The sequence below is a fragment of the Rhopilema esculentum genome, chromosome 13 (genome assembly GCF_057945365.1).
Source record: "Rhopilema esculentum isolate cy_ngs chromosome 13, ASM5794536v1, whole genome shotgun sequence".
Taxonomy (NCBI): Eukaryota; Metazoa; Cnidaria; class Scyphozoa; order Rhizostomeae; family Rhizostomatidae; genus Rhopilema; species Rhopilema esculentum.
Window position 1 is genome coordinate 2,362,068 of NC_142827.1, and position 122,966 is coordinate 2,485,033.

The following is a 122,966-nucleotide window of genomic DNA, read 5'->3' on the forward strand; positions in this document are numbered from 1 at the left end:
TGTCTCCTCATGCCCTCATAGCTCAGGCTTTGTCCCCTCATGCCCCCATAGCTCATCCTCTGTACCCTCATGCCCTCATAGCTCAGGCTTTGTCCCCTCATGCCCCCATAGCTCAGGCTCTGTCCCCTCATGCCCCCATAGCTCAGGCTTTGTCCCCTCATGCCCCCATAGCTTATCCTTTGTCCCCTCATGCCCCCATAGCTCATCCTCTGTCTCCTCATGCCCTCATAGCTCAGGCTTTGTCCCCTCATGCCCTCATAGCACAGGCTTTGTCCCCTCATGCCCCCATAGCTCAGGCTTTGTCCCCTCATGCCCCCATAGTTCAGGATCTGTCCCTTCATGCCCCCATAGCTCATCCTCTGTCCCCTCATGCCCCCATAGCTCATCCTCTGTCTCTTCATGGCCCCATAGCTCAGGCTTTGTCCCCTCATGCCCCCATAGCTCAGGCTTTGTCCCCTCATGCCCCCATAGCTCAGGCTTTGTCTCCTCATGCCCTCATAGCCCAGGCTTTGTCCTCTCATGCCCCCATAGCTCATCCTCTGTCCCTTCATGCCCTCATAGCTCAGGCTTTGTCCCCTCATGCCCCCATAGCTCAGGCTTTGTCCCCTCATGCCCCCATAGCTCATCCTCTGTCCCCTCATGCCCCCATAGCTCAGGATCTGTCCCTTCATGCCCCCATAGCTCATCCTCTGTCCGCTCATGCCCCCATAGCTCAGGATCTGTCTCTTCATGGCCCCATAGCTCAGGCTTTGTCCCCTCATGCCCCCCTAGCTCAGACTTTGTCCCCTCATGCCCCCATAGCTCAGGTTCTGAGTACATCCAATATGATACTAAAATCTTGTTTGCCTCGACTCCTCTTGCAAACAAGTCATTCTGTACCTGCTTACCTTTAATTGAAGCAACTGCTCGATTTGAAAATATATTAGGTACAGGGTAGAAAACTTTGCTATATCTGTTTACCCAATCGGATAAGGTTTTTTACTTAAGTTGTGGTGAAGTCAATAAATAAACATCAATAGGTTTTCCTAAATTTTGCGTCGGTTTTTTCCGAATGGTTTTTTCAGTATTGCAGCTTGACTGGAAGCAAAGCATTGGCATGGGTTGGCGCAAGTAAGGGACAACCAGTGATGAAAAGGTTAATAAAAAGTGTCTATGAAAAAGATCTAGCCTTCAATAATCCATGCAAAGCCATGAAATGTCTGTATGCATACCTCATTTTAGATTACTTTCAAAAAGGGGTGTTTTCGAAATCACAAATGGCGTAGTCACAAAATTTCTGACCTAGCAGAAGTCCTCGAGTAGGCCCCAAGGGGTTTATTTCACGAAATATTTTTTGGGTTAGGTGCTCGTTCGAAAGTGGAAGCCTATTTAGCAGCAGCCAAAAATATTACCGGGGTGAATTTTCTTCCACTGTTTGAGAGTGGTCAGTAAGCTTAAAAGTTCTGATATATTTCGAAAACCTATTGCTGTCGAGGCGATACATCAGCCCATCGGGGCCTATTCGAAAAAGGGAGCTTCACTTCAGCAAGCCGGGCTCTACTGAAGCGAGGCCACTGTTTTAGAATTTTTAAAATCGAGTTTCATGGTAGCGACGGATTTGATGTTTATGTTGCATAATGTTTAAAAGAAGTTTTAACAAAATCAGATAGTGAGTATTCAACCAGCAGCTGGTGGCTGGATCACACTTGAGACCGCTTTACAAATATCTTCTGTATGCGAGTGCGCAAGAGCTGGCCCTCAACCGCACTGTCAATGTGCCGAATGAACGATTTAGATGCATCTATTCCGCCACCTGATCAGAAGTGAATGTCATATTATCTAAGACTCCATCGAATATTCTGTTGTGAAAATCTGTGACAAATTTGCTTCACACGAGAAGAGAAGGTCGTATCGGAAATTCTAAACGGCATTTCTTATGGTAAACGAGATTGCTATGAGACTCGAAGAGCAATGATGTTCTTAGCACAAACAATTGACAAAGCTTTCGCTGCTTTTATTATTTGCACAACTTTGGTAAGAATTTGCAACTTATTTTCTCATTCCCTGATTGCGTCACGTCATTATCTTTTGATACTTTTTCTTAGTTTTGTAGATACAAAGATATAGAAATCTCTCTAGATCAATAGGTATAACGGTCATGAAATCGGTCACTCGTTCGACACCGTTTTCTTTGGAGTTTTAGAAAGTCTTCAAATCTTGTGCCTTGCTGCAAATCTCCGTTGGTAAGACGGAATACAAAGACCAACAACATGTGTACAATTATGTGCAAATAAACTTTTTTTTGATGGATAAATTCTCTAGGAATATGCAATGTTTGTATTAAGAATGATCGCCTGTTTTAGCAAAGCAGAGCCAAGTTTTTAAATATTTCTGACTAAAATATTTTTCTGAATATGGACGTCGAAAACAAGTATTGTAGAGCTCGTTCTCATAACAACGTCAAAAATTAAGCTGACTAGAAAAAAACATAGACAATTAAATATTAAGTGAAGTTGTTTGCTTTTGAAGTTTGTATGGAATCCTTACTTGCAACACTTATGGTATGTTGATTTTGGTGTTTCAGTGTGATCGTCCTAGCTTTTCTTTACTGGCCCTTTTTCAAATCAACGCTATATTCGAAGCCTTTGTCTCTAAAGACAAACGAGTTGATGCAACAAAATATATCATTAGTAGTCGAGAAGTTTCTTTTATTGTTCATAGCAGCATTTCACTGCTCTGCCGTCCTTGTTCGGTTTTTGCTTTGCATCAGGCAACCGGTATCTAAAGAACTTGCCTTCATCCAGCCCGCTATGTATTCACTATAATTACCGTTGTGGGGTTATACCAAGCCAATTTCAAACTCCACCTTCAGCCAGAGAAAATACCTTTATCTAAGCTCTTAACACAATTCCAATATTGATGCAGAGGGGCTCGAAATTGACTACTTAACTGGCAACAGTTCGATTTTGAATCGGCCAATTTCGATCAACAACTGGGTATATATTTTCCATCTTGTTTTTTCGGAACCTAATTCTGACGTTTTATACTCTGAGGAGTGTCAGACGAAAAAGCTTTAAGTTTGCTGTACAATGTTTGTTTATTTCAAAGCCATTTCAAATTTCGTACCGCCAACATATTGTTCACAGGTAGGCGGCTACCCCTAAAACTATGTTTTTCTGTTTTTCCTAGAGCGGTTCATTTGGTATTCCTCTCTTAACTATAAACTACTTTTTATAAATGTCTCAACTCATTGATTTTACGGCTCGCAATTTTGAAATACAGTCAAATCCACTATTTCTTACACGATTTTTCTCAAGCAGTTCTTAAACTATTCAAATAGTGATTTCCCGCTAAGTTGGTATGAGATTTTATCTGTAAATTGTTTTATTTCCTTAGAGTTTGTGAGGTGAATTTTAACTGAGTTATCATTTCATCAAACGTATTTGTACTTGCTTTTTATATAACGTCTGTAAGCCTCTCTACAGCTCGTCACTGCTATTTAAACATTGCTCAAGATGGCACCGTAAACTAACTTCGCAATATGGATTCTATATCACCAAGCCCTGGCCTAACATTAACTCGCTTATATCTATATATTTATTTTGTGACTTTGCTTTTCTTTACAGGCTTATTTCACTGTTGATGGGGCTTGTCCAGCCGCAGAAGGTAATCACCATTTCAGATTCCAATTTTACTTGCTTTTCGTGAAGGGTAAACCTTAAATGTTTTCAAAGCGCTAAGAAAATCAAATGGATCAAACATATTTTGCATCAAGATATTTTGCATCTTTTTTGTAAGAACCTTTTAATGCTGGCACATTTCATTTGATCATGTTTGTCTATTGTTGCTAACAAAGTGCAATCTTATCTTGTATGTCTCATTTTTCTAGTACAATCTGGACCAATTCTGCAAGAAATTAACAATCACGCTGCATTTTAGTCTGCATAAAAATGATATCCAAACTTGCATTCAACCCTTTGAATTGGTTAAAATTTTGTCTAAACCTGATTGAGAAGATTTTTTGTGCGTCTATTTTCAGCTACAGTTTAGCAAAAATCCTGTAGGATTGTTTAGAAAAACGGGGCTCTCTTTAGCAATGGCAACCTTGATTTGTTTATCCTAGTTGACTGGAGTTACGCGTTTATTTGAAGCTATAGTCTCTCGTAAGAAAAGGCTTTTTATGGTTCTTTAGATATTCTAAAACCCCGTTTACACTGTCCCGTGCAAGGTTGGAACCGTGGCAAAACTGTCGCGGTTCGTCCTTCCGTTTACACTAGCACTGTGGAACCGTGACGATTTCGCTCTGCTATCCGGAACAGTTTTGACCCTGCTTTGAAAGCGAACGAATTTTGTACCGTCACGGTTCCGTTTTTGAATCGCAAGAAGCATGCTTTGAAATAAGTATTGTACCAGGTGCTCTAAGAGACCGACGATAAAGGTCGGGCTCCACGATGTATAATAAGCGACCTAGTGTTTTTTAGATATTCCTTAGTGAGGTTCGTGTTCCCACGTGATATCTAGGGCTTTCCTGAGAAAAAGCACCACGTTCTGGGTATATTTTGGCGAAAGTCACAAAAAGCATAATGAGATGGTAGAATTGTCAAATCAAAAATATGCAAAATGAATATTCACTTTAAAAGTAAAACTGTTGACATTTCGTGCCGTAAGAATAAGACTTTTTGGTTTTTAAAGTAAATGGACTAAAGTGTTTTGAAGGAAGATGATAAACTTAATTCACCAAGCTCAAGACAGAACATATACAACGACCTGTGATTGGGGTCATAGCTGATTCGAAATCAATGCATTATTAAAGAGAGATTGAGACCTGGCTGGTGCCTCAATTTACCGAAGACGTATTAAAATATACTTCTAGGCAACCTCTGCTACCAGGGTGCTTATTGCTCAGCAACAATGTGGTGAGGTTCCTCTCTAAATCGCCTCTTATTAAAAGGTACCTGCAAGTTAATGAGTTGGCTAAAATCAACAGGTTGCCTCTCAATAAATAAGTTATGTTCTTTCAAGTTTCTATGTTTGTGGAAATGTCATATTCTGCATTCATATTATGTATTGGTTTTTGCGTATGAAAATTGCCACGGTTACAAATAGATGCAGATGCTTGTAAGGATACGGTATTTGCCACTGTTTAGAATTCTGTTTGATGCATCCGAGATTGTCGATTCCTAAGAGGAGAATGGAATTTGAGATTGACAATGACTTTTAAAGAAACGAACATTTTGAATCATACTTAAGCCTTTCGTCTGACAGTCTTGAGATAATTGTTTTCTGTCACAAGGGGAATCCGAGTCACAAATCAGTCAAAAGTTGATTTTTGAAGTGAATCTGTTTAGATAATATTTTTCCTGAGTGATAATAAATGACTCTAAAATAGTAGTAGAAGATGTTAGAATATTTTGACGAGTTTTCATAGCTAGCTTGAAGGTTAAAAGAAAGGGTAATGCAAATCTAAGATAGCTGTCCGCCATAAGATTGTCGGTAGGCCAACATTTTCGGTAGGCCAACATTGTCGGTAGGCCAGATTCGGGTGCCACAATGACTATTGATTTTCCCACGATGACCTCGGCAGTATCAACTAACTGTTATTAGCCTCAGTTTGGACCTATTCTTATCTCCTTCTCCTTTTGCCTATCTCTTCTTTTTCTTCCACTTCTTCCTCTTCTTCGCCTCTTTCATTCCCTCTTCTTCTTCATCCCTCTCATCCTATCTTCGTTTATTTCTGCTTGCCTTTCCCCTCTTATGTTGCCTCTTTCTTTCCTGTTCTTCTTTCTTCGTTTCCTCTTCATTATTACTCTTCTTACTGCAGCTTTGTTACCTGTTACCCGTCCTTTCTTCTTTTCACTTCCGTTGTCCTCTTGCCAATCTTCATCCTTTCCTCTATCTCCTCTTCTTTTCTTTACCACGATTAGCCCAGTAGTTTTCCATCAGCCGGAGGTCACCTAAAACAGTCGGAAGCCCTTTTGAATTCTACGTTTTCGTATTTTGACAAAACTTCAACCCCCCCCCCCTGCAATTTCCAAGCATCTTTTGCTAGATTACTGCACTTTGCAAATTTTTTTACTCAAGTTTTCGATCATACATTTTCTCGTAGATGCTCGCGCCAATTCCTGCCGGTTGACATACGAGTCATTGGCCGATGGAAACATAACAAGAAAATTAAACATATTTGCAGGCAAACTGACGGCATCCCAATGCATCGCGCATTGCGGTTGTGTGAGCAGGTCTTACGCAGGGCTGGACAGCCATGGACACTGTTTTTGTGGATCCGAACTAGGCACTAATTGTACAACTGAACCGGAATGCATGCGTGTGAGTGATCCTGACTTTTCTTCAATATTTGTTGTGGTGCTGTTGCCCTCAAAGTGTACCAGTTTCAAGCTTTTTTTTGCATGTTCGCTTTGCATTCAGGCTAGCTTGTATCAAGGTGCAGAACAAAAGTGCTTCTTCTGCTTGTTCCATTCGTTCTTCTTCTTCCTTTCTCGTCATTAAGCAAATTTGTTACTTGTCTTAATTTGTTCTTTCTTCTTCATCTATCTTCCTCTTGTTACCTGCTTCTTCCGCTCGTTCCATTCTTCCTCCTTCTTCCTTTCTCGTCATTGAGCAAATTTGTTACTTGTCTTAATTTGTTCTTTTATCTTCATCTATCCTCCTCTTGTTACCTGCTTCTTCCGTTCTTCCTTTTTCGTCATTAAGCAAATTTATTGGTTTTTTTCATGTTGTTTTTTCCCGTTACATTTTTTCCTTTTACCCGCTTCTTCATTTAGTTCATCCTTCCGCTTTTTCCCGCTTCCTTCCTCCTGTTGTGATGCTTAATTCATCCTTAAGAAACATGTTGATCATTCACAGGTATATGCTACAGCTGGAGTTCCAGCATTTCCAACTGGCACGTTCCCAACAAAGATGGAACTTTTCTCGACAGGTTCAGCAACAATAAACGGACTCAGTAATGTCATCAAATTTGCTGTGGAAGTCGATGGGAAACTCTCGTACTTCTCACCTTCCAGTGGGAAAGTTTCTTTTGTCGAAACAGGCGAGCGTAAGGCTTCAATGGAAGTAGAAGGTGCGTCAATTTCGCTAGATAAATGTTGATAATTTTTTAGCTTTGTAAAGTTTGAAAATGGGTTTGAAAAAAGCATATAAATAGGGTATAAATTTTCAATCTTGCTTTTCGGAACCTGATTCTGACGTTTTATACTCTGGGTGGTGTCAGACGAAAAAGCTTTTGGTACGTATCAATGTGTGTGTTTTTTTCAAAGCCATGTTAACGTTTTCTTTGCCTAGAAGTATTTCCATCAAGCGTGACAAGCCACCAAGGGCACAATTTTGGTTCTTCTAGGTTTTCATTTGTTCGTAAATTTTGACTCCCTGGGAATCAGACAAATACTTGATGAATTGATGATAGCTTCCAAAAATGTTTTTCTCCGGTCTTTCAATATTCTTTCTCGTCTTGCAAACATGTCTTCACTTTACATATATGATGAATTTACACATGACTCTTTTTAACAGTTCTTAAGTATAGCCAAAATTTAAAAGCAAAAGCGTGTATTGCGAGGAAAATTATACTGTAGCAGAAATAGCATATTTATTTCACATATAATCCTGTCATCTGACTTTCCGAGTATCTTACAACATAATCATTATCATTTGCAATACATTTTCTTTTTTCGCAGCCTATTGGGGTTGTCGCACCCCCGATTACACAGTAAACGTCTACTCCCCCCTGCAAGCCGCCCTGGTTTGTCCCATTGCCGTGCGCCCTTCAGAAGAGTTTTCCTGTTCTGCTGAATTTATTGAAGGCAGCGGCATACAGTCTATTCAATGGAAATTGGACGGTGCACCGAACGGAGCTGCTATTACAAATGTTGGAGGTGAGCGTTAACTTGTGTTTGTATGCATAGGTGTAGGGAGGGGGAGAGGGTCGTTGGGGTTTCAGGAGTGGAAAGGGGGCCGTGGCGGGTCGTTTTGGGAATCAATATCTGCTACTTGTTTTTGGATATATTTCTCTATGAGTTCCTCTTGTTATTTTTATTGCACTGATGAAACAAACTTATTCACTGCTGGTCAGGCCCACTGAAACCACGACAGGCCCTTGGACACCTTAGCCAAGACGTACTTCTACTTTATTGGATATTGTAAGATTATCAAAGAACTTATCAAAATTTTGCTTGTAAACAAAAGGCAAAGTGTAAAATTTGGGGATTTAAAGCTTCTTTTCCCATATAAGTACATTCATGTTTTCTTTTTTCTACACAAAAGTGGTTATCACAATCTAAACTGACAACAGAAGATTTGTTACGCCCACAGACCGGGTCTTAAATTTTTTGCCCCATATCCCTCCTTCTAAATGGGCCTCCCCCTGGCTGCAGATAAGAACATTAACGAAGAAATTCTAGCAGCTCTTCAAAACTGAAGGTTACCATTAGCGTGTAACATTAGCCTCGTATTCTAATTTCCTTAACCACTGTAAAGTATTTCAAGCCGATTAGATGAAATTCCAAACTAATTCAAAGTCATCGTGATGCTGCAGTCATAAACGCTTTATTAAAGGCTGCAAGCAAATCTCTTGCTTGAGGGAATCTCCCTTCTCTTTTGTTTCTATCAGCTATGTTTCTGTTCCCAGCTTCTGTTTCTATTATACCCCCCCCCCCATATATCTGCATCCACAACAGCATCGAATTTTTACAGACTCATGAATAATGTTTTTGCTTACGTTGAAACATCTAACTCTTGCAGAGCCCCTTGTGTATGCCACTGGTGGAAATCTTACGGTTGACCGTTTTGAGAGCTTCAATAATTCCTTTGACTATTCAAATGGTGAAACTGTTACTTTTGTGAATCTGAATTACGAGTTCACTGCCGTCGGAAGAGTACGAGCATTTGAGGCGCACTTTACGAAATTGGGGGAAGTCAGGTTTCAGGTAGGTCTTCATGCTTTCTTGATGGTCCTGTAGTGTTTACTATGAGCTAGTTAAGGAACTCTAAATATTGCCAAGCTGTTTTGCCAAGCTGTTTTGCCAAGCTGTTTTGCCAAGCTGTTTTGCCAAGCTGTTTTGCCAAGCTGTTTTGCCAAGCTGTTTGGCTAAGCTGTTTTGCCATGTCAGGCAATCTTTTAGAAGAAGAATGCACGAGTTCTTAGATACATTTGTATTGCTGTTTTTACTAATGACCTGCTAGGCCTGATTTTGAAACTTTTCGATTTGAAAGGACCATGTTATTAAAATAGTGTAATGTGGTAAATAGGCATCCTGTATTTGTTACTACTTAGACTCTTCCAAAGCAGTTACCCGATGATCAAATTAAGCGTGAAACTCAGAGTAGCAACTCAGGACCCTGTTCCATACAACAAATCGCGTGTAGGTTCCTCCAAAAGTAGTTTTTGGGACGCCGAGAAGCCGTAGTTATCCTGAGAGCAATTTTCTGGTCCTTTCTGTCGAAAACACTAAATTTCGTGATTCCAAGCCTAAAATTACAGCTCATATCCTATTCTCTACCTTAGGTCTTCAGCTTTCAGCGTGATCAGTTTAGTTGCATGTAGTCTTGGCAGCCATTGTTAACAACTGTTCTGAGAACATTATATGCCAAATCACCGCGAGGTTTCTTCATGATAACAGTGTCAAGCCGACCAATAGTATTGCATCACGATAATCGTTTTTTGGCAGTACAAAACTTGAAAATGGCTTTGAAGAAAGCAAACATTTTACAACATATTGGCTAAAGCTTTTTCGTCTGACACTCCTCAGAGCATAAACATATATTTTTCATCGTGTTCTTTTGGACCCTTATTCTGACGTTTCATGCTCTGAGGAGTGTCAGACGAAAAAGCTTTTAGCCAATATTTTATAAAATGTTTGCTTTTTTCAAACCCATTATCACGATAATCATGTGATCAGTCTCTGGCCCACCAATAGTACCGCAAAACGGTAATCATGTGATCAGTCTCCGGCCCACCAATAGTACCGCAAACGGTAATCATGTGATCAGTCTCCGGCCCACCAATAGTATTGCATCACAATAATCATGTGATCAGTCTCTGGTCCACTAATAGTATTAGATCACGACAGTCATGATCCAGCGTATTTGTACACACCCTCCCTCTAAATTATGACTCAATGCCTCCAATTAATGTTTGCGATTTTACAGATCTTCAGGCCAATGTGCGACCCATCCCAAATTGAAAAGACATATTGCCATTCCGAAAGGAAGTGTGTCGCTAGTGGCTGTGGCACCCCATCGAACCGTCTTGGTGACATTGAGTTCTATCCACCAGCATCCAAGCCAGTCTTCTGTCCTGATGTGGAACGTTTCAAGCCGGACGACAACAACACTTGTCCCCAGCCTCCTACACTCACCGTACCGCAAGCTGACTATATGTTGATGTATGAGTTCGCTGCCAATGTAACTCAAAAAGGTGAGCCGTTTTATAAAAGGTTATATATCACGCAAAGTGCAATAGCCTACCGCATATCCTATCCTGAAAAAGGATAAACTGTCTCTCCTGAAAAAGAACTAATTGTCTCTCCTGAAGAAAACCTATTCCCTCTCCTTAAGAAACATCTATTCTCTCTACTGAAGAAACATTCACTGCCTCTCTTAGGAAACATCCGCTGCCTGTCTTAGGAAACATCCGCTGCCTAACTGGACAGTGAATCTTCGGGAATTTCCACGAATTAGCTAATAGATCCTTTTTTCTTAAAACCTTCTTCTGGTATTGCCCCCCCCCCCCAACTTCTTTTATTTGGTAACTTCCTGTGACCCTTTTATAGTGACAAGTTTTGAAATGATTGAACAAGAATGTTCACGTAAATGAGTGACAAAAACATCTTGTCAAACAAACTTGTTGTTAAAACAATACATTTATGAGTATAAAGACGAATAAAACATAGAATTTTAAATGATTTCTTCCCACATATATCAAATCTTTTCAAATCTATCTAGGCAACATGGTTTTTAAAGTTCCTGATGACCAGACCTTCACTGTTTATCCTGGATTTGTTCTTGGGTGGACAACCGGCCCGAATAACAATTCTGCTGACATTGGCTTCTACTCATACGACGAAGCGTACGAGCAAATGTACCCAGAGTACCAATACAAAGAATGCTATGAAAGATTCACTGGCAGCGTGTTCTCCCGAAAGCTGCCTACAGCGAGCCTGTTCACCAAATATCATTTACTAAGAGCCCATACAATCAGCCAAGCAAACTACTTGAAGAAGATGACATTGTCAAACCTTGGCCAACCATATACAATAGGGCTTACCGTTACCGCTGCGGAGTCTTCGGTTTCAAAATCAATGGAAATAGCCGTGGAGACTGATATCACCGCTTTCACTTTGTCCGCTACCCACACTCAAATCCTGACTGATGTGGAAAACACGTTTGCTGTTTCGTCCATCAACACAGAGGTGGGTGTGTCTTACAGCTTCTTCTTTGGCGAGACCCCCTTCAACGGCACGTTTGGTCCCAAGCAAAGCACCAAAACCATAAAGAAATCATTCGCTTTGCCAGGCATTTATACCGTCATCTGCCGCGCGGAAAACAAGCTTAACTCGGTAGATAGGAATATCACAATCTACGTGTATAGCAAAATAGATCAAATAGGTTTCACAAAAGACGTTGATCCGAAATCAACTGGCGAATTTTCCATCTCCACATTTAAAATTAGCGGAGGTGGAAATGCGACTGTTACGTACCTCCTTGGGGACAATAGTGTTGCTAGGATACTGAATGTCACCTTGACGCCGTATTTTTTCGCCGAAATCGGCTACAAATATGCCACTGACGGTGACTATTTGATTAACGTCGAGGCAAAACACCCGTTAGAAACCAAGAAAATAGATCAATATGCAGCAGTTGAGAATATAGTCAACTCAGTGGTCATTGCCCCACCGGGGGTAGCTGCCACAAATGTAACCCATCCATTCAGAATCACATCACATACTGGTACAAATGTGACATTTGTTTGGGACTGGGCTGATGGAACCCCGAAAATCAATAGCTCGTTTAACCAGAAGGAATACAGCCACAAGTATACGACATATGGCAATCGCACCATAACTGTATATGCGAGCAATTTGGTAAGTAATTTCACAACTACAGTTTTTGTCGAGGTCCAGGATATAATCAAAGGATTGAACTTCTCACAGCAAGCAGGGTCGGTTTATGCAATTGCCCCAACAAACGCATCAGCTGCAACGACAGTTTGGTTTGAAATGCTACAGGGAACTGGTGTTGATATTTTCATTGACTGGGACTCAGACGACGTAACAACAAATGTCCTCTCCTCCAAAGCCTACAATCTAAACAAAGACAATCCAGGGACCAGGTTCATTGGTCGTGGTACACATAGCTACACTACAGTTAAAACTTACAATGTGACAGTGCATGCTAAGAATGCGGTGAGCGATATGTTTGTGAAAGCTATTGCAATTTATGAGACCCCGATCTCTGGCGGAACATTCACTTTTGAGCAAAAAGATCTTACGACTACATATATCGAAGTGAACGAGACTGTCTGTTTTACAATGAGACCAGATTATGGAACAAACATTCTTGTCAGGTAAATATCTCTTTCACTGTGAACAGCATAACAAAATGTTTGTGTTTTGGTAAATAGGACAGTTCTGGCTTGCTCGAATGAAGTCTCATACTTCATTCGATCACCGTATAGGTTATTTATCTCTTTGGCAGCTGTTAAATTATTAGCATATTAAGTTTTTATTGTATTTAGTTACCCTACCTTTTGAATACAGAGAAAGGACTATGATTGGAAAACTGATGCTTCATTTAGAGCATTGTTGTATGTTTGCGATAAATGTATCTCTGCCAAATTGTTATTCATTCTGCTGATAAAAAGACAAACACAGCATCTTCTCAGCTTCTTGAGATAGAGACTGGCAAATGATCTCTTTATTTTTTGAAAAATTTTTGGAAATTTTGAAATTCTATTTAGAGAAAATATCTAGTTCTTCATACCTCTTGCATAGCAAATTGGCAGTTTCAAATGCTCGTTGTTTTTTCGATTAATTTTAGTTTTGAATTCAAACGATTATGCGATAAGGCTTAAAACACAGCCCTTCGTCCTTTTTATTAGGTACGACTTCAACGATACGACATCCAGTCCAGTCACGACTCCGAACACGACGCATTGCACGTCGTGGCCCTATTGGCAGAAACCAATGTATACAAAATTCAGGATTTACAACAACGTCAGCTTTGTGACAAAAGAGTTCCCTGTGCATGTGGAAAGACCCGTTCATAATTTCACAACATTGTCTATCAGTGGAGGGCCTGAAAACACTACGGAGGCGATGGTGCTTGTTCTGTCAGAGAAGACGGGAGATTTTTTCAATTGCTCCTGGACTATTAAAGATACGACAACGGTCAATAAGAACTCAACTTACAGTGATTTCTTAAACGGGATTCACGTTAAACACCAGTTCGCCACCACTGGCATATTCGATGTTTCGGTCTTCTGCTCCAACCGGCTGTACAGTGCTAGCGCAAAGATAAATGTCTCGTCATATGTCCCCGTCTCGGAATTTCAAGCTTCAGTTTTGTATGGTGGAGCGTGTGGTGCGAAAAAGTCGGCCGGTGACAAGGGTGATGGACCAGGTATTCTTTATGCAATTTTTGTGTGCTTCGATTTTCGCTTGTCCCACTTCGTATCTTTGACTGTCTTGTGCAATTTTATTATATGGTAGTTGATTTAAGTGATTTCAGCGATTTCAAAGACTAATGAAATAGAAATCAGAGAACGAACAGCATTCTTGGATACGATTTAGACCTGTTTTGCCTTTATCACCAGCTGTAATAGCCTGCGTGCAGACGCTGCGGAGTAGAGAGGAAGGGAAATAAGTCCTTGATTAAGTACATAAATAGAATTTGTGTGAAGTTGGAGATTTTCTTGCCTTTGACGCTCGGAGTTTCATTAGATTTAAGCATAGTCTATAGAATAAAAGTTTTTTCAGCAACAGTGAAGGGAATGCCAATTTGCATAGTATTTTCTTTTTTCTCTCAAATAGTGAACCAGTATCCAATTCTTCCTTTTTCAGAATTACTTTTTATGTTTTGACTATTTTCCTGGATGATATTTTGATACAGTATTACTAGGATGATATTACTGTAATGAAGTTACCATGATAATAAAACCTTGATAGTGGTACCAAAGAAATATTACCGTGATGATTTTTCAATGATAATAATTCTATGATCACATTTCAGGTTTGGATATGTATGCATTTGGTTGCCCATTGAAATTCGTCGTAAGTGGCCAGACAGGGTCCAATGTCACCTATCACTTTGACTTTGACGAGGAAAATTCACAAGGAACTACCACATCACTTCCAGAAACGACACACACCTTCCAACAATCACCCTTGGACCAGAAGACTATCAAGATCACCATTTCAAATCCGACGAGTACACGCACACAATTGTTTCCCCTGAAGTTCTTGCCTAGAATCACTGGCCTTAAGATCGGAAATAACGGGCCCATCAAAATGGGGAAAGAGGTCTCCATCAACGTTACTGTTGTCCAAAAAGGTAAGCAGTTGTATTCTCTTGCAAATGATAATAACAGAAGTAGTAAATTTTCGTTTTGTATTCAGGTAAAACTCCAATTACAAATATATCTTTTTCATTTGGAAAATCGAAATTGATCTGATAACCGATTCAACCCCCCCCCCCCCCCCCCCCTTCCCCATATTCAATGAAAGTTTGGCTAAAGTCTCATGTATACTGTAGTTTTTGAAAAATGCAGTCATACAAACATACATCAGATTTACAAAGTTTTTTTAATAGTCAAAATGACCCCATCTGAGTACTAAACAACAAACCGGTAAATAGCAGAAATCTTTTTCATTTACGACAAGTATTTATATTAAAGGTTACAAAAGTTGCTTTTTGGTTGAGTGCCAAACAAGTAGAGACACAACAACACACGAACTCTTCACAACACAGTTTTGGATGGGTGATGACAGCTGCAGGGATAAAACGAAGTACAAGCCAATCGTTTCAAAGCCAGATCTCAATCCAACCAAAGCCGTTTGGCCGCAGAAATACGAACAAACTGGCAAGTTCCGTTGTATTGTGATCGGAGAGAACGATGTCTCGCTTGAAACCGCCTTCACGGACATTGTTGTGCTCGATAAGCCCTGCAATAAGCCGAAAGTTGAATGGAGCGATATCAGTACGGTAATCGAAGACCCTGCTAATGTTACAAAGGGTAAAACGTACGTGTAATTCTTTCCTAATTTTCTATCAATTTTCTTAAACACAACTTTTTTTAACACTGCCTGTCTGCAGGACCGTAGAAAGAATGTGATCATGAGGGAGGGGAGGGGGGGGGGTATGCCATCGTTTGAGAAAAATAGTAACAAAAAGGATTGATCATTTGAAAAAAAGATTTTAATATTCTTTAGTACCTAGCGACGGTCCTGCCTATCTGCAACTGTACTAGCAACTTGCTCTAATTTGAATTCAAAGAAATATCCAGAGTCAGAGGCTTTTCCAGAGTCATTGTATGTCTCAGTCAAATATTTTATAGCCTCATATTGTACTTTTGGACGAGAAAAAAAGTTTCAAATGAAAATGTCCAGGAAATTTCCAGGAAATATTCAGGAAGTTACGTCTCAATTATCAACAAGTTGGTACCTCTCCGTATAAATACATGATCTTTCGCATTTCTCCCATCAAAACCGTACCTGTTCAGTTCAACTTTTAATTATTTTGACCTTATGATGATTAACTCGCTTCTCCTGGCTGTACAAGTATTATGGTGATTTTCAATAAGAAAACATTTTGATATCTCTCTTCTAGAAAATTGATTTCGGTGAAGTTGACAAAGGACTGCGAAAAAACAGATCTCGTAGAATACAACTGGAATATCTCGAGTGTAAAAGCAGGAACCTTTGAAAGGACAGTCGTCAAGTCCATAAACCACACGAAGGAGGACACAGCCCTGAAAATACCTGCCCGCTCGCTTGACTACGGCTTATACGAAATTGGCTTGTCACTGTGCATGAAGGATGTATATCCCCCGGTTTGTACACCAATCATTGGTTACATGACTATCAGACCATCCAGGCTTGTTGCTCAATTCGAAGGAGGCAGCGGTCGTGCAGGGGGTCAGAATAGGATGCTGCCAATCAGTGCATCTCCATCCCATGACCCTGATATCGGCCCAACAATGGAAGGTTTGAAGCTGCGCTGGTTCTGCAAATTACAGTCGGAAAATTTCCCAAGTGACTATGATTCGATGCCAGAAATCGATTTGCCTAAAAGTGTGAGTCTGCTTTGCCCAACTACGATCTATAAATAGCATTTTTAATAGCATAATTATTGGACTAAATTCTGCAACGAAGAACCTAGAAATTGAGGAGTAAACAGGTTGTTTTTACTCGATCGAGAATCTTGCATTAAGGAACCTTTTTAGCCGAGAAATATAATTTTAGTCTTCGCTGGATTTCGGTCACAGTTTTCGCTAGATTTTTCAAGGATCTTACGTTTATAGCAACAAATTCATAAGCAAGGCAAAATGGTCTTATTCAAGTATTTTTTCGACAAGCACTAGCGTATCATACCTTTGTGTTCTTCTTAGGTCCTTACACGGTAAAGGCCTGTTTTGTACTTTGGTCCAGTTAATTAGGTTTAAGAGTATTTAAATATCCTGTCTCTCTGAGCTAAGGTGTTCATCCCAATTTAATCATCTTTTAACTTGACTACATAAGTGTTAATTTTGTTTTTGTTTTCGTTACTTTCGATTCACATCTCGATATAAGTTTCCTGCTTGCATGTAGACATTATCAAATGTTTATACACTAAGGATTATCCGACGATCAGTGCTTTAGTGTGACATGTTTCCGCTTTTCAGCGCTATTTTCATATTTTCTATTTCAGGGGCCAGCTCCAGAAGCAAAGAATTATTCCATGAAACTGACTAGTAATTTCACAGGCTGCTTTGGGAATGGAATCGGTCGCCTGAAGGGCTTCGATGACGTCACTACCCTGCAAATAAACTCATCTTACATGCCACTGAAACAGTTTTACACCATTCGTATTTTGTTGTGGAAGCCTATATCAAGTGTGCCACGAGAGAACGTGACTGCCGACTATAGTTTGTTTATAGTGCCAGGAGATCCGCCAGAGATTAAGATCAAGTGAGCTTTCTGCTTTTTCATTAAGGATCTTTTATTTAAGTTTCGATAGACTTTGGCACTACGTGTGGATTTAGCATTCCCGATTATCTCTGGTTATTCTTTAAGTTTGTATCTTCTGACTTATTCTAGAATAAATGATGAAACAGCCAAATCTAATTTTAGTTAAGAACTAATCAGTTGTGCATACGGGTCATCTGCCAATCAACAACTGGCCAACCAGTGAGCGTGATATCACTCGCACGCTTATCGATTGGCTAATATTTTTTGACAGATGGCTTAAGCCACTTAAGTGTCGATTGCCTTTAATGACTGAATACGTGTTTACAATATGCCACATTATTAACCTTTTAAATTATTGCCAACTTGAATAGGGACATCAAAAATGCCTACCTACGGCAGTTTATTTTTTGAAATTTAAGTTTCCTACAGCCACTCATAGATGGCTCAAAACTATTAAAGCACAACCTGGAGGGTATTTCACAGTCTTCCTCATCGGAAGAAAAATCCTCATTGGCTAACCCTTTCTTTTGAAATCTAATATCAGGTTCTATGATCTCTTATCTCATACAAGTATTTTCCATTTAACTTCAGGTGCATTGTCAACTGCGAAGACAAGAAAAACCCAGACAAACCATTCAAGTTGCAAGCCATCTGTATAAAAGATTGTGGGGCTGGAATCAACTATAAATGGTCTTTGCAGAAAAAGAATGTTGGTGAGAGTGATGACAAACTTAAAAATGTCACTGACTTTTCAGTAAAAGACAAATGGCTAACAACGAGTATCACCAACAAGAACCTTGCTATGAAGGAAAACATGATGACATCCAATTTTGAATATGTTGTCAGATTAACAGGAAGCCTCGCAGAAGATGAAGGGACATACGGTTTTAGCTTGTATAGTATTGTTGTCAATGTTCCACCGAAAGTTCCCATATCCTCAAGTAGCTGTCAGGTTCGTCCCTTGACCGGCAAACCACTGGCAAAGATCTTTAAAGGCATCATGAGTGAGTGTGATTTCTTCTTTTTGCTTGTTAAAAAGTTCAGAAAAACCATTGGGCCTAATCAGTCACAATAAATGTGTGTTTTTGTTTATTTTAGGCCGTTGTCCAGCTTGGAATTCAAATAGCGCCTCTTTTCCCCTTTAGAAATGAGACTTGTGGATCCTCTTAATGGCGAGTCAACATCGATTTCGTACACTGCCATGTACCTAGAGATATCATGATCAATCTAACTGGGCAGTTGCTATTCTCAACTTTTCAAGTCTTGTTTAAAAAGCATCTCTAAACCCTACCCCTCACTCCAACTTGACTACACAAACTCGTGCCAAGAGTTTTAAGACATTTGTTTTTTCCAGGCGGATTCCAGGATGATGATGTGCCTCTTACATACCTGATGGACTATCGAGCTACAGGGACTGACAAAGAAGAGGACTGGGTCAATTTCCATAACAGCTTAAGCCAAATTTCTGATTTGCTCATGCTGCCCGAAGGACCGAAGGCTAAAGACTACAAAGTTGAAATCAGATATTATGTGGAAGATCTGTACAGAGCCAAGTCAAAATACGTCTTTGGAGATGTCATTGTGAGTGCTTTCCTATTAAGGGGCATATTTTATTGCAGGGAGGGGGGAAGTCCCCGAAAAAATAACCTACTTTTTTTAGATTCAGACTAACCTTGGGGCTTGTTGTAAAGGTGCATATTTGAGTTGCAGAATCAAATATTCTTACATTAGGTTCCCATTACAGAGGTGTATTTTGACGATAAATTAGGTTCGAAATGACGCGTCATAGGAGTGTCTTGCGAGAAAAGACCGCAAATGGGACAATGCTTCGTAAATATAAAGCCTTGTGTTCAGGCAAAAGTAAGTTCTTCAACATAAGATGTTCATCTAACGAAAGACTGTCTGTAGGTTTTTGGATTCGCGCGCATTCAAATCATATTTTGTGTATTTTCTCATTTCTCAGGTTAAAAGTGATAAGAAGGATGCCGCAGATCTGTCCAGCGTCCTTGAAGCAAGCAAAGGCTCCACAGATCCGGCAGCTGCTGGCATGGTATGTCGATAACGTTTGTTTATATATTTCATGCTTATTGACACGTGCAATGGAATAAAATCGTGTTTGCATGTTTGGGTGACAAATTGGGTTGCAAACATGCGTGTCAGACTGGGTTGACAGGCAGGGTTGACAGACTGGGTTGACAGACAGGGTTGACAGGCAGGGTTGACAGACGAGTTGACAGACTGGGTTGACAGACGAGAGGCAGACTGGGTTGACAGACGAGTTGACAGACTGGGTTGACAGACGAGTTGACAGACTGGGTTGACAGACGAGTTGACAGACTGGGTTGAGAGGCAGGGTTGACAGACGAGTTGACAGGCAGGGTTGACAGACGAGTTGACAGGCAGGGTTTACAGGCAGGGTTGACAGACTGGGTTGACAGACGAGTTGACAGACAGGGTTGACAGGCAGGGTTGACAGACGAGTTGGCAGGCAGGGTTGACAGACAGGGTTGACAGGCAGGGTTGAAAGACGAGTTGACAGACTGGGTTGACAGGCAGGGTTGACAGACTGGGCTGAAAGACAGGGTTGACCGACGGGGTTGACAGACTGGGGTGGTAGACTGGGGTAAGCGCCAGTAGTCTTATTTCGTTTTCATATTGATCTTCATGAGTTTTTCCCAAAGCTTGTCGGTATGAGCCCAGGTAGACAAAGCTACTAAATCTAATGGCCCACGTCCTCTCAATTTACAACAAACAATAAATTTGAAACAAATCGAACAACATACTTTCCCTTTTAATGAGCATAACATGCTTGCATTAAGAATATTCCCCTTTCTTTTAACCCCTATTCCTTGGCTTCAGCTTGACACATCATGCGTATTTTCAACCAATAGATGAAGAACACGTCTGTTTAAACATAAATTGTCTTGCAGGTTGCTAATGCTGTTCTTACCTCACTGGATAGTGACGACTCTGGCGATAGCAGTAATAGTGGTTCGGTATGTCTCATGTAATATATATCTTTATCATTTTTAATACTGGTATGACCAACCGTATTCCAATCACTGCCTGGGTTTAGATGTAGTGGCTGATACCCTGTTTAAACGGAGCAAAAGAATCATGATCGGGACATTATCCTTGAAAAAAGCCTTTAAACATTTAGTTTCGTTTTTTATCTTTTTAAGTGAATAGAAGATATTTTTTCCTTTCAAATTGGCACCAAGGGGTTTTCTATGTTTTTGCGACTACCTAGATAAAAAACACGGAAACTGCAAACTTTAAGAAAGCGGAAACCTTTGCATTAATTAGGAAGTTTGATCAAATTTCAACCTGTAATCCATTCATTTTGTTGGTCATGGTTAGTCATAGTCAAATTTCTTTTTTGTAATATTCTCTTTTTTATAAGAACAATTTTATAAGAACACAAGCCTCAAAATTGGTCAAAAGTTAAAAGCGAATTAAGAACAAGCTAAGGCTGAGCTACCGTAAAATGCAATTTTGAGCAACTTTTTATCTTAAAACGAGGATTTTTAGCCATGTGTGAATGCTTTGCCGTGAATGTTCAAACTTGTCTGAAAATGAAGGTTGTCTTACTCACTTTATTGGCAAATGAGGCCTGAACACCTCCCTAGAGTGAAAACGCTAGCTATCGTACTGCTTACACCCTATTAATTTAAGAACAAATTAGGAACAATCCTGCCTCAGATTTTCGAAAATATTAAGAACAGTCCGCCAATCTCAAAGATGCAGGCGATTGAACATTTCAGACTTTTAACTTACTACAGCGTTTTAGTAGCCGAAATATATCCCAAGCTTGGAACGAGCCTAGCTAGTAGCTATCTAAGTTATCCGAATGCAGTGCTCGTCACATGACGTTCTTAAACACACTACAATAATTCATATGTCACTACACAACACTAAGAACAGTTATTTGCCAAAAAGGAATTGATTTTGGGGGAAAATTATTTCTCGTCGTGACATATTTAGTTTTCCTGATGATAGGTCTGGATGTTGGGACCTCATTGGATAATTTATGTTTGAGCCAGAAGTCTTTCCGATCAGAGAAACTTCAAGGAGTTACAATATTTGGCATACGCCGCCAAGAAGGGGGACAAGGGAGGCAAATTGGCCCAGGGCCTCGAGGTCTAGGTTGCCTCATAAAGTAATGAACTCCATTTTAAGAATGGAATTGATCAAGTGTAGCAAAAGTATGCCTAAACATTTTAAAAAGTTTTAAAAGATTGCAAGAAATACTGCAAGACGTTTTCTTACATGCATTCTAAGCTGATCTGGTAGGGTGTGGTCACAAAAATTCTCTGCTCGCTCCGCTTGTAGGGGCCTCGTCTTTCTGTTTTCTCCCCAGAGCCTTATAAAATTCTTATAGACAAGAGGAAATTTTATAAGCTTAAATTATTGTTATGAGGAGCTCAAAAGAAGCTGTAGTTAATTTTTGCAGATTAACCTACAATTGGTTTTTTGCAAAAAGATGTTCATGGATTCACCCAAAAACTCGAAATTCAGAAATTTTGGTTTCCGCAAAGAAACTTTAGTTTGCCTGACACAGTTTTTACGATGATAATCCCGGTCTTTGTCCCATAACTTTGCTCCATGTCAGTGGGGTTTAAAAAAGGCTACCCGATACGTCATACCACAGTGAATGTGAACTCAATAACATCTTGATAATGTTGACTGTTTGGCAAGGGAGTCCGTTGTCCTTTCATTATATTTTAGCCGCATTTCACTATAAACCTATGAATTAAAAGGTTAATAATTGGCACTATTAACTGGGCAAACTTATTTTGCAAGGTTGTCTCCTCTGTGGTTGATTTGATGGGCAGTGTCGACGTCAACAGTGATGCAGGGGCCCTTGCTTTGGCAAGCACAATGAGCAAGTGTATGGGAACAGGCCAACTATCACCCGATGCACAGGTAGAATATTGCTTGATTACGCTAGTATTTTTATTATTTTCAGCGTCATTGTAACCAGTCGTTCGCGTTGCTCTCATCTCGTCTAGAAGTTATCACTGGTATGATTAATCATATTCATGGCTCAAAACATTGGCGTACAGGCGTCCTTCAAGATGAAACTAGCCTGCGTGGCGATACAGTAACAAGTATGAATATTTACGGTGAAATAGCCGAGTAAAGAAAACAGTAACACAATTTAAGTTCAAAATTTCATAACAAACTACCTGATGCGTTGAAACAAGAACAGTCTATAATGAATTTCAAGTGACAATACGATCAACTTGACAATGAATTTTAACTTTGAAACGTGTAATTTTTAGACATTTTTAAATTTGATATTGTAATTTGACATCTTTTAATTTTCTTTTTATATTTAAATTTAACAGGAGCTTGACCGATAGCGGCTTCTGAGCAAGCTGACTAAGTTTATTATCCTGTATAATCCTGTTATTATCCTTTATATGGAGATTATTATCCTGTTATTATCCTGTATATGGAGATTATTATCCTGTTATTATCCTGTATATTGAGATTATTATTTAGAATTGAAAATACCCAACTTGCTGGAAAACACATTCTCCGCCATGCATACCTTTCCTCAGCACACAAAAACTTCCAAACTGTCAAAAATTTAAACGCTCCCCACCACAACGCTTACTGAACTGGGTCCTCTGAATAAAAAGGTCAATCTCCTTAGTGACTTTAGAATTTTAGTTTTCCCCTGTTTCTACTTTTGTGTCGTAGGTATTAGTAGATTGAGAGCTCCTGATATTTTTCACGTGCAAATCTTTTCCGTGGAGAAAACATTAAACTGGCGAAGTTTTCAAGGACGGTCTCATTTAAAATTGTCATTTTAAAGGTGGTTTTATTGACTCCAAGCCACAAAAATTTGCGTGCGTGATACTTGCCGACACGTATCCAGTTCTGTTTGGCCTGCATACGGCATCGTACCTAGTTTAAAGATTTTTTAAACCCTGGACTTTACCTACCTTAGTATGATTGACTTTGCCTCCCATTCAAGCAATGACTGTAATTTCACTCTTAATTCAAGCCTGCATCTTACCGTACGTCTCGGATTCACTGATATGTCATTTTGTTACTGCAGCAGCCGGGGTTGATAAAAGATGTCCTTATATTTTTCAATTGATCATACTAATTAATAATGCGGTTCTTTCCACAGGCCAAAGCAATGAAGGCCATGGCGAAATGTGCCAATCAAATGGGACCTGATACTCCACCGGAAATTGTCTCGAGTGTTGCCACAAATGCATTTGCTGTTCTTCTGACAGGCTCAGAAACTGTACGTAACACAAGTCGCTTTTTATCTTTTAGTTATTGTTTTATTGTTTCTTTATTTTTGTAAGTAAACCCAATGTGCTGGAGTAGAGCTACTGCGCTATTCCCACTCGAGGAATTGGACCGTAATTTCAAAATAGTTAACTGTTGTATATCATTCTTAATGATCCACTATAATCCTTCAAAACTCAGGTTTTAAATTCACTTTGGTAAACTAGAGGCGCTTGCGGAAAAATTGTAGCCAAAAGGGTACATAAACTTTCCTGGCTTTGGCAAGCTCCACGTCATTTGTTACGAGTACATACAGAAGTTTGAGTTTTTTTCTAACAATGGATTCATTTTGTGAACCAGGGTGGCGGAGATGCGGAGGATAGTGACTCAACTGTGCGAAACCTAGGGACAACATTAGCTGGGAACATGGTTGCTGGCGAGGCGCCGTTTCAGAAAAAGTCAGGAAAAAGCATGATCGCCTGTCAAGCAATGGAACCTGGGAGTGGTGGCAAAGTTTCACTTGGCTCCGGCGGTGATTTTGACATGGACAGCTCTCAACTTGGCGAATCTGGAACAGCCTTTCAAGCAGTTGTACGTCCAATTTGTCGTTGTGTTATGTCTTGCTTCATTCTGATTTCCTGATGTTTATAGCTTCTTAGAGTCTAAAAAGCTGTCAACCATTCTAAAAACCGATAAACCGAACTTTAAAACTTTCCTCTAAAGCAAACAAAACAAGGCTAGACAAGTTGTGATACATTGGATTTATTTCGTTTTTGATTCCCTCCATAACGTTCGCTGGCTGTGCGACCGCCATCGGAATTGTTTATTCAATTTAAAGTATAAATGTCTCACAAAATACTGTAGGTTGAATTTTTTGGCATTAGAATACCTATATGTTGATTTAGTTATTTTGCCTGTCACCTTTTGTTTTTTATTTCCACATTTTCTTCTTTTTTAATTCTATTTTATTGTTCCAATCTACGTGAAATATAAAAAGTTTCCTATCGCTATTTTGTAAAAATTCACAGGTGAAGTGTGACAGAAAAACACAGAAAGATTGTTTCCTTGATAAAAGGATAGATTTTAAATCAAATGCATCCAGAGCTAGTTATATAGGGCAAGTCGGCTAGACAAAATTCTGGCTTGGCAATAATCCGTTTCTGTTGAGATAGAATTTTGGACTTTCTCCCAGTTTACAGCACACAAAACGACTGATTACCAAATACTTCTACAGTAAAAATCTAAGTATTCTGAGTTTAGAGTTGGCCTTGATAGAAACAATAATGAAGGGAAAAATGTTCTGTTGGAAGTAGGAAACTTTTTGAATAACCAACCAAACTGTTTAATTGTGTCTTTCCAGTCCGCTGCTATTCTATTTTGCTTTGTTTTTTCCTTGTAAGTAGAAATCGAATTTGTTTTTACAGGGTGGAAATGGTCCCGATAAATACTCGAATAAAAGCAGTGCGGCCAAAGACGTTACCAGTGACGTAGTCAGCCTCGATATGGCTGCTGGCGGACAGCCTCTTGTTGTTAAAAACTTAAGCAAGCCAATCAAAGTGAAGATCAAGCAACCAATTAACCCATACCCACCTACACAGCATACCTCATACACGCATCTCCTGAAAACAGTGAGCCTTGTGAGCAACCCTAGTGACAATCTGTCGTCTATATTCATTGATATCAGGAATACCTCTGAGGTATGTTTTATAGATTTCTCCTGAATTATTGAATTCAATTGAGTAACTGTTTTTAACTTTGTTTTGGTTTTGTCATTCATAATCGACCATCTTTTACTTTACTTTTCTGTTCATGGGAATTCAAAGATTCAAAAATACACCTATCTAAAATAATAACCTTTATAAAATAGCATTTGTATATTAGAAATCGTGTAATAGATTTTGTATGATAGATAAGCGATTTCCGCTCTTTTCTTGTTTAGCTGAGTTCACTAATTTAGATAAAACGATATCTGACTTGATTTTCATGCTATACAGTCAGGGCTTTTTACATATTCTCGATCCAGTTCGGTTGCTCAAGCAAATGATTAAAAATGATACCAAACGTAGGCCATTTGGGTCAAAATCCTAATCGTTTTGTCGTCTTTTCACAGATGAATGACAGTTGCTTCTTTGTGATCATAAAGAAAGGCCTGAAACCCAAACTATATGACAATGATTTCAATTTCACACTGCCGCATGTTGTCACACCATTTAAACCAAATGGCGAGAATAAGTCAGAGGAAGAGATGAAACTTGATTATACAAACAGATACAGAATATTTCTTCATGGTGCAAGAGATCTCAGGGAAGCAGCAATCGGGATGTGAGTTGGATTACTTGCTTTCGCTAATTATTTGTCAATTCGCAGCTGTTGTGTGTTAAAATAGGTTTTATGGTTTTGTTAGAGCCTCTTTGGAATTTTTGCTTAAAATTGAGAAGGGTATTCTCAAAAGTTATTTCAAAAACTATAGCCTAGATGAGAAATTAAGACATGAAGGTAAATCAAAATGTTTGTCTCTGTTTTAAAGTCATTGCTCAAGAAAGCTGCATTTTTAGACAGTCAGTGTTAAAGTTTTGTACACCCCCCCTTCAATGTTTCATGTGGATATCTTTGTAACTAAACGGTTAAATTTGAACGGGGGAAGGGGAAGGTGTACGAGGCCTCTTCACCACAATGGATGGTAGAGCGTGAGGCAAAGAAGAATGCACGCGCAATTTTCATGTTTTCATGAATCAACCCACGATCAAATCGTAACCTACAATATATATCTACAAGTCATGTGATTAATGATTGACGGTGCATGCGTAGGTTGGAACTGGGGGGGAGGGGGTGGTCTTGTTGAAAGGGGGGAGGGAGCGACAGGTTACGCTATAGATACTCCCTAGATCTTTTTTTCATTTGTCTCTGCAGCAGTATCCATTAGACAACTTATATATATACACAAAATTTTTATAGATTGTTTTGTAGCTTTGGAATCAGACAGTGTGTATATATCTGATATCTAGCCATTGCAGGCTGCTGGAACTGTCACATCATCTCCATAGCTTTGTTAGTGCAAATCTTATCAGTAAAGTTTGACAATTTTCCTGGAAAATAATGGTTTTAACACAACCATTCTAATTAACACTTACAAATGCAATCTCTGATTACTTCTTTTAAATGCAATCTCATATCTCTCGCAGGTATTATGTGGCCGTTTTGAATAGCCCGTGCAATACCACTAATGTTTCGCTGCCGATCATGACGTCCCTTGACGTTCCGGGTCCGTTAAATTTGACCATACCGCCAATTAACTATACATTCCAGTCTTACACTGGCGTCTGTAAATTTTTCAACAAAACTTCGAAGAAATGGTCCACATCCGGTCTCGAGGTAAAAACTTCTACTCTTTTGTTTGAAAGCCACATTTTGATTGATATCGTAACAAGCAATATAGTGTTGATATTTTTGTGCAAACAGACGCTCATGCGATCGGCAAGAAAAATTCACTGTTGATGACTTTTCCATTTGATGCTCTTATTTGATAATTAATCAATGTTGAACATCATCAAACTGTCAAACTGTTCATGAATTCAGTTCATGAAAATAACGTCTTTAACATTATCGTTTTGAATGCTCTTCCAAGAGCCCCAACTTTTATGAAGAATTTTCTGATATTTATTTCATAGCAAAAACACCTTCAATTATGATATGTAACTGGCTGAATAAGAATACATCTCTTAAAAGATTTCAAAGCCCAGAAAAAATAAACAAATTCACTCTAAGTGAGTCATGTTAGGGACTCGAAACCCAGACTATCGGATGGGTAGTCCGTGATCCTAACTACTGAGCCATCCTTACTTGCACACCACTGTTGTTGTACCTACTGTTGTAACTTCAATTGTTCAACAATGAATTCTCTTTTTAGATAACCCAAGAAACAACACAGAACTTCACCGTGTGTCTTACAACTCACTTGTCATCATTTGCCGGTGGAAGTGTCTTTGCAAAGCCAAACACTATTGACTTCTCCAAAGCTTTTGCTGGCTTCAGCAATATCGGTGAAAACCCCACTGTATTTGCCACAACGCTGTCGATCATAGGGATCTATTTCGTGCTGCTGGCCTACTGCAGGTACAAGGACAAAAAAGATGTTGAAAAGGTATTGAAAAATACAGTCACACTGATTTCTGAATGTTGAGCTGGGGGTAATATTCAATGGAGTTAAAACATGATAGGCACTTCTTTTAAGTACATTTGGAATGGTTTCCAAAATGCTAGCTATGTGGAGAGTAGGGGATTTAGGCTGACTAGGCTAGAGAAATATTTGTAGGGGAAGGTTTGGCCTAGAGCGCAAATTTTGTTGCCATGCTTCTAATGAGGTTTCCTGCCATGCTTCTTTGAGGCCTAACCTTTGTCACAGCATGCTCCCATCACCCAGATTTGCACGTGGAATGAAAACATTATCATTTAACTTGTTCTTTTTGAATTTTAAAAATTTTGATTTTCTTCCGAATTTGAGGCAAAGTGCATTACCTGCTTAACTAGACAATTTTAATAGTGCTGAAAAATACCTGAAACTTTTTCAAATGCATCTAGATCACAAATTGTTCTATCTTGTTATGTTTGTGAATTTTTTTCTTGTAAACAATGTTTGCCAAACCCATACTTGCAATTTCTTATTTTATCCCAAGTTGCACCAATAATTGCTTTTTTCGTTAGTTGCTTTTTTTAATAAGGTCTACGACCAAGGTCCATGGGGGTTCAAAATGAAGATACTTAATTTCTATGTATTGCTACTAAACTTGTTGTACTATGTTATTTTTGCTTTAAGCTTTGTATGTTATGCTATTACTTCAACTTGACAACTAACCTCCCTCCCCAGATCTTGTAAGCTTGGAATGCTGTACCCTCTTCCTGCTTCCCGACTCTTACAACCTGTCTTTATTCAAAACAATATTCAACAAGCTTGATCTTTCCTTCCTCTCTTTAAAACCCCTCCTTCCTTTCCCTCGATAGGGGTTTGCTATCGGCTCCTGGGCCTTTCCTAACATCACCGACTAAAATCAATGAGGATAAACGACTTTTTGATCGTTTCTTTGTAGATCGGCGTGTTCCCACTAGAGGACAACCATCCCAGTGATAACTATTTATACGAAGTCAGCGTGCAAACCGGTTTTAAAAAGGGTGCTGGTACAACAGCTGATGTCTTCATTGTCCTTAACGGCAATCTGGGCGAAACATCGCCTCGCAAATTGAAGAATCCGAACCGAAAATGCTTTGAAAAAGGAGAAACTGATGCTTTCTTGGTGACAACGCCATTCAGTTTAGGCCAAATCAAAAGCGTTGAAGTATGGCACAACAACGCGGGGAACTCTCCTGGTTGGTACTGCATGCAAGTTCAGGTACGTATTGAAAATTGAGGTTTTGAAGGACCACGAGATCCGTTAGCATCAGCTGAAGTTAATTTTATTCGCACTGAACACAAGTTGTAAAGCACTGCCCTTTTAATGGCCTGTCACAAGACAGTTTCAAACCAGTTTTAACAGAGTCATTGAAGTCTTCTCGCCTTTATTTATTTTTTCTTTACTTACCAATAACTAAATATTATAGGTAAATATTGCATGAATACCAATTATTTAGATTAAAATTCTTCACCCGGGGAATTATAGACCAACTGGCCGTAATCGTACATAAATAAACATTGCATTTCAGATCCGTGATGTGCAAACTGACAAGAAATTCATCTTCGTTTGCAACCGTTGGCTGGCTGTTGAAGAAGACGATGGTGAGATCAAACGCAAGGTTGAAATTGCAACCAAGAATGACCTTGTTCAGTTCGACTTCCTCTTCGCTCAAACGGCTCGCAAAAATCTCTACGATGGACACATCTGGTTCTCTGTTTTCACGCGCCCACCCAGGAGTCATTTCACTCGCTGCCAGCGGCTGGGTTGCTGTTTGACTTTACTTCTCACCTCAATGTTGGCCAATGCTATGTTCTATAAAGATCCGGCTCCAGCCTCGAGCGACCCGAATGCCCCTGCCCCAGAGCCGTCTGATTCGATTCATCTCGGCCCGATTACTATCTCCGTGGAGCAGATCAAGATTGGGTTTACAAGCAGTTTGGTCGTTGTACCTGTCAATCTAATTATTGCAACGCTGTTCCAAAAGGCTAAACCACGTGAAGAGAAAAAGAAAGAGAAGTCGGATAAATATTCGGCTGACGCCGACGACGATGAAGAATCGAGCATTGGATCAACCCGTAATCTGGTAGGCCAGGCCTTTTCGTTCTTCGATCCGTCGAATGGTTTGCAAAACAGGGAGAATATCTAGGAATGCCCGACCAGGGGTTTATTAGTTAGGGGTGTGCGATTTCTGTACCCAATGTAATGCGTAAGAAGTCGAATTGAAAATACGTCTTAAAAATGTTGATAAATATGTGGAATAAAATGGAAGATTTGAAAATATTAAAGCTGTTAACTCTGTATAGCTGAAGATCCTCTTGTTTTTTCCTTTTTTACAAATTTAATGAATACTTCACCCTTTCTACAAATCAAAATTTTCATCTCCTTGGCTTATTAGAATTTCCTATAAAAGCATATCTCAACAACAAGGGCGAAGCTTGAACTTTTTTTACGCAATAAAATTTGTCATTAAGTTTTTCTTTAGCATTTTTTCACATTTTCTTGGAGTTTTTAATAGACCATAATTTATTTACTTGTATTTGATTTTATGTCAGTTGGGAAATAAACGAATGTCCTGGCCCTTTACATGCGAGTTCGCGGGTTTATTCTACTTATTGACCATCCGGGGGTAGTGCTACCCGCGGGTAGAATCATTTAATGTTTATACCACGGGTACCCGCGGGTAGAATCATTCAATGTTTGTATCACAGGTACCCACGGGTAGAATCATTTAATATTTGTACCACGGGTACCCGCGGGTAGAATCATTTAATATTTGTATCACGGGTACCCGCGGGTAGAATCATTTAATGTTTGTATCACGGGTAAGGCCTCCACTCTCACTCCAATCGGGTAAGAGTGTTGGGTGGCTGTGGTTATATGGCCTCAGTGGCAATAAAGCAGTAGGGTATTGGAAATGTATCAAGAAATGAAAACTTTTGCTTTTTATCATTTAGCAATGATGGCTATCCCTGTTAATGGAACTCTGAAACTACGACTTTTTCGTTTGTTTGTGTAGCTTCTTTCATGTACTTTATTGCACCATCTTTGATCTTAGGTAAGCACTTCAAAAATCGATCTTATTGAGGCAAACACCCGGCCTAGCACAAATACACTTGATAACGAACCCGAGCCCGAACTGACTGAAGAGGAGCGGGAAATAGAGAAGTCAAAGAAGCGTGCGAATTTCTTGAAAATGATTTGCTTTCCTGGAAACGAAGACGATGAAGGGGAAGAATCATCTGGAAAGTCAAAGAAGAAACCAAAGCCAAAAGCGACTCTGCCCCATTGGGTTATTTACATTGCTTATGTTTTGATATTTGCCGCTTCTGGTGCGGCGGCCTTTTTTGTAATCCTTTATGGATTCCAATTTGGAAAGGAGAAATCAGACAACTGGATGAAATCAATGATGTTGTCATTCTGGCAATCTGTGCTGGTCATCCAACCTGTCAAGGTATTAACTGATATTTTATTAATATTTACTGATATTTTAGTTAGTCTTAAAGAATAAGATTATTTCAAGTTTTAACTTTGAGCGTTGGCCTAACCTAACCATCAGGCAAGTTCTAACTATTCGCTGATGTTGCTTATGCTATTCAGCAACGCTAATTAAATCGCTCGTTTCATCCACTCATTCAATTATTCATTCATTTATTAATTGGTTAATCTATTCAGTTATTCTTTCCTTCATTCCTTTATAAATTTTCTCTGGATTTAAGCATGCTTTGCGGTAGTTTGTGTCTGGTAATACAGTTTTCGAATTCAGGCCGGTTTTGAATAGTTGCAAAGCATGCCGGGTGCGCAAGAGCCTTTAATTTAAGGCTGACTTCTCGACTTATTTATAATAAGATTTCCATCCAATTGTTGAATCCTTAGTTTTACAACCTATTTCGTTTTGTTTTGATATTCTTGCTTCCTTTTTTTCAATCCTGCTTGTCGCATTTCCTCTCATTTTAGCTGCTTGTTATTTCCTTTTCATCAGTTGCCTTTATTTCGTAATCTTTGTTTACACGTGGCTCTTTTCCTAGGTTCTTGCATTGTCCGTTCTCGTCGCCATGATCATAAAGGATCCTAAGGCAGCCAGCGGGGAAGACGAAGGTGGCTCCAAATCCGTTGGAAAAGACGACAAAGGCCAGGAGGGGAAGAAGAAGAAAAAGAAAGTCGGAGAGGATGGCGAGGAAGAAGAGAGCAGCGATGAAGAAGCGGACGAAGATGAAGCTAAGAGAGAGCTGGAGAAGAATCTTGAATTTAAACTGCCAGATGAGAAAAAACTCGAAGAATCCAGGAAACTACGGCTGAAAGAAAAACAAATGAAGTCAATCATAAGGGAAATTGTAATTCATCTCTTGTTTGTTATGCTGTGTCTGTTTATTGGCTACAGCAATTTGGACCCATTTGCGCAACAATTCGGAACAGGAGTTAGGAACTTTGTTGGAGATGATCTAGAGCAGGTATTTTTCACTTTAATATCATTTGCAGATACATACTTTCAAACTGCTGGAAGAAGTTTCTACAACAGGGTTGATGTATTCGTATTTGTCCTGTGACGATCTTGCTTGGTTTTTCTATATATTTTTCTAACAGAGGCTACCCTCTTTCGTGTGCTTCTCGTTTATCAAATGGAATTTCTGTATTCGCTCCTCCATTTATCTGCGATGGCAGTTAGCATTGTTCTGTGTTCTCGTAATGAATCACATTTGTTTGAATCACAAATGTACTATCCAGTTATCTCTTTGCTTTATGCAGTTGAATTAATTTTGCCTTTGAGTTTCAAAGGCTGGATAAAAACAGGACGAACAATTTTTAAATGTTAGCCAGGTCTTTGCAGGTTTAAGTCAAGAAGAATTCGTTCCTGGTAGCTTTTTTATTGCAAAGACTGATACTCGGCACACTGGCCTCGAATTAATAAATATATAATATTAAATTGTTTTGATTCTATTTTAAAGCTTTCATGTATACATGCATCCAATAACACATTTTATTTCATCTTATATTTAGGCCTTTATTTACAACTGTCTCGATTTTTCTTTCTATCTCTTCTGTATTTTAGGTGACAAGAGTAGAGCAGTACTGGAGCTGGATCGAGGATAAATTCATCCCGTATCTGTTCCCTGGCACTTGGTACAACGGGGATCCGTATATGGTTCGATTTGTCGCGGACACAGAACCTTCGAAAATAATATCCATGGCTAGAATGAGACAGCTTCGCGTTAAAAAGAGTAAGTTTCTTTTCAGTCTCTACATTAGAGATCTAACAGTCTTAGGTTTATGCTTTAGACTAAATAAACAACCAAGTGTTTCAAACTTATTTCGACTGGCCTCCACCAATATTAATTGTTTAATGACCAAAGGCAGCAGATGTGTATTAAGGGTAGTTTTGAAAATTTAAAGACAAAGAACCCCGAGAAGAGGGTCACCAATGTTGGATAATTTTGAAAGTTTTGTTGGCTGAGACTTTTAAAAGAGAAATATTAAGCTGAACTGCCAAAGAAGGCTCAGAAATTTTCAAAGTTTATCAGAGAATGAAGTGATCCATTTTTGCAGATGATTGATATTCCCATATACGTTTTTGGTGTTATTCATGTTCCCCCCCCCCCCGAATTAGCAATTGAACATTATTATCATATGTTTCAGCACATAAGTTACACATTTTACAGTATTTTCAGTTGAGTTTCATGATGGTCAGAGCTGTCTACTCAATGTACTTGATTTTTTTCCATTTTTCCGTTCTCAATCTTTTTTATAAATAAGAAGTGTAAAGCGATTTCAAACCAACTGCTTTTGATTAAGTTTTGTAAGATCAATACAAATGTGTTCTCTCACAGATACTTGCACAAAACACCCGGTCTTCAAATACATTGTATCCGAATGCAACGGGGCATATAGCTGGTCCAATGAAGATACCGAACAATACAGTGCAGGATGGAAACCGCCACTAAACAAAACCGAGACCAGGAAACTCAGACACCGGAAACGCAAGGCTTTGTGGCTTGGACTTGAAAACCCGTGGCAGTATCAGTCTGTGCTTAAGTTGAAAAACTTCCCATTTTTGGGCAAATTCGCAACTTACGGAGGTAGCAGCTATGCAGTCAGTGTAGGCCCGGATGAACGGATTTCAAGACTCATTATCAAAGGTAATTCATTTGAACGCAACTTTTCAGCTAACTGTAACATCGACAAAAACTTTTTTTTCTCCAATTTTCTCTCCTCTCTCATTGCATGTTTCCTTTTTCTTTTTCATGCTTCCTTGCGTCCCCGTCGCCTTTCGTTATCTTTGTTTCTTCGCCTTTTCCCGTCGTCTTTCGTTATCTTCGTTTCTTTGCCGTCGTCTTTCGTTATCTTCGAACAGAATCTTTGTTTGGGTTTTTCACTTCCCTCCCCCCTCCCCCCTCTCATAACTGTGCTTTGCTTTCCTTCCAAAGTTGCATACTCTGGAAAGTGTCAGATGAAATGTACTTGATGCGTAATTGTTCCACTTTTATTGAAATTTTGATTTTTTTTTAAAAGCTGGCACCAAACAAGCGAAAATACATGTAACTACTCTCACACAGCGTCTATTTTACACATGATGCTTAAATTCCTAGATCAATCTAAAAGATAATGATTTTTCCGCAGATATGAAAGACAATTTCTGGATAGATCGTTACACGAGAGCAGTTTTCGTTGAGTTTAACATCTACAATGCCAACACGAATTTGATGATGATTGTCACTCTCCTCAGTGAGGTATTGCAAACCGGTGGTTGGAATTACTTCTACAATGTACAAGCAATCCGGCTCTACAGATGGCAGGGTGGCCTAGGCGGTAGGCTATTTTCGTCATTATTCTTTACTTGAAAGAAATACATAAAATTAATAGATTCGAGGCTACTACAGCTTCAATATTGCTTTGTCACAGCTCTATGACAAATAAAAACCCTCCAATCCCTCCTGCCCTCGAATGAGGCTAGAAAAAGATGCTATACTAGACAAAAGAATCTCAAGGTGTGGTCACATCGATCGGAGGGACCAAAACACTGCTCGAAAAAATAACTTCTCATTGCGCAAAAATGTCTTACACAAACCGTTAAAGTTTTATTCAACGCACAAACAGAAATAAAAATATCTTATTTGTTTATCATAGCTCAATTTCCACCGACAGTATAACCCCTGATGTTACCCCTAAAGACATCCTCCTTTCTACAATTATTGAAATTTAATTTGATAGAGATCACATAAATTTTTTAAACAAAGAAATGTGAACGCGTACCCGAAGTAGAGACATTTGATAGGAAAACGGAATTTAAATGGGTTACCTTGTAAGGTTACTTAACAAGTTAGGTAGGATTACCTCGTTGATTGTTGCCGAAACCCCATGAAATTAAGAAGAGAGGGAATTTCGGGGGGGGGGGGATGCGAGATGTTATAGCGGATGCGTATATTCCCCGAAGCCTTAGAATAGGAAACTCTCGGCCAAATATTTTACTCGAAATATGTTGCTAATAATGTTTTACTCGATTTCATTGACTTTAATAATGTTTTCTTTACTTCAGGCTTGATCGTCTTTGCTGACTTGACATTTATGATAGTGACGTTGGTCGGGCTGTACAAACTAGTCAAGAATTGCAAAAAGGAAGGAGTCAAAAACTACTTAAAGAGCGCGTGGAACTTTTTGCATGCATTCGTCACTGTTTTCTCAATCTGCACTTTTTCTTGTGTTTTCGCTCGTGTTGGTGCTGTCATGTACGCAATGAAACAATACAAGAAAGAGCCAGAGGTCTTCGTCAGCTTCGCCTACCTTGGTCAGTTGGACTATTTCGTCCAGGCGTTCATCGGCTTTGTCGTCATGGCGACCAACCTCGAATTCCTGAGGCTGCTACGATTCAACAAGAAGATAGGCCTTCTCACTGCAACCATACGTCAGAGCATGAAACCCCTGGCCTCCTTTGGTCTCATATTCACCTTCATCTTCATGAGTTACGTCAGTTTGGCGCATCTTTTGTTTGTTGATCAGCTTGAGGATTACAAGAACTTCGGTACCAGTGTTGTCTCATTGACAAGAATGTTCTTAGGCCAGTTCGATGTATACGCTTATATGAAGGCTGCACCTTTGCTAGGGCCTATGCTCTTCCTTTCCTACATGGTCACCATCCAAATGGTTCTCATCAACATGTTTATCGGTATCATCTGCGAGACGTTTGAGGAGGTCCGTCTCGACATCGAAAAACAATCTAATGATCATGAAATCGTCTCGTTCATGACGAACCGTTTCAAGAAGATTGCAGGAGCGGCAGTCGGGCCATCAGTCGACCCAATCTACCGTGAATGGAAATCTGACTGGGAAATGACACTGGATTCGATTGAGGAGAAGTCGGACAGCATCGTCTACTTGATGAGGAATATTGAAGCAGAAGAGGTACGGGTATTGTTGCTCTCCCTCGCCAGTAAACCATTATTATAAACCATCACATGTGATTGGTGTAGAGAGAGGTTGCTTGTCTAGGAGGCTAGTCTTCTTATGTCAAGCCACGTGTGTTCGTCGAGTTGTGTATCGTTGAAGAACGAGCAATGGGCAAAATAGGTTTAAATCTAGATGTGGATTAAATGGGCCAGTTTTAACTTGCGTATTATAAGGATAAAAATTATTATCAGGAATTTGGTTTGAATTAACGATTAGTTCAAAATACGAGACAGAAGGTTTCGACGTCATTTGGGACACGGCCAATACTCAGCGTTAATTTTTTTATGTTCAAAAATATATGCAAAAAACGTTTATATATTTCTTTTTTGTGAGTATGTGAAACGCCCCTTCCGAAAATTTTCAAAGGCCAAATACTTGTTTGGCATGTTTTGATCAGTTTTGCGGAGATCGAATAAGTCAACTTGATAAACAAAATTTCCTCATATTCAAATGCAACACCGTGCATGATTAGTGCTATTAATAGCGCTAAAATTTGATAATTTTAAAAAATTGATGGAAGTTATGATTTAAAATATGTGCTATTGGTATAATTTATTTACATTCGATGCTTTACATTCTTACTTTGGTTCCATTTATATTGTACAGAAAATTTTTTTGATATTATATCTACAATTTTTCGGTGGTAAAAAATTTAAAGTTTGTTTCACTTCAATTCGCTTTTAAGTATGTTTCAAAATGATTGCGTTTCTCAAAGCCATCTTTATGTTCCATCGATCTCTCTTCTTCAATTTCCTATATACAAGGTCTCACAGGATCATGAACAAATGCTTCACTTCATTTTTTAGGTAAGGCAAACACAATGGATGGAACCTACGAAAGCCAACGAAAAGAAGAGAAACTTATTGAAGTTGTTAGTTGGATCAGATGAATTCACGTATGAGAATGAGATCTTAGATAGTCTTACTGTTCTCGACAAGCGTATGAAGAAACTGACAGTGGACAAATCGCGGAAGATGGTTTACACGATGGCGAAGAAGAAGAAGAAGGATCGAGATGAAGAGGTCAAATCACGCACAGATGAACAGTCATTCTTTAGTGAAGAAGAGTCGGAAGATGAAGACCAGAATGAAAATGTAGAGAAAAGTGATAGCGATGGTGATGAATGAGATTAATGTAAAGGAAAGAATGAAGAAGTGACCTGTTTGATTGTTTTCGTTCAATCAGCACTTGTTAAAGAGATTCTTGCACGGTAGCACGCTTGGATTAATCCGAATTTTTTTCGATACGGAAGTTTAACTCCGGGTACTTGTATGTTTATAAAACTGGTGTTTTTTGACACGTTTAAGAATCTTCAATGAACACAGCAGGTTATTGATAGATGGCTTGCTTCTACTACGGATCAACAAAAGTTGTATGTGTTTTTATCAATTAACATATATTTACTTCATTTTTATAACAGCCTTAAAACATAAGGTCTTGACATCCATGAAATTTCAGCGCAACCAAAGATGGTCCTCCCTTCCACCTCTGCATTCGAAAAAAGGATGTTGCTGTGATAAAAAGCACTGTTTTCTCCATAAGTATTAAAATTTCTGATTCTCTCCCATCATTTCTTCATTTGAACAAATAACTGTGCTGCAGCTTTTTCAAAAAATATTGTTTTTGTCTCTCGCAAATTTGATCTTCTCCCCTTTTTCACCCAAAATCTAAAATGAGTATCTATCTAAAATCTAAAACGAAAGCTCAATACCAATTTTACACAACGGTAGCCCCAATTCTGATATCCCAATATCCGTACTTAGTAAGCCATTTAATGCCTAGCCATGGCAGGTGTACATATTACTGTATGCTACAGTTCTTGTTTCCTGTTACACTAACCTGTCAGTTTATGATTATTCCTGTCACTTAATCTATTTGTAAGTTTCTCGACCTTCCCTTTTCAATATTTGTTGTCATGGTTTTGCTAGATCTATCTTTGGGTTCCTTTTTTCCATCTGGTTACTTCAATCCCTAAAATATTTCCTGAAGGCAAATCTAAACTATACTGAAATATTTTTATGGTTTGAAATCCGGGTGTGAAATGCTAAATTAAATTTATATTTATTGCTGTAGGAAACCAATTCACTGAACTTTCTGTACCCGGAAAAGATTCATAACGATAATCTCTAGAAAAACTATGACCAGTCTTTAAGAACCATCAGATTCAGGGAATTTTTCTTAAGAGCTCTTAAACTGCTGTTGAAACGCCTTCAATAGCGATTGAAAAATCCGGCTATCTTGTTTACAAATTCGACACGTATACTAACTGTATATAAGCATTATATTGAATCCAAAAAAATATCTTTCAGTTTGCAAGTGATAGTTGATTAAATCTCACAAATATGTTTTCTTAGCCATCTCTTTAACTTTTGATTTAATGATACATAGACCTGTAGTTGTTAGCATTCTTTGTATTCACATTCTTTTTGCAAGACAAACTCGATGCAGGATCTGTTTAGATTTACTTAGTTACACTCTTTTATTATAAGAACTAGTAAATTTAACTTCAGGCTGACTGTTCTTAATTTTTTTCAAAAATCTGAGGTTGGATTGTTCTTATTTTGTTCTAAAATCAATAGGGTGTAAGCTTTGTGATTGCTAGCTTTTTCGCTCTAGCGAGGTGTTCAGGCCTCATTTGCTAACAAAGTGAGCGAGACAACTTTCACTTGCCGACAAATTTGAAAATTCACCGAAAAAGCACCCACATCTGGCTAAAAGTCCTCGTTTTGAGACAAAACGTTCAAAATTGCATTTTAACAGAAGCTCAGTCTCAGCTTGCTCCTAATTTGTTCTTAACTTTTGATCAATTTGAGGCACGTGCTCTTATAAAATTGCTCTTACAAAAAAGAATGTATGTGCTGCCATCTGTCTACGAGTTAGTAAACTTCTTCGCTAGTATACAGAAACTGGTCATAGAGTAACCTGCGTCCGGCCTTTCCGAGTGATATGATTTAGACTAGAAAATTTGTCTGCTGCATATAAAATTAATAGACGTAGGGAACGGGGAAGAGGGGGCACGTGCCTCCCTACTTTTCAGAAATACAAGTACCTACTTGCACTTCACAGAGGTGGCCCATTTTGCCATCATGTACCCCTTTTTTAAATCTTTGTTACCTCTTGGGGCAACCCCACAGTGGCTGTGAAGGATATAAATATTTAATCAAACAATTGTTAAGCTGTGATGGGGTTTGTGATTGTGGCCCAGACCTCTTCTGTCGTCTGTGTTGGTTTAATTGCAACCTGCCTATAGACGGCCGAATCGCTTACAAAATCGAAACCGCTATTTTGCCAGTCCATGTTTGCGGATCTGTTTTGATCCAGTCCGGCATGAATTATTGATTACCGGACAGAGACACCATAAATTCGATTCAGTTTCATTTTCAAGATTCTCAAGACCCCCTATTTTGTGACAAGTTGTGGCCAGATGTAGGAATGTGGAAACCGCTTAGCCGATTGGCCATGTACTGTATTTCCAAGTGCTTGGCTAGAGGGCAAAAAGCATACAGAAAATGGAAGAGTTTTCTGCAAACAAGCGAATCAAGGAATCTTTGCTGTTTGGGTTTTCTTGCAACTCATCGTCAACCAGAACCAAACCCCTTTACCCTAAGAGGGATCTGCTCTACTTATTTTTACTTATTTTAAAGGGAATTCTTTCAGAACATTCAAGCCGTTTTGTAAGTGAATTGTATATAAAGAAACCTAACTAATTTGGAGGGGGGGCGTTGGCGATAAAACCGTTTGCTCCGCACTGTTTACATTGGAAAAAATCAGTACAAAACAAGGATGTTTGGAATTTCATATTTTATTAAAAGAGAATGCTCATTGTTTAATGTAGACAATGGATAACCAATGAGATCGCTATAAGAACAAAAGGAGTCCGTTAGTGCTTTGCGAGGTTCTGGCGCGTGCATCCCAGAGTACTTTGTGTCCTATTTGGGCGCAGAGGTTCTGCGAAAGCCAAAGACAACATGTCGGGAACGTAATGGCGGAGAGCTACCAAAACACTACTTTTGCGAGCGACGAATTACAAAATCCTGGACTTCTCGTGAGGAAGAATACCGGTGACCCGAGTCAGCCACAAACCGAGAAGCCTTTCCATTACACGTAAGTAAAATGTAAGCTTGTTTTCCTGCATTTGCAAGGCGCTGTTTCTGGTAGTGTGTGCTGTGATTTTGTTTTGGTGGCAATTACTACAAAATCTCTGTCGTCGTACCTGCTAATGCAAAATGAATCTTCATCGTATATAGATGATTCCTAGATGAACTGAACTTGTTGTAAGCTCGGCTAAATTGCTAAACAACATTTTGTTGGGGCAAAGCAAAATCCCGAATCCGCACGGAAATAAGATAAAAGTTTCCAGCAGGAAGATAGGCCAGTTTCTCACCTTACGATAAGTGTTAACCACCGTGTTTACTGTTCGCTTTCAATTGTATGTTTATTTCCATTACGTTAACTCATTTATGAATACAGGAACCAAGCTACTCAAATTGTTTTTCTTTAGTTGTATATATGGTTTGCTATTGAACAACAATTCGATGTATTGGAAAAATTTTCGAACTTTGTTTGTTTAGGGGGTAGTATTTAGTGAAGTTTGTACATGTCAGTTGCCATGTTGCTGTTGATTATGGCTGCAGGTAGCCTGGCTAAGCCCATGTTTTTGAAATGCTCTTGAATGTTGAAGCTTATGTATTTTTCTAGGTTTGCCTCTACTGTGCCTTAAGCATTTATAAAAATTGATGCAGGTAAATTTTCGGCTGAATCTTCGATCAGATAATGATGCAAACAATTACACCTTAGTTGTTGATTATAAAATCAGGTGTTGAAGTCAAAGGGATGATAATTTAATTCTGCTACCAGCTTTAATAATGAACTTTATAAAAATCAATTCTAGATCACCAAGCAAGTTTATGTTCTAATATAATGCAATAAGATAAATAAATGGGCCTCCAAAGGGATATTCTTTTTCCTTGTTAATGACCATTTATGTTTGATTTAAAATCCAGAAATGACTACAAAAGCTCTAACAAAGCTGAGCCTCAAAAGGAGCATTGAGTGTTACCACTGTTTGATAGGACAGATCTGTGTAGTTGATAACTATCTGACCGACAAAAAGATTTGTCCCAAAATTGCCTTTGCACTTGAAGCCTCAGAAAATGCTTTTAATTTTAATTATTGTTAAATACATAATTTTATATTATTTTTCCTTTTTACATTTGAATTAAGACTTTCTTAAATGCAAGGATAAATTCATAGTAAATTAAATTGCCTCAATGATCTTATTTTGTGGACACTGAATTTTTAAATGATCTACTGATTGTTTTATGTTTTATTATAGCACAGAAGCAGATAACATGCTATAGTAATTTTCATCCCACAGTCCTTAGTGTATGATCATAGAATAGTGACCAAATGGAATCTTCATATAGATTTCTGCTTACCTTCAGCTAGAATTTGGCATTTTTTCTCCAAATAGCGTCTGACAACACTTTCTTTGGTATGTTATGTTTCTGCTATAATGAAGAATGCAAGAAAGAAAACAGACTAAACAACAATTCATTTTCTCTTTACCTTTGATATACCTCTCCTTAACTTTACAATCATTTCTGCTACCTATCAAACCAATATTTCCTCTTCAACTCCCTCTCTTCTCTCTCACTCACTAGTCACAACAACAATGTCTCTCATTCCAGCCCCTCATTACTCACATACTCACAATATTTTTTGTGCTACCTTCTAATTTAGTGACCTTTTAGTGTGTAGAGCAAAATATTTAACATATATATCAGAATATATAATAGGGAACAGAGACAGATTTATAGAACACCAAAATAGCACATACAGCTCTGCCTATACTGCATAAGCACTTTATGGCAAAACGGGTAAACAGTAATGTACAGTACAGAAAGCTAATATGGTTGTTTGATAATGAATTTTATAGATTTTGAAAAGTATCAAATGAAATTAATTATAATTTCACCACATAAAAGCAAACTGTAATGCAATAAAAACTTTAATTTCTGCTTTATTTACATATTTCTATAATCCATAGCCTGTTCTAGTCTTATCAATTTGTGTTAAACCTAGGATCTGTTTTTAAAATGAATTTGGAAACATTAAATTAAGAAACGCTATATAGCAGGCTTTCAATGCAGCCAGTATTTGTTATAATTTTCTCTCCTGTATATATTGTGATTTAAATCTTAATGAAAATTACTGTTACTGGTCTGTCTAATTGCCATATAGGCAGTACACACTTTTGGTGTATTTAACAGGATGTTTCTTATTTGCTACCCCAAACTTCCCACTTAATGTGATCATCATGCCCTCCCTGCTATAAATCTACCCTCCCTGTGTTTGTTATTATATTTAGTTATTATGGTCCTGGAGGCATTAGGAATTTCAATGCTCATAGGTGTTAATTATGGGGGGTAACCAGGGCTTTCAATAGGGGGCACGCGATAGCACGCAAGGGTGCAGACACACACCCGAGGCTACCTTTGAGAGCAATTAGCGGCGCATCCAGTGATAAATCTTTCCCTTTAAGGGCGTGATTACTGGATGCTGATAGGTTAACCCACTTAAGAAACTTTTTTTGGAAACAGAAGTTTGACAGCCAATCCTTGTCTCCATGACTTTGTTTTTGCATGTCTCTGTTTTCCAATCATTCAGGTTCCGTTATTCTCCAGCTGTTCTCATTGCTCCGGCCCACACTGTTTTGGCCAAAACGAAAACAAAGGTTTTCCCATTGCTGTTTTGTCTGTTTTCATTCCTTTGTTCCAGTTCATCTTGAAACTGTAGATGAACGAATTTGTTTTTAAATGACTCTGTTTTTAAATGACTTCATTTTCGCTGTTCCCATTAAAATGATTTGTTTTCAAATGACTCTGTTTTCGGTTGATAACTTTGAACATCATTATCAAATGTTTTTCTTTGTGTTAACAAATAAATTTGATTTGTGCACCCCACTATTATCACACGAGTTTTGGACCATGCGCGTTGATTTCTTAACGTGAAAGCCCTGGATAATTTTGAGAGCATTTGATTTTTTAATATTTTGATGGCTGCACTTTGAATGAAGTTCAGCCGGAAATTGGAGTAGCAACTAAGAACTATCCTGTCTTATACATAGATTTACACGCTTTAGATCTTTTATGGAATTTAATCCCCTTTCAATTTTGTCTGGGTTTTTGCAAAAATAATCATGGGCTTGTTTCTGCTACTTTTTACTCACTGTAAATGGGAAAGTCGTGCTTTGTACTATAAATACGGCAGAATATGCTTAGGATTGAGAACAAAATCTTTCCAAGTTGTTGCAAAGGAAATCTTTAGACAATAAGCAAAGAAAATATATTTGAATCATTTCATTACTCTGTTGCAACAGCAAACTTAATACAAATCAAATTGTAAATTATAAATTTTCTATTTCCCTATATGATGCTTTGTAATACCATCATTTTTAGTTTGTTTACTATTTTATTTTGTGCATTTAAAATGATTTAGGGTACAGAAAACCTGCTGATAGTTTATCTTGTGTTCTCTACAAGAAGCCATCATTCAATTTTCAATAAGATTGATACTCAGTCTAAATGCTTCCTGTCTGTAGAATTGGATGCTATTTGCATAAGCCTTGGACAATTGGTTATTATTACATAATTCGTAGAAGCCACAAGAATTTTCTGCAAAGGGGTTAGGCTTCATTCAACAATGGCACACATGTCCAATTCCTAATCCCTGTACATTAGAAAATGCTTAAAGTTAATAGACTTTATGAGTCCTTTTATGCCAAAGTTCTTAAGTTTGTGGATTGTGATCCAAATTCATAAATTACAAACTAAATGGCTGCTGAACTACAGGACAGATTGTTTTAGTTTGCAGGACAGGTTCTGAAATTTTAGTTGATATTGCATTATGTATGTTTCATACTAATTTTTAAGTGGAAATTTGTTTTGTCTTCTAAAGGCAAGCAATGGAATATTCCTAACTTTGTATTATTATTTTGCTGGACAAATAGGGGTGCTTCTTACCTGTACAAGTGACAGTTAAATTTGAGCGCAGTTCAAATACTTTAAGTGCTGCTTGCTCATTTCATGCTGCCGAACAGCAAGATAAATTCTGTATCATTCATTGCTATGGTTGATATACAATGGTATCACTGCGCCTACTCAATTGTTGTTTATACCCAACCCATTCCATCCTGCTTAGCAGTCCATGTTTTCATATTATAATTGAAAATAAAGAAAACTTTAATATATGTGATTAGATTTAACTTTATGCTTTGGGCCTAGATATATAATTAAGTATTATATGTGAATTGGTCTCTGTTTTGAATATTTTGCATTAGTCACACACAGATGGCTTTCACATCAAAGAGGTTTACATTCAGTTTCATTTCATTTTTATCAGGCCTTTTCATGAATATATTTTTATAAGGGCAGCAAACTACCCACCATGGATGAGCGTACAAAGTGATTGCCCTTCCAACAATATCTGTCAACCGTCAACAACTGTCTAACCTTTGGTTTTCAAAATTTGTGATAAACCAGTTTTTAAACAAACTGTTTGATGATATAGGAACTTAAATTTCTGTAAATGCTCACTGGTAAGATATGTTTTTGCAAGGATGATGAATAGCCAGCACCAGTAATAAGGTACGTGCATTGGCATAGCTGAGGACAATTGGCCCACATGTAGGCTTTTTTTGCATCATTTTTGTCCCTCAGTGGTGATAAGATGTGTAGATTTGAAAAGACCTCTGAATTGGCCACAAATTTGATATCTGACTGGATACAATAGATTCTGATTTTGGGAAACGTAGCTTGATGATCAGACAAATAACCAGTTCGGCAACAAAAAATACACTGTGTTAGTAAAATTCCAATTTCCATTGATGTGAATTCATATGGCAAAAGATTCAGAATATTGTCATTCCAGTTACAACAATCCCAGTAGTTAAGCAAAATCCATGAATTGATTTTCTACTTTACAAGGTTTTCCATCGTCAAATATTACCACAATTTTTGCATAAATGGCTCAAAAAGAACTATTTGGGTAGCAGAATCTTTTGTCGTGAGACCTCAAGCAATTTGAATGAAATTGGGGAAAACGAGAATTGAAGTAGAATAGGATCAAGTGTCCAGTTGAGTTTGATTAATTCACCTGCTGTGTAATTCATGCAGTAAATTATTGTTGGGGCCTGTGGTGACCATTGGGTTTTAAAGTCTGCTTCTGCTAACTGTTTTCAAATACAACTGCTTCAAAATTTGGCCTGTTATTGCACATTATAGCTAACTTTGCAACAAGCTATAACAAGAAAAGACTGTGATAAAGATCCAATGTACATGCAACAAAAACTCTCTACTACACAGCATTTGCTCTGCCACTTTGTCTGCTTGATTCATTAGTTACTTTGTTTTTGCCTAGTTGCTTGCTCACATAAGTCAAATTGTCAGACTCTTTGTGTCAGTCTGTGGTGATGTTTTGTTCCATAGTGAAATTGGTTATATATCTCACTCAATAGTCCAGCTCAGTTCAGTTTGATTTTAAAATTCTACTAAATTCAACATACAACTAGTTAGAATAACAGAGTACAACAGCTGTGAAAAGCTTATGACCAGTTTTAATAGGGTTACAAAAACTTTTCAGTATTTTAGTAAATCAAATGCAGAAGTCATTCTGTTGCACTTATAGCAGGTACTGGATTTAAGATGCTACAGTGAACCGTCAACTGTTTCTGTGAAAAGGTTTCGCTTGGAAAATCCATTGCAGAATCTCAATTTTACCTAAAATCTAGACAATTAATTTCTTTTAAGCAATTTACAGAGAAAGTAAAAGAGAAACCAAAACATTTTATTGAATAATCTTTGTCATTTCTTTAGGCCAGTTTGTATGTTGAGTGTTACAAGTTTGGTTTGTCTATCTTTCAGCACAACGTTCTCCATCTGCATGGGAAATATTGATTATTCTGAACACTAAAAGTAGTGTTTGAATGTTTTTAGGTACCTGAAGGAGTTTAGAGTTGAACAGTGCCAGCTATTTTTGCAGCATAAGTGCTCACAACATCGGCCATTCACTTGCTTTTATTGGCATTTTTTGAATCAACGCAGACGAAGACCAAAGAAAAAGAAAGATGGAACCTTTAATTACAGTCCAGATGAATATTGCTCACAATACAATGAAACAACAGGAGAATGCCCACAAAGAGATGAGTAAGTCACTGACCTAAGCCTTTATATGCTGTTGATATATGTTATTGTATATCTTTACCAAAAATTATATTGAGCTCTTAAAGTGCCACTGAACTGAAAAAAATGAAATTTTTTTTATTGTTGATTCTGGTAGACCTATCATCGCTGATTTCGGAAAAAAGTTTAGTTTTTTAATTTGGGGCCCACAAATAGGGGTTTCTGGGGTTCTTTTGCGAGTAGGTCGTGCGAAAAGAGGCTGGGGCGAGTGACGCATTCAGATTTATATAGTCATTTCAGCCATAGTGAGGGCTGTAAGAAGATAAAAAGATACAAATTGTGTAAAACATGACACAAGCATGAAACTTGATAGAGATAGGCAGTTTAATACGCCGAAAAAGATAGGGTGTGAATAGACGCTGACAAATATACCCTTGTGCTATTTATAGACTGGGGTACTAGGTTCCAAACCTCTAAGCAGTAATTAACATAATTTAGCCATTAGATCGCGATACCAGCATGGAACTTGGTAATAATAGGCAGTTTGATACGCTGAAAAAGATAGGATATGAATTGACCCTGAAAAACCCCCCTTGTGCTATTTATAGAGTGGGGTACTAGGTTCCAAACCTCTAAGAAATAATTGACATAATTTAGCCATTAGATCGCGAAACCAGCATGGAACGTGGTAGTAATAGGCAGTTTGATACGCTGAAAAAGATAGGATATGAATTGACCCTGAAAAATCCCCCTTGTGCTATTTATAGAGTGGGGTACTAGGTTCCAAACCTCTAAGCAGTAATTGACATAATTTAGCCATTAGATCGCGATACCAGCATGGAACTTGGTAGTAATAGGCAGTTTGATACACCGAAAAAGATAGGGTCTGAATAGACGCTGAAAAATATCCTTTGTGCTATTTATAGACTGGGGTACCAGGTCCTAGACCTCTAAGCAGTAATTGACAGAATTTAGCCATTAGATCGTGATACCAGCAAGGAACTTGGCGGTAATAGGCAGTTTGATACGCAGAAAAAGATAGGGTCTGAATAGAGGCTGAAAAATACCCCTTATGCTATTTATAGACTGGGGTACCAGGTCCTAGACCTCTAAGCAGTCATTGTCATAATTTAACTTTTAGATCGCGATATCGGCATGGAACTTTGTAGAGATAAGCAGTTTGATACGCTGAAAAAGATAGGATATGAATTGACCCTGAAAAATCCCACCGTGCTACTTATAGGCTGGAGAACAAGGTTCCGGATAAAGCAAGTTTTTTTCATAATTTTCATTTTGGATCACGATACCATGACAATGATGCTAACAATGATGTTACTGCTATAACCAGGGACGCCAAGACATTCTGGAAGCCAAAACGGATAGGCGATATTTGCAACCACGAATTCTAGATAAGCCTAAATTGATTCTTTTTCATGCAAACGTTTAAAAAAGTTTTACTTTTAAAGGCATAATTTTGTTACTTTTAATCAATTCCATTTAAAATGAACTTCTACTTTTTGAGGCCCCCTGACCACGGGGCAATTTATCCCATCTTGACGGCCCTGGCGATAACTGATGCTTTGACAGTGGCAACGCAAGTTGGAAAGTGGGAAAAGCGCCGAAAAATGTGCAATTTGTTTGGTTCTTTAATAGAGCAACTTTTTCCCTTGATCAATTTGCTCACTTCTATTCATAATTTGTAAAGCTGTTTGTAAGAGCATTCTTATTCGACACGCTCAATTATTCACAAAAGGTAAATGATCGGGATGAAGTCTTGGTAAAAACTGCACGCAAAAAGTTCGCTGATTTCGTATCGGCTCGAAATTTTCGCAAGAAAATACCTTGCACATGTCTTGTAGTTAGATAGCTAGTGATATTTAGAGCACAAGTATCGCACTATTTTCATCCACTTCACGTTTTTTGGTTTTTTATCGCACTCGAAATACAGCTTTCAGTACTGAAGCCCGCATCACTTCCGCGACTTATAAACGTTAATGCGTCACACATTCCTGAAATTCCTCACAGACCGCGCACAAATTTTCGCACAAAAAGTCTTGAAAATCGCAACTTTGAAGCGTTGTAGCTTCAAAACACTTCACAATTCCGAAAAATGAACTTCACCATCGGATTCAGGAGCACTGACTTGACTTAGAACATCAATAAAAAATTTTTTGATTTTTTCAATTCAGTGGCACTTTAAATGTGACATCATTAAAATTGTGGCTCTAAAATAGAGTATCTACAAATAACCCCTGAATGTCCAAATCGGGTGAGATGTGGCCAATGATATATTTGAAGTTTGTAACAGACTTTTGTAACAGACAGATTACAGATAGAGACAGGATTACAAATATGTGATAATGAAATCTCTGCCTGTTTTCCGTAGGTAAAAGCTCATCCAGTTTGAAACAACTTAAACTGATTTTAGAAATTGACAGGTATTTCATGATGCTGTTTCGAGTTGGGAGGATAATCAGGAGAAATTGTTGAGACAACTTCACTTGAAATGACAGAAACGCCCCCTTTTAGCAACATGCCAGTGTCACTCCCCTTCTAATCACACTTGACTTCATCAGTAATTTTTGAAAGAATGCGGTCTTCCCCACATAGCTAAATTTTATCAATTTGTGAAAGAATCGGGTGGACCTTTCGTTGCCCAAAATAGGGGTAATTTCATCAACCACTAAAACGTCTCCGTAAGGTCGCCAATAGACGGAGCAATGGACAATAGCCTTGTTGCATGGAAAATGGGACATATCTTTAGTTTTACTCTAAAAACGGCTAGGACATGGAACAAATAATCGTTTATGTTGACAAAACAAAGGTTCATTTTAAAAACATTTAAAGGTATTTTCGGTTTTAAGCCTTGTAAATAATTAAATCTGTCTGCAAGTTAACTTTAAGTTGGCTAAAACAATTCTTTTTAGTAGGAAATACGTCACAATTTTTGGTTCTGTTTTTGGTGCCCGTAAGTCAGTACAAAAGTTGAAATTGTTTTTTATTGGCCCCAGCTGCTTTGAGTCTTGAATTCTTAAGCGAACCAAGTAGATTCTAAAGTGGATTATTGTTTCATTCTTGGTAGTAAATCCAATTAATGTGGCCTGGCGTTATTTCTCCCTTCATCTTGTCGAAAGGTAAACGTAACTGAAACTATTTTTATTAAATATTGACATTGTATTGAATGAAGCAAGCCAGGCGGTGAGTTTCATAAAGGAGACGAATATTTGAAAGATTTCGTGTTATTGCTGCGAGGTATCGCCTGAGATTTTTGTACAGACTGTTCGTAAGATCTGGCAGGAGGAAAAGGGGAAAGGAGAAAAATGAGAAAAACAGGAAAAGGGGGGAAAGGGGAAAAGAGGAAATGGGAAAAGGAGAAAAGGGGAGAGGAGAGAGGAGAAAATTGGAAAAAAGGAGGAAAAGGGAAAAAGGAGGGAGGGAAAGAGAAAAAGGAAGAGAGGAAAAAAATAAGGTAAACAGGAAAAGGGTGGAAAAGAGGGAAAAAGCAAATAAGGGAAAGGGGAACAAAGGAAGGGAGAGAGAAAGGAAAGGGGGAAGGGAGAAAAGAGGGAAGAGGAAAAAGAAGGTCAAGAAGGAAAGAGGGAGAAAAGAAGTAAAAGGGGGAAAGAAGGATAGAGGAGAAAGAGGAAGAAGGGGAAGGAGTAATAAGGGGAAAAGGGTACAGTTTAATTCCTGTCTTCTTCTAGTCTGTTGTTGCTATTAGAGCGGGAAGGCAGGGTTTGCTAGATTGGGTCTTACACAATTTATAGCTAACTCCTTAGGTTAAGAGTGCTAATCAATTCTTAATCATGATGTCAGATTTTCAATATCGGCTGATCGAATCATTACCATGAACCCTGGCTATATGGCTATTAGCTTTATAATTGGACATTGCGACAGTGTAACAGCTGTGTAATTTTTAATGTTACTTGATTGCTTTTGATGATGCATTTTTTATGTAAACTGATTTCTTGTTCTTTCAGGTGCCCTTACCTTCATCGGGTAGCTGGTGACGTTGAACGACGATATCATTTGAGGTATTACAAAACATCACCTTGTGTACATGAGACAGACCCTAGAGGACTTTGTGTGAAGAACGGAGCTCATTGTGCGTTTGCACACGGACCAGCGGACCTGAGACAGCCAGTTTACGATATAAGAGAGTTACAAGCCATGGAGCAAGAGGAAAAAGGGGAGAATAGGCAAATAATTCCAGAAGATCCAAGATGGAATGGTATGTCTTGCAGTTCGTACTTTTGAGTTAGTCAGTTCAACCATAGAAGCGCTGGTTTTGTAGCCTTGCGCTGAAAGTTAATTTTAAACGTGTACGATTTAGTATGTTGAAAGTTCTTGTTTTTGCATAGAATAATGTTGTAATACAAGGGCCAATCTCGTGTCATACACGTCGAGGAGTTTCACATGTCACCAGGGAACGCTCTCCCACTAATACGAGATTTAGCAAAACATGATACTTATCCGGATTGGCTAGACCCACCCCTAAAAGCTTCTTGACTTAATTATATTTTTCATGACCAATATAATAGTTACATTCGCAAGAAAACTGATATGCTTTTAAACGTATTGATGTTTTTGAAGTAGCATCACTTATGATAAAATCCCATAAGCCTAATTTCCCATTTATTTGCTCTTATTACTTGTCTACGAACAAAAGACTATGTAAACATAGATTGAGTTCCAAATATAAATGCTATCCAAAATGCCGAAAAGAGCTTGTTTTCAACAAAGCCTGATGGGGAGGACAGACTTATGGCATGGCCAGTTTCAGTCCCGTACTCTCTGCGGTTTCAGTCCCTGCCTGGTTGAATTTTCTTTTGAGAGGCGTCACCAGCTAAAGAGAAACAGCCAGGACAATGCTTTAATATTTGTTATTACCCAGCACCCGAAAGTAGTTTTTAGGATACCGACAAGCTATGATTATCAAGCAGTGACGTGTATGCAATGACTCGATGTGACCACACACACCTCGTGCTTCCTGTGCCTGGAATTATAGATATCTGTTTACTTTCCTCACTCCCAGTAAAAGTTTGGTCATGGCGAGGACTCGAAACTCTTTGCATCTGCAGTCAGTGACCCTTAACACTAAACGCCAATATGCCTAAGAATAATTTATGACGGAATAGAATATTTTATGACGGAATATTCTATTAAAAAAGCAAACTATTCATGGTTCATAATCATCATTTACGGCCTCAACCGTCTTAAGATGATTTTATCGTTCATGTCATTTATTAAAACCCTCTTGCATCTCCTGCCTAGGAATATTGTACTAGTTGTTATTTTTTTCAGATACTAAGTTTGTGTTAGCTACATATAAGACGGAGCCGTGCAAGAAGCCGCCCAGGTTGTGTAGACAAGGATATGCCTGCCCTCAGTATCACAATAATAGAGACAGAAGACGAAGCCCAGTCAAGTACAAGTATAGGTTTGTTCCTTAGCATTGTTGTTGTTCAACCACAATTGAAGTTAGTATCAGAGCAAAAGAGACAGCAAATAACTCTAATCCTAGAACCGGCCTTGGGAATCACGCCTTACAACCATTTATAGATATCAGCATTTTATTCAAGTAGTTTGCAAAGTTAAGCAACGTCTAGTCTGAACTATATTTATCTCTTTTAATTTTTGCCAGTTTTTCAAGTGTGTCTTGCTCAGGTTTTTTTATTAAACCAGCGTTGAAAGCCTCTACTTTGAGATCTTCGCCCTTCTTCCTTTTCTACAGTTAGTGTGTAAGAGCTCCATCTCTAAAGGCCTTCCGTATCTTATGTAGAACCTCCTTTACTATCTTTCTTAAAAAGCGTCTACCTCAATAACACTACAAGTAGCCCCCTTTGTTCACTCTTGTCAATACCACCATTTAGTTTTCAGTTCGCTCTTCAGGTGTACTAATCTCAATTTTGTTTGCCTCCCCTGTAATAACTTTCCTCGATGTGACCATGTAATGAGATCTGCAACTTGGATGGTTGATCCAAATAAGTTTTCCATTTGCCATAATTGAAATCTAAATTTTATGAGTGAAATGATTTTCAGATCAACACCGTGTCCAAATGTCAAGCATGGAGATGAATGGGGGGATCCTAATGCATGTGAAAACGGGGACAGCTGCCCCTATTGCCATACAAGGACTGAGCAGCAATTTCACCCAGAGGTAAGCGTTGTTTTGTGTAGCCATTGGAATTTAATGCACGTAGAGTCTGGGAGATCAGTCTTCAAAATCGATTGAGGAATGTCATGGCTCTTGCACAAAAGCCAAGTCTTGTTCTTATCAGTGGGTTTGGTTTTCGTTGAAAATGCTATGACTATTGTACATTCACCATTTTAGATATAGTCTATTTATTAAGACAGTTTTGGTTCATTTTTGATGAGATTTATTGTAAATGTTTTTATCTTTGAATTCAGGGAATTTATCTTTGAAAAACCAAAGTCTGTACTCTTTCGATTGTTCATCGATTTGCAAGTTGTCATCGGTCATTGAGTATCTTGTGAATGTTCGAGAACCGTCCTGTTCTATACAACAAATAATGAAAGTTTGGATGGGTTCTATTTAAGGTTTTATCTTATCAGAAACTTGCGAGTGGTTGGAGGAGAACTTTGTTTCAAATTTGGCTAAACTGCATCTATGACTCCATCTTTCATTTGTCTTTTTGCTTGTAGATCTACAAATCAACAAAATGCAATGATATGCAACAGACAGGGAACTGCCCCCGTGGACCGTTTTGTGCATTCGCGCATCCTGAACGTGAGTTTTCTGTTCAAATGTAACTTTGGTGAAACCCCTTACTCCAAACTGTATCTTCTTCCACTCCTGCACGTTGTTGCCCGTTCCATTGCAAGTGTGCATCGACTAATATTGCTATATCTAGCTTCATAATTCTGCATTAAACTTTTTAGCCACTTCCTTCAAAGCATTAAATGGATATTTCCTATACGTGGATTTACCAGGCTTTCTTTCCTAATCTGTCATTACTGGAGGTCAACAAGTTCCTGACTTACTTCTCAAAACCACGAATATCTGTTTTAGAGCCAAGAGTTTAGATGCTGATAGAAAGTCTGAGAAATATAGCACCCTCATATCAGATTTAAAACATCAATTTAAGCCAGTCATCTTTGCAAATCTTTTCACCAGTTCACTCGTTATTTTGGCAAGCACTGTTGCCATTTCATCGAAACGTGTTGCTTCGTTGACTATTAGCCTTTTTCTTTTTCACTGTCAAGACTCTTGTTAGATTTACGATCTATGTTAGCCAGGCCATTTCGTGTAGGGTCAGAAATGAATTATCTTATAAATCGTGTGCTCATTATTCAGTTTTCGCTTCTTTCTTTCTTCTAGAAGATTCAATGATTGCTTTGAATACAGTGACCAAAGGAGGCGGAATTTCAATTATTCCTGACAAAGAGGTTCATATATTACGTTTGTTATCATATGCAATCTACAAATTTTTCTTACTTCATTCTAAAATTCATCAAAAAGCAATTAATGCTATTTCACCCCGTCCTTCATTGATCGAGGCATTCACTGATTAAAGCTTTTTAGTAAGCACGCCCTTGGTCTATACTTGGCTGCAAATGTCACCTGAATCTTTTGTGGGATTTTTTCAACTTCAAGTCATTGATAAGAAAAATATACTATACCTGTTCTCATCTTTAGGAATATCATCTAATTAATTAAACTGCATTTTTTTATACAAATGATACCATATGGTTTTATCAGATTTTCAAATTTGTTGAAACCTTTCGTTGTTTTTCTAGATTCTCCAGAGAGGAATAAGCCAGTCTTCACATTCTAGTTTAGGGGAATCTCCCCAGCCATCCCCTGCCAGCCAGCAACCAATAGCACGCCCGCACAGATCAATGTCAACATCAGCTTGCATGGCGTATAGTTCTGTTGCTGAGCATGGTATGAATATGAACAGTCCGTTGAGTACAAGTGCTCCTTCGTACGAGAAGGCACCTGGCTCTGGCAGGCGCAGTGGTAGTATTACTAGCAGAGATGGAGATATGGTGAGAAAAGATTTCCCATCAAGCTCAATTTAAATTATCTTATCATTGATTGCTTCATTATTGCTGTGAGTGTCAAAAAGTATAACACATTCCTATACAAAAACACATGTTGCAGATAATGTTTTTATTTTTCAATTAGTTCACGTTTAAGTATCGGCGCCGTGTAAAAAGGACTCCTCATCTTTCCAATCAGTTTCTTTGACGTTACCAAGAAAAGGCCCCAATGACTTTTTCACCCAACACTTCTTAGAACCTCATGGTAGACGTTGTTTCATCTGCCCTCATTCGCCCCCCTATCCGCACCTCTGTTATTTGTCGTCTTACTTTCAACCTTTTTCTTTTAGATGCCTTCCCACCACATAGGTAGTGAATGTAGAACATTGAATAAGCAATCCTCGTCAAGTTCCTTCTACGCTTCATCAAACACTGTAGAGTCAGTAGTCGAAAATGCCCTAGACGATCTTCACCTTGGACTGGACGACATTGATATTGGTGACATAGATCGAGATTTGAATGACAATGCTTCGATAGGATCTTCTATTGGCTCTGGACCTCTTGGCTCCGCGCCTCTGCATGTATTCCAAAATGTAGGATCAGATCCGGTGACCATACCCGGGTCTGAAATGATCAGAAATCAGTCGATTACGTCACAGACTTCTACTTCACCAACTTCTCCTCTAGGACAACTGGGGTTCTTTGCTCCGGCGCAGGTAACTGGAATTTCCTTCAATTTTTGTTTGTCAGGTTGCGTTAAGATCAAATAACTTCATCGTATACCCTAAGAGCTCTTGTAGAGCAATATACAATGACCATAGAATGGCCAGAAAGATTCAGTTTTTGCAATGGGTTCTTTTCTTATGTTAAGAAATTTGAATGATCAAGCGTTCCTAACCTTTAAGTTGGTCAGATTTCAATATTGTCTCCATTTGTCATTATAACCTTTCACGTGGCAATAAACTCCCATAGTTATCGATTCTGTAAAGTTGATTTTTACTGGATGGAAAACATCTTTTGTGACATTTTTATGACATTTTTATTTGATAAAATATGTTGTCCTATTGAAGCTCTATAGGGGGTTCTTGGCGCTTAGACACCCCTGAATTGAGTACAGTGGAACCTCCATCAACGGACACCTCTAAACAACGGACACCTCCAAACAACGGACAGATTTTTTAGTCCCAAAACGAAAGTTATTAAAAGATGACACCTCCATACAACGGACACCTCTCTACAACGGACAATAACATTGGTCCCACTGGTGTCCGTTATATGGAGGTTCCACTGTATATCATTTTGGCATACACTGTTGGGAACTTCCTTGCCTACTTTCTTTATTTATTATAAATGTCTTACCTATCTTTCGGCCATTTTCCGACTATAATATTGAAAGAAATTAATGTATGTTTCACTCTGATAAAGCCGTGTATCACATTTAATATATTTTAAATTCTACTTTACAACACATTGGAAGATTCACAGGATTCGGCCGACAGCCTATATTACATGCCTTCCTTTTTACATAAACCATGTTATGTTGTCGCTTTTCTATGCTATCTTCAGATTTTGCAACACACGAGGCTTGTTTGTAGTATTTTTTAAACTGGTTAACCATAAATGTCAATTCATTGATTCAAAACACCAGTAACCTAAAACATTATTGTTTTATTATGGTAATAAAATATTTATATTTCTTAAACGTTGAGTTATGCCTAGATAGAACGAATACACCAGAATGCTTTTCTCCGGGAAAACATCTTAGATTCTTAAACCCGCCTATTTCCAGGCAACCGTAACCAAAACTCTCTTTTGTTTCAAAGCACTTATCAATATCCACATGTCGATTTAATTTTGTTCTTTCCGATCAGAATCACATTGGGTTTGTGCGAAGTCCATCGGGCAAAAACAACCAACATTCTTCTTCGTTTTTTGATGGGATGAATGTGCAGTCGCCAAAGCAACAACTGACTTCCCCACTTGGCTTGTCAGCTGTCACAGATGCGCAGCGTCTCTCAGAGGAGGTCGTTGCCCTGCGAAGTAAGCTGTCGTCATACGAGGAGTCGTGGAATCAAGCTAAGCATGCCTGCGAGGCCTGGAAACGAGAGGCTAGTGAGCAATGTGAGAAATCTAAATCTTTAGACAGAGAAAGAATGATGTTGCAAATAAAATTATCAGAGGTAAGATCTGGAAATGTTTTTCGTTGGCTCCAGTGCTATGTTACCTCGCGTTTAAAAGTTTCTTCATTGAGATGTTAAATTCAGTATTTTTTTTATTTTTTTATTTTATAGTTATTTTAAACAGGTGATTTGAATTCTGAGAACCTGGTCTTGTCAATAAAAGGTTAATATTTTGCCTTCTCGGGACAAAGATAGCTACAAAATAAAAGGTCACAAAAAAGGATATTTAAAAAAGCCCTTAGAATGTCAATTATTAGATAGCTGTTTGCTAATTTTGATCGCAAAGAGCTAAAAAATACACCAACATTCGCAATACGTTGTGTAAAAAGCAGGGTATCTAGACTATTTAGATTCATTCGAAAAATCACCCCACACTGGTCTTAAATTCTTTGTATCTAAAAATCTTCACAAGCTGACACGAACTTTCGGAGTGAATTAATCATATTTTTTGCAGTAGCTTAGATTGATCCTTTAAAAACCGTAAGGATTGTTATCATTGTCATGGACAAGACTTTCAATACATATTTTAGCTTTTAACTATTCAAATAGGACACATCTGTTTAAATGACCTGTACCAGATGCTCGGATTAAATTACCTCTATTATTTCGTTATGATAATTTTAACTGCAAGGTATTTTCCAGTTTTTCACTATGTTTGTGATATTGTTGAATCGATTAACACCGGTGATCTTGAATGGAAATTTTCCTTCCTGTTTTTTAGGCGGAAACCGAATTAAAGAATCTTAGAGATGAAATCGAGGCCCGTCATGGCGGCCCTCATATTTATAGCTTAAAGAATGTGAATGAATTAGACTCGCTTTCAATTTTGGAACTGAAACAAATCCACAAACAGCTCAAGGTGGACATAACTCGTTTAGAAAAAGTAAGTGCATTTTAAATATCGTGTTTGTTTAAGCTTCTCCTTTACAAAAGAGTTTTTGCGTGCTGGTTAGCCATATTTAGTCATTCTAACTACCTTTTCAATTGGAGACAGTGAAAACTATGTAAATCTGCAGTATCATGTGACCTGGGAAAAGTATGTCATGATATTCATTAATAGGAACAGTTTGATATGTTGAAGAGTTTAAATGGCAGGTGAAATAAGAGATTGAAATCGATTTTCACCAATCAGCATTGGCAATCTTTATTTTGGTTCTCACTGTTCGAATCTCCGAATTCCGATAATGCATTTGATAGTATCAAGAACGACAAATGTGAATTAATTTGAATCATCATGCGAATGGAATTCAGCATTTTTTCGTCCATGGTATTGTTCGAATAGTTCAGTTTGAGCTGTATTTGGATTGATCGTAACTCAAATTTGCGTGAGATCCACTTTGAGTCAATCGTTTTCGTTTCCCATCGATGCGAGCAAGCATGGAGAAATCAAAATGAGCCTTGATTCTACAGTTTTCACAAAAAAGTACAAATATTAAACATTTTCCATCCTGTGCCAGGATATCATTGCTTGTCGTATGCGAATTCGATGGTAAGCCCACATCCCTTTTGTGTTTTCGCTCCTGAAACTTAATTTCCATCAAGACGTGACTCATTAAATATTAAGTTAAGAATCCTACCAAGACGCAAGGGTGCGACGTAAGAATACAACACAAGAATGTGACGTAAGAATGCGATGCAAAGAACGCAACGCAAGAATGCGACGTAAGAATGCGATGCTAAAATGCGACGCATGAGAAGGAAGAAAAGAATAGAAAAGATTTGTTACTAATGTGATGGAGGGGTTATTTTAAGAATAACATCTTTTAATCATTTTGTGTAATCAAAGTAAGAACTCCTTTTGATGTTTGATTTCTCTGTTAGGTTATAAGCAAGAAGGAGACATTGTTATGCACTGTCTGTGAAAATAGTGAACGAAGTTGTTTGACGTTCCCCTGTAGCCATTGTGTCATGTGCGAGCATTGTGCCGCTAAGAAGGAGGAATGTCCATTTTGTCACACAGCAATACAACAGAAGAACGCAATTTTCATTCCACTGTGAAGGAGAGATAGGTTAGGTCGTATTAAGCCTTTATTGTTATAACGTAGCTTGGAGATGAAGAATATGCTTTTTAAAGACACCTTAGAGAATAAATTTCATTAACATATGGTTTTTATGACACTGCAAAGAATTTGTTGTTAAAGTATTAAACTAATTAGAAGGGATTGATGAAAACTAGATTATTTTTTGTATTTGTAAGGCCACAAGTATCTTAAAAAGCCATTTTTCGAGCAGATAAATTGCTTAAGTTAGTGTAATCCTTCGAACTATCACCACAGGACAATGATTCAATTGGGTGTTCTGGGGTATGGTTTTTAATGAATTTGTGCCCTTGATTAAAAGTTTGTTGTTGATGCTATAAGGGTTGAAATTAAAGTTAGTTTTGAAATTTTGACTTTAGGAGAGAAAAATTTTCCGGGAGTGAAAAGGATATGTTCTATTGCCTATGCATTTTAGAATTAAAATTCAATTCAAATGAGTTTATTTAGCGAAAAATATGTCCTTGTTTACTATTTCATCCTGAAGCATAATTTATAAACGGGGTATGTTTTACGTTTATCCTTTTTAACAGGACTTGAAAGTTAGGATTGCTTTTTGCTGTTTGAATTGTTGGACAATTGTGAGATGGGAGCATTGTAGAGTTATCCGAACCACAATTTATGCAAAAGGAATCGCAAAAACACCATCTTTAGGATTTTTGTTTTTCTGTGCTTCTTCGCATATTTTTAGGCATAGACATTTTCACGTTTTGCATTCACCGATTAACCCCGGTTTTCTTAGACTCTATAAACATTAGTTGCAGTAATGGCCTTTAGTTGTTCTTTGCAGTGTCAAACGACAGCCGTTGCTTTGGGACACCTCATTTTACTAAATGACCAAGTTGCCTAATCTGCTTTCGTATCTCAGGTTTGGTTTTATCTTTTACTGATTTCCAAAAGCCTTATTTGGAATGTTGAGATACATTGCCATAAGTGGCTTTAGCCTAGCAATAGCTGTTGTCCATTCAGATTTTTTCATTTGCCATCTAGGTGAAACTATTAAAGATGTTATCTTAAGTATAGAAAGTTGTGTGTTTTCACTCATGTACTCTGCATCTGGCTGCAGCAATTTCCATGCGACTCTGTGACATAAATGGTATTTACAAGCAGCCTATTAAGGCCCCTATTTCGGTTACAAAAAGATTTCAGTTACGCAAGTTTCAGTTATCGCTCGTTTCCAACCCCTAGTTCTCGTTTCCATTACAAACTCTCGTTGACAGTTAACTTCCTTGTTTTAAGCCTAGTCCTATGTCTGCTCTAGACTGTTGTTGAAATCCATTCCCATTTTGGTCAAAGCAAAGGGTTTTGTTTTGATAAGCATTTCAAGGCTAGCCTGCGCCCAGTCTTTTTGCTGTTGCTGTTGCTGAACGGAAAACGTAAGCATAGTTTCCAAGACAGCAACAGCAAAAACATTGCTCGCAGGGTAGTTAAGGCCTCCTAAAAAGTTTATTGGTCAACAGAGTTCATTAGAAGCAAATAGTTGGAAATCGATAGAAACAGAGTCAAATAATTAGCATGATTTGAAAGCATACCGCTTGAATTATAGTAAATCTAGGATTTAGTTTATATATCGCATTTATCCTATCTTTAAAGTCCTACTGATCTTATATTTTCTAGGAACCTTGAAATTGTTTGCTAATTGCGCTGTCTCTAATGATTTTTGAAATTATTAGAATAAATTGCTTACTAGGAGTGATGCTTGTCACCCATATTTTATAATATTAATCCAAGCATTGCATATCTCTTAATCTAGAGTGGGAAACGGTTTGATACGTCCGTCGAATTTGTCACAGCACCCAATGTACAGAATTGAGCTAGTTTTGTTCTAGCGCCATTCGTTCTAACAAGTACGCAAGCTCTTTTTACACAACCCACGTTTTCTGGACTGATGTCAAGCGAAGAATCATCTTCGAGCTCTCTATTTAAAGGCCTTTTGGTATAGACGTCCGGCCTGAAGCGGTTTTCGGGACTGCGGGGCCCGGAGCCGAAAACATGCGCTGGGCCATTGCTCTTTTCAACTCTTATTATTTTTCTTAGCTGTGGGGCCTACTGTTGCTACCATAAGCGCGGGACCTGGGCCGGGGCCCCCTGGACCCCCTCCCCCTAAAACCGCCTCTGTTTTGGGCAATCCTGCGGTCAATATCAGGCAAGCCTAGGATTTGTATGAAAAGCAAGCTTGTTATATGAAGTACCTCGGTCCATTATATTGCCTCAGCAACTGATGGCGGTTTCTCTCGTCGAGAATTTTCCATATTCACTTTGCCCTTGAATAGATTTATATTCCCCCTCTTTTCCCCTTAATTAACATATTGAGGTCAAATTCCTATTATTTCATTTAGCTTTATAACCTATTGATCTCAGGAACGTCACAAATACTCTGTTTTATAGCGTTTATGTATTTTGAACGTACGTAGCTTTTGGAGTAGGGATTCCATGTCACTAGCTTTTACTCAATAGTATATAATGAATTCCTTAAAGACAAAGCCAGTAGAGAAAGAATAATTAAGGCGCTTTGCCAGCTTCAAAGCACTGAACTCTATATTAGTTCTAGTAGTCTCGAAAAGACTTATTTCTCTTTTTAAAACGAGGTTAGGGCACTGCGTATCTACACTTTGCGCTGCTGCGTAGCTTTTCACAATTAAGATATGATGCAGCAAGAAGTAATTTTCTAGTAAAGTGCTGCAATCTCAATGCTGGCGTTAGATTCGTTTACTTCATAATGTGATAGCATATGTCGTGGGATGTCTGCTGTCATATTTTGCAGTATTTTGCGTTCTTTGTGTTAAAAATTCGTCATGATTCAGCCCCTGTCAAAGTTAGGTCGTTACGTATGTTCTGATCCTATTACGTTCCTTCAAGGCAGCAGTAATGCAATATGTTTACTTCAGAATAAACATACCGGCGTATTAGATCAATTGTTATTTTCGTGTAAGAAGTCAGTGGGTAACTTCTCGGACAGTCCTTTGCTATTGTTGAAACCGTTTATTGCTTCAAGTAGTTGCTCTGTGTTTATTCGCCGTATTTAGTGTTAGTGTTTTCACCTTATCTAAGATTAAACCTGTAATTGTTAGTTAATAGCCTCCCAGCTTTGCCATTAGAAAACTGTAAAATTAAAACGTCGACTGGGCTATCGTTGTTTGACAATAAGCGTTGTTGTCCTAGCCAAATTCGATTCCTTTCGACGTTGGAAAGCCTTTTTTAGCTATACTAAGTCCAGTATCAAACCATGACCGCACTTGTCATTTTTGCGAATTCACAGAAATTTCTTTCTTCTGCCTTTTTAGTTTTGGGCTAATCAAACGAAACCTTTGTTTTCAAGTTTCACCAATTGGTTCGCTTAATCCCCACCACGTTAATTCTAACGACACAGCATCCCAGCAACCCCCCCCCCTCCTCCGTCATGTGGTCAACGAGTATGCGTAGTGGTAAAACCTCTACTACGCATGTTTTTCGACTACATGGACGGGGGTTGCTTGATCATGCGAAATCAAGTATTCAGTAAGCAGTTCTGTCTCTGTCCTACAATAAACAAGTATCATTTTGTGACTAGACATTGCCTTTTCAAACTTTTTATTATCTAATTTTCGTTTTAATAGCTCTTTTTTCAAACTGCATTAGGTATTAAATTTAAATATTGCTATTGCTTAGTGCATTGTAATAATAAATTCTCATGACAAGTAGTTTCATCAATTTGAAACAGCTTCGAAAACGCAAAAACTCGCATTTCCCAGAAAATTCATAGAAACAAGGAGCCTCTCCATATGTTTTAAAAACCGTTGGACTATAAATGCCAAATGATCAACTATTCAGAACGTAGCAATAGTGCGACCATCCAGAACGCCAATACCAATTCATTTTCTTGGGGGAGAGGATTTAGGGCAAATGGAAAAGAAGTCATGTGCTTTGAGTTTACAAATAATGAGACGGTTGTCACAAATTACGGGCGCAGTAGTTAGGGATAAGCTTTCTATTTATAGTGAAAACCTTATTTTGTTAATTGCAAAGAGCCCCACCCCCTTCCAATCTGTCCTAGCACAGTCAGTTACGCCAGAAGGCTATACGGAGCTGTATTTAATTTTCCATTATCCCCCGTCTTTGTAGAATCTCTTCGAATTTCTTGGCTCCCTGTTTACCAATCAAACTTGCAGTTCCAGCTAAACGGAACGAAGCCATTCTTCTTCCTATCCTAGTTAGACAACACCAATCTTTGTACACCGTTATTTTATCAATTTTCATTCTAGATAGTTATTTTCTTGAGACTTCAATAATTGTAGAAATGGTGATGATCATACCATTTTGTTGTAATTAATAAACATATCACAAATAAATGTATTTTTCTTGTAATGTATCAGCACAATAAACAATAACGCTCTCTTCTAGCTATTGAATTGCATTATCGTAATTGGAATGTGTCGAATATTTGTGTCCAGACCTCTGTTCAAGACTCGTTTACACATCCCAGATTCAATCTTTCTCTGTAAAATGTGGCAGTTCGTACGCATCAATGAAATAAATATTGCGACGAACTCCCGTCTAAAATAGCCTACACTGGCATTGCGAATCTAAAGGTTAAACCCAGAAGGAAGCTAAACATTGGCTAAGGTCTAAATAAGCCCTTTTCAAAGACAAAGTATCAAATCTCCGACTGCACCTGTAAAGTCCTTTCTTCAAGGAAAAACAGGAACGTAGTTTTTCAAACTAAGCAAGACACGTAGCTTTTCAAATTGGAAATCAATATTCTGAAATACGAATGGTAGTTTCTTATAAAATTTAAGGAAAGGGATTCTCTGGATCTTCTTTTTGGAAACACAATGCTTATAAATAAATGTTACACAAATTTAGCTTTAAAGAATAAAGGAGCTTTAAAGCAAATTCTCTCTCCATTGAGCACCAACCAGAAGATAAGGAACAGCATTACCCTTCCTTTCATTGATAATTTTGCTACTTTCTTTGAATATAAGATAAGAAACCATAGAATAACCACAAGGAATAGGTATTTCTTATTACTATGGTATAACTGATCACCCTGGATATCAAGCAACTTCTCAAAAATGCTTCTTTAAATATAGGATGAAAATTGTTCGTTTCAACGATTCGGGTCCCTAGTATTTCTGGCTCAATTGACTTGAATAATAGAAAGTGGAACTCCTTGCGACTGATAAGATTTTCTGTTTTTTGGTAAATAAATTTTGTGCATTTGGAGAGTAGTGCATGAACTTTTAGTAACCAAGAAACATTTAACAAACTTTTGCTTTTGCATTTAACAAACAAGCCTTGAAATCAGCAAAAGATAGAAAAGATTGTGTACTAAATAATTTCTGTATCTTAAAATGTGTAATTTAATGACTTCCTTGCGATAAATGCAACCTGCTTGTGAAAAAGCTTTTTGTCAAAGTTGATAAAAGTAATCTTCACTAGGGACGCACCATAGATCAAAGATCTATTCCAGTATCTTTGCATAGATACTCGACCAATCATTCTTTGGTAGTTGCCGCGCAAACTGAGCCTCGTTTGGACGTACTGTAAAAAAGGCTGGCAAGAAGTGGCTAGGCCATCTACCAAGCAGAGAACAGTCTGATTTCATTTTCCTACGGAATTCTGCTGCATAATGTCACAGAAGACTGAATTTGAACTCGCTTGCGAAGGTAACCTCGGTGCTCTCAAGATCAAGTTTGCTGGAGAACCGAAGCTTGCAACGACAAAGGACACGGTAGGCTCCTTTAAAGCCCTTTGACACACAACACACCATGCCATCACAGAAATAGAAAAATTCTGCTATGCCATGCAGTAGTGGTAGGTTAAAAAGAAAAAATTTGATTACCCTGGATCACCCTACTCAAAACAAGGGTTCAGGTTGGAATTTCAAAAACGCAGTCCCTAACAAAACAGATCGGGTGAAAGAAATTAAGCTACATTTTGTAATTTTGAGGTCACATCAACACCCTTTTAACATACGATTTAAAAGTAAAGATCAGAAAACAAATCATAGAACAATCAGTGGCGAAGCTGGACTCCCATGGATGGTCGTGCCCATTGGCCTCTGCGCAAAAGAAATGAGCCTTCGCAATATTATCAAAAAAAATATTTCAGTGATCTAAGGAGCTCATATAGCAATTGCATGGCACTGCATTACTTTTCTGACAAGATAGAAACAAAATAAAATTAAAAGTATAAAAGCTGCTTTTGTGTCTCCCCTGCCTCTAGCTGATACTCAAAATTCATTTTCTTCCCAAAATGTGATGGAGGTTCCTGGCAACTTTTTTTTATTTTTGGTATTATTTACCCAAATATCAGTTCACAGGATAATAAAGCTTGAACAACAAACTTTTCTAAAATTTTATCAAATTATTGCAACAATGGGACCAAAATATACACCTGTGGACTCAGATTTCAAATGTATAATAATTGCAAGCACTATTTGTTTTGCACACATAAAATTTAGAATTTCATTCAAAAAATAGACAAAAGTTTGGCTTTAAAGGCAAACTTGACTGTGAAGTGCAAGACATGTATCAAGAATTAGATGACAAATGAAACAGATGAAACAGAAACATTAGAATATCTGCTGAAGACAGTACTGTCATGCAGCATTATTGATCTAGCCACAGTTAAATAGCACTAAATAGTGAGTGGCAGAATGAAGGCAATCTTTCTTTAAAATCCTTGAGACCTGTTTTTTCATCAGGTTCGTTGCATAAAGATTTATAGGTAGCCACTTTGTTAAGCTGAACCAAACCACTCACAGATATTCACCAATCAATTAGATACTTAATTTAAGGTTATGCCTTATGAGATAATGATAAACTACACCATGTATGACAATATTTGAAAGTTGCATAAGATGAAATAACCATTTTAAGGTTTGAATAAAATTCCAATTGAAAAGCAGCATTAAATTAATCATTGAAAAACAGATCATGACAATTTATGAATAAACAGGGCAGCATACACAAATGAAGAATGTTCAATAAATTTCTTCAGTGTAGCTAGGTGGAAATACTGAGATCAGATGACTGGGGTCACAAATTTGATACAGAATAATCATGAGCCTGAGAGTTATTTGCAGACAACAGTGTTTCTTGAGCAAAAAATTAAGGGAGGTATGTGTAATAGCTTAAGGATTATTTCACCCTGCTTATTTAAGACAAACTGACTAATTCATGGAGAAAGTTACCTATATTAAGGAAAATATATGCAAACCCAAGGAAACTGCACACAACCAAATTACATGGAAAGCAAGGGAAAAAATCAGAAAATCACTAGGCTGAGCTTGAAAACATATCATCAGAACCATAAACAAAATCACCAACAGGTTGATCAATGCTATTTCATTTTTCCCTTTCACGTGTTTTAAGGAGGGTAAAACTCCAGTAGAGCTAATTTGCAAAGAGGTTTTCTACTATAAATACTTTCAAAATTCAGAACTTTCTACTGGGAAGATTCTAGTCCAAAAATACATCAAACACCTCATAACTAATGTAAAATGAATAGATATTTATGTACATTTTGCCCCAAATGTTCATAATACTTTCGTCTTGAACACCTAAGTATACTGTTGTCGAAATAAATATTGATTATTTTATTGATTGATTAATTGAGTTTATCCCTTTCAGTGTGTGTCTCTCTGGTACAAATCCGAGCGAAAAACTGCCATATTTTCCATTCTGATCACGTTAAAAACATCCAGATGATATTCAAATTATTGTCCATTTTCTAGATAAGATAGCATCTTGCACATTTGAAGATCTTGATTCTGTTTAGGTGAATGAGAACTTGTTCGCCTACCAAAGAGATCCATTGGATTGATTCCGTATAGGCTGAGTCAAAATAACTATGAAACAATCCCTCCACAGTCGTTAACCAGTTTCCTGATAAATTACAAGGGTTTATTGGACTGGAACATTTACATGCACCATTCAAATCACCCTGATATCACAGCAACATCCACAAACGCCTGCAGTATTGACAAGTAGGCCCCAATGAAACAGGGTGCAGATAGTCTTGCCTTCAGAAACGGGCACGACCTCGTGATTGATTTCCTCCAGCTTCAGCCAATCAAATGCTGGAAATTGTACCTCAACTATTATTATTATTATGACGAGGTCGTGCTCATTTCTGAGGGCACGACTAGCATTGTTTTTCTCTATTGTTGGGCACGACCAAACATAGGCTGTCCAATTGAAGCTTCTATTGTTGGGCACGACCAAATCACAAGGTACCAGATTTTGGGCACGACCAATATGAAACCCTGTGGATTTCTACTCCGCTCCTGAAATAATTCCAGGGGCCCTGGGTGATTCGAGTAGAATTCACTTATGTCTGCGGGATAAGCTTGATCGATTTGTCGATTATACAACTAATTATTGTCTATATTTGAAAACTTTTCGCGGAGCAAAATAAATTTTTGCCAATATGTGAAAACCTTACTTTTGGAAGTTTATGGTTGTGCCAGGCACAACGGGCACGACCTTTGGCTTCGCCACTGAAAACAATCTCATTATGTTAAATTCCTTGGTATTCTTTTTAATGAGAATCTTAGCTGGAAATACCATTGAAGTGAACTTGCTAAGAAGTTAGCTAGAACTTGTGCATGTTTTTTAAGATAAGACACTTTGTTCCTGTTGATGTGGCGGTTTATGTCTCTACAACTCTTTGTTCGCTTCTTTTCTCCAATATGGACTTGTAGTTTGAAGGTTTGCCTATGACATTCACATTTATCCAGTTTTCTTATTGCAAAAAGAGAGATCAAAGCTATTGCTTTTCAAAGTTTCTGTTCTCTGTCCTCTCCCAATTTCTCTGACTTAAAAATCTTAAAGTTCCATGACTCATTTCAATTAAAACTTCTATCCTTTGTCTATGAATGTATAAATAGGATAATGCCTGTCTGCTTTTACTCGTACTTTGAATCAATCAAGTCTATTAACCAACATGATACTCAAAAGGCTTCTAAGAACAACATTTTCGTAACTCAGAAAAATACCCTTCACGGCTAAATACGGCTTAAGATCCGTCTGTTTTTCTGGGGCTGAATCGTGGAATAGTATTCCTACTGCTATCAAAGAATCTGTATCATGGGTTTGCTTTCGTTGTAAATTGAAGTCATATCTGCTTGCAAAAAACATTGACAGCTAATCCTTGAAAATTTTCGCACAGTTTTTCAATTCCCACTTGAAGAAATCTGAGTTTAATTTTCGGTATTATTTATTTTGATATCTTCGAAGTGTTAAAATATCTTAATGTAGGGTGCTTCTCTCCTCGATTAGCTTCACTACTGAGAGAGTTCCTACTTTAAATAATTCCCCATACATATATATCCCAAGTATAATTTGTGTTCCATATCTTATTATTATAGTTATTGTTTGATATTTGATATTGCTGTATTTTTATTTAGTATTTTGTGGAAATGTCTGTTGTGGAATCTAGAATACAATGAACCTGAACCTGAATTAACTTTTCCTTGTCAGACAAAAATTTGGAAGTACTCACTAACTACTAGGACTATAATCTATTTTGTTATTAGAACATTTCTATTAGAAAATTCTGTTCCCATGTCAAGCATTTTAAGAATACAAAATCCTGAATTACAAAATACAAAATTTTGGGGTTGTATCTCAATTTACTCTATAAATTGAGTAAGTTGGAATTGGAGTAATTTTTGCTTGAATAATTAAAAAGAAGCCCTCAAGTTCCTGTATAAACTGAATGGAAGTCATTAGTCCCCACAAATGACTTTTGAAAATGATGGTGAAGGTAAGATCGACCATCTAGACCAACAACACCTAGACCTACGTGCATATGCCCCAAAAGGAGAGTATTGGCAAGATAATTTAATAAATTTGAATTGATTCTTGTATGCTGCTTATGTAATGGAGGCTGTTTTTATTGCAGAATGAGCGAATGCCACTTCACTGGGCATGTTCTGGAGGCAGGAAAGAAGTTGTTAGTTATCTTCTTGACCAGTTGAATGTTCCGGTCAATGAGCAAGACGATGTAAGAATCATTTGATTTAAAGAGGAGACACACATTTGAATTTAGAAGTATTTTTATATTTTCATGGAATTTTATTCTTTACGCTGTAAGAAGTTTTTATTGAGGTGGGCAGTATTGTGAATTTGACACCAAGAAATGAGGAACTCAATGAAAAAGAACGAAAACTTTGTTCTGTTTCATTGTAGATTAAGGTTGCTCAAAATTTGATTTTGACTCCAGTTATATGTCATAGCGTCTAGATTTAGATAACCGAAACTAGCTGCTTTAAACCCACTATGCTGGGTCGTCATATAGCCCATTTTTGTTTACAACTGCTCCTGTAGATGATCTGTCTTGAAAGTATGGACCTGTGCAAGTTTTTGTTCTTCTTTGTTTGGTCTTCCGTTTCTAATATGCAACCATGAAAGGGTGAGGCTTTGTGAAAAACCTGTATATCAGGGATTCTAGGACTACTGTCTAATTAATAATTGATATATTTACAGGCAGGTTGGACACCTTTGATGATAGCATCCTCTGCTGGACATGATGACATTGTTATCTCACTGCTAGAAAGCAAAGCTGATCCCCAAATTGTTAACTTCACTGGACAGTCAGTTCTTCATTATGCTGCATCAAAAAACCGACTCACAGTAAGTTTTCCCATTAAGTATATTTGCTATTTTCAGTTTCCAAATTAATGAAGGAACTTTTGGTAGATAAATTTGATTCTTTTTATCAAGTTTTTAGAATTTTGAAATACTCTGGAAACAAATAACCTCCTCCTATCTTGCCAAAATCATAATGTCTGTTTGATTAAACAATTCATTGGTGATGAAAGGATGTTTTTTGTTACATCGTAAATATTTCCCAAGTAAATGCAGCACTAAGAGAGAAAGAGAAAAAGAAAGTAGTTGCATACAATTGTAACATTTGCAGAATTTGTTTCTATAGATTTATGTTTATATTCATATTTCAGTTTTTCATCTTGCTTCTTGAATAGGTTCCATTTTCAGTTTTGCTTAAAACTATCCCTCTCACAAGCTGTAAATAGATAAAACAAAATGTATTATTTTGCATTCAGAGCAAACCATTCTTGTTTAAACCATTATTCTATTAAACTGTTCATCTACATTCCTTTCATTTTTTACTACAATTTTTGCCTTGTTTGTTCAGACTGTTTGTTTGTTAATTTTGCCTTGTTTACAACAAAATTTCCTATATCTTTTAATAAGAAAGCAGAACAATTGTTTGGTGAGCATAAATTCTCATGTGTTTATCAAATTCTGTTGCATGAAGAACTTTTGCAATCCTTTGGATTTTAACACACAAAACTAATTTCGAAACAAACTTAAATGAAGTTGCAAGGAGACAGCTGCCAGGCACATTCGGTATCATTGAGGCCCACATCACTTCAATGCACTAAATCAATCTTACTACTGTTTTGTTCCCTGGAATATGTTGTAAACCAAGCAATATAAGTCCAGTGAATATCGTATGCTTTTTTAATTGTCAAGCATTGTTGACAATACCTAGTCTAGTTAATTCAATAATCCATTAACTCTAATTATAGTATACCACAACACTATCAACCTTTATAATCACTGCTTTTCAACCTTTCTATACAGTTTTAAGTTGCAAATAAGAACATTCCAACGCCTAATTTTTCAAAAGGTGTAGCGTAACTTTTTTCTTAAGCAATTATTAGCCTTGAATTTCTATAAACATGCTATTGTCATTTACACATTCTTTTTTGTTAATTGTTAATATCATCTACTAGCAAAGGCGAATTAGGGCATGTACAAGTAATCCTGTGATTTTGGTTCAAGGTAGCTAATGTAGCCAACTTATTTTTGCCAGATTGCTGAAGCTCTTCTAAGAACTGGTGTTGAAGTTAATGTCCAAGACAAAACAACTGGTGCAACACCTTTGCATAGAGCTGCATCAAAGTATGTTTGGAAACAATTCCTTCAATGTCAACAGTACTTGTTATTGTTTTTCATATTTGTTTATTTTCGATCAATGTTGGTGATTCGCAGACTGCAGTTTTGGTTTAGAAAGCAGTGACAATTATATCCTGGATGATTTCTTATATGAGACAGGCAGGTAACTTGGCTTGTCGAGATCCCGGCAGAATTAGCCAATATCTCGACATAGCAAGACGGAAGTTTTGCCTTATAAACACAAACCGGGCAACTGGGCTGACCGGGATGAAATTTTGCCAAAAGCGCATGCGCAAATTACAAAACGTTAAAAAGAATATGGCGCCCATCAAGAGAAGTAACGAAGAGGAAATGGAGACAAAAGTCGAACCAAAAATGAAAAATAAGAAGGGGGGAACGAAGAGGAAGTTGTTTCGTTTGACCAATTAAATGTCAATTTGGGAGTACTTGATGTGAGAGTCTCCCTGATCCCTAGGCAAGTCGGGTTACTCGGCTCTCTGTAAACACATGCCAATTTCCAAACCGCCCAGGAGAGTAACTCGGCTCCATGTAAACAACCCCTTATTTAACGTTCTTCGAATTCCCTTCTCCCATGGTCAATTTTGGGTGAAATTGTTATAGAATTAGTTGGTTATATAATGATTTTCTTTGATCTACCAGAGGCTATCTAAAGATGGTGCAACTTCTTGTTGAACATGGCTCTACCGTCAATAAGGAAGACAATCATAGAAATACCCCACTGTAAGTCGTTATGTTATCTGTGTAAATGTATTTATAATCCAACCAATTTCGGTGCGATTGCTGAGGTGAGAAGGACTTGAGAGTTTGCTAGAGAGTTGCCTTTTGATAAGGGGTACGGGGAGCAAATTAGCCCTTATTGTTCTCAATCAATGCTGCTCCTCTAATAATTCTGTCTCTCCTACAGTACTTGGCTTATACTGCGCTAATCTGTTAAAATGTGAAAAATTTGGAACAAGTATCAGTAGAGGTCTGAGTACAGAATTTTGCCTGTCCCAAAACTGTCACGTAACATAAAGCAAAGCTAAAGAATATTGGAAAGAGCTTTGCAGCACTCTTAATGAGCAATAATTGCCTAAATCCTCCAAAGTTTTATAATGTATACATCAACCAAATAATTCTTAGTGGCTCCTATTATTGAAGCCATGAATCTTTTGCCATTTTTGTGCAGATCGAAACTTTGTGCCAACATCCTACTGTTTAAGCTATTGGCAGTCATGGATCATCTGTGCAACAACATAAATGTTTACATTACTCTAAAACTGCTTTCTGCTGTTGTTGACACTATTGTAGACACTATTGCCACTGGGTTATGACGTTTCAGCAAATAGTCAGTTTCTGGTTGGCATTTTTTGCTGGTCTGTTTTTCATCAACTAATGCGCTATTTGTTGAGAATTTTTAAAATCTATTTCTCAGAGAAATAACTTTCCCTATGTTATAAATGGAGAAAGATGCTTTGTATCAGATGCTTAATATGAATATCTGATAAGATAAATCTCATCTGATAAAATCAGGAGAAAGAGCTTTGCAGCAAATGGCTCTTAAGTTTCTATGATTTCTCTTGACTTTGCACCATGACAGTATTAGCTCCATCAAGTAAAAATTTCTCAGTTCTTCTAAGAACTCTCAGATCTAGTCAAACCGAATTGTTATTGAATGTGCTATCGCATTACCCATTGATAAATCCTACACAGTTTCTCTTTCTTTCCCCACATAGTTTCTTCATCTGGTAGTTGAGAATATATAAAATATCCAAAGAGTTTGCCTGAAGTTGATGTTTTTTCTTGCTGACAGTTTCTTTTGATTTCTTTATGCTAAAGGTTCTGGACATAAATCTAGTTGTTTCCAGATGCACTAGACTTAAATTTTTTCCAGAAAACACAACACTGCCAATGATTTTGGACCAATTACATTCTAGATGTAAAGAGTCTTTATAAAGATTTTGAGCGCTCTCAATCAAATAAATCTTTGAAGTTACATTCTCGAATGCAAGCTCATTGAAACAAGCAAAGGAATGAATATCGAGAGCCTGTTTCGAAATGTTATCTTTTACCAGGTTTTTATAAATATTTTATCATGAAAAAAGTTTTTTATTCGTTTCCTTTTGCACATGTGTGTACCTAGCATCCGAAGATAGAAGGTCAAAGTCCTTCTTGATGTGACCTTACCTCGTAATTCCGACGCTTGGAACTGCAGAGAGCTGGCGACTCTCCTCACTCAATTGAAAGTCCGTCATGTCAGGGACTCGAATCCCAGACCTTTGGATCTGTATTCTACGAACCTAACCACTTAGCCATAATCGCACTAAAATTTTGTCTCTGTTCATGTTTCTAGGTATTATTATACCTTAAACATTCCTGCTTCAAAAAGTAAATTTCCAATAAATTTGCTCACATCGTGGTTGGTTTTCACTTTTTACATGATTATTTAATCACTCAAGACCTTTCGTTTACTTCCAAAATCGGCGATAAACGCTGAACTATCGGGGGGTTGTTTGCATCAATCCAGCTTGCACAAATTACAAAAGGTGCAATATCCCGGTGCCAGTTACACTATACCGGATTGCTGAATTTCATACCGGATAGGGGTTTTGAGTCACACCAATCCGCTACACAACGCTCTGATTAGCGGAGTGAAAATCACTCCGTAGCGGAGCATTCTAGTGCAATCGCACCAATCCGATATACTCCGCTTCGAAAAAAAAGAAACAAACAAAAAAAGAATCAAACTAAGAATGTGCCACAATCTTGCTATCCGCCCAACGAACCCCAGCAATTATCTCTCAGTTTTCAGGATTGTTTCCTTGATTTTATGTTGTAGTTATTGAAAACGAATTTACAACAGCACATTGCTTCGAAAAGATCATCAAATATTTTAATCTGGTGCATTTTACGCATGAGCTCACAAAAGCACACTGCATTGTGTACCAGAAATGCAGAGGCATGCAGGCGTATGAGCGAACGGGGCACCGTAGTGTTACTGCCACCCCAAATATCACTCCGGAGTAGCAATCCGGTATAGTGTAACTCTAGCCTTATTGTAATGATTCTTTTAGCTATGGACTGTTGGTGAAACATTCTTCCTGAAAACGCCCTCCGTCTTTCATGTTTTGCTTGTTAAGGTTCTGAGAGATCTAGCTTTTTTCTTTGATTCAAGTATCTGTGCGGATTCAAGTTAGTTTCAAGGACCTGTTATATTTTCAAAGAAGGTTAGATCTGTGAAATTTTGAAAAAATAACTCTTTCTGATCTTGGCAAACTTCCTTTGTTTTTATTTACTCCCGAGCAATGTTTGCTTTTGCTTCAATGAAACCTTGAAGTTACATCTCTCAAGCCTCGTTTGCAACGGCATCATGCTTTTTCAAAGATTGTGATCTTTAACTATTTGCCACCGGCTTCTCTCACAAAAAGAATCATAATCTTTCTCTGTCTTTTTCTATTTTTTATAGCATGTTAAAAATAATCAAACACAACAGATTTTTTTTCATTATTTCACAAGCACGCCGGCCTTTCACAGAATATTTCACAATAATGACAGCTGAACTCACGTATATCGATTTTTAACTATTTTTAACCAGGAATTCTTTAACGTCCTATAATGGTTCTGCTATTAATATTTTATTCAATGATAAGAAAATCTAAAAGAGGAATTAATGTCTTGTTGATTGTCTTTTAAAAACGTAACATGTACGTTTTTCCCATCAATCCTATTGATAAACGTCATATGCTTATTTTTAAATACGAACTCTCTACAAGAAACTCTAGATTCTTATTTTTAAACTGAAGGAACTGTGGTAAAATATCTTGTCTCGAGCAAAAATATTAAGAAACTTTTGATTTTGTATTATGAAACTTTTAATGTTTAGTTTTTCAAAGCCCAACTTCCGTGCCTTCTAATTTCTTTTCCGCAACATGTAACGTTCCTCTTATGTTACCAATATTATTTTGTAAATTTTCGCATATTTGGACTGCGGCATCTCTCAAGTAGATGTGTCAAAGTTCACAGATGTCATGCATATGTGGTTATGCTCTAATAAAGTTTATTCCGCTTAATGCTAGCAGTCCAAAAATCAAGATAGTATCCAGTGGCTATTTAGTTTCAGCTAATTGTTTTCTGGTTGCCCAGGACTCTTTAGAGGTCTTTGAATGTACATTTATTAAATTGCCCCTTGCTACCATCATGTGCACCTCCTGTACGTTGTTTTGTAAGACAATTTGGTTCCTTTTTCAGCCTGGCGTTTCTTATTTTTCGCATAATTTCAGCCGCCGAATATGTTTCTAATTTTTTCTTGTTTTTGTAATCGATATATCTGTGCATAGTTATGTCCGGATATAATGTGTGCTTGATAAAGTAATTAAAGCCTCTGTCCGGGATGCTGCACTTTTACCTGCAGTTTCTCTAGCTTTGTTGTTATTCTTCATTTTCAATTTTTGCTGATACTTATTTATTGAGTTTTGTTGAATCTCAGCCTTATAAGAAAAGCATGTATTTTTAGAAATAACTGAAAGTAAGCTTGCACCATTGAGCCAAATTGTCTCGAATCTCGCTTTCCTTCTCATATTTCAATACACACTGCTCAATTACTTTTTCTCGTTGTCTAGGCACTTGGCATGCGAAGAGGAAAGGTTGGATGTCATAAAGTATTTACTGAAACGAGGGTCTGATCCTTCTTTACGAAACAAGGTATGCTTTCACAACCCTCCTCTCAAATTACCATGAATTAACCCTACTCGACAGATCTTAACTGGACTGCACTGAACGGAATCGATTTCTTACAATTATTTTGACTAAAGATGAATTTTCATAAGGTCACAGTATAATGCGGATTATTAAAATATTTTACAGTGTCTCATAATTCTATTTGATATACTAAATATAATAATGTCATCTTTCCAGTGATAATCAGAAAAAAGCATTTTCCGTCCTGCTAAACCAAGCAATACATTTTCTGTGTAGCAATTCAAACAAGATATTAAACTTTTTTGCGGTACAGAGCTTGAAGTGGCTTTGAAAAAAGCAAACATTTCACAACATACTATCATAAGCCCGGTCGTCTTTTCATCTAGCAGTTTTGGAATCGATCTATGTAGAAACGAAAAGCCACTATTGTGTAGACAGAAGGAGTTCGTTTTCTCTCTTGGACTCCAATGGTAATTTTTCTATAGGCACGCGGCACTGATTGGTCAACTATACCGGTCTTGTGCTTGCGTTTTTCTGATTGGCCTATTTCGATCCAGAACTGGGTATATATTTTCCATTGTTTTCTTTCGGACCCTTACTCTGACGTTTTATACTCTAAGGAGTGTTGGACGAAAAAGCTTTTAGCCAATATGTTGTAAAATGTTTGCTTTTTTCAAAACCATTTTCAAAACAAGATATGATAATACTGTCAGTGGATTGGCTGCACCGGTAACAGTTTCTGCCATCCAAATATTTCAGCAAGTTTTTATAGACTTGAATATTCAATTATTACGAAACATGAAAAGCTTTCGAACTGGGGATTCACAAAGTTCTTAATAAAACAAGGTTTATGTATTTATGTTTACCTGGTTCTCACACCAATTTCATTCTCAATGAAAACCCTTTGTTGCTATTTAATTCCTTGAATTACATTTCTGTGGAGTGCCACATCCCTAAAATTATTGAAATAGTCAATCCGAAACGACTTTTAAGTGAAGGTGAGTCAATCGTGCTTCATACTGGCGGCAGCATTCCCTCTCCTTACTAGTATTAGTTTAGAAAAAAAAGCTGTTCTAGTTTCGTCGTGAGTTGGTCCAGCTCGAGTTTCACTACCAATCCCTAAAAGTCTATCATTTGACCGCCCCCCCTTATTGTAAGAGGCCTTTTAATTACTGTGAAAAGTAAAGTGTAAGGCAAAGAAGAGCGCTCTTTCACGTAATCATGTTTCATAAATCAACTCTCTATCAAATTTCTATTCACAATATATATAGCTAAATGTCATGTGACTATTAACTGACGGCGCATGCGTGACATGTTACAGGAGAGTGAACCTGTTACACTATAAGCCTGGTATGCACTTAATTACAGACGCTTTGCAAGATGAAGTATAAGAGAGTGAGGTCTAGTATGTTCCCCCACCACATTTGCCAATACCCTGGACCAAAATAGGGCCTATCTAGCATTGCTTTGCATTTCACAGTATCACTGTGGAAAAAGGGTCAAATAGCAGCAAAGACTACCTCGCATTATCTAAAGCAAAAATTGGCATCTCTAGTGCACCTCTTCCCCAACGAACTACAACTCCAACTCCTTTTGGGCTTGTAATTCTTGGAACCAGACCAACAATAGGCACAAAAAAGCATTTCTGTAACATTCTTTACAACCACAATGCGTCTCAGATATGTAAATTTTGACCAGTGACAAATTGCTATTTTCTCTTCTACCCAAACCTTTTCACCATTTCCTATTTGGTCAAATTTTAAGTGATTCATGAAGGTCATTACTTGTTGAGGTTTCCTGTTAAGATGGCACCATCAATGGCATCTTTTTGCCTTGTATGCTTATACATTGCTAATTATTCACTTTTAAATATTGAAGCTATAAATAAGAAAACCGGATCTTCACACCCACATCTTTTGGTGTAGTATCCCTTAAATTCAGAGAAAGGATTCTTTGAGTATATATGCTCACAACTTCTCCAGAATCTCGTAACCATCCTTTTCACTCGTCAATTGCTGGGATGCTTTAAGGTTTCCCTTATCAGTGTGGCCTCAGCGAAGAAATACATTTATCTACGTTGATATCTTGTTTCTTACCAGAAACCTTATTTAGTTTTGAAGGAATTCATATGCAGGGTGTTTCTACATAGACTTGATGTGACTGAAATGTTTCCGGAAAATTTCTTTTCAAAATAGTCTGGAATTTTCAAGGTTCAAAATTTTCTGATATGAAATGAAAATTCCATTCCTCCAGTGCTGGAGTGCTTTTGAATTCTCTTATCCAGTTAAAGTCTATTTATCTGCGTTTGATTATTGCTCAAGGCTTTATTGCGATCTAGGAGATTCACGTCACTTTTGAGCGGTTAACTGAAAAGGGTTCTTGCTCCAGAGGTAGGAATTTCTAGAATGAATCTCACAAAGTTATCAAGAATTTCATGTCTTAAAACTTTGAAAGATATTTTCTAAATCTTTGTGGCTTAAAACTAAGTTGAAGTCGTGACAAAATTTTCTTGCCCTCGCTACCGTAACCCATTCGTACATATCCACTCTATTCTCACTAGTCACCCCTGCTCAAATTTTAGTCATCGAAACTAATACAAGATTTTACGTTTCAAAGCAAAAGAGTTTCGTGATCACTCTCCTCTCCTTTTGTTGATCGTGTGCTACAAATTTAGAATTTCAAATGCAGTTGCTACTCACTCCTGATCTTGGTATATTACCTAATTTAGGTGGCTGCTTAATCCAGGAAAAGCTTATAACCATATCCCTCCATAACAATGGGTAGTCCCCATTGTTTTTAGCTAGCAAGGACTTGTGAACATGACTGCACATCCAATTTAAAATCTGGCTTTTGCGTGTAAATGCCTTTTCAAGATTTATAAACATTGAATTCTCCTATGGTTCTTTCGTATATTGTATCAAAATTTTATTGTGTTTGGATATTTTTGAAACATTTTTTGTGTTTTACATTCAATTATATTAAAGTACTGTTACTTCGTCAAAAAGATCTAAACCTTTGTTTTTTATCCCTAGTCCGGATTTTCTATATTTTTAACCGATAGTTCTAGGGACATCTTTGAAACTCCATTCCACTTTTAAATCACTCCAAAAAATCTCGTACACCTTTGGTGGAAATCCTATTGTTTTATCTGGAAATTCCCCTGGAAATTATCTGGAAGAGTGAATTGCCCCTCGATGCAGATCACCCTCCTTATCAAGTTTTACTTCTTAAGTCTTAAGGAACAATACTTTTAACTTCGTCATTAGCATAAATTGTGCATTGAATTTTTACGTTGTCGATGCTAGGGACTGGTAGAGCCTTATAAAGAATTGACTGAGTTCATCTTTGTGATCATAATCTTGTATTGGTTTGTGCATACTCCATATACCGTTAGAGTGACAACTTAGAATAACAAGCACCTTTATACAGAATTTTTTTTGGCAGTCAAGGCCTTGAAGCGGCAACCTCCAGTTAAACGAACTTCCCTACAACGGACATTTTTCTACAACGGACACTTTTCTACAACGGACACTTTTCTACAACCGACGCTTCTCTACGATGTACACACCCCTAGAAAAAACACCACTTTACATTAAGCATCACTTTAAAGGGGACAATTCTTCTAAAATTGACAAGTCTCTTCAACCGCAACTTTCCTGCAATGGACAATTCACAGAGAAGACACCGCCCTTCACTGGGCAGTACTTTAAAACGAACACTTGTCTACAATGGACACTTCCCTACAACGGACACTTACCTACAATGGACATTTCCCTACAATGGACACTTACCTACAACGGACACTTATCTACAATGGACAGTTACTCGGGTCCTACGTGCGCCCATTGTATATAGGTTTAGCTGTATCTCAGTTAAAATGATAGCTGACAATCTTTCTCAAATTTATATATCACTGTTATTTTCAGGAAAACCTTCAAGCTTTTGAGTTGGCCCCACCGCAAATTAGAAAGAGAGTCCAGGAAATGCAATTTTAAAGGTTTGTGTTACGTCACACGGTTATTCTTACACTGCATACATTGCATGCCCCCTAAAGAAAACAATTTAGCAACATACATTTGCAACATAGTTCCACAGCGAAGAAACATCAACGGTATGTATAATTAAATAACACAAAAGATTTTGTTGGTCAATGAGAAAAATAATTTTCTTGTCACCTGACCTACAAACTCGTCGCAAGCCTCTAGCTTTTGGAGTCTGCCAGTTTTAGTTCGGAGCTGGTGAGGGCTGCATCATAATTTTGCAGTAAGCGTCCTGTAGGGTCCTTTTCGTCGGTAGTTCCACCGCATTGCACTGCAATGGAACACAACAATTGTACGTGCATTCAAGAAACGTAATTTGGATTCTGTAAGTTTTGCCTGAGGAACCGTTATGAGAACTTTTCGCACAACTGACAATGTTGAAGTCAAGTTTCATTCCTTGATTCAATTTAAAAAATCTTATCTGTTTAAAAAGAGGAGGTAGTTGGAGGGAGCCTGCAAAGTAGGTTTGGCGGGATGGCGTTACTGTCTTTTCGACGAACATGATACAGGATATATGATGCGTGGCCATATTGAAAGGGAAAGGGGAAGGGGAAGCTTGGGGGAAAGGGATCAGGATTTGAGAAATTTAGTGGCTTGATACATATATCCTTAAAGAAAGGTGAAGGGTAACAAAATGAAGGTACCCAAATGTGGACTTTTAGGACAACGCCATAAAGCGAGGCAGCACATGGTGCCTTTTTTATAAAAGAACTTCGCTGCAAGAAGAGTGTTCCCTTATATTTACGTATGTGATGTAACCTCACAGAGTGCTACCTAGAATTAAATTTTGATACCCCACACTGGATTTAACATATTCTTATGTAAGCAAATGGTTTATTTTGAAATACAATAGATAGCAAAGGGAGAGTTTTTTAAATTTCCGGCAATAAACATTGCAACTGATATGGTTCCATTAAAGAACGTTATAATCTCACAGATCAAAGGTAGATGAGTAAAGCCCATAAAGGGCCTCTTCAGCCAAGCATTGTACGACTCTTTTGAGCACAAATTGGGATTCACCACCCTACCTCAAGAACGAACACAATCTTTTTTATGTTTTTTATGCATATTATGTTGTAGATTTTATCACGATGTATAGTTTGAAAACTTGAAAGAGATTGACTGCAAAAATCTTTTCGGGTGAAACGTTTTCGTCTTCAGTAATTGATCACGGTCATATCTTCTATAATTTGGAAATGGCTTTGAAAAAAGCAAACATTTTACAACATAAAGGCTTTAAAAGCTTTCTCGTCTGACACTCCTTGTAGCATTTTTCGTTTCGGATAATTGGCAGAGCCCGGTCGTCTTCCCATCTAGCATTTTTGGAATCGATCTCCATACAAACGAAAAAGCCGCCATTGTATAGACAGATTATTCTCTCTTGGACTCCAGTGGTAATTTTTCTTTAGACACGCGGCACTGATTGGTCAACTATACCGGTCTTTTGCTTGCGTTTTTCTGATTGGCCTATTTCTATCCACAACTGGGTATATATTTTTCATCATGTTCTTTCGGACCCTTATTCTGACGTTTTATGCTCTAAGAAGTGTCAGACAAAAAAGCTTTAGCCAATATGTTGTAAAATTTTGCTTTTTTCAAGCCATTTTCAAGTTCTATACCGCCAAATAGCTGTTCACCTTCTTCTATAACAAAAAATCAATATCACAAGAAATGCGAGTAGTCAGACGTTTGCTACAAAAAGGTTTGCAGAATATGCCCAAACGAATATGCCCTTATTTTAATTGGTGTAATCGAAAATGTTTTTTAATATTGAAAAATTGAGAATGCCCCAGGTATTTATACCACGAAAACTTTCTTACGAGATCAAATGAAATGGCATTTTAGAGACTTAGGTTGCAGAAAATTTTGCAACAAAAGTATGCACAAATCATTTTAGCCCGGCTTATAAATTTTATAAGTTTACCCGAGAAACAAATTAATACGCCCAAAGAGTGTTAAGAAATCTTTTGACATAAAAAACTGCGGACTGTCAAGAGCAGAACGGAAATGAGTAAAAAGAATTTCCCTCAAGGTCATATTATCGTTTATTAAAAGCGAAAGGTCAAAGTTTTATGAAAGACCGCAAAATGATGTCGTTGGGTGTGGCTTCACCTCAAACCATTTTGCCAATATTTGAATTTCAAGAAATTTACCTTTGTCTATATGTTCTGAATGCAGTTGTTTGCATAAGTTAAAGTTGTCACTTTAAAGTAAATTGTAAGTAAGTCAAAGTGATAAAGAAATCGTCACTTTTCCACTGCTGACTCATTGCTAACAATGGGCCTTTGCGAGCGTGGCGACGGTCCAAACAATGGCAGTAATTTTCTACGGATTAACCAAAATTGATTTTAGACAGTCTAAAAATGCATTATGGGATGCTTACGTAGCGCAATGGCCCATTGTTAGCAATGGGTCTTTAAGTTAAAGCTTCGGGACCTACTCTGTGAATGAAAAAGAAAGGACACGTCGTGACTGTATATCTGTAACTTGGTGTGATTTCGATGAAAAAAGCCTAGGTATAGCATTTAGGGGGGAAATGCCCTGGTCGGGGTCGATTCAGGGCATTTTTTAAGAATTTTCCACTGGTGGGGTATTTGAGAAAAGGGCATATAGATAAAGGCAGAATTTACAGATAAACAGGCTTTCAAAAATATTCTAGGGGAATCGCCTATAGAAGCAGCAGTTTCAGGGAAAATGAGATTTGAAACCTGTTCAATGAAGATTTCATCCACCAATATCTCAAATAAAGTAAAAAGTAAAAAAGTCACCGAATCATAAGGGCACTTAAGTGGTGGGGCAAACATGTTCCACTGGTGGGGCAATGAAAGGGGCTGGTGGGGAATTTCCCCACCACTTTATATGTTAAAAAATGCCCTGGGTCGATTAGTAGTTTTTCTGAGCCATTTCAGGTCGTGGGTTTTATTACAACGGTATGACAGCTATGCGCAGTGACAATAAAGACAGTCGGTGACACATACTAATCTATTTGCACCTTCGAGCCAAATATTGGGAAAAAGGGTTTTCGTTTGATCAACGGTCCACGAGAATGGATTTTGTCAGGGTCGGCGCATTTGCTAACTATGAACATTTTTTACCATAGGTTTGATTTGTTTTGTTAGTTACGTCTACAAGTAAACCAATATACTTGATTTTGAATACCTGACTAGTGTGGCAACTGGTAAAATTTTTTATTAACGTTGGTATCTAAAATTTACCATCAAAGATGTCTAAAATCTTTTGGTGCAAATGTTTTTTGCAAACATTCTTTCCGAGTTTCTGGAAAAACTTCCCAATTAAGGCGCAATTTCTTACAATTTGTAAGGAGTTCATTCTAGCAGACTTATAATAATTTGATCCAATCATAGGGTCGTCTAATCTTGTTCCCATTGAATTTTGGCTTTTGATTTAAAATTTCGTAGGGAATTCTTCATGCCATGCTGCATCCTCTTCCTCTAAACCCCCCCCCGCCCCCCCCCCCCCGCCCCTTAGGTTGCTGGAAGCTAAATATACAGCCCTTAGACTAAAATATCAGACTGTTCGGGTCAAGAACTAAATTGACACATAAATTGGGGAAACCTATTTGGAGTTGTCATTTTTAATTCTGGGTACCGGGGTGTAAGAATTTTTTGGGGGTTTTAGCCTTGTTTAAATGGGTTATCAAATTTTGTTCACTAATTCCTGATGGGGTATCGATTTTTTCAGTACATTTGCACCGAGATCTAATTTATTTGTCTTGCATAAAACAATTATAATTGTTGTGCAGCGATAAGTACCGGAGCGTTTTTATACCTCAAGCTGGATGGGATGGGGTGTCGAAAAATTTTTGCCTGAATTTTCCCGTTTTCCTGGAAGTTTAATTAATTAGGATTTCAATGAAAACATATGAATGTAATATTTTTTATTTCAATTAATATATTTATATATTGAATGTTTGTCAAGAGTAGAAATGATATTGGGATATCAATTTTTTCATTGTTTGGAAATTTGTTTTCAAATATTATTGGGTTTGGTGAATGGGGTAAAAAACTCCCATTTTTCTGCAAAATTCTTCCATCCTTATGCCCACCACTAAAAATGACAGCTCCCTAATCAAAGTAGGACTTTTGTCCCAGGAAAAGGGCTTTTAAATTGAATTGGTCAATTTAGAACGAAAGCAAAATTAGACGTGCTCCTACTGGATGTGTATTTCTTATGAGATCAGTTGATTATCCTTGTCTCCCATCTTTCTAGCAAAAAATTCCTTTCTTATGATCAGTTAAACCACGACAACTTAAAGCCCATCTGGTGCCTTCATAAAAAGACTAGTATGTCAACATTTTGTCAGCAGTTTTCGGCTAGGCGTTTCTCCATTTATTGCCTTATTCAAAAGTGCGTTTGCAGTTTGAAAAACTGAGAAATTGAATGCTCTTAATTAAGCATAATGCGATATTTTTAAACATTCAAGAAATTCAAAGATACAGTCCGTAATCTTTGGAAATCTCCAACCGGTTAAACTGTATGTAAGAAACATTTGTTATTTTTTCCGAGGCTAGGTATTCTTATTTCTGAATAACCTTAGGCTCGGTTGTTCTTACGTCGCTCTTATTTGTTGCCTAATAGGGCCTCAGTGTCCTTATACAGGGCCAACGCCACCAGGGGAATGCCCCCACTTGTTTGGTAAGCAAAAATATTTTTTACAAAGGCCCGGTTTTGAAACACTAAATTCAAGTTCGAATTACAGAACTTTGCCCCTCCATCTTGAAATTCGTGGCGTTGGCCCTGTAATAAAACGTGTCCTTATAAAAAATTGACTTCACTTGCTTCTTGCTACTCTCGCGGTTTGCTAAGTTCGGCATTTCAGAGATATCAATTTTAATCGCTTTTGCAAAGAGAATTGGATTCCAGGATTTCAAATGAATGACATGTAATCCAATGTAATAAAGAAGAGAAAATAACTTACTGTCAAAGGTCAGTTATATAAGTTGCTCATATAACGAGTAATCCAAATTTGAAGTAAAATAATTCAATGTTTCAAAAGGTTTTCTCCACTATTCCTTTTGTTTGAATTAAGACGGGACCTTCTACTTGCCCCTGCATGTTTTTGAGCCATGAGAGCCTGTGTACGAAGCTCTTTCCCGTCACCCAATGTTTGCTTGTTTATATAACTTTCGGATAAAATGTTTTGCATGTAAACTGCAAGACAAATTTCAGTAAAATAAATGACAATCGATTATTTTATTACATTCCAAATTATCTCATTAAACGATTTAACACATTTTTGTCTGGTTTACTTTTGTCTGGTTGACTGATGTCTGCTTTGTAATAACGATAACAGTTACGTCCTAAATACGTGTATCAGGCAAATATTTTGACTAGCCGGAAACTGTTTTCCTGGAAAGCATCCGTTTGAGAGCCCGTTTATTGGTCACATGCATCCGTATCACATGTGTGTGAATTGAATACAATGAATTCCGGCCAATCAACTACGAGTTTTTCCAAAACACCAGACGGTCGGAACATTCCCGGCATACAGTTCGCCCCACAATTCTTTGCGTGAACAACAATAAACATTCTGTTTTGAGGCCAATGTCATCTGCCTCGAGCGTGATGTCAACTTTGGGGTGAAAAACTGTAACAATCGTCACAGATAACGAGCCCAGCTAGTTTTGGCCGAGAACAGTGGTGTAAGGACCGGGGGCCTTTAGGTATGCACCCCTATGTTTTTCCAGCAACCGTTATTGCCCTGTTAGTGAAATATGAAGTGCATGCTATTGGCTGATAGATGCCCCTTTTGCATGTACACATGTCCTTGTAATACCCCTTAAAAATTGGCCCCCTTTCGTCTTGTCCCTGCTTTCAATGCATTCCAACGCCATTGGTTTAGAATATAAATAGTTGTGAAAAAGGTGCTTTATCATATAATTCTGTACTCATAATATTTCAAGGTGCTGTTTAACACATTTTTAAAGCATTGACTTTTATTTTATTTTTTTGGTTATTCCAATGTTAAAGGGATGGGGGTAAATTTTGTAATTTTATAATAAGGCCTCAAGACATGATTCCGATTTTTCAGAAACATTTCTAACTATGAATTAGAAGCTCGTCTATCTCTTGAACACATTTTGCGGTCTGTCGGTTCTGCTCACGAATCATAGGGAGGATCAAAACTGCTCGTGTTAGATGACATAGAAAGGGACAACATCGGCACGCTGTTTTTCAATGATCACAACTTTACAAATTCTCAACACATGAGATTTGTTTGTGTTGTGTCTTGAAATTCATGAAACTTTTGCACCAAAATGGATAATCTTAGAGAGCAAGTTATGATAAACCAATTTGTCATGGCTGCCGGCTGTCCAAGGGACCAAGCAATACAAATTTTGCAAGCTGCACAATGGCAATTTGAAGTGAGTTGTTTTGCCATGCCGACACTCAAGATAATAACTATTTACCCGTGCAACTAAAAGGGTCTCTTGCTTTCAGTTTCCAGACTTAAGTTGTAAATTTGGAATTCTTGCTTTTTATAATCGTATTTTGTCGTATTTTCAGACTGCATTGAGCCTATTCTTTCAAGAGGCAACGGTCCCGCAACATCTTCACTCATCGGTAAGTTAGACATAATTACATTCCGGAATTCAGTAACTCCCAGCTTTGAAGTTTTTGTGAATATTGCTTATTATTGATTAATTAAGTATCTGTAGCATGAAATCCTAAACTAGGAGCTCGTCCAAAATAGTATCGTGCTCCTATGGGGAAATGTTATCATTTGCCTGCTATACATTTTCTTTGTGGTCCTATCGTAAGTCTTTATTTTCTTTAGGGTTTATTAATCTTTTAACCAAAAAATTCAACATGCGTTCCCTATTTTAGAGGCAATGATCTATCTGTATTTGGAGTTGCTATTCACTTAAAACAAAAAGTAGTGATTCGCTAGTAACTCGTGTTACCACCCAGATTCTATTGAAAATTTCAAAGATAAACGCCGACGTCAAATTTTCAACCAATTTGCTTGAATTAATAGCGTTTTTCTTTTTACACTAAACAATGAGACTGCATTTTTAGGAAAGGCCGTCTTTTCGTCAACATGTCTTTGGTACCAGGGCGTTTCAGTGTGCTGCTTTTCGTTTCAGCGTTGGGTTCCCAATGTTTACTTTATTATCCCTGTTGACATGTCTGCTCGGCAGGTCCGCCTGATGTTAATGAGGTCAAATCTGTTTGGTGCTGACATAGCACTGCAGGGAATGGCACCATTTCCACAATGCCTTGATTAGGCCTTTTTGAAAGACAAGGATATGATGTTTTCCCTTACGTTAAAACCCTTTAGCTTAGTACCGCCACACCATTCTGTTGAAATGGCTAGTTCATGCATGAAGTAACAGTTTTTCAAATATTTTGGGGCGGAATAGTTACAATCTTTGAATGACCATCTCTCTCTTAAGTGCCTTTGTAAAGTTGTTACGCCCCTCTTTTTAAGAATACAGTTCATAATAACAGCGAGGCTCGATTTGCCAAAAAATTAAAATGTCAAGAACAACGTAAGAAAATTACCAGCCTCTGATGATAATTTGAAGAAAAGAAGAGATGTGTTTCTTAAAACTCAATCACATATTAACAAAACGAATACTATTTTTATTAGGTAGTCAACCCTGCTACTAAATTGTCTTGGGGCTAAGTAAAATAACCCATTGAACACAACATTCAAAAGATATCACTTTTCCCTATCAATCTTTTCATATTTTGAGAAGTATGGAATGAGAATTACTTAGATAATACAAGATATTTTTTCTGCATTTGTATGCTATTTTAGAATTTTGCAGTACAGAAGGCTTGCACAATTTTAAAACTATTACTTCAATCTCCATTTTTTAGTATCACAAAATTTAAAAGATTAACAGTAAAATCATCAATATTTATGATTCAAAATTTTAGAAATATACTCAGTGTATTTGAATTTTTTATATGAGAGAATTGTGTACAGTTTAAATTCAAGGATGCAGTTTGTCAAGCTTGGATTATTCTTTTAATTTGTGTGGAGTGAGCCAGAGTTTTTTTACTTCCTTTTTTATTTGTATACTTTGTTTGATATATTTAGGACACTATTAACAGTACTGTGGTACATTTGTAGGTTATGACACCAGCCAACACACCTGCAACACCACCAAATTTTCCAGATGCTTTACTTGCGTTATCAAAGTTACAAACTGCAGACTCTAAAACTTCGACCAATATTACAAACAATACTTCTGCATCCCAGAATCAGATTCAAGTTACAGTTTCATCTTGTGGAAATGTAAATAGTCGAGAATGTTGGAGATGATCATGATTATGCCCAGGACTGCAGATTTGCCTGTACAATATGCATTTAATCAAGAAAGATGTAATCTTAGGCTAATATCTTGATGTAAAGTGCAAGTCAAAGATTGATGTTTGATGCAACAGGTGCTTTCTACTCTACAAATGTTTTGCTCTGGCAAATGTTCACCAAGCGAAAGAGAAAGAGTTGGAGACGACATCATGATTACTTGAGGATTATCATTGTAAATTCATTAAACAGAAATGAACACTTGCATTGAGAGGCTTTTCCAAGATGGTCTGTATGAGACTGGGTTCTCTCTTCATAAGAGGAGAACATGAGAGAAGAATAACTTGTTTTCAAGTTTCTGCCAGACTTAACTTGGATATTTAACTAGTAATTAAACCTAAACAGTTGCATGTGTGACTATCGCTTTTTTGTTGCATTGGTTAAATTGGATTTCCTGCTTGTTGAGTTGAGATCAAACCAATTTGGGCATGTTTTTACAGCAATGTTGGAAGTGATCTGTTTCTTTACTCCAAAAACGTCAGATTGATCAAATAATGTGGGTGTTTGTTGTGTAGAGACTAATGCAAAAAGCTTGTTGTTTACTTTGGTATTTTGTAGAAAGAGACTGTTTATTGCCTTTTTATTTGGCTTACAAGTAATACAACGTCTACATATATTTTTTGCAAACATGTAAGTGTGTTGTACATGTAAACCCTGTATGTTTGTGATGAGGATTTAGCTGGGTGGCAGTAAATGATGTTCCTTAACACTGCTTCGAGAAAGTTTTCTAAGACAATTCAGGTCCCCATTGCAGTTTTTTATAGTAAGGCTACCTAGTGGCAAATTTACAGGTGGCCTGATTTTCATTACTAAATGAAAATTATATGGTGATCTGTCACTATGAATCTGTGATAGATAACATTAATATTCAAAATTTTTAAGCAATTTTTATATCAGGATTGAGAATCACAGTTGAATAATTATTTTAAAGCCTCTATCCAGAATGCATATGCTTTTCCTGTGGTATGTCGCTAGTCTTTCTGTCTTTTGGAAATTTGCCTACTCGTTTAATCTCTTGCGATGCAATAAATAATTGGTTTTGTTGTGTGAATTCAAGCTAAGGAAAAGATCTTATAAAGCTTGTTTAATTGCAATTTATCTTATGATTGTGTTGAGCAATGAATAAATAAACACAAGTCAGTGGAAATTGGACTTCTTTTATGTCACTGTCTCTACTCTGAACATTTTCTGATACAATTGTAATAAGGGTATTCTTTGGCCTGTTTGTTCTCTTGTCAAGGCTCACTGTAGAACCTTTGGCTGTCATGACGCCTGTGAAAACCCAACTGGCCTATGTTTGCTATGAATGTTAATAATCTACATGGCATAACCAGGGTGTTTTCTATGGGGTGCAAATTGACGAGCTCTAAGGTGCAGGGCCATTGCCCCCTACTTTTCTTGCTAACTATAGATATTAGATCCTTCTTTTAGGTATTAAATAGGTAACCCCTTTGTTTTGCCCCCCCCCCCCACTTTAGGATCGGTGGAACGGGCGGTGGAAATTGGTTGTATTTTGGCTCAGCCCCCCTGGGAAAACTTTGTGTGATGGCTACATTGTTCCCTGTTTATTTCCATCAAATTTTTTGGAATTAAAGAAACAAACCTGTGTATCTATTCTACGTAGTTACTCCAATTTTCAGTTTTATATGTAAAAGCACTTCTCTGTCGGCAGTGTCTTTTAAAGTTATAATGCAAGTACTTTACCCTAATTGCACCCTAATTTAAATTTACCTAGTAACTTTGCAACATAAACTTTTCATTTGTCCTTTTTGCAGCTTCTTTTCACAAACAAATGATGCGAGTATCAGTAACGTCGTACAGATGCGCACCAAGTTTACCCATTTAAAAGTTTAATCCCGTTCATCAGTCAACATAAACAATACTGGGCCCAACATACATCCCTGTCTAACCCCTTTCTTGCACCTAAACGTCCCAACTCTATCCCCCCCCCCCTGTTACTTAATGCGAGTATTCTTCACATTGATTGCATTTCAGCACTTAAAGCATTAAGCATGTTATGCTCCAGACCATTAGCATTAACCACGTAATATGCCTTCTGTAAAACTACATGGTATACAGTTCATGACTTTTACATTGGAATATTTTCAGCTAAGAGATCTTTTTTCATGTAGTTTACCTCAAGAATTCTCCTCAAGATAGATTTAGTCAGTTTATCGTATCAATCGACCTTTCGTTGTGCCTTCGAATACTTTGTATGTGTTGTCAAAAATAGTTCAGATGCTAACGCAATTAGATGACAAATTAGTGACAAATAGGATGATTTCCGTAAAGTCACCAAGAAAATGAGTAGTAAAATTGGTGAACCATACATGGCTAAAAGGATACAGTGAGTATTATTAGGCATCAAATGTAAAGCAAGTAGTCTCAAGGAAAGAAGAAAAACACAAGAGCCACCAGCCCCCCCTCCCTCCATCCATCTTCTAAGAAATCTATTCAAATGGACATAAGGGTGATAAATCCTTATCTGGTATCAAAGAGCAGTAGCGACAAAACTCTCCATGAAATATTTACCATAAAATACTTTCCTTTGACATATTTTAGATTTGTCAACTTCAATTTGTGAAAATGTTTCCAAAATGATCATGAAAAATCAAATATAGAGTTTTTAGCTTTAGTTGAAATAAAGTAAATATTGTTTCTTGAGCCTTGGGCTGACGTCACCGAACGCCATCTTTATTCGTGATTTGAGTTTCCCGCCAATTTAGTGTTTTGTTTCGTAGGTTTAAAATTTACATTATTTGATAAAAATGATGCAAATTGACAGTGAATACCAATTGATGAAAATCAAATCAACCCTCAACAAGGAAAGGTTCAAGACTTTTGCTGAAAGAAACTTCGTAAGACTTCGGAGGATGTATCCGTTCTTGCCAGAACAACAACTGAAAAGCAAAGTGAAGTCTCTGTGGGCAAAAACGCATGGAAAGTCTCGAGCTACAATGAGTAGAAGAGAAATGGATACTTCAAAACAAGTCGAAAAGACTTCGATAGAGATTAAGAATCCTACCACAGGTGTGTTAACCCCGTACGCGAAAAATTGGCTTCATTTTATATCTCTTTAATAAACTTATAAGATCGCAAGAAACATAAATTATTGAATCCATCCAAAAATGAAAGAATCTGTTAAATTCTGCCAAAGCAATTGAACCCCAGTGTTCTCAGATGCTTGGTCTTTCTCAAAAATTTAACTGAGAGGCCTTCTTATACTATTCTGATTGGTTTAAGTACATTTTCTTTTAGACCACTTTGAATTCCAGATGCAAGAAGCTTCAAAATCCACCGTTTGTGACAAAATTGAATTACAAGAAGTAAGTCAACGTTTATGCAAAGTTTAAAAGATAAACAGTGTTGCCTATCTGCAGCAATTCTTGCTGTTGTGTTCTTACAGGGACGTAGCAAAACAGTGTACTTAGGGCCCCACACCCCTAACTTTGGGTTCTTTGTCTTAGATTCTAAGTTTGTTATCTATTTCTGCTCCTATGTTTTAAAATTCGAAAATATATGATTGGCGAAAAAAAAATCATCTATATTATTAACTCCAACTCTGCCTGAGAATTGTCTATATTTTCTCAAATGGCTCAAGATTTAACTGGAAGCAGTTTCGCCACCTTGTATGATTGCAACTTTGGACGCCATTTTTGTCAGCAAATCTGGGAATCTACACCCCCCCCCCATACAAAGCTCTTTAGCCTTTAGCCCCATGAAAGGCGATTTAAAAACTGAAAGTAAACTAGTATAGTTTTATGTTTTTCTCAACAAGTATCTGAAATAATTTTTTCAGCAGCAATCAGAATGCGAGAGGGAAAAGAAGGAGCATAAACATCCAGACTTCTTGGTTGATCTTTTCAGTGATAGTGACGAATCAGAACCCAAAAATGAAAGGTATGCATTTCAAGATAATTTATTCGAGTTTCTTTATACTTAGGTATCATTAACAATTTAAATACAAATTTCGCCCCTTAAATGTGATTTGTGTCTGGCCAATCTTTTTAAATTATTAGAAAATTTCTGTATCCTCTTGTCTGTTAGTTTTTTGTTACTTTCAGTATATTATTGAGTTTAGACAGCTACATAGAAGCAATCTAATGTCGTACAACATTGAAAAACTACATATTAAATAGTATTCAAAAAACACATTGAGTGAAAGAAAAATAAAATACAATGGCGTTTGTTGGTATCTTTGAAGTAGAATTCTTAAGAAGAAACTCTCTCGGGTCGGTAGCCAAGCTGATCGAAAAAAGGGCACCACATTTTCTTAAAATGATTTTTAAATGTGCAACGGATGAATGGTATAACAATCTTTGTAAGTGAGTTTTTTTGAGCTTTGGGAAATCGAGGTTTCATATAAAAAATATCGTCACGTTCATATTTACTTCATACAAATTTAAATAAATTTCTGAATTCTGATTTTTCCTTAATTCTAGCACTACCTCTGGGAATGAACAGACGTTCGAATTTTCTGCATTGTTCAAAGATACTGGCAGTATATTTCTGTGAAAAAGTTTGTGCAAGAGACTTAACTATTGAATTTTTGAATTTATGCATATTTTATGTAAACAAGACTTAATTGACATATTGGCAGAGAAAATATAATTTTACATTTGACAAAACGACGTACTTGCATGCTCCGAGAAATCTGTATTCTTACATTTTGACAGAGTCGGGGGTGCAATCGAATTCTAGGACCTTGGCCGAATTTCCGGGTGCACTAAAAAGAAATGTGTCAATGCCCGTCTTCCAGACATGCACTGGCGGGATGTTGTGACATCACTTGAAGCACTGGCGGGAAGTTGTGTGGTCCCAGACAGAACAGCTGTGCGAATACTGTTATTAATGCGCATGTGCTCTGACCCTGCGACATTGTTTCGAAACAGAGGACAGAAGGTTTTGTCTCCCGACCAAGTAAGAAAGAGGGTGGGCAGTAATTTTCATAGATGAAGCGATGTAACTGAATCCTGGTCAAGGTTTGACGTTGAATGCAAGCTTTTGTAGCTTGATGCAAAGTATCAAGTATATACATGTACTTGTTAAATTAAGACCTATGGACATCTACCCCATCCCATTATCTTTCTTGTGTCAATAATTGATGTTAGAATCTTGTTTATGAAAAGTGATAAATAGTCATGATAAATAGTCAAAGATTCATGAAACGCTCAAAATACCGAGTTAAATGCTCTATTTTAACGCCGAGAAACACTGAGGAAATCGTCCAAATTTGCATGTTTATTTGCAATTTATTTTCAATGAGAAATTTAGAAAGTGTAGAGTACAGTTAGAGATTATTAGTTTTTAGGGACAGTGAGAGACGGAAAGAAAACAATACCAGTGGACAAAGGCGGCGTCACTGCAAAGTGGGAGGGTAATAGGCGTGGCCAGTGAGACCACGCCCCATTTGCCTCGTTCCAGTGCTTTGTACCAGGCTAATTTTCCTTAGGAAACCCCTACCTAGCGCTTTTATGTCCGTTTTTAGACGAAACATGTAAACTATATTCTGGCAAAAGTGGGGAGTACCCCCCAAACCCCCCTTGGTGCCGCCATTGATTGAGGACCATTTTTCGCAATGAAATGTGTAGCTTGCCAGGTGCAGTGTAATGAAACTTTCTGTCAGATACAACTTCAAATCAAAATAATGCAAATTAAAAAATGCGAGACTATGATGCAGGACTATGAAAAGTACAAAGAGGTCCTTGGAAAGAAACCTTAAGAAACACAAAGCAAGAAAAATCTCCTCTTGTCTGAACCAGTACTCAAATATTCTTGTTAAAAATATCTTTCGTTCTGTAAACCTCAAAATTGCGAAAAGAAGCAGGGCAATATTACAGATAACTTTTAATTGACTCATGTTTGACAGCATCACGATCTCTCTTCTATTCGTTTTTTCGCTTAATAATATAATCTTGACCTTCTGAATGGAAGTTGTGGTTGGATATTTAATTGCTCACCAAAAATTCGATGCAAATATCTGCATGCTATTATAGGTTTTCCCCTTTCATGCGATTTTGAAATCCTTAATTTCTCACACCTTTCTTACTGCGGAAACCGTTACAATACTTTCATATCCATATTCATTTCCATATAGGGCCCCTAAATGTATATCATCTCATTTTTATTAATTTGGTGAATAAAATGAAAGCAACCCGTATTTTTAGTGCATAAGAGTTTACAATATTTTTAGGCAGAATTTAAGGTAACTTAAGAAAAGGAACCTTAAAATTTGGAATAATCTACCGAATTTATGGCTTTCTTCTTTGCAAGCCACACCAAAGGTTATCGATTAGAGAAAAAAGTTATTTTAAAAGGGAAACCAATGTGAGCTAAAAATTGCACTTTTCTGTTCCTCAATGCTGGGGGAGGGGCACATACCTCTGTTTGGGAAATGGTGGCACGTTTATGTTGTCCCCCAAGAATTGTCGATTTTACGAGCCAGCGTTCCAATCTGTAAGCAACTTACCGGTTGATGCTGCGAAGGTGCACTCCATATCCAAGTCGAGGTCGCAGAAGTTCGTGGAGAGAAGATAAGTGAAATGGCAATGGTGTAGAATTCCGCTTTTCAACCTTTGGAATTGCCTTACTTCTTCTCAAACCGTAGGGCATCCGTATGAATACTGCACAGCAGATATTAGCGATCGACACAAGATATAACACTTACAGGTCATCCAACAACCCACAGCTGCGTAAGTATTTGGCGGTCAACATTATCCTATTCTTAGGCCCATCCAGGAACAAACTTTGTTAAGTAACTTGTGATAAACGGAGTGAAATGTGATCGCTGAAAATTAATTTATTGAAATGATAGCCTAAAACTATGAGATAAATAAAGTATGATAGGATTCTCTTGATGTTATTTCATTACTAGGGAAATTTAATTATGGTTCAAAATGAGTATAATCACGAAGTTTAATTACCGAGTTCAGAAACGAATTGATGCAAGTTATAATAGGCTGCAAACAAAGACAACCATGGACACATTAATTGTTGAATTTATGTTTTATTTCTGCTCCCTATTGTTCAAGTATCTCTGTGACCTGACACCCATTAAAATATTAATAACCTTGACATGTTCATAAAAAGGTTCTTTGAATCTACCATAAATAATCTTAGAGAAACCATAACAGGAAAGACTTCATGTAAAGTTTGAGGTAAATGTTAAAAGATAAAATGGTAATGAAATAAAGGAGATTATAGAAAGCAGTTGATGTAATTGCAACAGTTTATTAAATGCTGCAAAGTCTACAAGCCAAGTAATATATTACAGTTAAACAAAATATATTGAGAGGGTGACTTAAGAATGGGGTTTATTTAATGAAATAGCTTATTTAGCAGAGGGTCATTCATTCACAACAAAAAGCCCCAGTGAAGCTAAAAAGTTTCAAAGTGAAAGTTAAGACAGCAGATATATTGAATTGTTGCTTGCCCACTTCACTGATCCATTGTGATATGTTCTTAAACAAATTATTATTGCCATTGCTGCCTGCAACTGAATCATTTTAACACTGTCTTTTTCAAAGGAACACTATACCTCAAAAGAAGAACACAATTGTTAAATGAAAAAGCACTGAAAGAGGTTTGTAATTTTTGTTCATATAAAGTATTATAATTATTATGCACTTAAAACAACATGATTTGTTTCCACGCAAGCGTTAGCGACAGAAAATAATTCCCAGCGCACAAAAAATAGTTTGCACTCTGGTTTACACAGAGGTGAAGCATTGCTATTCCAAGAAAAAAATCATGTTCAAAAACGTATTTGCTTTCAAAGCAATTGATTAAATATACCTTTGCCATTCAGGCCAACTACAATTCTTGTTTAGGTCTTATTTGGTCAAGCTTGTTTACTAAAGGGGCCAGTTTGCAAGCTGCTTGTTTCTAGATGGCAATAAGATGAAAATAAGTTATTTTTGAGGTGTATGGGAGATCGTAAGTCTATACGATGAAATCCATCTCTGTACTTTCAAAGTTTAATCAGGTAATAAGAGCAACGTTGGTAACGTTTCCCCCAGTATAGGGCGCCCCAGTATACGGTCAAGCCCCAGTATAGGGATTGTCAATCAAAATTATGTTCTAAAGTGCCGCCAAAGCCGTTTCGGTACGTTGTTGTCGCGATGATAGATAAAGTTTTTTCAAGACACAGTGGCTTCTTGGCCAGTATATTTTCAGCCATACATTCAGCAAGCGGCCATGTTGTAACAGCCATACATGAAAGCAGGCCTGGCCGTTTGTATTTTCATAGGTGAGCTGTGAATTGCTCCCCTCATTTGCTGAGGCGAGCTAAATCAGTAACACATAGAATGTACTTTAAAGACAATCGACAGATGACTTAATAAGCCCCTTTAGTATCTGTTGGTTGCCTTAATGTAATAGCCTCAGTCAGGAGTGTGCTGTTTTACTTCTTTCAATTTGCATTTGCTTTAACCGTGACTTAGGCACCCCCTTTACTTGAAGTATTTGAAAGAACAGACTCTCTCCGTTTTATGTAAAGCTGGCACAACACAAAAACAACAATTCTCTTGCAAAACAATCTTTTTGTTGCACAGAATTTGAAAATGGCTTTAAAAAACAAATTTTGAAACAAACTTAATTATACGTCTAGCACTCTTCAGAGAATAAAAGGTCAGAACATAGATGAAAAACTCTACGCTAAGATACCCAGTTTTGGATCGAAATAGGTCAATCAGAAAACGTGAGCACATGACTTTTGAGGTTGTCCAATCAGTGCCCCTTTCCTATTGAAAATGTTACCAACGGAGTTCTAAGGTGAAAACGAACTCACTTATGTCTACACAAAAGCAGTCGGCCATGTTTATATAGTAGATAGATTCACAAACTGCTACATAGATGGAACGATGATCAGGCTTTGCCAATAATGCGAAACATGTCGCCGTTATAGTTTTTCACCCAATCTGGGTTTTTCAGTAAATGCTGCTGGATAGTGGAATTCCATGTTTTGGTTGTCGTTTTTGATCTGCAAGACAGAGTACCCTGTTCTCTTTGAGGGATAGTTTTGTTTCTATTGCTGGAAGGGACCTGCTGTCTTATTATATCCCCAATCTACAATTCCTACCCATTTTGTCGACTTTCCTTCCAAAAATATTCCTGTTTTCTAAGGATCGAAAGGTTCTAATCGCTACAAACGTACCTTTCGGTTAACTATCCTTTTCCAAATAGATCGAAGTTTATGCATATCATAACAAAAACCGCCCAACAAGCAAAAAGTTAATTGCAAAAAATGCAGTGACGGGAGAAATCGCTGTTACAAAAATAAGCCAATTAACCCGTTTTCAGGGTTCTCTGAATAGGAAAAGGGCAAATGAATGGAAATTTTAGGGGAGCGATTCTCCCTTCATGTTCTGTTTAGGAGAGCAATTCATAGCTCGCCTCAGGTTGCGAGGGGAGCGTGGAGGCGAGCGCGAGCTATCGCTTGCCTCAAACGGCCAGGCCTGATGAAAGACATAATATTAGAGAAGAGAAGCAGACCTTCAAACATCAATGTATACTTCAGCAGAATTTCCATCCCAAATTGCTAAATGTTCCAAGCATCTGACCTGTTTCCATAAAGTCACAAGCTTCTAAATTTTAGACAGTCCATGAATTTAGTTCTTAATCGTGACATTGTTGACAATGATCATGGACACCTTTTTTTGAGTTTTTACACTTTTGACAACAAACAATAAACATAATGGGATACCTTATATTGTGCAAAGTCAGTTAAATGTGCTACAAATTAGCTGAGGTACTGCCACATGAGCAGAGGGTCTTTCCCAATCAAACTGCTGTTATTTTTCTATGTTCATAACTTTATGAAGCAGCCTAATATAGCAGTAATCTGTTAAACAACTTCAATCTTTCATGGCCAATTTTTTATTATGTTTCACTTATTTGCATAGTTAGAGTTTTTTCAATGGGTTATTTCAGGTTATGGGATTCAAATTTAAAACTTCCTACAGATACAAAACATATTGTCATCAATCTTATATCTAAATGGCATTTTGAACCAAATCTTCAATTTTATGTTTTCTCAACAGAAAGATCCAAGCATAAGAAGAAAGTACTTTGGTTTGAGAAAACAATTGCTGGCAAGGAAATATGGTCCTATCTCTGTAGCTGGAAGTGTGAGGTCAGTTATCATGAGACTTAATATTAAAATAGCAACTCCCATAAGGTTACATTACACGATCATCTTCAGGTACAATTTGCTTCACATTTCTTCTGTGGTGACAAACAACAAGAGAATATGATAATGCAAAGCACGTTGAAAGTTACTTATAGTTACTTGTAGTTGTTCGCTAGAGACATTACTTAATTCTTCTTGCAGAATTTCAATTTGATGGCTGATCAAATTGTTCAGCCTTTCCTTCAAGTTTTTCAAAGGCGCTATCGAGTTCTGGTTTGGTCTGCTTTTGCCACTGTGTTTTCATCACACAATCTCATGCATTTTCTTTAAAATTTCTTCAAAAGGTTGTGTATTCATCCTCATGAACTATCTGTAATCAAAACTTTCTGCCAACATTAGCTCCTTGACTCACTTTGTATACAAGCTGACTTCTTTTACTCCAAGCCATGGTTTTACCCAACATGATCTTCATTTTCTTGTCAGCTTCGTCTTCAAGGCACACCATAAAAGAATAACAGCTGCAGCCTTTTCTCTTCATCGTCACTTGAAAATTTTCTAATTTGTTTTCAAAACTTTTATGAACAGGAAAGGCCCAGTTTTGTGTGTGTTGTTTTTGTAAGCTTAAAAGGTGCCACTGTAGGCCTTTTTGAAAAACTTGAAGGAAGGGCTGAACAATTTGATCAGTGATCAAATTGAAATTCTGCAAGAAGGATTAAGAATGGTCTATGAGCAACTACAAACAAATTTTAAAGCACTTTACGCTATCACATTCTCTCATTGTTTATCATCACTGAAGAAATGTGAAGCAAATTGTACCTGAAGATGATAGTGTAATTTTGTCTTTAGTTACCTGGTGTGGATCAGGATGTAGTCTTTATGGCAAAGACTTTGTTTGAAATAGACCATTTGTATCACAATGGATCTTTGCCCAGATTGATACTGGTAGACTTACGGGAAATTGATAACTGTGATGCTGTTTCTTGATTTGGGTTGAGCGTGTTTTTATGGTGTTGTTTAGGTCTTGTTTACATGCAGAAATACAGAGTCATGCTGTTGCATAAACTACTCTGATTATGGTAGCATATCTTCTTTACTCCGAAATTGGGCGCTATTTTACCTATTGATATGGCGTTTTACTGACCAACTAAGGATTTTGTGGAACAACTGAAGATTTGCCGACCAACTGATGAAGAGTTTGAGGGAGTCACACCCTCTTTATCTCCTGCTAGCTACCCCCTGCATAGACTTTGGTTACTTAAAGCCATGAATGTGCCTTTGAGCTGTGTAATCGAACAAATCTGTTCAGATGAAGGCCTAACTGAGCATCAGATTTTGAATTCTTTCTTCTTCCAGAACACTTCTGCACACTGTTGATGATTGCAAAATGTACTGTGACCAAGGTCACATACATGCCATCAGAATTCCTAATTAACCATCAATCAATTCATAACCTACTCTGAATATGTTAGCATCGCTTCTTTACTCTGCACGATTTAGGCTTTCATGAAAATCTGATGCTAATCGTGCATCAGGCATAAATATCGTGCATATATGTGGTGTGTATCGAGGGGCAGTTCACTCTTTCAAATAGCGTACGAGATTTTCCCTAAAACAAAAGGATTTCTAGATATTTTCAGATAAAACAATAGGGTTTTCACAAAAGGTGTACGAGATTTTCTTGGAGTGATTTGCCCCTCGGTGTGTATAAGGTGATATATTCCATTGTTTCATTCATTCTTTTTTCTGAACACCATTGTTTTGAAAGGAAGGAATGCAATCATGTTTCCAGGGAAACACAGAAGAGCTAATTTCTGGCTAGGAAGTGGTTTTAATTAGAGTTTAGAAAAAGAAAGAACTCATTTAAATTTTTTTAATATTTTCTTAATACGTTCAATAACAAATATCAACCTTTTTGAAGGTAAATTCAATAACTGATTTCAAGCTTTTTGAAGTTAAATTCAATAACTGCTATCAACCTTTTTGAAGGTAATTTTTCTTTGGTCTCTGATTTCAGGAGCAGTTTAAGAAGCAGAACAAGTTCTATTGAGGTAAACGGATATTTCATTGACCGAATGATCATTATGAAAAAGATGTTAATCTTCTTATTTTTCTTGTGCTAACAATAAATTCCGTAGAATAGCCCTTTGATAATTGCCAGTGCCCTTCTTTTTTCCGTTAAAAACCTTGGAACTATCAACATCCTTCTAGAAGCGAAGAAAGAAATTGGGGTTTTGCTGTGGCACTTTGAAATTTTTCGTTTTGAATTGCCTTCCTAATTTAGTTTTTGCGATCTGACCATCATATATTGTGGTTTCTGCGTTATACACTTGAAAATTTAAACTTTTTGTGCATTTCCAGTATGAAAAATCGAATAACAACCAACAAAAGCAGAAAGCCCCCTCTATGCTCAGACTGGCAGAGACTTAGAAATAGGATAGCTGTTTTTGAATCACGTAACCCTACAAACCAACCTGAAGCAGTGTTTTTAGGTATAAGTTTTTGCCAATCCGCTTTTCCCAACATTCCATCTTCCCCAACATCCCCTCTTCCTTCAACACACCCTTTTCCCCAACACCCCCATTTTCCCAGCACCCTTTGACCCCACTCGCTTCTCTTTACTTTGATTACCTTCAGTATACAGATTTCAAGCAAAAATCTACAAGGGCCTTCTTTTTGATTTTAGGCCAGTTTTGATAATCTCCATATCGATCCTTCATCGCCACATGAATTCCGCCCCACACACCGGCGATTCGGTAGCACAGGGTTCGGCAGTGGAAGCTCCTTTGGTTTCGTGTACAAGAATGAGCAAATGGCTGACGAAAAGAAAGAAGGTGTTATCCCAACCACAGATGCAGCAGCCAGCAGGTATAGTTAGAAGTTTTGCATACCAGAAGTACTGTATCTAACTTGACTTTCCATACTAGGGGGAGGAGGGTCATCAGATGTAATGTTTACCGACCAAGACATCTATGAAAAGATTTGGGTGCTATTTAATCTACCGAGAGGGCGTTTTATCGACCAACTAAGGATTTTGTGGAACGACTGAAGATTTTCCGACCAACTGATGAAGAATTTTAAGGTGTCACACCTCTTCATCCCCCGCTAGCCACTCCCTGCATAGGCTTTTGGTTACTTAAAGCCGTATTTAAAGTTGTCCCTTCGAGATGTATAATCGAACAGATCCGTTTAATGAAAGCCCATTTCAGCATCAGACTTTGAACTCTCTCGTCTTTCAAAGCTCTTCCAACGACCTAGACCAATAAACATGGCGTCAGAATTCTGCAATAAACTTTCTAGCTACTTCCTTCAAAGCATTAAATGGATCTTTTCTCTAGGCAGATTTATCAGGCTTCCCCCCTTCATCATTACTTGCGATCAACTAGATCCTGACTTACTCCTCAGAACCATGAGGAACTGTCTTTAAGTTTTATACTTTAACGACTGCAGTACAAAAAGAAATCTTTGAATTTACCACGCTCAAATCAGATTTGAAACTCTTTTGTAGATCTTTCCATCAGTACACCTGGCATTTTTGGAAACCCTTGCAGCTCTTTCGTCGACATGTGCGACCCCCTGTATATTTACCGTCAGCAGAAACGCTATGTTATCTCCAAACTTTTAAAAATTTAGGAACACATTTTATGTTAAGTTGTAGGTGCAAAAATTAGACAAACCCAGAGCTACTTTCTTCTTAATATGTTGCTGTGATTGTAACAGATTAATTTTTTTTGAAGACAGAAAATGAAGAAGACAGAAAAAGTTAAGCTCAGACGCAGAAAGTATTGGAAATAGAAAACAACTCACAAAATTTTCGTTATGACTCTTGTTAGTTAATTAGAATCTAGGAACGTGTAGTAGTCAGCAAATGAGCAATCGAATTTCAAGCTAGATCTGGACCAATCGAAATCACTTCTAGGGATTTTTTACAGAGACTTGGCATTACAGAGCTGTTCTCGTCATTTCAAAAGCCTAGCTTCAACTTTTTTTACCTAAAAAAGGGGAAAATGACCCTTAAAGAATCATTCACAAAGAGGTGTTTTTTATTCGGTTTTTCATTGGCAATTAAGATGGCTAGCAGATGTCGATATTAAACGTAGGAAAGGGGAACCTAGACACTGTCTGTCTTTTTTAAGGCAGCCTGGCGTTCAGGTATACCCCGGCGGGCAATTTGTTCTGATCACAAGCGTGCTGTTCTGAAAAGCCAGTAGAAATTTGTTCCGTAAGGCCTGTAGTTGGGCCAAGGGTCTAGTGCACCTTTCTTATCAGTGTCTAAAACAAGTCATGTGGTGATGATCTGCCTTTTAGAGACAAGTGCTGTCCATCTACTTCAAGATCTAGCATGTTGAGGTCTTGTACTCATATATTGATGTAGGAAAGACGACTAGTGTTTTTAATGTTACCTCGCACATTTTCAGTAAACCACTTTTCTAAGCCATAAACCTAGCCTGTGCGGGGGTCTGGAGCAGAGGCCACCATAAACCCTATGTGATCAGAAGTATCCTTGATTTGAGTATTCAGCCGACTGCTTCTTCTTTCAGTCACTTGATGGAAATATGTACTCCAATTCACTTTTTTGCAGGGCAATGGCTGGAAATACATCATTAAGCGAAAACTATGCGTTTGCTGGAATGTCTCATATCTTTGATCAGCATGGGGATGCCGGTAAGTTGTTTGAATTCTCAGAAAGATCTTCTGTAAAATTTGTGTGAGAGACTGTCTTTAAAGTAGACATTTGTGTGAGAGATTTTCGCTTGGGAAGCAATCTAAGTAGGGTTTTGCATTGCAATTTGCTAGTTTTAAGACCTTGCCTTGTAGGTTAGGTTAGCGGAAAAGGATAACAAAGTGGGAGGGTAAATAGCTTAGTAAAGAGATATGGTGTTACATAGTTGAGAAATGTTGTTTAGATTAAAATAGTTTAGATATTGCACAATTTTGCGTTTCACTTAAACCGCATCTGCAGCCGGTGTTAAGTAAATGTTTACATCAAAACTAGAAATCTGAAAGTTGGATAACATAGAAATTAGAAATTTCACAATTCTGAGCAAATTTTGCAGCAAATTTGTCGAGGAATGGTAGGGAATGAGGTGTTGTTAAGATTGGCTGGGTGCAAAAAATATCTTGTTGGAGACGTGGGGGAACTTTGGGGAACGCCCGGTACAAATTCGATTTTCTGATAGGGACTCCCCTGTCTGAAAATTTTTCGCCGGGGACAGATTACACGGGGCTTGTTTCAAGTGGGTGTTCAGTTGTAACTCCTAATTTTACATTTAACGCTAACATCGGGCGACTGTTAAACCTTTCTCTTTGTAAGTGTTAAAATATTCAGTTGTCATGTTCCTGGAAGTATCGCGGTATTTTAATTACTCGGAGCGGTTTAGTAGAGGGACTTTGTATTCATTTTTGACAGTTGTATGATAAGATAATGATGTTGGCATTTAGATATTTTATGCATAAAACAATCATCGATTTACTAGAGGATTTTTTAAGTTAAGGAGATAAAATTTTCTTTTGCAGTTACCGGAATTAAATTTGGACACAACGATAAATTTAGGCTGGTCTGCAGTTCCATGGATGGTACGCTTTCAATCTGCAACCTTAGCACATCGCCACCTTCGGTCACGTGCATGTTACGAGGACACTCGAAAGGAGTCATGGGTAAGCATGTCAAATATGTACTTGATATAGATGTAACTTTTAATATTTATATTCTCCTAGCAAAGTCTCTTGATGGTCTTGTAGGCCAAAAGTTCTTTTAAGTAACGGGCACTAAGCTAGTGGGTAATATTTGGTAGATATTTTCATCGTCTGTGAGATTAAGACCCTTGTGATTAAATGAGCAGTTTATAGGTCCTCGTTATATTCTACCGGAGTTTGGGCAAATATTCTGTTCACAAGTTATCACAGAAAATGATTTTCATAATCAGAATACGGTTTGAATTGGCAATAAAATTTGTGCGTTTTCGGTAGAAATCTATTAGCAAATACAATTTGTAGTACAGTACAATTGAAGTCAATATATTTGCTTTCTTTCTTTGAATTCAGCATTTGAGATCAGTGGCGGACACTTGGTCAAATATTGGGGGGGCAAGCCTATTGTTTTAATAAGATGACGTCATATTTCCCATTGTTTTAGAACAAAAGACCATTGTTCTCTAAAGTATTGGGGGGCGGTCGCCCCCCCTCGCCCCCCCCCCAAGTGTCCGCCACTGTTTGAGATAATTTTGCCTGATTAACAGCGGATGATATGTTTTAAATCTGAAATTTCTTGACGTAAGAAATTTTTTGAAATTAAGATTGGTCTTTGCTTTGGCCCTGTACGTTGATAATGAGCTTTGGTAAATGTTTTTAGCTCAAAAAGAACAAATAAAGTCATATTCTAGCCACCCGGCTTTCCAAAGTTGTTCAGATCTGTCTCAAAGTTTTATGTCTCAAAGTATGATAAAATGTTGCATATACAGGCAAACCACGGCCTTCTTTTTCCATTTTTACGCATTTTGATGTTTTCTGTCTATTCTTTTGCACGTTGTTTTGAATTTTGCCATTCGTTAAGTAGCTGCCTTTTTTGATTGCAGATTTCGACTGGTCGTTATCCAACGATTTTATCGTGTCTGCATCGCTGGATGGAACAGCACGAGTGTGGGACAGTTCATCTGGTCAAAACGTGCGCGTTCTCCCAGACACATACGATGCCGCGGTCCTATCCTGTCGATTTGTTCCTCTCAATAACAATATCATTGTTGTATCCTTTTTATCTGAAATCATTAGATTGCGTAATTTCATCTCCCTTTTTTGCCTCTGAAGGCATCGAAAATGAGCTGAAAATTTCGGCTTCACAATATCTGTATTGCCCCTATATTGTCTACAAAAGGCGATATCATCTTATGAAAATCTTCTTCTTGAATAAATCTGTGAGAGGTTGCTTTTCGGCTCTTTCCATGCAGATCGTTTAACAATTTCTCGATTTGGGGTCAAAATGTTCTTACAGAGACCAAAAACATGATTGCTGTGGTTAAAGTGTAAAGTGTTTTAATTGACAGGCTACCCTATTATGCGTGTCCTTGGTTGACTGCAGCTAACAAGTTAGCCTCCACAAAAACGGCCTATTATGTTATATTTGTTTCAGACTGTAACAGATTTTTCGTAACACATATTGAATGTTCTAAGCAATGGCATTTTTTAGCAAATCTTATGTAGGATAGGCGTTTTGTTCTGTCGGTTCCCTCAATTTACCACAAATAGTAGGACTGTGATTTGTGGTCCTATATTCATGATAATCCTAATGAACAGGATGGTATTATGGCCAATACTATCTACAAAACAGTTTAAACTAATAAGTAGTTATACTTAAAAACAACAAAGCTCTTATCAATATTTTGTATTCTGATTGATAAATGTATAGAATCTGCGTAATAATAAGTTGCCTTGATGATAAACAGACCGGAAATCAAAAAGGCTACGTTCAAGTCTTCAACATGTCAACTGGAAAATGTGCAAAGGCAAGTAGCATTCGTAAAACATAAACTGCTAGATTTATATACTGTAAAGTTATTTTATTGATGAATTTTTATTACAGAAAAAGTCTCTTTCATAATTTTAAAAGTTTTGCAGATAAGTGTTATTAAGGTCGAAAACCCTAGGAATTTTTGTGCGGGTTGATGATGAAGCAATCTGCAACATTATTAAATCAACGGAAGTTTTCGTGGCTCTTTTGGTAAACTCTGCAATTCTCCAGAAGTACAAGGTCTTTTGGCAAAAGGAAGAACTTTTTAATAGTCCTAGACATTTTACTTTTTAAAAAATTCCTTTATTTTGGATTTTTGATCTTTCTTAAAAAGCATAAAGATTCTCGTGTAAAGATTTTCCTAAATGTAAATGATATAGAAATCTAAACACAGGAAAATGCCAGTTTGAGACATTATTTGGTTCTGTATTATCTAAAAATTATTGGTAATTGGCAAAAAATAGTTTAGAATTTTTAATGGAAAGAACCCCAGGGAATTTGATATTTGAGAGAAGAATTCCCAAAAGGCAGTAAAGAATAGGCAAGCTTTCGAAGAAATGGAAGCCCGAGGGAACGACTTAAGAGTTTTGGTTATTGGTAACACAAATGATTTTTCAAGAATATTTAATGTTTAATACATCGCATATATAGACTCATGTTTTCATGGGCCAATGAGATTCTTTTCTCTGATTTCGCACTTCAGACTGTAAAATAAGCAACTTTTAGTCACAGTTTTAATATATTCCTCATTTCAAAGTGTCATAGTGTATAACATACCAATGTTTTTCTGAATCATTATTTAGTTTTTAGGGAAAGTCTAAATTGTGAAAATAAATCTTTCTTTTTAGGGTGGAAGTGCCAAGGCCTTAGGCCCTGTACGTGCTCTGGAATTTGACACATCGGGCAATATTTTGTGGAGCGGAGATGATAAGGTAAATCAGATTTAAAAATGAAATACTGGTTACGAAGAACGCAATATTTGTGTTTTACTAACTCTTTACCCTATGTAGATTTATGCTCGAAGCGTCATAGCGTCTTATTATCTTTCGTTCACAAAATGTCTTTTTATGTAAAACTACGAATTGTGCTGCAGAGCGTGGGAGAAGGGGAAAGGGAGTGTCTAAGGTTGAGCTATTCAGGAGAAACGAAAAATATCTTTAAAAAATCCTTTTGATTTTTTTCGTTTTTTCATCTAGCATATATGGGTGCCCTTTGGTCTATCCTTTTTCAAGTTTTGATTCAAAGTTTTGCAAAATATTGCACTGAGTAGCACGTTTGACCCTGTTAATTTCAATTATAATATATTGCACATTTGAACCTATAGTGTTGGACAGATGATGAAAGGCAAAAAGAAAATAACTGCATTAAGATTAAACAATTTCTTACATGCGTCTCACAGTTCTATGAATCTTGTCGTTTGTATCAAGGTTTTGACAGCATCAAGTCCTTTTTTATTTCATGAGGTGTTTATGATGCAAAGTATTTCTTCACATTGAACGAGTCACTATCGTTATTGTAGCATTACTTTTTTAGATTGTTAACGCCTTCCTTTTTTGTGTGTTGTTTAATTCGGTTTTCACTTCATTTTAGGGCTCCGTTTTTGCTTTTTCGATCAACATGCTAGGCAAGCTCCAACGAACAAGGAGGTAGGCTATTGGTTTAAAAGACTTGCGAATTGTCAGTTTTTCACTTTTTTCCTATTTTTTCAAGTTCCAACTTTCCTTCAGGCTGAAATGATTTTTTGGCAAATTGAGGAGATTGTTGTCGATTGAAAATTATATAGAAAAACCGGAACTTCTTGAAGATGCAAATAATAAAAAAAGGATTTTTTCAGTCGCAAAAGGGCGTAAAGTAGGTAATACTTTATTTAGTACCTGCCTAAAGCCGTGAGTGCCAATGCAAGCGCTGTAATTTCTTTTCTAGATTACAAATCCTCTTGCATCTTAAACCTTCTGCAGATCGAGCCCCCTGCCTTTCAAGCCTCTTGTCCTTAAATCTCTTGATAAGGAAGCTCTTCCTTCTCGTTTAGGGACCGGGCTTTGGGAGGGGGGGGGGGGTGGCCCCTTAACAGATAGCACAAATTCATACATGCTTTGCTACGCAGTATCTTATCAAGATCGTTATCGAACATGCACATGCGGTTGTTAGGTTTCCAATATGTCAGCCGATCATAACCCATTTTGATTTTGATGTTTCAGAATAATTATTGCGGATGGATGCCCTGTGACGTCAATATCTTGTCGCACATGGATAAGTCGAGAGGCACGTGACCCGTCACTGTTAATCAATTGCATGAACAACCGTCTATATCTTTACGGGTAATTATCTGTTCTTTTTATTTCTTATTCTTTCTGTTTGTTGTCAGTTACTGGGATTGTGGTCTCCCGGGTAAAAGTTACAAGGAAAAAGGCCTTTAACGGCGAGGGGAATACCTACCAGCACCCACCTAACAATTTTGGTATTCCATTCACGTAGCTCGTAATTTTAATACATTGTTCAAGAATAAAATCCCAGTTGCAACTACAAAGTGGAACTATGATTTTGATCTCATTTTCCATTTTCAGAATCACTAGCAGCGATGGCAGTCTGCAACTAAAGTCATCCTTCCCAGTTCATCATAAAAAACACATGATTCGATCTTCGTTTTGTCCGCTGATGTCACTCCGAAAAGGCGCTTGTGTTGGTATGCATTTAAATATTTTTTCATCTACGCGTTAGAAAATTTTGCAGTGGGCTTGAGGGAGATTTTCAGTATACTTTAAAACCAAAGGGAATATTTGACAAAGAAATGGTTGGTAGATTCAGCATCTTGTTACATTAATTGAGAGCTAGATAAAAAATAAGCGAACAAAACTTTGAGGAAATGCACCAAGAAACAGTGACTCTAAGAACTAGAAGTTGAAAGTCATGCTTGCAACCACTTCCTTGATTTGTCAGGCCCATATTCGTAAATTTGTTAGCTATTCTATTGTAATAAGGGACGGCGAAACATATTACGGATTAAGAAGGGCTGTAAAGATCTTTTTTTGGGAGAAGGGCTAAACATGCAAAAGATCAAAACTAATTGAAATAAATATATATATATTATACTTCTGCGTCAATTTTTTATCCTTTTTATTGACACTCTCGGTTTTAAAAAGAGTCCAAATCTCTTTGAATAGAATCAAGAAGGCAATGTGATAATCTTTTTAAAAATTACTCGAAATTAGACTAACAAGATTTGGCTTATGATAGTTGGGACCGATGCCGATGCTTAGATTTTTATTTGCACGACAAAATTGAAGACTAAGTTTTCATTTGAGATGATCTTTTGATAAACTTTTGTCCATGTTAGGCAAAGTTCTGAAGATGATGAAATTGCTCATGCTTTAATTCATTTATCTTTGAATTTGTTTTTAGTAACTGCAAGTGAAGATATGGCGGTGTATTTTTATAACGTCGAACGTGCAGATCAGCGATGTTTGAACAAGTTGTTAGGCCACTCGGCTCCTGTCTTAGATGTCTGTTGGAATTATGATGAAAGCCAGCTAGCGTCTTGTGATACTGAGGTAAGCTTTTTGGTTAACATTCATTTAATTTTTATGTATCAATATGTTTCCTGCATTCCATTTTAAGATATATATTCGCCCCAGCAGTGGAAAACCTAGTTTGAACAATTATATTGCTGAACGAAACGTGCCATAAGACCAAGCGACTATTTCGTTGCAGCTTTTCTACATTTAAACTTAATACCCCGGTTATATAGTACTATATCTCAAGCCATTTTAGAAAATCTATCTTTGACAAGTTTGATGCAACGCAATGTTTTGCCATGTTTTGTTGCTCTATTAATGAGTCAAAAGAATAGACTGTCAGTCTTGCAAATATAATCTAGAATTCGATTCTTCCGTACGTAAAAGGATTAGACTCAAAAGTTACTTTTTTCTCTTTAATAGACAATTAAACGTATTTCGCATTCGATTTTAAAATAGCACAGCCCTCTCCAATTTGAGATGCCTGTCTTGACACCATCACACAATCGGTTCTTTGATCCAAATTTAGTGGAAACATTATTTATAAACTTTAAATATAAAGTACCGCAAATTCTTTGATCCGTCCCCTAGGTTTGGATCTTTTCCAAAACTGAACTAGCACAAATGATCCATGCTTTCTCGACAGAAGACACTTATCTCCCCAACAGAAAAAATTCTTGCTTTTGTGCGTTTGCTTAACACACCGATGTTCAAATTGAGTGCTTTCAGTGCAATGACGTCACATTTTGGTACTCCTTTAGCTCTGTAATTTTTCATTAGTGTTTTGTTTGTTCTCGTCATTTCATGTCATTCTGTAAACTGGTTTGTTTATTTTATAGGGAACAGTTATTGTTTGGAAGCGAGAGCAACTAACGTAACACAAAGGTGCTAAAAATTATGGCCTAACGGAATGTGATGTTTTGACAGATTCAAATTAAGGTCAATATGGTTGTTACATTTTGTGACAGTAGTTGTTTCGTAGCGGCTCGAAGTACAAAATTAAACATGCAATATAGAGTAAGACAATTCTGATCAAAGGAACTTTTTTATTACCAAGAATAAATATAATTTTAGTTTAATGGGTAGGGATGCAAGTTCACATAATTTGTATCAAAATAATTTGGAAATATTATCTTTAAGAGAAAACAATGCATTGTCTCTCATTATCACTCCTTGTTTCTTATAATATATGATATAATTTCTTAGTTTTTTATTAATGAATATATATAAAGAATTTTCGCCCATAGGCACTGGAACACACATGTTGTCCTCTGCAATGCCTCGAAAAGGCTGTCGGAGTTATTGTTTCCAAACTGTGCCACTTTAGAGCCACTGTGTCACATTTAGCCAGTGTGCCATTTTGAACCACTGTCCCATTTTGGGATGCTTTCATTGCTACTTTGCACTGCCTTTGCTTCCATTTTGTCAGAAAGAAAACATTCTGAGAATAAAAAAAATACGTTTAATGTAGTTGGAAACCAAAAAATTTTAGTGAAAAAAGTTTCTGTCAAATTTCGTGATTTTTTGTAAGTTCCTAAACTTACTTTTTGACCAAAATTGGCTAGGAATCCATGTACTTTATTGGTCCGTATTAAGTATCTTTCTTCAATCGCTTTAGGACTAGACATAATTTCAAGCATTTGGGGACCTTAAAATCGAGTTACAATTTCTTTTTAAGAAAAAAATGTTTCATAAAATTTCTTCATTTTTGGAAGCCTATAGCCTGACTTCTTATCTAGAAATCGACGTCAATCTGTTTTAAGTGCTTCTCTTATTCTTTTCATGACTAAACACGATTTAAAGCATTTCGCCATCAAAAGATAAAGTTACAATCCCATTTTACGAAGCAAAATTTCAAAGAATTTTCGTCATTTTTTGCAAGCATATAGCCTTACTTTTTGGTCAGAAATCGATATCCTTATTTAGTCAGTTGTCAGTGATTTTATTCCATCTCTTTATGGCTAAACGCGATTCAAAGCATTTAGGAATCTAAAAATAAACTTGGAATTTCTTTCTAGGAGAAAAACTTTCATGAATTTTCGTCAATTTTCGTAAGCCTAAAGCCCTACCTTTTGGCCAGAAATCGATGTCCTTCTTCAGTCGTTTTTAAGTGCTTTTCTTCGCCCTCCTTATGACTATAGACGATTTATAGCGTTTAGGGAACTAAAAATAAAGTTACAATCCCATTTTATGAAGAAAAATTTCAAATAATTTTCGTCAATTTTTGTAAGTTTATAGCCTTACTTTTTGGACAGAAATTAATGTCCTTTTGTAGCCAGTTTTAAGTGCTTTTCTTCCCCCTCTTTATGACTATAGACGATTAATAGCATTTGCAGATCTACAAATAAAGTTACAATCCCATTTTATGAAGTAAAATTTCAAAGAATTTTCGTCATTTTTTGTAAGCCTATAGCCTTACTTTTTGGACAGAAATTAATGTCCTTTTGTAGCCAGTTTTAAGTGCTTTTCTTCCCCCTCTTTATGACTATAGACGATTAATAGCATTTGCAGATCTACAAATAAAGTTAAAATCCCATTTTATGAAGAAAATTTCAAAGAATTTTCGTCATTTTTTGTAAGCCTATAGCCTTACTTTTTGGACAGAAATTAATGTCCTTTTGTAGCCAGTTTTAAGTGCTTTTCTTCCCCCTCTTTATGACTATAGACGATTAATAGCATTTGCAGATCTACAAATAAAGTTACAATCCCATTTTATGAAGTAAAATTTCAAAGAATTTTCGTCATTTTTTGTAAGCCTATAGCCTTACTTTTTGGACAGAAATTAATGTCCTTTTGTAGCCAGTTTTAAGTGCTTTTCTTCCCCCTGTTTATGACTATAGACGATTAATAGCATTTGCAGATCTACAAATAAAGTTACAATCCCATTTTATGAAGTAAAATTTCAAAGAATTTTCGTCATTTTTTGTAAGCCTATAGCCTTACTTTTTGGACAGAAATTAATGTCCTTTTGTAGCCAGTTTTAAGTGCTTTTCTTCCCCCTCTTTATGACTATAGACGATTAATAGCATTTGCAGATCTACAAATAAAGTTAAAATCCCATTTTATGAAGAAAATTTCAAAGAATTTTCGTCATTTTTTGTAAGCCAATAGCCTTACTTTTTGGGCAGAAATTGATGGCCTTTTTCAATCAGTTTTAAGTGGTCTTCTTCCCCCCTCTTTATGACTATAGACGATTTATAGCATTTAGGAATCTAAATATAAAGTTGCAATCCCATTTTATGAAGAAAAATTTCTACGAGTTTTCGTCATTTTTTGTAAGGCTATAGCCTTACTTTTTGGGCAGAAATCGATGTCCTTTTTTAATCAGTTTTAAGTGCTCTTCTTCCCCCTCTTTATGACTATAGACGATTTATAGCATTTGAGGATCTAAATATAAAGTTACAATCCCATTTTATGAAGAAAAATTTCTACGAGCTTTCGTCATTTTTTGTAAGGCTATAGCCTTACTTTTTGGGCAGAAATCGATGTCCTTTTTCAATCAGTTTTAAGTGCTTTTCTTCCCCCTCTTTATGACTATAGACGATTTATAGCGTTTGAGGATCTAAATATAAAGTTACAATCCCATTTTATGAAGAAAAATTTCCAAGAGTTTTCGTCATTTTTTGTAAGGCTATAGCCTTGCTTTTTGGACAGAAATTGATGTTCTTTTTCAATGAGTTTTAAGTGCTCTTCTTCCCCCTCTTTATGACTATAGATGATTTATAGCATTTGGGGATGTAAATATAAAGTTACAATCCCATTTTATGAAGAAAAATTTCCAAGAGGTTTCGTCAATTTTTGTAAGGCTATAGCCTTACTTTTTGGGCAGAAATCGATGTCCTTTTTCAATCAGTTTTAAGTGCTCTTCTTCCCCCTCTTTATGACTATAGACGATTTATAGCATTTGCAGATCTAAATAAAAAGTTATAATCCCATTTTATGAAGAAAAATTTCCACGAGTTTTCGTTATTTTTTATAAGGCTATAGCCTTACTTTTTGGGCAGAAATTGATGTCCTTTTCAATCAGTTTTAAGTGCTCTTCTTCCCCCTCTTTATGACTATAGATGATTTATAGCGTTTGGTGATCTAAATATAAAGTTACAATCCCATTTTATGAAGAAAAATTTCTACGAGTTTTCGTCATTTTTTGTAAGGCTATAGCCTTACTTTTGGGCAGAAATTGATGTCCTTTTTCATGAGTTTTAACTGCTCTTCTTCCCCCTCTTTATGACTATAGATGATCTATAGCATTTGGGGATCTAAATATAAAGTTGCAATCCCATTTTATGAAGAAAAATTTCCAAGAGGTTTCGTCAATTTTTGTAAGGCTATAGCCTTACTTTTTGGGCAGAAGTCGATGTCCTTTTTCAATCAGTTTTAAGTGCTCTTCTTCCCCCTCTTTATGACTATAGATGATTTATAGCATTTGGGGATCTAAATATAAAGTTACAATCCCATTTTATGAAGAAAAATTTCCAAGAGGTTTCGTCATTTTTTGTAAGGCTATAGCCTTACTTTTTGGGCAGAAATTGATGTCCTTTTTCAATTAGTTTTAAGTGCTCTTCTTCCCCCTCTTTATGACTATAGACGATTTATAGCGTTTGGGGATCTAAATATAAAGTTACAATCCCATTTTATGAAGAAAAATTTCTACGAGTTTTCGTCATTTTTTGTAAGGCTATAGCCTTACTTTTTGGGCAGAACTCGATGTCCTTTTTCAATCAGTTTTAAGTGCTCTTCTTCCACTTCTTTATGACTATAGACGATTTATAGCATTTAGGAATCTAAATATAAAGTTACAATCCCATTTTATGAAGAAAAATTTCTACGAGTTTTCGTCATTTTTTGTAAGGCTATAGCCTTACTTTTGGGCAGAAATTGATGTCCTTTTTCATGAGTTTTAACTGCTCTTCTTCCCCCTCTTTATGACTATAGATGATTTATAGCATTTGGGGATCTAAATATAAAGTTACAATCCCATTTTATGAAGAAAAATTTCCAAGAGGTTTCGTCATTTTTTGTAAGGCTATAGCCTTACTTTTTGGGCAGAAATTGATGTCCTTTTTCAATCAGTTTTAAGTGCTCTTCTTCCCCCTCTTTATGACTATAGACGATTTATAGCATTTATAGGTCTAAAAATAAAGTTACAATCTCATTTTATGAAGAAAAATTTCCACGAGTTTTCGTCAGTTTTTGTAAGCCTATAGCCTTGCTTTTTGGGCAGAAATCGATGTCCTTTTTTAATCAGTTTTAAGTGCTCTTCTTCCCCCTCTTTATGACTATAGACGATTTATAGCATTTGAGGATCTAAATATAAAGTTACAATCCCATTTTATGAAGAAAAATTTCTACGAGCTTTCGTCATTTTTTGTAAGGCTATAGCCTTACTTTTTGGGCAGAAATCGATGTCCTTTTTCAATCAGTTTTAAGTGCTTTTCTTCCCCCTCTTTATGACTATAGACGATTTATAGCGTTTGAGGATCTAAATATAAAGTTACAATCCCATTTTATGAAGAAAAATTTCCAAGAGTTTTCGTCATTTTTTGTAAGGTTATAGCCTTGCTTTTTGGACAGAAATTGATGTTCTTTTTCAATGAGTTTTAAGTGCTCTTCTTCCCCCTCTTTATGACTATAGATGATTTATAGCATTTGGGGATGTAAATATAAAGTTACAATCCCATTTTATGAAGAAAAATTTCCAAGAGGTTTCGTCAATTTTTGTAAGGCTATAGCCTTACTTTTTGGGCAGAAATCGATGTCCTTTTTCAATCAGTTTTAAGTGCTCTTCTTCCCCCTCTTTATGACTATAGACGATTAATAGCATTTGCAGATCTACAAATAAAGTTACAATCCCATTTTATGAAGTAAAATTTCAAAGAATTTTCGTCATTTTTTGTAAGCCTATAGCCTTACTTTTTGGACAGAAATTAATGTCCTTTTGTAGCCAGTTTTAAGTGCTTTTCTTCCCCCTCTTTATGACTATAGACGATTTAGAGCATTTGCAGATCTACAAATAAAGTTAAAATCCCATTTTATGAAGAAAATTTCAAAGAATTTTCGTCATTTTTTGTAAGCCTATAGCCTTACTTTTTGGACAGAAATTAATGTCCTTTTGTAGCCAGTTTTAAGTGCTTTTCTTCCCCATCTTTATGACTATAGACGATTAATAGCATTTGCAGATCTACAAATAAAGTTAAAATCCCATTTTATGAAGAAAATTTCAAAGAATTTTCGTCATTTTTTGTAAGCCAATAGCCTTACTTTTTGGGCAGAAATTGATGGCCTTTTTCAATCAGTTTTAAGTGGTCTTCTTCCCCCCTCTTTATGACTATAGACGATTTATAGCATTTAGGAATCTAAATATAAAGTTACAATCCCATTTTATGAAGAAAAATTTCTACGAGTTTTCGTCATTTTTTGTAAGGCTATAGCCTTGCTTTTTGGACAGAAATTGATGTTCTTTTTCAATGAGTTTTAAGTGCTCTTCTTCCCCCTCTTTATGACTATAGATGATTTATAGCATTTGGGGATCTAAATATAAAGTTACAATCCCATTTTATGAAGAAAAATTTCCAAGAGGTTTCGTCAATTTTTGTAAGGCTATAGCCTTACTTTTTGGGCAGAAATCGATGTCCTTTTTCAATCAGTTTTAAGTGCTCTTCTTCCCCCTCTTTATGACTATAGACGATTTATAGCGTTTGGGGATCTAAATATAAAGTTACAATCCCATTTTATGAAGAAAAATTTCTACGAGTTTTTGTCATTTTTTGTAAGGCTATAGCCTTACTTTTTGGGCAGAACTCGATGTCCTTTTTCAATCAGTTTTAAGTGCTCTTCTTCCCCTTCTTTATGACTATAGACGATTTATAGCATTTGGGGATCTAAATATAAAGTTACAATCCCATTTTATAAAGAAAAATTTCTACGAGTTTTCGTCATTTTTTGTAAGGCTATAGCCTTACTTTTTGGGCAGAACTCGATGTCCTTTTTCAATCAGTTTTAAGTGCTCTTCTTCCCCCTCTTTATGACTATAGATGATTTATAGCGTTTGGGGATCTAAATATAAAGTTACAATCCCATTTTATGAAAAAAAAAATTTCTACGAGTTTTCGTCATTATTGTAAGGCTATAGCCTTACTTTTGGGCAGAAATTGATGTCCTTTTTCAATGAGTTTTAATTGCTCTTCTTCCCCCTCTTTATGACTAAAGATGATTTATAGCATTTGGGGATCTAAATATAAAGTTACAATCCCATTTTATGAAGAAAAATTTCCAAGAGGTTTCGTCATTTTTTGTAAGGCTATAGCCTTACTTTTTGGGCAGAAATTGATGTCCTTTTTCAATCAGTTTTAAGTGCTCTTCTTCCCCCTCTTTATGACTATAGATGATTTATAGCGTTTGGGGATCTAAATATAAAGTTACAATCCCATTTTATGAAGAAAAATTTCTACGAGTTTTCGTCATTATTGTAAGGCTATAGCCTTACTTTTGGGCAGAAATTGATGTCCTTTTTCAATGAGTTTTAATTGCTCTTCTTCCCCCTCTTTATGACTAAAGATGATTTATAGCATTTGGGGATCTAAATATAAAGTTACAATCCCATTTTATGAAGAAAAATTTCCAAGAGGTTTCGTCATTTTTTGTAAGGCTATAGCCTTACTTTTTGGGCAGAAATTGATGTCCTTTTTCAATCAGTTTTAAGTGCTCTTCTTGCCCCTCTTTATGACTATAGACGATTTATAGCGTTTGGGGATCTAAATATAAAGTTACAATCCCATTTTATGAAGAAAAATTTCTACGAGTTTTCGTCATTTTTTGTAAGGCTATAGCCTTACTTTTTGGGCAGAACTCGATGTCCTTTTTCAATCAGTTTTAAGTGCTCTTCTTCCCCTTCTTTATGACTATAGACGATTTATAGCATTTGGGGATCTAAATATAAAGTTACAATCCCATTTTATAAAGAAAAATTTCTACGAGTTTTCGTCATTTTTTGTAAGGCTATAGCCTTACTTTTTGGGCAGAAATTGATGTCCTTTTTCAATCAGTTTTAAGTGCTCTTCTTCCCCCTCTTTATGACTATAGACGATTTATAGCATTTGGGGATCTAAATATAAAGTTACAATCCCATTTTATGAAGAAAAATTTCCATGAGTTTTCGTCATTTTTTGTAAGGCTATAGCCTTACTTTTTGGGCAGAAATTGATGTCCTTTTTCAATCAGTTTTAAGTGCTCTTCTTCCCCCTCTTTATGACTATAGACGATTTATAGCATTTAGGAATCTAAATATAAAGTTACAATCCCGTTTTATGAAGAAAAATTTCCACGAGTTTTTGTCATTTTTTGTAAGGCTATAGCCTTACTTTTTGGTCAGAAATTGATGTTCTTTTTCAATGAGTTTTAAGTGCTCTTCTTCCCCATCTTTATGACTATAGATGATTTATAGCATTTAGGAATCTAAATATAAAGTTACAATCCCATTTTATGAAGAAAAATTTCAAAGAATTTTCGTCAATTTTTTTGTAAGCCTGTAGCGTAATCTTCCGTTAAAAAATCGATGTCCTTTTTTAGTCAGTTTTAAGTAGTTTTCTTCCACTCAACTATTACTAAGCGCGATTTAAAGCATTGATTCAGGCTTCAGCTACTTCTAGATTCAGACAGCTGGTTTTTTCGGGCAAATTCAAAAAGTACTTTTAGAACATGTTTGTAAATGTTTATAAATTAGAATATGTTTATAAATATCTGAGATTAGGAAAAATTGGCCGTAATCATGAGCGCTTTCAGAAGTAATGGAATAAGGTTGAAGAAATGTTGCCAAATGTTGCCGAAGGGGTGCAAATCCTGGCTACTATTCCAGCAGGATGATGTTAAGCGAAACGGAAATTCAGCTCACTTAGGCACATAAAAACACATCTTCATAACACCACATCTTCGTTACACATATCTGCGTAACACAGCAAAGATCTGACAATGTCGCCCTCTTTAGTATCGAACATTAATGTTTAAATCATGTTTTGGAAAAATGATATTGATAAAATAATCGATTTATTTGGTCGCCGTCGTCGGAGAGATTTGTGTTTCTTTTAATGAAAACTCGAAAGCTATATTGTAATGCGTCATGTTTTTAAAAATGCTGATTAGTTAGCCTCATTTTGATGCCATTGCCATTTATTTATCGATCAATATTAGAAGCTATTGTGTGTTACAGTATACACTCACGATCGAAAAGGATTGCACCACCCGCCACAAAATGCCGCAAAATTTTTTAGCTAGCCGAAATTCAAATAGCTATAGCAAGTTAAATAAATGTTTTAAGATTACTTTCTTGTCGGAAAATAATGGCAAATTTATCAAGGAATGGTAATGAAAATGAAAAATGAGTAAATACGCTTTATATCTTCATAGACAGGGCAAGTTCCTCAATGACATCGAAAGAGCCCTCATCAAAAACCTACCGTAAAAGTGCCATATTCTGCAAAATTCAAGGCCAGTAATGACCTCAACAGAACACAGATCACAGAACAATAATGATCTGTGATCTCAGTAGATGTGATCTTGCGAATGTTTTGTCAAAATCAACATGTATTATATAAAATAACCTGCCTTAATAAAGTTTTTGATTAAATCTAGCAAGCCGTAAAAAGGTTTCAAAGCTTCGAAACTTGCCACTAAAAAATCTACATTTTTAACATTCTAAAAAAATATTTTTTTCAAAACTTAAACTTGAAATGTTGTCTATGTTTTGAAGTTGTATTTGATAATATTTGATTGGTTTTGGACTCTAAACGAATTTCTAATGGCTTCACAAAAGTGGTCTGATTTCGAAGGTAATATTGTTTATAACTCCGTCGCCATTACTCGTTCGTCGTTCGTCGAAGTGGTGCAATATTTTTTTAACATAAGTGTACTCCGTAAAAATAGGGAAATTGGTTTTTTTGGGCCAAAAATCTAAGCCCTCCTTATCCGAACTCAGCCCCCTTATTAGAATTCTTCTTTTTAATCTAAGCCCCCCTTATTAAAATTCTTCTTTTTAGTCAGTTTTAAGTGCTTTACTCCCCCCTCCCCCCTCTTTATAGAAACCATTTGAAACATTTTAAGACTTAAAAATGTATTATTCATTTCTTTTTAAGAGTACAAATTTTTATCAAACATAGTCATTTTTGTAACCCTATAGCCATACCTTTAGGCCAGAAATCCTTTTTAAGTCAGTTGTAAGTACTTTTCCTCCATCTCTTTATGGCTAAACGCGATTTATAAAATTTCGGGATTTGAAAATAAAGTTACAATTCAATTTCATGAAAAAAAATTTTAATCAATTTTCGTCAATTGTTTATAGGCCTATTGCCTTACCTTTTGACCAGAAGCCGATGTCCTTCTCCAGTCTGTTTTAAGTGCTTCCTTTCCATCACTTTGTAACTAGGCACGATTTAAAGCATTTGGGGATCTGAAAATGAAGTAAGAATTTCTTTTCATGATGAACAATTTTAATGGATTTTCGTCAATTTATTGTAAGTCTATAGCCTTACAGGCTCTCATTAGAAGGCTTTTTCTGTACTCAATGCCAAAGGAAGAAATCAAAGTCAACTGGCACGCCTTTGAAATGGAAATAAAAAAATGGAAGAAGAATTAAAAAGGCTTGTTTGCTGTTATTTGGGGGTGCGAAGGTAGAAAAATCGACCAACAGCTCCCTCTTATTGACTTATTAAACATGAATTCTCAGCATCTTCGAGGGGCGATTCACTTTTGCAAATATCGTACGAGATTTTGCCTAAAACAAAAGGATTTCCGGGGATTTTAAGATAAAACAATAGGATTTTCACAAAAGGTGTACGAGATTTTCTTAGAGTGATTTGCCCCTCGAGCATCTTCATACATTCGAAAAAAATTTCAAAGTATATACTTACAAAATTGCGATCAAACAGAAAGCGTTGACTTCAAATGGTTTTGAAGCACAATGAGGTCATCTTCTCTATAAAATGGAAAGAAGTAATTAGAAAAAGTAATTAGCCTTAATCAGGCTGTTTTATTTATGATTAGTGATCAAAAGAAAATAAACTGGGAATCTGAGTCCGGCTCAATTCAGAGTAATTAACAGCTGCAATTTGACGAGCTTTATGAAAAAACCAAACATCAAGGTGATTTTCTTTGAATGTTTTCCAGCGACATCATCTTGCTGTTGACAATCACGCAAGAAAAAAGTTCAATTCTGTGCAAGACTTTGACAACTAAGGTCTGTTTAATTAAATTGTGCAGTTAAAGTGGGCATTTTTGAAGTGCTGGGAATGCCGAATTCAGTCAAGTGAATGCGTTGGTAGCAAATTGGCAGCATGATCAAAAGAATATTTTCATCTGGTGCTTTTGCTCTGATTTCATTTCTGAACATCATATCAAACTCTCTGTTAATCTATGGTTTACACAAGTCAAAACAGCTTAACAATGTCTCTAATAGATTGATACTGGCGATGAGCGTCTCTGATTTATGCCTCGGAGTATTTGTACTGCCTGTCTTTGCTGTTGATTCTGTACAAAGTTTAGAATCTCAAACTTGGATGTTAACAGCAGCAGGTTTTATGAGCAATGTGTTCGTCTATACTTCGTTTCAAGTACTGTTCTGCGTAGCAGTTGATCGTTATGTTCATATAACTAAACCAAGGCTATACCGCTCGGATTTAAACGGATTTCATTTGGTTATCCTTATCTTGTGCTGTGTTCTAATTGCTTCTGGAATAGCAACATCATACGTGTTTATACCGTCATTTTGGCAGCATCTAGCAATTATCATTTGCAACACTTTTAGTATATCCGGATTGACTGTTCTATACATGATAATGTTTAAGCATCTACAAAAGCACCAACTAGTTGCAAAAATAGGAATACAGCAAATTAACAGCATAAGCAATAACAACAGCAGCAACAGTGAAGCACGTGATAGCGATACCCGAATAAAGCAGCTTTCTGCCGTAAAAACAATTCGTTTGGTATTCCTGGCAATATTCATTTGCTACCTCCCTTACTGCATTTTTTCAACCGTCATGATGTTCTGTTACTTCCAATCGCATTCCGAACCGGGGGAAACTTTGCAGGTGCTAGCTGATTTGAGTACTTTGCTGGTATTTTGTTCATCTGTTATAAATTCTGTATTGATTATTTTCGGTAATTTAAGATGCCGGCGAGCAATTTCATCACTATTCCGTAAACCGGTAGCAGCAGATGCTTAAAGAAGGATGCCAAAGTCATGTCATTAATGAAAGAGATAACTTCCTAATCTATTTTGATTTCAGCTAGCCCTACAGCCAATTTTTCCCATTTAGAAAACCTTTTTTAATGGCTTGGAATGTTTGGTTACAGAATAGTCACTGTTGATAATAATTGTTGACAATCAGTAGTGGTTTTAGGGTCAGTAGTGGCTTTAGGGACTGCGGGCCAGGGGGCCAAAGCCATCTGTAGGGCCTTTGTTCTTTTCAATTTTATTTTTTTCTTTTGTACAGGCCTCTTCTGGCTACTTGTAGCGCGGGGCCTAGGGCAGTGGCCCCCTGGACCCTCCTTAAAATGGCCACTGTATCAAGGCATCAAGGCAATAACTCAGATTATGAAGAAGCGTGCCGTCAAATTTATGCTCATACTGTTGTCTTTTCCTCAAATATAAGCTTTTGTTTCTAGAGTTTTTAAAATCTTGATAACTGTTGCTACATTATTGTTGATAATCACGAAATACAGCTTCTCAATGTCTCCTTACACTACTATTATTTAGCTTGTTGTTTGGTGCAGGGAGCCATTCATACATTTGTCGGAGGTATCCCAAGCAAATTGATATGAAACTGGCGAGCTTCGCATCCATCAAAGGCAACCTTAATAGCATTACTCCTTATTACCAGAGGATCATACAATTGTGTTTTTATCTACTGCTAAGTTTGAATGGAATGTTGAATGGTTTTCATGTCCGTTGATACTCTTTAAAGCTGGACAGTTTTTCTGTTAAAAATACTCTTGTCAGAGTTTCTTAGAATTTTTCATGCAGAACATTCTCGATTATTCCAGCAATTACGTTAGGCCGAATTTCTTTTGCTACATAAACACGACACAGCATTAATCGCGACAACTGACCATTAAGAATTTTCTAGAACAATCAGCTGATATTTTAAAAACGCTCGAATGTCACTTGTTTAAGTTCAGTTGAAAATACCGTAATGCCTTGAATAAGTGCCCGGGCGCTTATTTAATTTTTGAGGCTCCAGAATGGGCGCTTATTCGAGGGAGGCGCTTAATCGAGGGGTTGTTTATTTAAAAAGTAGATATGGGTGCAAATTGTGTTGTTCATTAATCTTTTTTGTTGAATTGCCTTCCAATTATGTTTTCGTTGAAAATTCACATAAGCGCCCGTTTCTTAAGGTTGAAGGATGGGCGCTTATTCGAGATGTGCGCTTATTCAATAACTTTACCTCTAGGGTGGGCGCTTATTCGAGAGGACTCTTATTTGAGGGGGGCGCTTGTTCGAGGCATTACGGTAATTACTTGGTTGGAAGTAAAAGTTGCAGCTTACTTCATCGTGAACCCCTTCAACATTTGGGAGACTCGAGACTTTGGAAGTGCACTAGAAAAGAAGAGTAATGCGACTTGATTACAGCAGTCGAATGAAAATAATAGAAATAGTTTTTCATAAGAGTAACTAACATCCACGAATCGATAGGGCTGATTTTGGTGTCACTTTTGATCTACTTCATTGCAATCAATGTTTCAGGGATGTTTTTTAAATTCCATAAACACTAAGATCAAGGATGTATATTGAATGCTTTATACTAGTGGACCATTGCCTTTAAGTTAAGGTAAACGTTTTTGATACAATATTTGGTTTTCTCTCCCTAAAATATTTGGTTTTCTCTCCCTAAAAGCCAAACTATTCACGGAATCGGATTAAACTAAAATCATTCGATACACAAGAATGTGATGATTCAAACAATATCGAAATTCTTGGCAAACATTGTCAAATGATACCTTCCAGGCTTAAATGAACGAATGTACCACTTACAAAAGCTGTTTTGTCCCCATGTGTTTGAGGTAAGGAAATTTGACTATATCAGTAGGAAGCGCAGATCCTAAGCTATGTAATATGGAAAACTGTGGGCAAATAGTGTCCCTGTCTGTGATGAGTATTACAAGCAATGACGGCAGTTGGCGAGCGAGTAATCATTATCTTTTTTTTTATCTATGCAGTTCCTTCCAGGCTAAATATTTACTTTTCCGCTAATACAATAATACAATTGTCGGTTCTCCGCGAACCCAAATAATCGACGAGGCACAGCACAGTCTTTCTCAAGTACTGTCTGTCCGAAGCGTACAGCGACAAGGCCCAGCGCAGTCTTTTCCAAGCACTGCCTGTCCTGTATAAAGCCCCGGCAAAACGACTGGACATTTGCACTGGTCACGCACCGGA

The 122,966-nt window shown here is 37.1% G+C and overlaps 6 protein-coding genes across 8 annotated transcripts; all 6 read left to right on the forward strand.

The window, feature by feature from the left end:
* The first annotated feature begins 1,515 nt into the window (after positions 1-1,515).
* On the forward strand, positions 1,516-38,454 carry LOC135692255 (uncharacterized). Its single transcript, XM_065210340.2, has 33 exons — positions 1,516-2,013; positions 3,606-3,645; positions 6,086-6,303; positions 6,841-7,054; positions 7,665-7,862; positions 8,728-8,912; positions 10,135-10,402; positions 10,930-12,550; positions 13,085-13,605; positions 14,215-14,535; positions 14,879-15,224; positions 15,811-16,276; positions 16,891-17,150; positions 17,742-18,154; positions 18,505-18,731; positions 19,114-19,200; positions 20,081-20,146; positions 21,954-22,076; positions 23,296-23,415; positions 23,763-23,993; positions 24,827-25,099; positions 25,513-25,724; positions 26,585-26,774; positions 27,310-27,543; positions 28,487-28,786; positions 29,097-29,651; positions 30,624-31,019; positions 31,594-32,016; positions 32,616-32,784; positions 33,391-33,699; positions 34,181-34,369; positions 35,097-35,959; positions 36,811-38,454. Exons 1-33 carry the CDS (start codon positions 1,951-1,953, stop codon positions 37,129-37,131), a joined length of 10,422 nt encoding a protein of 3,473 aa, XP_065066412.2. The 5' UTR covers positions 1,516-1,950; the 3' UTR covers positions 37,132-38,454.
* A 1,471-nt stretch (positions 38,455-39,925) lies between these two features.
* On the forward strand, positions 39,926-62,816 carry LOC135692256 (RING finger protein unkempt homolog). 3 transcript variants are annotated; one of them, XM_065210342.2, is made up of 12 exons: positions 39,926-40,108; positions 46,108-46,209; positions 50,166-50,416; positions 51,490-51,625; positions 52,228-52,345; positions 52,852-52,936; positions 53,528-53,595; positions 53,947-54,198; positions 54,543-54,908; positions 56,064-56,372; positions 57,094-57,255; positions 58,194-62,816. In XM_065210342.2, the coding sequence occupies exons 1-12, from the start codon at positions 39,987-39,989 to the stop codon at positions 58,368-58,370; spliced, it is 2,148 nt and encodes a 715-aa protein (XP_065066414.2). In that variant the 5' UTR covers positions 39,926-39,986; the 3' UTR covers positions 58,371-62,816. The 3 variants fall into 3 exon arrangements, with proteins under 3 accessions (XP_065066414.2, XP_065066413.2, XP_065066415.2); XM_065210341.2 differs by having other exon boundaries at positions 39,929-40,108; positions 46,000-46,209; XM_065210343.2 differs by having other exon boundaries at positions 39,981-40,119; positions 46,000-46,209.
* A 138-nt stretch (positions 62,817-62,954) lies between these two features.
* Positions 62,955-87,240, forward strand: LOC135692257 (KN motif and ankyrin repeat domain-containing protein 3). Its single transcript, XM_065210344.2, has 9 exons — positions 62,955-64,118; positions 68,297-68,398; positions 68,881-69,027; positions 70,235-70,323; positions 70,978-71,058; positions 74,937-75,018; positions 78,942-79,012; positions 85,584-85,640; positions 87,160-87,240. The coding sequence occupies exons 1-7, from the start codon at positions 64,017-64,019 to the stop codon at positions 79,008-79,010; spliced, it is 672 nt and encodes a 223-aa protein (XP_065066416.2). The 5' UTR covers positions 62,955-64,016; the 3' UTR covers positions 79,011-79,012; positions 85,584-85,640; positions 87,160-87,240.
* On the forward strand, positions 85,181-88,543 carry LOC148958594 (UBA-like domain-containing protein 2). The gene is made up of 3 exons (XM_089111991.1): positions 85,181-85,441; positions 85,584-85,640; positions 87,160-88,543. The coding sequence occupies exons 1-3, from the start codon at positions 85,334-85,336 to the stop codon at positions 87,349-87,351; spliced, it is 357 nt and encodes a 118-aa protein (XP_088968117.1). The 5' UTR covers positions 85,181-85,333; the 3' UTR covers positions 87,352-88,543.
* A 148-nt stretch (positions 88,544-88,691) lies between these two features.
* Positions 88,692-91,911, forward strand: LOC135692258 (uncharacterized). Its single transcript, XM_065210345.2, has 4 exons — positions 88,692-90,426; positions 90,655-90,722; positions 91,196-91,296; positions 91,839-91,911. The coding sequence occupies exons 1-4, from the start codon at positions 90,165-90,167 to the stop codon at positions 91,909-91,911; spliced, it is 504 nt and encodes a 167-aa protein (XP_065066417.2). The 5' UTR covers positions 88,692-90,164.
* A 1,981-nt stretch (positions 91,912-93,892) lies between these two features.
* LOC135691588 (WD repeat-containing protein 13) lies at positions 93,893-109,687 on the forward strand. The gene is made up of 15 exons (XM_065209475.2): positions 93,893-94,088; positions 94,923-94,978; positions 97,437-97,528; positions 99,540-99,573; positions 100,209-100,390; positions 102,105-102,187; positions 103,040-103,180; positions 104,098-104,264; positions 104,962-105,021; positions 105,875-105,958; positions 106,617-106,672; positions 107,225-107,344; positions 107,591-107,709; positions 108,426-108,574; positions 109,378-109,687. Exons 1-15 carry the CDS (start codon positions 94,013-94,015, stop codon positions 109,414-109,416), a joined length of 1,458 nt encoding a protein of 485 aa, XP_065065547.2. The 5' UTR covers positions 93,893-94,012; the 3' UTR covers positions 109,417-109,687.
* Positions 109,688-122,966: the final 13,279 nt, after the last annotated feature.

Coding starts and splice junctions, on each gene's coding strand:
- LOC135692255 (XM_065210340.2), top strand. CDS start 1,951: ATGATGTTCTTAGCACAAACAATTGACAAAGCTTTCGCTGCTTTTATT. Junction 12,551..13,084: donor GGAACAAACATTCTTGTCAG/GTAAATATCTCT, acceptor CCTTTTTATTAG/GTACGACTTCAACGATACGA. Junction 35,960..36,810: donor GGAATATTGAAGCAGAAGAG/GTACGGGTATTG, acceptor TTCATTTTTTAG/GTAAGGCAAACACAATGGAT.
- LOC135692256 (XM_065210341.2), top strand. CDS start 39,987: ATGGCGGAGAGCTACCAAAACACTACTTTTGCGAGCGACGAATTACAA. Junction 46,210..50,165: donor GAATGCCCACAAAGAGATGA/GTAAGTCACTGA, acceptor TTGTTCTTTCAG/GTGCCCTTACCTTCATCGGG. Junction 52,346..52,851: donor AGCAGCAATTTCACCCAGAG/GTAAGCGTTGTT, acceptor TTTTGCTTGTAG/ATCTACAAATCAACAAAATG.
- LOC135692257 (XM_065210344.2), top strand. CDS start 64,017: ATGTCACAGAAGACTGAATTTGAACTCGCTTGCGAAGGTAACCTCGGT. Junction 68,399..68,880: donor CGGTCAATGAGCAAGACGAT/GTAAGAATCATT, acceptor ATATATTTACAG/GCAGGTTGGACACCTTTGAT. Junction 70,324..70,977: donor TTGCATAGAGCTGCATCAAA/GTATGTTTGGAA, acceptor TTGATCTACCAG/AGGCTATCTAAAGATGGTGC.
- LOC148958594 (XM_089111991.1), top strand. CDS start 85,334: ATGGATAATCTTAGAGAGCAAGTTATGATAAACCAATTTGTCATGGCT. Junction 85,442..85,583: donor CTGCACAATGGCAATTTGAA/GTGAGTTGTTTT, acceptor TCGTATTTTCAG/ACTGCATTGAGCCTATTCTT. Junction 85,641..87,159: donor CGCAACATCTTCACTCATCG/GTAAGTTAGACA, acceptor GTACATTTGTAG/GTTATGACACCAGCCAACAC.
- LOC135692258 (XM_065210345.2), top strand. CDS start 90,165: ATGATGCAAATTGACAGTGAATACCAATTGATGAAAATCAAATCAACC. Junction 90,427..90,654: donor GATTAAGAATCCTACCACAG/GTGTGTTAACCC, acceptor ATTTTCTTTTAG/ACCACTTTGAATTCCAGATG. Junction 90,723..91,195: donor ACAAAATTGAATTACAAGAA/GTAAGTCAACGT, acceptor TAATTTTTTCAG/CAGCAATCAGAATGCGAGAG.
- LOC135691588 (XM_065209475.2), top strand. CDS start 94,013: ATGAATACTGCACAGCAGATATTAGCGATCGACACAAGATATAACACT. Junction 100,391..102,104: donor ACAGATGCAGCAGCCAGCAG/GTATAGTTAGAA, acceptor ACTTTTTTGCAG/GGCAATGGCTGGAAATACAT. Junction 105,959..106,616: donor TGTGGAGCGGAGATGATAAG/GTAAATCAGATT, acceptor ACTTCATTTTAG/GGCTCCGTTTTTGCTTTTTC.